Source organism: Buteo buteo, chromosome 17, assembly GCF_964188355.1.
Source record: "Buteo buteo chromosome 17, bButBut1.hap1.1, whole genome shotgun sequence".
In the NCBI taxonomy this organism is placed as follows: Eukaryota; Metazoa; Chordata; class Aves; order Accipitriformes; family Accipitridae; genus Buteo; species Buteo buteo.
The window spans coordinates 22,170,789-22,314,967 of NC_134187.1; the positions used below are offsets into that span (position 1 = coordinate 22,170,789).

The following is a 144,179-nucleotide window of genomic DNA, read 5'->3' on the forward strand; positions in this document are numbered from 1 at the left end:
GTGATGCCAGGCTCCCTCTTAGCTAAGTATTTTACAGATTATCACTATGTTCTTGTTTTCTGTCTTTCTTAAGAGCTGGAGGCTTGACAAAAGTGCTAAAGGCCCCTTTGTCCCATCCCAAGCCAACCAGTTTGGAAGATCTGCCTCAAAGGCATGAGAACTTTATATTTTTTCAGAAAAAAAGGCTGTCAGTACGTTTTACCTTGAGAAGACAACTGTATTTCTCTCTTACTTCATTCTTAGTAAAAAATTCCTTTGTTTTCATTGAAAATCTCCAAACAAAAATCAGGAGGAGGCTGACCCTCAACACTTAGGCTATGACTATATTAGTAAATCAAACACTCCAGCAACAGTTCTCTAGTATTGCGTAGCCAAGTATCAGAGTATGGTTTGCTGACATACCACTAAATTTTCTTACATCTCAAACCAGAATGGCCACAGCCTGACTGTCTCCCTGGCTTGTGCTGACCGAACTATGCCCAGGCATCAGCTGGGAGACTGCTGGTCTGCATGGGAGAAAATTTTGCCAGGACCCAGGCTGACAATTAACAGTATAGGCAAGTCAAGTGCCCTAGCTGTATTTAGCCTTATGGTATATACATAGTCTCCACGTTTCAGCTTGGATGGGTACAAGTATTAACACTACAAACAACTGAGAATAGCATCTGATCATAGAAGTATGATACACTTGTAATAACAAGGCAGTGATGCAAGTTACTTCTTTGGGGGTCTTTTTCAAATGGCATTTTCACACTCTCTTCATGAAGTTGCCATATGAGTTTTATAACTTTTAATGGAAGCACTCTAGGATCAGGTCATTCATTATTTCTATTTCATTCAGGTTCAAAAAAAAAAAAGGAAACATATAGGAATTTATGTAAGTAAAATAGTCCTATGACAATGTCATCTGAAGTGCTACAGATGATTTACATTGATTCTGCATTTATACTTCAATATCAGTATAATTAGAAAGATTTACTCCGTGAAATGACAGTAAAGCTATATTTGTATTAAGTACCAGATTAAATCTCTTTCTGAAACATTTGGTGTTTAGACATGGTAATGACAGGATAGCAGATTTAACATTGTTTAAGCATTGTAATTCCTGTGTTGCTGTTCTTAATACACAAACTGTACCAACCTACCATAATAAAAATACCACACACCTAAACAGCACTTTTCTCTGTGAAGGATGCCTAAACATTTTACAAACTATCCATCATTCTTCACTACAGGTATAAAGGCTTTCTGGAATTGCTTCTGGTATTTGATTAATGGTAACAGCTCAAGTTAGTCTGAATCAGGAAATAATATCATCCTACTCAAAACAGGCAACTGTTTACATATCCAGATAAAGTTATCTGAACTAGACTCCAAGGCAGTCTCTTGAACTAATGTTTCAGCACTTTCAGAAATGGGCATGGGTTATTTCACAAGCAAAATTATTTAGGACCACACTTTTTATCAGCCATCCATCTTCACTGCCACAACAGCCTTCCTCTCATTTTGGGGGTCTCTTTCATTGCTAATTCCTGGGCTGCATTATCACTTCTGGGTTGGCTAGTACTCACACTTAAAACCTAAATAAATGGCTACAGGAGCTGCACTGTTTGATTCATCTGAATGACATCAGGATCAGACTAGCACAATCACCAGCACTATCTACAACACTCCAGTTTCTTCTCAACGTGCTGGATGGATGTAAACAACTTCATTGCTTGGAATTGTTAATAACAGTCTGAAGTGACTTGTAGCAGCTATAAAACAAAGTTACTGAAAAAGATAGCTAATATTACTTTAGAGAAATGTTTTATTTTAAAACTTTGAATCACAATTCCTACAGATTATAACATGCTTGACACATGTCCTTATACTAATATGTTTATGGGCAGATTTCATAATGCATATGGGAAGTGGCATTACTAAGAAAGCACATATGAAAGTTATTCCAGAGAAAAGGCAGCTTTAAAGCAGAATACCTATGCTAGATCAAGCCACGCAATGGTGGCCCCTGGAAGTAACTTAACCAAGGACAATCAGTGAGAAAAAAATATGACATATGTATTGTATATATGACAAATGCAAACAATGATAGCTTCAAAAAGGCTAGTTATGCAGGTGGCTAAATACAAATCATTGATTCAAGAAAAACAGTATTACATATCTTTCTGTTGCAAAAGTAGACCTGGGATGCAGCATTTAATTTTAGTGAAAAATCTGGGACTACATTTATGATTTTAAAAAAATCACAATTAATTAAAAGTTATTTTCTGAGGACATCAAGCTAATGAGCTTTGTATTTGTACATAACGAGCCTGTGCAGATTTTCTTGCTAAGTATCTGTATGACCTCACGTCTGCAAGTCAAGTGAAAACCTACCAACAATGCAGAAAACTCATTTTTGTTTCCAGATGAGAGAACATGGTGGGATGTTTGTCAGAGACATCAGACACCACAACAATAAACAGCGTCATTTCAGAGCTCACTGAATCTGGATGACGTCTTACGAGATCCCTCTTATGTTTAATGCTTACTTGTGAGTGAGGCTGTGTGCAACATGTTATATCGTTTCTCTCTTCTTCAGTGCATTTCACACTCAAGTATGCAAACGTCCTCCATAAACTGTAAAGCTTCAGGCCTGATTCTTCAAGGCCTTGCGCCTTCATAGCAATACTTCACTTCATGGCTCAGAGAAAATAACAGATGACACCTCACTCTTGGAGATTTTTCTGTACTAGAGCAGACACTGAACCCTCTCCAAGCCCATCTGTGCTATCCGATCCTGACTTCTGGGAACTATGGCTTACTTGGGGATTACCATCACGTCCCATACACATTGGAAATCTGCCTTCTAATCTAGAATTGCCAAGAAGCTTATCATGTTCAGAGGGAGACAGAAGACCAAGTTATTCAGTAGAATAAGAAACATTATTTTCTGAAACTCAACTGAAATCATCACCTCAGCCAGGTAAGTGGGTTTGATTGACAAGGAAACCTCCCCCATGATATTTCTGGCCTGCTCCCTCCTCACACATCACTGTGGCACCATTAAGAGGAGTTACTCCTGATTTCTTCCAGGCAGCAACATAAAGTGTGCCTTTTGACTCCAAATTCATCTGGTTTAGAAACTATCAACCAAGGTGATCCAGCTGATCTTAACTGATGAGAAAGTAACTTAAGCAAAAGGAGTTTCACTGGCAGTCCAGCTGAGAATAACTTCATAGTCAACCTTCACAAGCAATTACAGTACTAGTACAGAGTGTAAGTCAAGTCATTCAGTTTCAACTATACATTGTCAGCAGATGCTCTTCAGCACTTTTTATCCTGCAAGAGGCAATAGGAGCACAGTTGAAGAGCAGATATTGTGTTTTGTCCCCACTACACAGACCTGCCCTCTCAACGGCAAACCCTCTATTCTGAACCAGTTGAATCTGTCCATAGAAACAGCCTTTTAAGGAACACCAGCAAAACTTGCACAACACAAATTCTCTTTATCTCCTACCTCCTCTGTTTGGAGTTTAACTTCCAGGATTGGGTCCTTGATGCACTGCAATATATTTGGTTCCATGATATATCTAATTAGACAATTTGACATTAAGACAGTGTATTAATCTTCTTGTGCCTTAACATACTTCAACAGTTCAAGCATGACGTGTTTGGTTTCACTTCTATTTTACTTTCAAATAATCATATTGTAAGTTTTAGTCAGATGTGTAAAAAAATACCTGTGATACTGCCAAAATATTTTCTTCGTTTCACCATAAATATTATAGTCCAAGTCCTTAGGTCCCAACACATAGCCTTGGGAAGCTAGCTATATTCTGTAAGGCTTGGGAACTGGAATATTCTCCGAAGTTGTAGAGTAACAATAAAATGCCTCATACTGCTACGCAACTAAAGGCTTCAAATAAGGCAGGTACATTAGTTAGTATGCTAAAATCCAACTGACTTCTGAGGGATTTTCATGTGTTTTACATCAAGCATGTTTTTTGTTAAATCATTGTCCTTTGAGATGTTCTAGCCTAACAGTTAATGTACCGCCTACACCAACGAAGAGGATAGCTCATGTAGACATGTATTCAACAGGTCTGCTCTTGTTCAACCTGAAAATCTCCTTCTGTACAGACACAGAAAAGTTTCTGGAATGTAGCTCTGCAGTGCCCAGGAGAGTCTTCCTGCTATTCCCAGACATCCCAGATTCTCTTCCTTCCCCTAGTGAAAGGATCATTTGAGCTATACCCTGAGTCTTCTGCTTTTGCTGGCTGTGTGAGGAAAGGCAAGTGTGCAGAATCTGTCTCATATACAGACACATTATTCATCAGACAGGGACAATAAAATTGTTCATATCTGAAAGAGGACAAAAAGTAAGCAGGTATTATCATTCTGAATCAAATGGAGATATGTTCTGAAATAAAAAGGCTCACGTTAGGATTTTTTTTTTTCTTTCTCTGTGCACTGTTGCCACCAAGCTTACAATACCTTATAAATACCTCCTAAGGAGGAAAAAGAAAGGCATTGTCAGGAAGCAGACATGACTGTAAAGTCATTTTTACAGGCTTTGGAAACTACCTTTTGAAAAACAATAATAATAATAGGATTTTTTTAGATAAAAGCAGATCCAAGGACAGTCCTGGGAAGGCAGGGTTGACACAAGATGTGTTTTGCTGGATTTAGATTGTGAATGCTCTGAATATGAATAAATGCTTATAGGAGTTAAGAATGATTATTGCTGCACATTGATAAAGAAGTCCTTTACTTCTCGACAGTCCTAATAGCATCTGCAGTGCTGAAACTCATAAAGCATTACTGTTGGCTTTTAGGATGATTCATAAGCCTATTTTAACAGAGAGAGGTATCTTAGCATAGCATTGGGAGTCAGCAGTTCCTCCCTTCTGATCTGGGCTCTGATACAAAATTTTCTTTATAGCCTTGAGCAGTACACTTAATCTTTCTGCCTCATACTCCACATCTGTGAAATATGAAGTTACCATATTCACCTAACGGTAAAGAAAGGTCATTGTTTCTGTCCTCCAAAACTATTTCCCTTAGGACATACCTCACCTCAAAGTCACATGAGAACTGAAAGTTATCCTGTGAATTTTGAACCTTTGAGACTGAGGCAGAAGTTTGCATGTGCTTGATGCTACAGAACTTCTCTCCACAGAAACACCTATGGGCAAGCTCAGAACCTGATTCCTGGATACGCACACTATCTGACCATAGCACAGACCTGAATATAGATCATGCAGATGCTTAGTGAGCTTCCACTTGAAGGTGGAAAGACAATAAAGATGCAGTTCTTGCAGTTAGGAAGACAGCTTCAGCAGCCTATGTTCCAAATCTCTACTCTGCTGTATGATTTTATACCCAAAAGATCAGGTAATTCTCACTCCCCCCCTTCCCCCCCCCCCTCAAAAAAAAGAAGATCTCTTTATATTCTTTTATTGTGAAGCCATGAGTACTGCTATGGTTTTAGTCCTGCAGAAAACTCTGCAGCATGTTAATTCAGTCAATGCCCACCTTGTTTCACAGGAAACTCATTCATAGCGCAGAAGAATATTCTACAAAAGAACTAGGATTTTTTTTTTTCAAAGTAGTAGCAATATTAAAAGGATAGCTCCACAGCCCAGAAGAATAGTCTACAAAAGAAATGAGATTTTTTTTCTTTCAGAATGGTAGCAATATTAAAAGGATATATTTGTGAATAGTCTAGGAATTTTACTCCACATTTTGTTAACCCTTAAATAGTCCATTCTTCTATTCTTTAAAGATCCAGTGTTCCCATTCACTGTAGAAATCATATTATGGTATCACAGAACTGATGACTCATCAGCACTCATGGGATGTTGACAGTTATGGGATGCTCCATAAAGGACACCATTGGGAACCTGGCAAGTTCAAATGAGAGTGTACTGGGTCTGGCTGGGGTGGAGATATTTATCCTAAACATCACCACAATGAGAAAGATATATTCAGAAAAATTATCCTAAACCAACAAGCAGTGAGGATTACAGAAGTTTCCCTGAGCAGCTGAGAAGTCCTATACAGATATATCCATGCTATCTCCCCAACACTGTATCTCAGGTATATCAGGAAAGAAAAAGGAACTGCCAGCATCAAAAATTCACATCCTTCTGTTCCTCTGCACTGGCTAATGACACCGACCAAACCAAAAAGTTTAGACCATTGTGAAAGGAGAAGTACGGCTGCAATCTCTTCTCCCAAACTAACGCCACAATTTCATCTCTCTGCAGTCTTTCAGTCTTTTTTAAATTAAATGACTCATACAGCATAGTGCCTCTACTACTCTGTTGCAGCGCTGGAAATGGAAATTTGATTCATAAATTCTACAAATATATTTGATCATAAAACAAAACTGGTCTCAAGCTCTATGTATACACCAATTTGTTTAGGAAGTTGAGGAGCAAAGGAGTGGAGTCTTTGACCTTCAGACCCTCTGTAATAATCCAGTCAGTAAAAGCTACATTGAGCCTTTGTTTAGATTGAAGAACCTTTCATAAATATTCTTTCATGGCAGGGCACATTCTAACTCAAAGTAATTATAAGCTTTTCTATTAGATTTTGATCAGTTTCTCTAGGTTCTATATCTTGATAGCAGAAACATATGGTACTCTAACCATGCTTTATTTTTTTTCTAATTTCATGCAAGGTCTATTCTAAAAATAACCTCTGCAATTCTCCTTCATTCAGTTCCTTGTGTAATGTTTATTTTTACTGGTTAAGAATCCACTATTTCTAATGTATACTGTTGCCACCTAGTGTCAAAAAAACAGCGGTGTAGTTAAAGTTCTGTTTTCCATTTTTATGAGGTTAAGCACGTATTTGTATGTCTCCACTAATCTTTAAATTTGTTTGATTCTCTTCTGTATCCATTCTTTTCACCTTACCGACCATTTGTGATAAAGACCACCCAGCTTCTACCACATCTACTGCATAACTTCTCCAAGGTCAGCTAGTGGGAATTAGTGCTTTGGTTTCAATGCTGCCGGGCCACCTAGCCATGGTACAGCAGTTGGGAACTATGGTGGGAACTGAAATTGTTCCCCAAAATCTGGAAAGAATATGGGATGTCCTTCAGGAAAATGAAAGGTGATCACAGAGGGAGTGAATTGCACCTAACTAGACATATTTACAATGTAGACATTTACCTTTTAGGCTCCTTCTTCAGTCATTGGAAAGTCACAGGCACTCTCAGGGAGCAATTAATCTCATCCTGAAGTAGAAGTGTAAACGAGGTCAAACCTAAATTGCCTAGAAATTGCCTATTTCTCCCCACCCCACCCAAGTATATAGCCAGCATCAGGTAGCAAGCTTAGGTGGAGATCTATAAACTAGAGATGGCTAAAGTCAGATGAGATAAATCCTACCTTAACTCACTCTCATGAGGTCTGGAAAGAATTTACTAACTGTCCAAATCTGGACTTAAGCCTGTCATTTAAATAGCCCTGTTCTGAATATTCCTCATGAGTGGTAATGAGATTTTCCAGTTATGTGCTCAGTGAGGGCATCTAGTATCCTCTAAATCTTTTCTAATCATTTCAAGAGAGGTCTACAGAACACTGGAGGAGGAAGGACAATTTGATTACATAATTGATTAAAGTGAAGATAAAGCAAAGCTGCCAAGACAATCCCTTTAGACTTGGAACCCCAAAATACAATACAACCCAATAATTCATCATAATGGCAAGTAACTGAAGAATAGGGATCCAGTTGTGGCACTTCCCTGTAATATTTAGAAAGACAGCAGAAAGGGGTTTGGTTTTGGCTTTTTTTAAGCCAACATTTTTCATAGAATTGAACCTACATTAAAAGAGAAATTTTGGCTCACCCTAGTCCCCTGGAGCCTTGCCACTGATTTCAGTGAGATCAGGACTGCATTCTCTATCAAGTAGCTAAAAGTCACGGCGCACAGTGATACATGAAGGAGCATACGAGGTGAAAGCTTAAGCCAAAAGAAAGGGTGTCTTGGAAAGAGTAAGATTCAAGAAATGTGCAACTTTTTCCTCTCTTTTCTGTCAAGTGTTCCTGTCTGACTATTAAATGTACACTCCCAGGTCTCATAATTCCTGTGACTCTCCCCGCATGTGTTTAAATTTCTGTTAACACAGTTAGCTCTGCTTCCATATGGCACAGCAGTGGCACTTAGTTGCTGTAATTAACTCCAAGCATTCACTGAGAAGGTAAATGAAAAGGCATGCTTTCTGCTGAAGCAATTTGTCAGTGAAGTACTGCAAGCCATATGTTTCTCTATCTTCTTCCAAATATTTGTGCTGATGTTGCTAAAAGGCGATTTCATCCAAGGAAAAGGAGATGCATGATAGATTGTACTGTGATAGATTAGTAAAAGTATATAGCACTTGCCTAATGCATTTTAATCCTCTGAACTCAGTGCTTTACAGCCACGGAGCTGCTGCTGCCACTAGAATTCATCAGACTGTTCCTCCCACCACCAGGACTGCCAGTTTATGGGCCCCATTACGTTCTTGCAGTGTTGGAAGCTGTGAATGTTTTGCTAACATCTATCTCCTGATGGACTTTATGCTCAAAGTATGTACATACTACATAAAATTGTAACAAAAAAAAAAAACAGATCAGGGGCTGGTACTGCATTAAATTAAACGGAGAGCCTCAAGTAAGGGTAAATAACTTCAAACTGGTTTTAATTCAGTAACTTTTCTGACATGAAAAGGAAACAAATTCTCTAGACTGGCACAGACTTATTTTAAAAATCCTGTCTTTATCTCTTTATGTCTATAAATAACCTGCTGCCTCTCTTTCTACCACACTTGTATCAGCTAGGATACAATAAAAGGTGAGGATAAGGATGCACTGGTCTTAGGTAAGGAGGATAAAAACCATACAGAGCACTCTGTCACCTATCTCATTCCTCTTTCTTCACCCACAGGAAGGTTCTGCTAACTTCTGGATTTGTGTTATGAGCAAATGTGCACGCAGTTCAACTCCCTTAGCACTGAAGAAGGCTGCTAGACCAGAATATTCCAAGCACAAGGCTTTGAACCAGGTCTCAGGAAAATCATGCCACATTGCTAGCCATGTTGACTAGTCAGTTAGGGCCTAATTATACATGGAAACTGCTTTCAGCATCCTCATGGAAAAGGCACTGGACTTAAGACAGCATTGTCAGTGCTAATTTACTTTCTGTGATCCCATGAAAAGTACTAAGAGGTTCTAGAAGTGCAGCTGCTGCAAGAGCCATGGGATGTGATTGAGGCTGTGTTGAGAACTAGATGAGAGCCATTTTAAAAGTACATAGCCTAAATCTCATACCCATATCCACAAGAATCGGGTTCCATAACCTCGGAGTTCCACTGATTCCGGGTCCAGATATTTTGGCAAATAAGCTTTTCCAGTGTGACAGAACCATAATGTTAGGGAACAACACAGCTTGTATTCAAGAGATGATGCAGCTCCTACTTAACTTCTTACACAACAGCAGCATCACCCTGCCAAATTCTGACTGAAGTTACTGAGCCCCATTCATCTCTCAGATGTAATCTCTGCAGCACCACTTTATTCCAATCGCTGTCATGGGATTAACACTCCCTAAACCAGGTAGTTTCCATAATAATCATGGAAGTGACTACCAAAGGAATAAGCATCCAAAATGGTAGTTATATCCAGATGAAACTTCATCTGTCACTACAGGAACTCAACCTAGTCCAGCTTTAAGGGCTGAAAAACCACTTTTCCCATGACCCTCTTACCTCTACTATGACAAATATGTTTTGTACAGGTCTCAACTCTGGAGCTGAAAGATCTAGTATCTAAGTTATAAATGACTTCTTCCCTCATATTTTTTATTTAATTAAATGAATAAAATATAACCATGCTATAAAATAGAGACACAAAAATAGTACATGACATGCATTTACATTTTAGACCTGTCAGCAAATTTAATCAGGAAATGATCTCCTTAATATAAATGAACACAGGAAAGCGATTAACTGTTTTTAATTTAGCAACAACAAATTGTAATATCTTTTAGACAGGTAAATCAGAAGGATGTGCTAACTCTAATGATTAATAGGTAACTGCTGCATCCTCCCAAAGCTGAAGAACTAATATAAGGATAGAGGTTAACAGCAACAATTGATTATTAGTACAATCATAAATATGTTCTTTTAAGCATATTGATTTAAATGTGATGAAGATCCCATAGAACAGAATTCTATGGGATGCAATCCTGCTGCCATTATCTAGGCAAAATTCCTTTCAGTTCCAGTAGTTCTCACAACTGGTAACATCACAGAACCAGACCTTTATAACAATCGTAGAATATAAAGGATCTGACTGGGTCATCTTTAAACAAGCTAGCTATATGTTTAAACAAATTGGCTGCATCTTTACTGTACTTTATACAATGTTCCAAATTCCAGTTCATCCCGAAGACCTACTGTTAGTGATTAGGAGTGACTGCTAAACTCCCCCATTATCTGAATTCTTCAGCTTTGGCAAGGTGAAACAATTACATACAGACCATTAGAGACAGCACATCTTTCTGATTTACATACTGCCCTCACATGCAGTCTGCTTTCTGGTTGTTTTCTATGAAGGATCCTTAGGAGTTCTCCTTCAGGTTGTCTTTTTGCAAGAGCAGCTGAAACATCCAAAGCCTGCACAGTGCCAGATCCGCACAGCAGGTGATGCACTCTGCAGGATGTTTTAAGCACTGTACACACCCAAAGTTTCCTTTGGGGGATACTAGTGGCATGCACCAGAGAGATCTGAGATGCCGGTTATGCTACATCAGATGTAAAAGAATGCCATTTTGCCCTAAAATTTATGTTCCAGATGTATAATATGACAGCGTGGATGTAGTCATTTGGTACCATTTTGTTTTCTCAAAGGCCCCACAGGATGATCTAAATGCTAAACACTGTATCTTCAAAGCAGCACAGAATGACCACAGTCTGGGGAGATAATACTGGTCCAGGGCAGCCTTTTTCTCAGGTCAGAACTGGGAATAACAAAAACCTCCACAGAACCCAGAAACCAACTAAAATGAGGTAGACCACCAGCCCACAGTTGTCTGCTCTCTGTGTGTAAGTCCTTTGTTTTTTTACTGAGAAGCAGTATGGGATGTACAATGTCTGAAACCTAGAAAGTCAAGGTAGGAAGAAGGAAGCAGAAGAAAGGGAAGAAAAAAATGAGAATCAAGGAAATGTGGTTCCTGTTCCATTCTCAGAGTTTTAAAGACATTTATTTAACCTTTTGGTACAGATTGGTGATCATTGCTGCAGAAAATGTTATGTTCATTTAACTAGGGTTCTTGCACAAGAAAAATATATAAGAGATTCTTCCCTCTAGATGGTGGGATAACTGTACACCTAGCTATGCAATGTCAGTCTAAATAGCATTCCCAATGCTATTAGCAAGACTATTCACATTGTTTATTGGTATTTGCTAGCATAAATTTCTGACTTGAAAGGCACATTGCTCACTTCCTGCTGTTTCTGTAGTCTAATATGGGTGTTAATGAGTCAGTTTTCTCTTAATAGGTTTTAAAAATGATTTAATTCTTTGTATATTGCTTGTGTTCAAATAATGAATGAATGAAATCTATGTGTCTTCCAGCCCTATGTGCTTCTGAAAATGACTATGTTTAGTTTAATTATAATCCTCCCTTTTCTATCAAAATGCATGAGGAAAAAGAATTTTGCTACGCACAAGGCCTTTAACTGTTTCCTAAATATTCCTGTCCATTTCTAAAAGATTTTATATTTAAGATATCTATAAAATCATAATCAAAGTTGCCAATAAACATGTGAAGAAATGTACACTCAGAATTAATAGTTCTAAATCTTGCTGAAAACTGGATAAACGGACTGCCAAGGAGTTCTGCTCTGTGTAATAGAATAGTCCCAAGAGTTATGCAGAAATCTGTTTGTGACACTGAATGAAATGCTGCTTTTGTTTCTTCCTCCTTACAAGGCAAAAAGAGAAAAAAAATAAAACCACCAAGAAAACAAACCTGAAATTTGCACAGATCTGTCATGACTGTTTTTAGTACTAGACTGGCACTGAATTTAACTATGAAGTCTAGAACTGCAGTTGCATATATGCAGTTGTTTTTCTTCTATATAAACAAGCCTGATTCATTTCCTGTGAAATAAAGGTCAAAATCCTCCTTGACTCCCTTGGGGTTTGGGTGGCACTTAAGGAAGGCTGTCACACAAAGTGGTGTTCATACCAATACAGTAAGCAAAGAACAAATAACCAAATGCAGGAAGTTCAACCCATAAAGCTTTACTGGACAAACTCACAATAACAATAAAAAGCTAGCATTTCAGATTCTTCAGTAGGAAATGTGAATTAAGGGATTGTAATTACATGGTAAGCAAGACTATGAATAAGGATCATAAAAGTATATTGTGCTCCTATTGCACAAAATATATCACTTTTTAAGACTTCCTCTGTTTAGTGCTTCCAAAGGGAACTCTTTACAACCACAGTTCACATAGGATTACTAATCATGAGGACTACTAATGATGAGGTATAGAATTACCGATCATGTACTAATCTCTGATAGACTTTTGAGTAGTTAAATTAGCTGTAAATATACAATATAGAGAGCATATATTATAGAGCAACCTCTGTAATAGTCAACCTTCAGGTTTTGGTTTAACTCATTAGAATCACTTATCTTCGCATCTTTCCAAGAGAGGATAAAATTATTCTGAACCCCATCACTCTAATACCTTATCAACTATAGGCTTTGTCAGCTTGCTTGCTGTTTCATCTCAGATTGACAATCCATTGGTGTGACTCTCCTTCAGCAGCACTGCGAATTACTCTATTAAAAACAAACAGCATTATGTTATTTATAACCACAGTTTATTTCTCAAAAAAAGCCTAATAGGCAGGCTTACATGTGCACAAAGACTAGATAAAAAACACTAATTCCCAACTGATGTGAGGAGGTGGTGCACTTTAAAGATGACAGTGACTCCCTCTGGCCAAAGCCATGAACAGCCTGAGCTCAGGAATGAACAGCGGCTTTGAAGAGAAAGCCATCATAACTCAGAACATCCTGAGAAAGGACAGAGGGAAAATCAGAGGTTTCAAAGTCGTTACAGGACACCTGAAAGGGATGAAAGCATAAACTGTATCTATCCATCTATCTGTCACTATTTATGGCAGCCGTAACACATCTCAAAGAAAGTAGCCATTAAAATCCAATCTGATATACAAATGTCTACGATGACTCAATGCCCCAAAGCTGCTAAAACATCCCTTCTTGTCAAAAAGTCACACAATTTTGTTCTTGTTTTAAATCTTAGAATGAGGTAATAAACATAACCCATGGTACTAACTATGTCTGTAATAAAAAATGAGCATCAGGGCAATGCCTGCATCCTGCAGAAGCAGACACACACACCAGCAGAATTTACAATGCTCCAGTGTTCATCATGTGGTTACCCCAAAACCCTAATTCTGCTACCTACCTCTACAGAAATAATTGTTTTTATTTCAGCATCTCCCCTTCTTCCTTGTGTCCCTGCCTCATCCCAGCCCCTTCCCTCCTTTAGATTGTCAAAATTGCAAGAACATAAGACACGGAAACTGAAAACTACCAAACCCTCAAGAAATTAAGCCATTCAGTTCAACATGCAAAATTTGCCAGAGAAAAAATTCCAGTAAGAGTGGAAGATTTTCCAGTTCTGAAAAATAACATAAGTATAGTATCGAAGTAGTTGAAGTAAGAAATTTGTTAGCTTGTTTCAGAAATTACTCTGGAGTCTGCTATGTCAGTGGAAAGACACACTGACTTTAAGGGTCTTCAACCAGATTTTTTACTGTACAAGACCTTTTCTCTTTCCTCACTGTGCATGTGCAGTTCACTTTAGAAAGCAAACCTGAAACAGGACATTTAGGAAGTCAGAACCACATTTTTTTGACACCACAGAGCTAAAGTGCAGTAACTGAGTGTATGTGTCAGCCAAGAACATATTTCTTTTTACCTTGAATTACTGTAAGTTAGGATTCTGCATCTCATGTAGATGAAACATGTAGATTAAAATCTGTTTGGTGGCTTCCATTAAAATTTTTGATAAATCAGAGAGCCTGATTCTGTTCTTACACTACCACAAGCAAGAAAACATAAGTTGACTAACACAACTATTATTTAAGGGTGCTTCACCTGTATAAGCAAAAGCTAGGTAAAGTTCAGTATTTTCTTTTCTTCAAAATGCTTTCTTTTTTTATTTCCTGTATGGTCAGTTTTATCCAAATAATGTTACTGTTATATCAGATACAGCTTCGGCTGTTGAGATAAAAAGACAGTTACTGATGGCACTAGTAATTTAGTTTGGTTTTATGCAATTTCATTAAACAGTGGTTGTACCGCAGGCATAGCTAGATGGGATAGAAGCACACTATGGACAGATGTTTTAATTATGAGTAGATATACAAAAGAAGGTCTGTAGGGAATTTAATTCTGTTTTTCAGACCACTTCTCCAAGGTCATTTTTAATTCTTAGCATATCTTTCCACATTCTTCGAGATCCTGCCAGTTTCCTACCATCTACCAATTCACCATGCATACACTGTTCGGGATTCCAGCTCACTAAAGAGATCATGTTAGTTTGAGATTTTTCCACCAGCAGTTAAAGTTAAATTGACAAAGTATAATTTCTTGTTTCTATTTTTAGGTTTTTTTAAATAGACACTGTATTTGCCCTTTTGCAGTTCTGCTGTACTTCTCCAATCCTCGATATGTTTTCTACATAACTGCTAGTATCTTTAAGATTGCTTACTGTCTAAGTAACCCAATTTATCAGGTCCAGCCAAACTGATGAACATCTAATTTCTCTAAATACTCTCTAGATCTCTTTCTCTGGAAACCCCTATTTTTCTCTATCTCTGTCTTCCTCTGGAAACCTACCTTTTGCAGCTAGCAGTTCTGTTACTCATCTCCTTTAGTTGAGCACTTCAGTAAACACCAATGCATATTACTTTGTAGAACAGTAGACCAATAGTTTAATACTTTTCTTAGCCTTCCCTCTAGTAGTTTTCATTCAGCTCCCTGCAGTCAGATTCAACTACATCATATAGACCCCTTCATATACTGATTAAGCTTCTCTTTAAAATTAATTAGATTTCTTTGTTCCAGTTCTTCCTATGGGAAAAACTGAGAGAAAGAAGTTGAAAAGGAGAGAGAACCTCTCTCCTATAACAGTTAGATGTCTTCTCATTTATAGATTAATTTTATACCTATTTTAATTATTACAACATTGTCTTCAGTTTCAATCCATTTTCTCCTTGACCTGTATGTCCTTAGCTTTTGCTGCAGCAATCACTTCCCTTATGAACATATTTGAAACGACTGATCCAAAACAATTTATTGGTTATATGGATGCATACAAATATAGTGAAAACAGCTGGTAACTTACCAATATGGGAAGTCTGCTTTGAAAACTGTTTTTTTCTGATTAAAGGTTTCAAGTAGAAGGTTAGAAAATCTCTCTTCATTAGCATAAAAGCAACGAATCTCACTTTTATAAGTAATTTCTTACCAATCTCTATAGTTTGAACTGCCATGAAATTCCACCCCATACAGCAAATTCCTAAACTAGTTCATTTCCTTTCTTAGTTATCTCTCCCTTACATAGGCAAAGCTTGTATTTTTTTAAAAATGAAAATTTCTTTTCCAAAACTTAGTTTTGACCTCACATTTCCCCCACTGCGAATGAGTCAGTTGCAGTACCCAACCTGTCATTGATCAAACAGTGTAATTTCTGTTGGTGTCCCAGTGCTTTCAATTAAAGATTTGTCTCAAGATATGGTACACGCTGTTTTTCAGATTGTTTCTCTGGAGTTTAACTAAAATCATGTTTTTCACTGCAACACTGAAACTTCTTTTATGTCTCCCTTAATGTTATTTCCCAGCAAACTGTTACCATTTTTTTTCCTAGAATAATTAGTTTTCAAAATTCTTTGCCCTACACTATATAGCGTTTCTTCCAACCAAAATAAATCTGTTTTTACATTCAACGGCGTATTATTATATAATAAAACATCTTTCATATTAATATTCTACATCCAGCACTGATTTGTGAATCTGCTGAAAATAATTACATCTTTGAATGTAATTGTTAATAACCTACTGCCTACCTGTCAATTCATTTTTTCACAGAGCTCATATGAGATGTTTCTTTTCATAAAGGCTCTCCGTTCCCCACGGTCTCTGGAGAGCAATTTGGCCGAGTACATCCCATCCCTGCGGACTGGGGAGCCGAGAGGAATCCCAGCCAGCCGGGCCTGCCTCCGTAAGGCAAGCAGACGAGGACGGCAAGTCCCACCAAGAGTCCAGACCATCAGGCAAGCGGCGAGGCAGGTCCAAGGTCCAGGGGGGACGTCAGCCTGCAGGTCTCGGTGGGGACCCAGCTCAGCAGGTGACGTGGCCAGGCCAGGCTGGTTCCCCCAGCGCTGCCTGGATCCTCTCTCCGCTGCTCCCGGGAGGAAGGGGGCTGCCCGGGGCTGTACCACCTCCGAGCCAGTCCTGAGCCCCAGCAGCCAGGCTCCCAGGAAGGGGGATGCTCTATTATGCATCTACAGTTATCCTAATGTCCCTACATAGTCATCTTTTCATAATTTGGGGAGAGCAATAAACGCAAGGAAGGAAGAGCAGCAGCGTTACCTCTTGTTCTGGCAGTACTGATGATAAAGATTTAGAAAAAAACCATGCCAACCACAGAAGAAACTTCTGAAGAACTGTGTAGTAGACTGGAAATCACACGTTAAGTAATATTTAGGACAATGAGGCCTTTGTCCAAGCTTTGCCTTTTTTTTACAGGTTGGAAGCTTTCCTGAAAAATGAAACTATAAGCTGACTCCTTGGAAAAATCACAACTCCTTGGATTATGTGTTCTTTTCCAGTTTTGTTTTACCTATAAAATACTATGACTTCTGTCTTCATTATTGTCATGAGCTCCTTTCTTGCTGTCTGAAGAATTTATTGCTGCTGCATCACTTTCCTGTTTCTTTTCGTTAGTATTAAATGTTGCTAAGTAACTGAATCAGGCTGTGGTACTATTTGGCACAACTATTCTGTTATTTGAAATATGTATAGAGATTACTCAGCAAAATGAATATTCCTTTCCCAAGGGAAAGAAGGCCATTTACATCTACCACAACCCTCATTTTCAGATGATTTCTAAGAAAAAGTGAAAGGGAATCCTATAAACGTGATGCATATTTCCAAGCCAGGTAGTTCAGGAAATATGAATATTGATGAAAAATTGCTTCACCTTCTCTGTGAGGTTACCCTAAGCCACCCTAAGTAACACCATTTATTTTGCCTTTAATCATGAGTCTCAGCTCTTACAAGCAAAGTAGCTGGGCTTTCCATCAGTGCAAGCTCATTTAGAGAATTCACCTCTGCTGTGGCGTATTAAATAGAAATCATCATTTAAGTAATTTAATAGGAAAGAAATGGGAAAGATGGAATTTGCCATTTTATTTAGGTCTCCTAATTTCATGTTAATGTGGCAATGTTCTAGAATGCCTCATCTGTACTACTCACATGGACCTGCTATCAACAATAAGGGTAACCATCCCAATCGCAAAACAGGAGACCATCTGGGTTTAATGCAATCTTCACTTTACATCCCTCTGAAATAATCAAAAGCAGTAACAGTCACACTGCAGACCAGTCTGTTCAATTTCCACTGCGAAGGTTTAAAGTGCTTTAGTATTAATAGAACAAAATAGAGAAAGTCCAGATGAGGAATGTGACACCAGAATAGAAAAATTCACATAGAATTTTATGAAGAATGTCTGAAACAGAACAGTGTCAATCATTATTAAATTACTCAACAATTGTTTGAGCTGCTCAGTGTTGATTAGAAGAGTCTTGAAAGTTTCCACGTTCCATTATGTTATTTTAATATTTCAAATCCCCCCAAAATGAACAACATATTTTCTTTTGTACATTTTTAACATAGACATGCATTACACATAAAAAATACTTTAAAATAGATTTCTCAGTCTTGGAACCTAAATCCCCATCCCCCAGTGAATTTTTTATAGGTAGGAGCTTGGACTCTCAATACAGGAACTATTCTTTCCATGGAAAATATCTCTAAATTTGCTCATTTGAAAATTTATCAGCTTTCATTAAAAAAAATAAAGGCAGATGGACAGATATCATAAATACTAAATAGCAAAAAGATTTCTGTTAAGGAGTAGGGAGAGCTAAAATTACACTTGCAATAAAGAGGATGGCTCAACGCTAATTATGGGCAATAATCACTTTACATCTGCTTGTTGAATTAGCACAAGATTTTTAGACATTTGGAATGAAACCACATATACACAAAGTCCTATAACAAGTGGCTCTGTAAAAATAAAAAAAAAATCCACATTGCTGCAGCTCCATCTAATGTATAATTAATATAAATATGCTGAAGCCAGCAGGTAAAATACTATAATAGCTAGATATGAGTAGCAGTGAATATTCAGGAAAGAGAGTTGTCATGGAAAACCCAATTACTTATGTACTTCAGCCATTAATGACTTTATTAAATTTGCAGCACGAGTCAAAAAGTGTGGCTGCCCAAGCTGGGCAGACACACTTATTCTTGCTCTTCTAGAACCTATACCATAAAAGAGAAAAAAGCTCCCTCTGCTTCCTCCTTCCCTGCCGTACCCTTCCTAAGGTGTGAACCCATGCTACCATCCACCAGATGGGCTTGATAATTAAGGGAGTGTGGTGGGTTGACCTTGCCCGGCTGCCAGACGCCCACCCAGCTGCTCTCTCCCTCCCTCTCCTCAGCAGGACAGGGGGAGGAAATAAGATTGAAAAGCTCTTGGGTCCAGGTAAGGACAGGGAGATTATTCACCAATTACCATTACAGGTAAAACAGACTCAACTTGGGGAAGATTAATGTAATTTACTGTGAATTAAAAATAGGGTATTACTAGAATAGGATAGTGAGAAACAAAAACAAAATTAAGAACATCTTCTCCCCAACCCCCTCTTCTTCCTAGACTCAACTGCACTCTTTCATTCGCGACTCTCCTGCCACCTCCTCCCCTCCACCGGTGCTGCAGGGGGATGGGGAACTGGGGTCGGGGCTGGTTGATAACACTTTGTCTCTGCCGCTCCTTCCTCCTCATGCTGTTCCCCTGCTCCATGTATTGAGTCTGTGTGGCAAGGTTTTGGTAGCGGGGCGGCTATAGGGGTGGCTTCTGTGAGAAGCTGCTGGAAGCTTCCCCCATGTCCAACAGAGCCAATGCCAGCCGGCTCCAAGACGGACCCACCGCTGCTGGCCAAGGCCGAGCCCATCAGTGACGGTGGTAGTGCCTCTGGGAGAACAGGTTTAAGAAGGGGAAAAAAGTTGCTGCACAACAGAAACTGCAGCCGGAGAGAGGAGTGAGAACGTGTAAGAGAAACAGCCCCGCAGACCCCAAGGTCAGTGAAGGAGGAGGGGGAGGAGGTGCTCCAGGTCCCGGAGCAGGCTGGGAAGGACCCACATTGGAGAAGTTCATGAAGGACTGTCTCCTGGGGGGGGACCCCCCCGGTGGAGCAGGGGACGAGTGAGGAGTCCTCCCCCTGAGGAGGAAGGAGCAGCAGAGACAAGGTGTGAGGAACTGACCCCATTCCCCATTCCCTGTCCCCTTGTGCCACTGACGGGGACGAGGTAGAGAATTTGGGAGTGAAGTTAAGCCCGGGTAGAAGGGAGTAGTGGGGAGAAGATGTTTTAAGATTTGGTTTTATCTCTCCTTACCCTACTGTGGTTGACTGGTAACAAATTAAGTTACTTTTCCCCAGGTTGAGTCTGGTTTTGCCCGTGATGGTAACTGGTGAGTGATCTCTCCTGTCCTTATCTCAACTCATGAGCCTTTCGTTATATTTTCTCTCCCCTGTCCAGCTGAGGGGGGCAGTGTCCAGCCAGGGTGAACCCACCACACTCCAGCATGGAGTCCCTCTCAGAGGACACAGTCCTTCACAAGCTGCTCCAATGCGAGTCCTTCCCACAAGGCTGCACTTCTTCAAGAAGTAAGCTTCAGCTTTCTCTCTTCCAGTGTTTTAATACTGCCTAGTCCTCAGATAAACACAAGAGTACTACATCACGTTTTCTGAACTGCATGACTTTTGGATTAGATGTTTCGTTCATGATGCTCTACTAGTCAAATCCCACCTGCTCTAAAAGATCAACCCCACGTGAGCTGTGAGGTAACTGTGTACTCATTGTATGTCCACGTGCCATAGGATACCTCAAGAGGCAGAGAGAAAATATAGAAGGAACCTAGAGACAAAAGGATTTTTGCCACATTATGAATGAATTTTCTAGATCTAGATCCAAAAGAGAAAAAAAGACCCTTTCATGGGCTGGGCAAGGAGCGTTACAAGTTCTTGGCAGAGTAGTGTGTTTGAGACATGCATTTATGACAGAATCATTCAGGCCAGTGAACGTGAGGATAACTGCAGGTAGACTCAACTGTCTTGCTAGTTGTGTTTGGTTGAAGGCTGCCCAGAGCAGCCAGTGATGTCAGCAGGAATCTAGATAAGCTGAGGAAATGAGAGGGGCTAGCAAGGCTAAAACTGTTACGAGAGAGCACAAAAACTGACCCACAAAAACTTCCAGGCCAGCATAAACTGTCGATATTGACTCACATCCCTTTCCAGCGTGAGGCTGGGAAACTCCTGTCAACCATTGTATTCTCCAAGGTGACAATCAGGCTGGCAGATAGTGTGGCCTACAGACTTTTACCATGCAAAGGCAGCACCTCTGCCATGGCTGTATTTGTGTCAAAACTACAAGGTCTTGAAAAAGACTAGGGTATAGTCTTTTTTTTCTCTCTTCATGAAAAGAGATGAATCCTACTTCTAGGACAGTAGCTTAAGTACCAGAAGTGACATACTGAGAACATACTCAATCAACCCCAGGTCAAAAAGAACTACTCATGTAACTTTTTCAAGCCCAAAGACAGAAAAGAAGCCCTTCTAAGACATCTGAGCCTACTCTGAATTCTGTGCTCTTTTAGCACTGAATTTATTTTACGATATCATAACCTCCAGTTTCGTATGGGAAAGAGCTGCAAAAGGATTAGGGAATGCTTCCAAGTAGGGACAAGTTGCAGTAATTGCCATATTGTCAATCCCAAGCATTCAAATAATTAAGGGTCAAGCCCTTGTTCTACAGCATGAAATTTAAGACCAATGAAAGTGTTTTAAAACACCATTTTATTTTTAGCTCCTTGACTTTCTCTTTTTCTATCTTTCTGCACATTCATACAGGGGAAAGTTACCGATTTTTAGGTGAAAGCTGAAGTGTTCATACAACCATGCATCCATGACTTCAAGCTTTAAGAAACAAGGAGCTCCACAAGCTCGGCGTCCTACAGTCTTGCCTCCCGTGTCCCCCAAACTCTCCTTTCGCAGCAGTAAGCCCAGCGTGGCTCCACGCCTCACACACCTCCAAGGCCCCAAACGAAGCGCGCCTGTCCCGGCGGGACGGACACACGGGCTGCGGCGGGCCAAGGCCCTGACCCACCCGCTCCCGGGCACCCGAACTCCTCCCGCTGCCCCCACGGCAGCGCTCGGCCGGCGTCTCCCTCCCGCCACCCGTTTCCACCCAGGCACCGGGATTAAGACCCGAGGCGAAGGGCGCGACCCGCTCTCCCCGAGGGCCCTACCGAGGCCAAAACGCTCCCCGGCCGGCCACGCCACGACACCGGCGCACCGGGCGCGGACCACGGCCACACCCCCCGCTCACCCCCGGGACGGCGGGGGCGGTGCAGGGGACACGCCCCGCCCCGCCCCGCCCCGCCGCTCGGCCCGGCTCCCGCCACACGCCCCGCCCCCCACCGCCGACCAAAACATTGACACGTGCGCCTCCCTCCCTCCCCCCCCCCCCAACACCTCACGTGACGCGCCTGGCTCGCGCCGGCCGGTGACGCCAACCGCCCCCTTCCGCCAATGGAGAAGGGCGCTGCCGGGTAGCAACAAGCGCGGCGGCCAATCAGCGGGGTGGGGGGCGCAGCCCCGCGTTACTTCCGTCAATAGCCCCGCGGCCCGGGCCGAGCGCGCGCTACCCTGAGGTGAGGTGAGGTGAGGGGAGCTGAGGGCAAGGGGAGGGCGGCCGGGGCGGCGGGCGAGGGCCCAGGTGTACAAATGAGGCGGGGAAGGGTGTTGGGATTGTATACGGGAGGCCCGTGGGCCCGGGGGTTTGGAGCTGGGTGTGGACAGAACGGGCAGGCGTGGCTTGAGGGGTTTGGGACTGGGTCTTAGGGGCGTGCGGAGCTGGAGTAGTTCGGGACAAGGTGTTAGGGTGGGCAGGTGGGTCTGGGGAAGGGGCTGCGGCTAGGGATGAGGGGCAGCGTTGGAGGGGGTTGGGGGGAGGGGGGATGCCTGGAGCCTGCCTGGAGGAGTGGGGTGTTGGGATATCAATGGACTGCATGAGGATGGGAGAACTGGGAGAAGCGAGGGCTGGGACAGCAGCAGGCTGTGAGGGAAGAAGCCTAGGATGGGCGGCTCAGTTGGAGATGAGGAGCATTTGTGCCTGCTGGGAACTGAGAACTGCATGGCCTGGATGCACTAAAATTGTTGTATGGGCGAAATAACAATCAGAATAGGGGTGGGCAAAAGAAAAGCTGGGGAGTTAATGAATTGTGGTCTTGCAGAAGTTTGAGACTTGATTTGAGATAGTCTTTTGATATGAGGAAACATGGGCTGGGATGAAGTCTGTAAGCAGACTCTGACCTCTGAGTCACAGAGGTTGGCTGGGCTAGGTCCTAGAAGAAGGTCATCTGCCTGTAGTGGGAGTGTAAAGGAGCAGTTTCTGTTGAAAATTGAGCTGCTGAAGAGATTTTGTTAGCATGCTAAAGGAAGGGATGGGTGTGCTGCTGGATTGTTAGGAAACTGGAGAACTTTGCCTGTTCCCATCGTGTTGGCAACAGACTTGCTACTGAATAACAAGAATGGTTTGGGTCATAATGACATGCTCTTAAGTACAGCAATATATAAACAGATTTCCAGTATGGTGGCAGAGTAATTGGATGACGTGCTGCAATTGTGAATGGCTTTGCAGTGACTTTGCTCACATGTTGAGTTAGCTACCTCATGGAAAGCAGAACTTCCTTATAAGTGCAAGGATGGCTGGAGCAGTTACTGTAATATCCAGTTGTACTAAGCTGGCATACACAGCCCTCCTTTTCTGTGCTTATTTCTGGTGTTTCTCGTTTCCTCAGTCCTTTCTCCCTCTCTCCTGAGGAAAAGGTATATGATGCAAAATTAAGAGCTCTTGTTCTTATTTGTTTTTAGGAAAAAGCTAAATGCAATCAATGTCTTGTCTTAAATCCTTGTTGTTAGCTAATGACCACATTCATTCCCCAGTCTTTTTTTCCTTTAAAGGAAAAACTGCTTTTTCCCCAAAATCCAAGTCTAGGGAGCTTATCTTTCGTTGTGGTGAAGGTTTTAACAAGTAAACAGTTGCTTGCTATTACTGAAGGTATACTGCATAAAGTATGCTGAAACTCTTGAAAGCAAGCTCTTGTCTGGAAGCCACAGGGATGCTTTAGTGCAATGCTGTACAGGGAAGCAAAGTCTGAGGGGAGGCAGAGCAAAACATGGATCTTCTTACCTGTCCACGCAGTCATACTCCATGATCACTTCTCATATGAAAGACATGCATAGGAGAAGTGTTTATGATACATTGCAGCTTCTTAAAATTTGGTCACTCCTGAACAACAATCAAACCTACGCTTCAGTCCTGCAGGAATTGAGAAATGTGGGATTATTTATTTTTTTTTAGTTACATATGCACTGTCACTAAAAGAATACTTTTACATTTCTGATTCCCATGAGCTACAACTTTTGACCATGAGTACAGGTCATTTTGCGGTATTGCTGCTGATGGATGCACTCTTAGCTGGTGCAATAGTGAAACTATGTCTTGGACTAAGAATATCTGTTTCTTTAGGACAAAATATAATTAGGTCAATGTGTACCAACCTCACAGAATTACTGACTTTTTGTAATCTTCCATAAATGTTTAAGTAATTTTAAAGAAGTTAAAGTAATCTGTGATTTTTCTAATAGCTTTTTTTTTCTCTTAGAAAGATAATGTGCTGAATATATCATACATATACAGAAATCATTCATGTCTCTATGAGCTTTTTGTCTTAAGTGTGATTTTCCAGGATTTCTGAAGCAGACATCAGTAGTCTTGGGGGTAGGGGTGAGGGGGTGGGGTGCACTTCCTGATACTGTTATTATTTTGAAAACACTTAATGTAATTTTTTTGAGGAGGGATGACAGAACATCTATTCTGTATTGAAACCTTGCAATGAAAGACCATCACCTTTCAGTTTGTAAAGATCAGGAATGTAGTCTGGTTTAGAGCATGTAACTATTGAAGCATGTCATTTTAAATGCCAGTACAGCTCCCTAGGAGGAAGTTATGCATAGCACTTACACGGGTGGCCTGATACCTTGAAACCACAGGGTTTTTTCCAAAGTTTAAGAATTTATGAAGTATACTAAGCATCCTATTCTGTAAATCATGATTAGCTTTGGACTTAAGCTACTTCCATCTGCTTTAACAAAATACTCCATGTTTTCTTGTATTGTTTTCAGGAAGTTTTTTTTCTTTATCCTCATTTTTTTTTGTAACTTACCCTGTTAACTTCTAACAATACATGTTCCCACTTTGCTGCAAGTATGTGGTCTCGTTTTTTTCACTTCCTTTTCCCAACAATTCTTTATCAATGTAAGTATTCTTGAAATATTTTAAATCTTTATTTCAAGTTATCCCGTTTAGCCTATAATGAAGTCTGTGGTTCTGAATTCTCTCTAAATTTTAATTTTTGAGCAATGACATGCACCTACAATAGTGTTTTATTTTTATATCAGAGCTGCTGACCAGGAATAGCTCATGAGCTCTGTATCTCTAGATATGGTTCAAAACCTCCTGTTTTATGTTTGTCTAAGATGATGTTTTTGACTTGCTGTCTGCTGTTTTCTGAGTCTCTTTCAGTGATTTAACAAATTTTCAGGTAAATTCTGCTAATCATAGCAGGATGAAAAGTACTTTAACCTATGTTACTCTGAAATGCACTCATGAGCACCAAGTATTTAAACAGTTGTATGATAAGGACAAGAGGCCTTAATTTTAGTCAAAACAAGGGGAGTTCTAAACAACTTGGGGAAAAAAGTATGTTATGGTTCATATTACTCCTAGGAAGCAGTAAAAAGATTGGAAAAGCAGATAGGCATGATTAGAGTTTGTGGTGGCTGGAGGAAAGGATGTGGTAAATTTAGGAAAAGATTCCTGTTAGATGCAGAGGAAGGCTGAGTTATGAGTAGGAAGGGGACTTTGGTCAATGTTGAGGGCTAGACAATGCACTTTGTTTTGTGTGGTGTGCATTTTTTAAATTAAAAAAAAAATACTGGCTCACTCAACTTGTATTTATTTAGGCTTTTTATGCATCTGTCCCTTCTCCTGTTCTAACTGGTATATTGGGCAGATGCTGGTCAAGAGTGCAAATGGATAAATAAATTCATAATGGTGTTTGATGTGGCCCAATACTTTTTCAAGTTGAAAAAATATTAGAAAATGCATACTTGTTAGGAACAAAGCTGTTGGTGTCAATATATTAACATATATTTCAAATATGATAATGCTGTTTTCCCTGTATAGCTGGCATGTGAAATCTCTAGTTAAAATAAGGAGCAACATGTATGCATGATGAATGGGAAGAAGAGGGCAAAAGCTAGCAAGGTCAGAGTCTTCAAAGTGTAGAAAACTGCTTTGTTCATATTCTTACTTAATGTGTCAGAAATGATTCTTCCTTTTGATAAGGGGTAGCAGAACACTGTTTGAATGATATACCTGTGATGACTTGCATCTGTTTGTAGGAATTTCAGGAGACATTTCATAGTTGACTTTATGATGCAGTCTCTATTTGTCCTGGTATCCAGTTAATAGCCTAGTGTGGGAGGTGACCATCAACAACAACTGAAAAAATATTTGGGAAAATGAAAATTCCTTTACTGAAACATCACTGTACAGTGTAGCACAAACTCAGTATTTATAAGCCTTAGGGGAAAAAAAAAAAAGGCACAGCATTGATTTTTGTGGCCTGTCAAACTCTTTAGCAACTATTTATTAGTCAGTCAAAATCAGTAATCTGTTTGGTCATGGTGGAGCAGATTACACAGGATATAATTTTGCTTGTTTTGGTATCATCCCTTTCCTGGACTACCATGATTCTTTTCCTTGTTCTCTAAAGAACTAGGAAACCTACCTTGATCTAAATAAATGCTGAAACACAAGAAGAATGAGGTTATGGAATCAATAATATACTTAAGAAACCACTGATTCTGTTTCTTAAAAGGATGCTCCACAGAGAACTTTCTTTCCTCAAGGTAATATTTTTTTTTTTTAAGGTTAAACAGTGTCCTGGTTTTGGCTGGGATAGAGTTAATTTTCTTCCTAGTAGCTGGTACAGTGCTGTGTTTTGGATTTAGTATGAGAATAATGTTGATAACACGCTGATGTTTTAGTTGTTGCTAAGTAGTGCTTATCCTAAGTCAAGGATTTTTCAGTTTCCCATGCTCTGCCAGCGAGGAGGAGCACAAGAAGCTGGGAGGGAGCAGAGCCAGAACAGCTGACCCGAACTAGCCAAAGGGATATTCCATACCATAGGACGTCATACTTAGTATATAAACTAGGGGGAGTCGGCCAGGAGGGGCGGATCGCTGTTTAGGCATCAGTCAGCAGGCGGTGAGCAGTTGCATGTGCATCACTTGGGTTTTTTTCTTGGGTTTTATTTCTCTTTCTTTTTGTTATATTCCTCTTCATTACAGTTGTTATATATCATTATTATTGTTATTTTATTTTAGCTATTAAACTGTTCTTATCTCAATCCACAAGTTTTACTTTTTTTTCCGATTCTTCTCCTCATCCCTCTGGGAGCAAGGAGTGAGTGGCTGCATGGTAATTAGTTGCTGGCTGGGGTTAAACAGCAACAAAGAGAAAACTGAAATAATGACAAGAAGTTTTGCAGCTTTTATTAATAATTAAATAATACACAAACAATCTTCTTGCTGCTTATAGAGAAACCATGCCATTTTTGGGCCAAGATTGGAGATCCCCTGGATGGAGATGGGTTAAAACAGAAGATGGATGGAAACGATGTGAACCCTTCAGTCCTGCACTTGAAGATGGGAATAGTCAGCTGAATGATATCAGTCACGCTGTGTAAGTTAAAGAAAAAAAAGTGATTCTGCATGAGTTAATAGCAGGTGGGAAGGCAAAGATTGACTTAATTTCCATTCAGACTGCAAGTGTTTGTGGTATCATCTGCCTATGCTAGAAGTACACAAATGCAACCACATGTTTTGTTTAGTTAGGCAGACAGGAGACCCCTATGGAGATTGTCTGTCTTTTGTCACTGCTTCGTGAGTTGCTTATTTTAGGCAGACAGATCCCATCTTATGTTACATGTCTTTAAAAATAATAAAAAAAAACTCAAAAAAAGCAACCAAACAAAACCTGTCAAGTACTATTTAAAGATAAAAGTGATACTTACAAATTGCAAGTGCAACAGGCATATTAAGTGTTACCTGGAAGTGAATGAAGACTTTCTTCTGATTTGGTGTTGGATTAGGACTGTTCATGGCAGTCATGTAATGCCTTTGCTCCAAATACACTCATATTGTATTAGAGAATTACCATAAAACTACCATTAATTGTGTATGTGCTTCTGTAGAACAGGTGAGAGAGATATTAGTTAAATAAAGTAATACTTATGGCAGGTGCCCACAGACTGGTGTGATACAAATAGCTTTGTCCAAACAAATTCCTCCTTGGTTTCTCCATGAAGAAATAGTTCTCAGGGATAGCATTCTTGGTCATAAATTCCAGCGTAATGTGCTCATAATGAGAAAAAGGAACATTCAGTGTTTTGTTGTTAGTCCAGTAAATGATACAGTAACTGATCTGATTTAGAGGGAATATACTGGCAAGCTAGGACTTGCTGCAGTCATACACCTGTGTTTTTTCTAAATTTGTGAAATAAACCTCAAGAGAGTTATCAAGCAGTGAAGAATTATTATTAAGCTTATCTTGACCTACTGTTTTCTTCATGCCTTTTTTTCTTTTTGTGTTCATCTGTCACTGGTCTTATTTGGGCTTCTTTTTCCACACAGTCTGGCCACCTGGATACAAAAGACTATGCTTGTCTGGAAGAGTGTTCAGTAAGCCTCCAACATAAAAGCTGCCTTAAATACCTTTGAAAAAAAATCTTTTCTTCCCTCTTTCATATATCTTTAATAATATAGTTGGCAAATGAAAGGAAAGCTAATTTAATTTTCATAGCTATTTGCACAGTTACTAAATAATTATATCTTCTAGGTTGCTTGAATGAATATTGTTTGGCAAGTATGACATAAATGATCATTGTCTTTGTGAATATCATTAAGACTTCTGCTCTTCTGATCCTAATTTTATATATATATCTTTTCTGCAGGAAGCAAGGTGAGGTATTTTTATTGCTTCTTCAAGCAAAAATACTAGATTTCTTTTTTTCCTTAGTCCTGCAAGAACTTAGTATTGAATTCCTCTGGAGCTGTCTTGCTAGAAACAGATTTAAATCAACTGTTTTTGGAAATATATGAGCATTGAAGTTCAGGACTGAAATAAGTATGTTAGTTTGAAGGGACTGGCTGTGAAATGCTCTGAGGGGGGAAAAAGTTTTCATGAAATCTGAGGTGTTTCATGATTTGGGTTTCTTAGGCTAGCTTGATAATTTGTCAGAATCCCAAACTCGGGGACCAACCTAGTCCGCAGCAGATGCCCCCATCTGTAGTGATGCCCCATTTCCCCATCTTCATCTTGCACATTTCCTACTTAGCAAAGTCAAACCACACCATATTCTGTGGCCTTTTTTCTTTCTTTTTTTTTTTTTTTTAGATTCTGCTTGTTATGTCTATTCAGTTAAAAAAGTATATGGTCTAAACTTATACTACAGAATTCAAGTTGGTACTTCTTGGCAAAGTAGCACTACTTGGGAGTAATTTCACTACACCTTGAACTTTAGAGCTCTGACTACAACTTGAGCTTTGCATCTATGAGTTAACCTTTGCTGCTAAACAGCAATTAATGTCTATTTGCAGAACATTATAGAACAATTTAGCGTGGAAAGGACCTCTGGGAGTCATCTGGTCCAAACATATACTCAAAGCAGGGCCAACTGAGGTTGGGTTGTATAGGGCCTTGCCCAGTTGAACTTTGTCCATTTCCAAGAATGGAAATTCCTCTTTGGGTTCCTGTTCTAAGTTCTGTGACCCTCACTGGGATTTTTTGTTTGTTTGTTCCCTCTGCCCCTTAAATCTGATAAGAATTTCTCTTATCACAGATTGTGTCCGTTACCACTTGACTTATTACTGCCCACGTCCTCTAACCTTACAGTCTAGCTCTGTCTTACTTATACCCTCATATTAGATATTGACAGTAATCAGATTTCTCTCCACCACCACTTCTTAACACTGAACAAGCTCAGTTCTCTTAGCTTCATGCATTATGTTCTCCAGTACTTAATAACCTCAGTAACTCCCCACTGGACTTGTTCCAGTATGCCAATGTTTTTATTGTATTGGGGAGCCCCAAACTAAACACAGTACTCCAGATGTAGTTTCTCGTGCCAAGTAAAGGGCAATGATTACTTCTTTCGGTCTGCAGGATACACTTTTGTGAACTTGGACCAGGGTGCAGTTGGCTTTTTACAACACAAGGGCACACTGCTGATCTGCATTCATCTTGGTATCCACAAGACCCCTGGCTCCTTTGCTGCAAAACTGCTTCCTATCCTGTCTGTACCCAGCATATACCCGGGCGTGAGGTTCTATCCCATGTGCAGGGCTTTGTATTGAAGTACAGCAGTGTACTGTGTCTTGCTGGCTGGTTCTCTGTACCTTCTTAAGCTATTTGGAAACAATTATCTGTCTATATTGAATAGACAGCTCAGCTTAGGATGTCTGTTAACGTGTTGTGGCACTGAGTAAGAATGAGGCATGATAAAATGCTTCCTTCCTTGTGGAAGAAGCATATAGTAAACAATGCATAAATACTTTATTTGTCTCTTTTTAAACTGCCCTGTGAATGGGATGAGGGTATATGCCAGTCTGGCTGTCCTAACAGGGTTTTATTTATTTTCCCCCATTAAATGAAGTAATATTTTTCACCAAAATATTCTGTACAAATCTATGCTAAACGTAGTACTTGAGTATTGTATTCCAGGAAGCAGTTATGGCAGTTTTCCTTTAAAAAGAAATAAATTGAAGCTGTGTTGACTGAAACCCTCTTTACTTTTATTTGTATTTTCTTCTGTGAAAGAAACTATGGATGGAGTTACTTGACAAACTTTGTCTCTTATCCATTACAAATACTCTCTCTTCAGAAATTAAAAAGATCTAATCACAAACAGATTCATAAATAAACCTTCAAGACATGTAAATAACTTAAATTGAAGAATATGTTTTTATTAAAATAGAACTTTTTACCTTATTCGATTAGTCATCTAGTGCTGGTGGTGAATCCAGTTGATGAATTAGTCAAAAATGGGGGACCTAATGATAACCATGCTTGAACAAACGTAATCACTTGTGCAGGAACAATTTAAATGATTTGGAATAATTCTTGAATAGTTGCACTTAAAATTAGTTCCATTTATGGAAACTAAGATGGAAAAACCGAGACCCTCAGTTCTGTAGCTCTTACTTATTTGGATAATTAATATTATTATATAAGTGAAAAGTGCCTTGTATTCAAGGTATACAGTAGCTGGAAAGGTGGTTGAGGCAGTGCTTATTCAAGCTCTGTGGGCTGAATGCTGGCCACAGCTACCTGCAATTTGTACCTATAAATTCTAGCACAGATACGTATTTCCACTGCCATGGCACTGTGTCCTTGAAGCTTGGTGGCGGAGAGAGAACAGCACTGCCTTACAGAATTGTATGTAAAGATCTCTCAATAGCCTGCAACTTAGGAGTAAAGCTGTCTTGTGCTTTCTTTTTGAGGTAAAAGAAGGAGAATCAGACTAATCTAGTAAGATTTTTCATGATGGTGGTATTCCTTTTTTTGTGTGTTAGGCTCATGTGAACTACTTGCACTGGCAGGGTAGTCATTAGAGTCTACAGTGCCTCTTGTCTAATTCTGTGAGATACAGTGTTCACAAATGTGTTTTTGGCACTGGATAGAAGTCCTTGGATTTGAATCTAGTCTTAGATAATTTTGGCATTTGACCAATACATTGTAATGTTATTTGGTGCAGGCACTTAACTCAGGATTTTCCAAGCATGGTCAAGCTGTAAACGGCTTTGAGCCTCTTCTAAAACACTTAGTGTGTACTCGAGGGCATTCCTTCCTCCATGAGAAAAGACGCAAGGGGATGAAGAAGAATAGTTGGAGCTTGGATAGCCCTGTCAAGTTTTCCAGCATTTTAAGTGTCATACCCAAGAGGTTATTTAAATACTGCTATGAAATTACTTTTTTGAAAAAGCTGAAATTCTTGCATGCTTTATGTAGGGTATTGTAATTCTAAGGACACCAGGTACTTTGCTTTTAGAAGCTTTTAGAACAATTTTGTATGAAGAAGTGCATCATCAAGACAAGAAGGTTAGAATAGCTGTAAATTGGCAGTATTGTGTATGTATTTAAATCCTTCCAGGTGCACTCAGATGTTGTGTGCAGTATTATGGTAAAAATGCTAAATTAAGGCTTCTGTTACATCATATGCACTTGATTTGATTTCTTGTATCTTAGTTTGGTGGTTGGGGGGGAAGGGAGGCAGGCAGGGGTTGCTTTTGGAAATGGTGGAGCAGCTTTGTTACTCATCAAGCAGCTTTCCGGATTTCTGGAAGGAAGTGCCTGTATTTCTGTCCCATTCTTCTGATGTCTGTAGGCCTGTTGCTTCCATTCTTGGTAAGAGACTTAAAGTTTGTCAAAAAGAATGGTGATGGTTACAAATAAGTAGGGAAAGACTCTCCACATGAAGTGGGACAGAACATGAAGAAATAAAGCCTCATATAAGAAGATCCTCAGAGATAACAGCGTAATTAGTCTTTTCGCTAAAACGACATGGAGAATTCCAGGAATGTCACAGGTGAATTTGAATGTCAGACAAAGGTGTTTGAAATAGCCCTCTTCATCTTTGCAATTCCTTGTGTTAATTGACTCCCCTTAAGCTGCCTTGCTTGTTTATCTGATGCTTGAGGAAGTGTATACTATTGGGGGGGCAGGGGTGGGCTTTAAATCACTTCAGGTATGTTACTGATCTAAATTGCTTTCTAGGGACACTTCCTCTCCAGGAACAAAAGAAGGAATCCTGCCAGATTTACCTTCCTTTTTCTACAGTAGGTCTTCAGGAATGCTGCCTCCCCTCCTCTCCCCATTGCACTGGGTCAATAGGAATGGGTGTGTTTCTGTTCTGCCCGAATTATGTTGCAGACTATCAGGCCCTATCTCTCTAGTCTTCTCTCTATTGTTAGTATGATAAAGCTAGGTCTGGGAGCTTTGGGCTCTATATCTGATTCTGCAGCAACTTTTCAGATTCTGCAGTAACTTCTCACATGATGTGGCGATGCAGTTGGTATGCTATAACATAATTAAATTAATAATGTTAGTAAGCTTAAAAAGATATTTCCTTTATGATAGCTTTGAGGAAAAAAACCTGATGGATTGGAATGTTATCTAATCAAAGTAACTTGTCAGTGTTGATGTTCTGCATTTGTCAGGTCCCAGTTCCTTTTCTCCAAATTCTTCTACTGGTTGACCAGATTAATATTCTATGCAACATTGCAAAATATTGTAAGTTGTTGAGTCTTTATCCTCTGCTTTAAAAATGGTAAGACATGAACTAAGGCCCTCACCTTGGATTGACCTCTATCTGAATGCAGAGCTATGTTAGCTTTTTTCAGGATTTAAACCTAAGATGAAAACAACTTTTGTATTTCTCAGTCTTCTCAACTTGTGTACCTTTAAGCTGAGCTAGCGTTTACTGATTAGAGCAATTAAAATAACAAAGCTTTTTTTACAGTGTTGTTTAGTCATCCTCCTTAATAGATGGTTCAAGCCTCAAAACTTTAACTGTATAAACTAGTAGCAATAGACTAATATAATTTGGGTTTGTCACTTAATGCCCAATATTTTTGAATAAACTAGTGTCCTTTGGTTTTACAATGTTCAGCTGTTGCTGGTGCAGTTTGAAGTTCAAACTGACATTGATAAATAGATTCATCTAGCAAGTTCAGATTACAAAATAGTAATGAATGGGAGGAGTTTTGTATACAGCTTTCTTGTCAAAGAATAATAATGGGGAAATAAAATAGTCCTACAGTTAAACTTAGAAACATCATTAAAAATATGGTTTGGTTTTTTTTTTTCCAGCTGGCAGACTTTAATGCAGAGAATTATAAGCTGTATGCACATTTAAATATTTAATCACTGCTGTTCTAATTAGATGTGTTTATTTCAGCATCATAACTGGTGATGATGAGCATGAAGAAATATTCAGTACTGAAGATTGTGAGTTTGCAGCCAAGAAAAGGAAAAAAGATCATTTTAGGAATAACACAGATTCACAATGTAAGGCTGGGTTTTTTTCATTTATTTTAGAAGACTGTTGTAGGTTCAGCAAAATGTTATAATAGCCATTCATTTAGAAGGCTGATCTATAGATGAATATGAGTTATGTTTACTTCTGTATTGGCAACAAACTCTGGTGTCAGAAGTGATACATCTTAATTGAACTGTGGCATAGATCATCTAATGTGTGTGATTTTGATTATTTTTTTTTTTCCTTCCCCAAAGATCCAAAGGTAATTCACTGGAGAATAGTAATTCCTGAATAATGAATGTCTTCTGATACAAACCACTGTTTTGTTTTGTGGACTAGTTTTAGATTAAATTCTTCTGGATGCTTATGGAAGGTTCTGCTTACCAAAGCAGCTGTTTTATTTTTGCTTAATTCAAATTCTGATTAGTGATACAACTCCAGAATCAGTTCATAAATAAATCTATTTTGTCATAATACCTCTAGCTCTTGGTAAAGACTTTATCAGTCTATCAGTGAATTTCTTGAAGAAAAGTCCCTTTTTTTAAATTAAAAAATGAAAGCCATTTTGACAGTTCTCATTTTTAAAAGGTCACCTGTACTTTGGACTGCAAATGTGTATGTCAGCAAATAAACTTATTGAAGTAGAAAATTTGGTAGAATAGGTAAAAAAGGTAAGTTGATTAGCAACTTTTTGGCATTTCTAGTGCTTTGATATTGAAATGATCTCCATTGTTTGTATATTCCTAAAATTGTAAGAAATGGCCTTGCAGAAAACTGCAAATTTCCTTAGGCTTGTCTGAGCTTGAAGTATTTCAAAAGATTCAAGTGGCTATATGTAAGAGTATGCTTTCATTTGACAACATACTAGACTGCTGAAAGCTGAAGGTCTGCCTAGTTGCCTTTATTAGTCTTGTATAATTGACTTCCCTGCAGTATTCTGCAACTACTTGAACCAAGTTGGATGTGGAGCAGGCATCTTTACAGAAGAAAATAGATTAGAAGGGTAGAGTGGTCAGGAACAAAAAGGTTGCTCATTTCTGTACTTTCCTGTGTTAAGTGCTAAGGAGCCTGTTGGATTAAAAAAGATCAGGGGTTTTGTAGGAGAAATTGACTGTTGGTACACAGTTGACAAAAGTTGTGCTATATCTGCCAATTGTGTGCCAACTCTTGTGTTTGATTTATAAAATTATTTAGCTTTTTTTTCCTCTTTTTGAAGTACATAACTTCTGAAAATTTGTAGTCAACCTTTTCAGCCTTTATAAACTTACTTCATTAAAACTGTTCTACCATCTATCCTATTTTATGAAGCATTTTATTGAGGACAGTCTGTTTTGTTCAGTTTCTTTCTAGAAGGCATTACCTGAAGTGGAAGCCTAAAAATGCTTATATTTTGATTTTATTTTAGGTTTTTATCGTGAAAAGTGGATTTATGTTCATAAAGAAAGCACCAGGGAAGTAAGTCCTGCATGCTGTGGGTCAATTCCTACAATATTTGTGCTTTTTAACTGACAAATAGTATATTAAAAAAAAAATGCATTTGTGCTCTGTGGTCTTAGGGGTTATGTTCAACTCTCTCTTCACTGGCAACAGTACACCTGTACGTGGTGAGGCAAAGGCAGCTAGCAAAGTGACTTTACATGGCTCATTGTGGTAGAGATGTGGGAACTTGCAAGGATGGACATACAGTTTTCCACTACTTTTCCAAGCCCATCTGTCTCTATCAATACTGTGTGCCTTTGAACTAAAATTGAAAGTATTTGCAAAACCAGAGTAATGTCTTCAAAGGAGGTGTCTGCAGGCAGCTACCTGGTATTTTGGAATCTTGGTGTAAATTTGAATATAAGTAAGTAAAACTTCAGTTTCAAACTTTACAAAGAGGACCTTTGTATTCCACAAAGTCCAGATGCTTTCAGTTTGGGATACAAACTGTATCATGCAACTGTGAAGAGAACATGAAAGATCTTGGAATGACCTCTCGGAAAGTCAAGAGTTAAAATACATCCATCGTATGTACAGATAAACTGTCTTGAAGTTTGAGTTTCATTCGTGTGTTGATTCCTGTGGTTTTCTGGGATGGGTGAAACTTGGAGACCTGTAAGGATGTCTGTCATCCACACAGTAACGCCAGCCAGGAGAGAGGGAAGGAGGTGAGTGTGATGACCCTAGCCATGCAAGCAAAAGTTGGCTTTGCATTTTAGAGCTGAGAGACCATAAAGAGCTCTGTACTTGGGAAGAATATGGTGTTGTGGAGAGATCTTACGTAGAGGAGACACTGGAGGACTTCACCTTGCAGGCCAAGGACCTGGAGGCTGCCCTTCTACACCTGAAGGGTATTACAAAGACTTTTACTGGATTCATAGCCCTCTTTCCCAGTTTTATCTTCATCTGTGATAGATGTAGTTACTTACATTGGTCTGCAAAAGTCTCAAGCATGCTCTTTCCCTTTGTGCCATCTCAAATTTAGGGTAAGAAGGAAGGGGGGGTGACAGGCTGTCACCAGTCATTATGGTGTTTTGAATGGTAAGGTTGTTAAGCTGAGTTTTCAAACTACCTTCAGGCCAAAACACAAATTGCCTAAAATTACTCATTGCTATCCTTCGTAACCTGTATGTTGAGATTATTCACACACACACACACCCTGGCTTGTGCAGGAGTTGGTGTACTAGTGATGTACGATTATTTGCTTGGGTTTCTTGTCCATTCAGAGTGGACAAAATATTTTGGTATACAAATTAGCTTATTCTTGTGACTGCTGTTGTCTTCCAATAATGGACCATTCACCATTCCTGTTTAAAAAAAAATAAATAGAAAAAACAAAACAGGGATGGTTAGAATTAATCACTAATCTTTTTCAAATAATTCCATGTATAAATTGAAAAGTTTAGAGTAAAAAGCTAGATGTTAAGTAGCAGAATGAAAAAGTAGCAAGGAATAAGCATACTTGAACAAAAAAATTCAGAGCAACAATTTAAGCTAATCTAAAACATAATTTACAGAGTCTCTAGTTGTCCTTACAGGTTTTAATCTTACTTGATTTCAAAATGGCTGTCTCACAACTAGGAAGCTTTTTTCCAAACTGGATACTGAATTTGGGGGCAAAATGACAAGAGTAGGAATGTCTTGATAAGAAATGTGTGAAACGTGCTGTGGGAGAGCACTGAAAATAAAGAAAACCAAAACAAGTGCAGGTATATAGCTGAAATGAAGTAGGAGATGCTCTTTGAGTAATTTTATCATGATGGTTCATTGGGAAAGATAGAGTTGAAGCTTCATAGAAATCTCCTTCCAGCTGTTCAAGGAAATGTACCTCTCACGTTAATGTATTTAACCATGGCCTTTTGATAACAGCTTAGCCAGAGAAGAGCCACAAATATTTAAATTTCAACAAAAGTTCTGTTGCCTGTAAGTGTTAATTCACTGCTATTAGCCAACCAAATGGTGCATATTGTGAAGTGTGCAGTGTGCTTGGATCTCGGGTACGTTAACTGGATGAGCAAACAGTACAATCCTGAATTCAGTCATTAACCAATAGGCAGTTACTGCTACCACTCTGCAGTGAATAGTTAACTGTTTCATGTCCCAGTGGGGTACATCCAGGGTAAGGTTTCATTGGGTTGCAGAACGGAACGTTAAGTTGTACTGCCATCTTTTCACCATCACGTAATTCACTGAGGAAGTCTGTCTAGGAATGAACTTCAAATAATTATTTATCCCCCTCCATCCCTGGGCTGATAAGCCATACTAGCACACTGCTATGCAAGTATCTCTTTCACCAGTTGTAGGGTTTTTCTGGCCTCATTATATTTGCTCCAAGGCTCCTGTGTGGCTGTGTGGCTCTAAATTTACTCAGCTTACGTGATCCCATGTCATTTTGGGCTGCTACTACCACCTTAAGTAGTTCACAACAGCCTCTGAAACTTCCATTTTTTACCTTAAGACACCTGTGCAGAAGTACCAAAAGAAAATGCAATTGCTTTTGCTCTTGGTACCTAAGAAAAATTGTGCCTAAACTTCTAGCACCCAGAAAATAAATTCTGTATGTTGAGACCATTTGTTCTTCCAGTCCCAGGAGCAAGTAGCTCTGTTCTTACCCTCAAATATGAACATAAACTCAGTCAGTTAATGCTTATGCTTGTAAGCTCAGACTGCTGTACAAACAAGCTCTACCTTGTGCTGAGGCAAATGGGGAGTGTAGTAGCCATGAGTGCCAGCATTGTGGCCATGCAATAGCGGAGTAGAATCCCAGGACACTCAAATACCAGTGATTACAGATTGTATGATTAGTATGAGTTTAAAGGCTTTCCTGTCAAGTATTATTTCCTACGTACTTGTTAGTTCCAAATAGCATATCTGGTTTCATTTGTTAAAAGAAATCAAATAAATCTTCAGTCCAGACACTTTATACTTCCAGGGAGCATGGTATACATAAGGATCTGTTGAATGGCAGAATATTTTCCTCAATTTTATCTTTGTTTCTTTCAATTTAAAGTGTGTTTATTCTTCTTCTCAGAGACATGGCTATTGCACTTTGGGAGAAGCTTTTAACCGCTTAGACTTTTCAAGTGCAATTCAGGACATCAGAAGGTTCAATTACGTAGTCAAAGTAAGCTCTTTATTTTTATATGCATATTTTAAAAATACATTTCCCAATATGCCTGTGTGTACAAAAGAAATCATTTTGTACTGAACAGCTGATGATTTGTGACCGTATAAATATCCTGTTCATATGTAATTTATACTGCATGAAGCAACTTTAAACTGAGTAATTTTTCTTTGGTGAAAACTCGTTACGTTGCTCTATGAAAGCCTATAGCTTGAGGAGCATGGTGATGGCCAGTATGCTATGTATTTACAGGGAAACACTGATGGTAGTTTCAGTTGTTGTTTATCAGTCTGGGTAGTGAACTCTCTTTAAAGGCAAAATAATTCCTATACAAGCAAAAATAGCAAAGTGTAATACATCTTAAATATAGTTTACTACATCTTAAATATGCTTAAAATAGCAATTTCCAGAAGAATATTTGATGTGTAATTATTCTGCAGTTTCTGTTTCTTCTGCAGCTTCTTAGCAGTCCTGTGATTCATTGCACACCTTTTTTTATCTAGGACAAGATATATATGCTTTTACCTTTGTTAACATACCTTAAAACTTGAGACCGCAGCTTCTTCAGTCTTCCTTTTTTTTTTCTTCCAGAAATTAGTTTTATTGCAAGTTGTTGTCTTCTACAAATAACGTAGTGAATGAAGTTTATAGAAACAATTATGATATACTAATCTCATAATTCCTTGGAAAGTCCCTTTCTCACTATGTTAGCTTCCCTGGGTCACGTCTAGTCTTAAGTTGAGAACTGAGTGCATGGAACTTGTAAGTTCTGGACAATGGTGCTATCTGCCTATTTTCCAAAACTATGTAACTTTTACTTTAGGGAGCCACATAATGTTATGCCTTAATTTCTCAATGCCTAACCAGCTGCCTAATTGGAAATACCTGTTCTGGCAGGTATTGATCTTTCTCTAGCCCTAAGTTGTTGGGGGTTTTTTTGTCATCTAACTTGAGATAGTAAAGTGCTTGTCCCAACTCCTAGAGAAGCTCAAAATGTGAGACATATCAGGACTAGAGTTCAGTTCAGTGGTGAGGCTGTTCACAAATAATGTAGTTGGAATGCATCCAGAACTCAAAGTCACAAATCAAATTAAATAAACATACCAGGAGAACACCCTTACCGCTAGGCCGTGGAGTATTTGGAGAGAAAACACATTCTACCCATCCTTGGGAAGCTGAGACAGTGTATTATACTTCCAGAAAAACAAGATATGTGGGACCAAAGGAAACAAAGCAAAAAGGATTTGCTTCAAGGCAAGTGGTTAGGGTACTTGCCTGTTTTATTCCCTTTGTAGATTTTTTTGTATATATATGCATTGTGGTTTAGAACATTGCTTTTTAATGCTGTTTTGAGAGCAGAAACAAGAACCTTGATCTTTCCCAAGACTTTTCAGCCTCAAACAGTAGGAAGAAAAAAAAGCATCTAAAAAAAGGTGATTTGTGTTATAAATGGTGTCAACCTTGAGTGCCTCACTTGAATGGTGAGCAGGCAGAATGAATCCAGAACTAGAATTTTACATGTTTTTTAGATGCTGCAGTGCCTAAGCTGGGTTGCTCAAAACAGTTGATCAAAACAAAGTGCAAAGTCCAAGATAAGCATATTGACCAGTTTCTCTTCTGTTTGCCAAAGAAAATAAAATGGCTGGTTTAGTTAGCCAGGCTTAAGATTGTTGAGAAGGGAGCAATACTTTAAAATTCAGAAATTTGGCTTTGTGATCCAAACTGTTACTATAGTAATGGTAGACCCTAAGAAATTAGGGTGGATTTAGAATAGGAAGCACACTTCCAAAATCCTTTTAACATTTTAGAATTTATTTGAAATTTTTAAAATTTTAGAATTGTTTTACAGTTACAAAAATTATATCTTTGCATCAGCTCCTCTGAGGTGATGGAGGCAAGCTGATTTTTATCAACAGGTACAGAAACTGTACATCTAAGACCTTAAAAGTTACTGAGCTGCTAATAAACATGATGAATATGAATGACAGCTGCTGCTCATTCTGTAGCCATAGAACTTGCTGACTTGAGAAACATTTGTGGTGGTGTATCTAACAAATTAAAACATCTGTGTGGATGTCAGTAATATGTGAAGTTGCAACAAGTTTTTTAAAAGGATGTTTAATCTGCTCTATCAGGTTTTAACCTAGTCTGCAACTGAGACTTTTAAGAAGCAGGTCATCCCATACTTATCTGCTTTATACAAGTTCTCATTTACTTCCCTGAAGTTTCTAATGGTGGAGATGTTTCGTGTACATCTCATTTAATGCAGTGCAGCAGTTCCTATACCTTCTCCTCTAAGAATTATTCTTAGTTATGCATGAATACAATGATGATTACTTTTATGTGTGTTGTTCTGCTTGCATTTAAAGATAGCAAGATATAAATCAAGAAGACTTCTTTTTAAATACCAAGCCCTAGTAGATAGCTCTTCTTTGATCCCAGACCACCAAGATGATCCATTTTGATTCTCTAACTAACTAAAAACCTCTCAATCATTATTAAAATTTAATATAGATGTCTGCCCAGGACCCTTTTAGGGTGGGCAGTTGGGGGAGGTGCTGTTTTCCTGTACTTGTTTGTGCTGTAGTATAATGATCATTTCTTAGCTGTTAAACGTCTGATACATTGAGTTTGATATGGATGGTCTTTTTTTTTTCTTTCAAAATGTTTCTATTTGAATAAACGGTTGATCCATTCAAAGTTATAATCTCTAGTAGACAACATAAGCCATGGCTATGCATGTATTGGTAAGACTGAACTCATGCGTCAGATGCTTGTACTCATGCACCTGCTAAAACTGCCTTAATCCTTGCATATTAACCTTCACTGAAATGGGAGTCTTCATTAAAATCAGCCAGGTGAAATTTTTTTCTTTGATCTCTAGTCTGAGTGACATAACTGATTTTTTTTAAATTAATCAAGAGAAATGTACATACTTGCTTGAATTGGCAAACTGCCAGAGACCTCTAGGTGTGCTCTAAATTATTAATCAAACTAAAAGGCTTTGCAAACGCCAGGAAAGAGGTCCTGATATCTAGTCTCAAAAACTCTATAAATAGATTTCTTGTATTTAAATACATCAGGAGAATTATTTCCTCCTTTCATAGCACATGTTTTTTCAGGGATCATGCAGAGAAGCCAGAAGGAACATTATTAGGGAGAGAACAGGTGTATTTTCTCTTCCTCCAATGGAAAATGAATGTTGAGTGTAGTGTGAAATCAGTTTTAGAAATGAAGATACAAAATAAATTTTGGCAGGCTTAGTCTTTGTTCACCCTTTGTGTCAATAGTTGATGCTGTCCTACAAAGCACAGCTCTGCAGGTTAGTCTTTCGAGCACTCTGTAGGACATGCTGGTTTCTGCTCCCTGCTTTCCCTTTCCCATGTCTTGAGAACACTTGTTCGGAACTCAGCATTATGAATCACAATAGAAGTGTGGCACAAAGCTTTTCAAAACATTGCAATGCTGTCGTAACATCGAAGTCTCTCTTTTAGTATGAAATATAAGACCATTTTTTGTTGAAGACACGGTGGGCCTTATCAGCTACAAAACTGAATCTAAAATGTAAAAGCAAAGGTGTCAGAATGGAGCGAGGGCTGCCTCTAGTAGCTATAGCTTGGCATTCATGTGCAGCAAGAACTTCAGCTATTCTGGTTACTTTCCCCTAGACTATTCCCACTGTTCTCACCACTCTTCTGTTCACAATGGTTCCACAGAGAAACGTGTGGAGAGCTAGGAGATCCTTACTATATAGTTAAGGGAAAGTTACTAATATAGTATGTATACTACTCGTTATTAGATTATGGTGGTTTCTTCTACCAGGGTCCTGAATGTGGGAGTAACACAGAATTTTTTTCCTCAGTTTAAGTAAAATACTGCATTTCCTCTCCATCAGCAGAAAGTAGTGCACTAAGTCCATCACACACCTTGGTTTGACCAGTATGATACTTTCACTTAGAAATTGGAAGTCTGGTAGTTGGTATCAGTTCAGAGTGATGTTCCTGACCACCAAATCTGTCAGGGCATTCAGGACCCAGCCACATCAAAGACCACATTCCTATTTGTGAGCCTCCAAAACAGACTCCCTCCATTGTTTTGTTACAGCTTATGAAGACCATTATGTCATGTGCTCTATCACAGAGATAAACACTTGTATTTGTAGAGTATTTTGAAAATGTACATTGCTTCATGAGTTGTTCATGGGATGCCACCGGGAATGCCTAAAGCTTTCCGTGTTTGTCTTGTTTCATTTTCTGAACTCTGTAGTTACGTTTTCATGAAGTATGGTTGCAGTGCTCTAGGCTGTTGTAGGTGAATGTATGTACTGAAAGTGTGTATTTGAAACCATCCTTTACTTCTGTTGTTCTTCTGAGTTTTAATTCTTTGTCCTAGCTTCTGCAGTTAATTGCAAAATCCCAGTTAACTTCACTGAGCGGTGCAGCACAGAAGAACTACTTTAACATTTTGGACAAAATTGTGCGGAAGGGTAAGACCTAAGGTTTTATATTCTGCTTGTTCAGATTTAATCGCTCTGACCAAGCAGCAGTTGATTGTGGGGGGTTTTTGTTAGCTTTATTACCATTTTTACATTGTAAGGCAAAGCAATAGCATATTTAATTAGTGAAAGGTTTCATACTTCCCATCCCACAGTTGCAATAAGTTGTTTTCTCTTGATTATTGAATCAAGTTTGTTGAAACAGATTGGTGAAGTTAAATGACAAATAGATTCTATTCAGAAACTATTGGTTACTATTAAATTATAGTCTTTATGAAATGTGAAAGCTTTTAGATTAGTAACGTTTGGTTTTCTGTTTGCATGATGTACTGAGATTTAAAGTACATAACTACTGAGATTTAAAGTACATAACTGTTTTTCTTCATTGTTTATTTCAAAAAAAGCTATTAAATAATATTGAAAAAAATTTCTGGTAACCAGACTAAATGGAGATGTAATACTATCAGCTTTGAACAGAATAAATTGGATTTATAACTAGTTGTTCAGCATTAAGTTTATTAAATGCATAGCATGAAATGTTACATCAAATTTGCCTGTGATACTGTTAATTATTGATCTTGCACTTAAGGAGCAGCATTAATAAATGTCATGGTGGGGAATTAGGGCAGTTATTTGTACACAGTTCAGTTGTAATTAGTTCATCTAAAGTGTTGATTAGCTTGAGCTAACTGCATTAGCTTGGTTAACCGAGTTAACCAAAATTCTGTTTGGTTTGTTTTGTTTTCCAGTCATGGAAGACCAATATAATCCACGATTAATCAAAGATCTTCTACAGGATCTGAGTTCTACTCTCTGTATACTGATTAGGGGAGTAGGAAAATCTGTGTTGGTAGGGAACATCAATATTTGGATTTGCCGATTAGAAACTATCCTTCTGTGGCAACAACAACTAAAAAACCTTCAGATGAACAAGGTATATTATTAAATCATGCTAATAAAGTAATTGAGGGAGGGCAATTATATTGAATGTTGGTTTATGATTTGTAAGGGAACAAAGTTTCAAATACATCTTGAACAGTTTTACTTGGTTTGGTTTTTTTTTTTTAGAGAAGTAATATGAAAGTAATGAAATGGAATCAACTTAATTTTCTAATGTTTCAATAGCTTTTTTCTAATGAGGACTGCTACAGTGCCTGTACTGTTGGTTTGTGGTAGAGATGTATAGATGTAATAGTTTTATTCACCCAAATAAATTTCAGAATGTTTGTCTCTATGTTGCCAGATAGAGATGGAAAAAATACCAATTTTTAATTCAAAAGTAAATCTTCTACTACTGAAGAAATAAAAATCTAAAAGGAATCTCGGAGGTGGGTCAAGAAAACAGAAATAAAACATTCAAGTAGCGATTTTACAGCTTTATTCATTAGCACAGTTGCTTTTTGCAAAAAAAGGATAATGATTTCAGCATCTGGATTCTGATCATGTGACTTTGTTCAAAGCATGTGGTATGCACTGTTTCAGGTTTTTATAGTGGAAACGTGTGATGATAAGCAGGCAGTCTTTTTAACCTGTCTGGGTTACTCCTGGAGGAAGAAATGCTGCAAGATATTGCTCACAGTAAAGTCATACAGCTGTTTCATCTGTTTGCTTTCAGCCAAGAAATGTTGAAATTGTCCTTATTGTGTGTGCTGGGTATCTGAAAAAAACAGCTAATTTTGGAATAGAAAGAAGAAATGGGGAACCCAATCTCAGAAGTTTTCATATGCCAAGCAACCACAGCATAGACAGTTTTGAGACACTGCAGTTGCTGTGTTTATTTCCAGTGTCCCACTTCCCATCTGAGCTGTTATACATTAGTTGAAATAACCAATGAGAAATTTTGCATCTGTAATGCTCACATTCCTGAACAGAGTGATAGTCCCAGAGATGTTTATAATAGATGATACTATGGAAAGTCTAGTCTATAAGTGAGATGAATGGTTGCGAAATAAACTGACATAAAAGAGCCTGCTGGAGTACAGCTGCTGTGCTGCCCGTGCCTTATGACTGGGCAGCTCTACTAGTTGGGGCCAGCAGCTGCCCATACTCCTTCCCTCGCCAGCTGGGACACTGCCTCCAGCCCTGTCGTGTCAGGCTTTGTGCCACCTGGCAGCATAGGCTCCAGATTCAGTCATGTACAAGTTGTGCTGTAGGTTACCCTGTTAAAGAGAAAGTTCAGCAGGAGTGTATACTCTCAATGAAAACTTTTTCAGTGCTCTGATCTGTCACCCCCTGCAGAATTCCTCATTTATGTATGACAGGAACTATCTCCAGACTTCAGAAATGAACCTATTCTCTTCTGCCTCTGACTTTCATAATGTTTTCATTCTGTATTTTTGCTCTTCAGTCCTATATTCTGTACTCTAGTTGTCATAAGGCAAATTGACATGTGCTCTGTTTCTTAATAAAAATTGAGAAACTGTAGTTATCTTACAAATTATGAATAAATGGTTCATACATTTATTATAGTTAGGGCTTTAGCACACTTCTCTGAAAGGTGGAACTGAATATATTGTAGTTTTCAAGACTGTATACTCTTGAATTATTTTATGAGAACAGAGGTGTTTTAAAATTATTTGAAATTTAAATAAAGAATTTAGGATATGTTTATTTTAACAGTAGGAAAGCTATAACTTATAAAGCTACAGTCTGTAGCTCCTTCTGTACCTGTAGTCATTTAAGTTTTCAACAACAGCAGTTAGAGAATAACAGTAGCCAAGTAGTCAAAGTATCACAGAATTAACATAGATATTACTCAATGGTTTTGTACAAACTAAACTGAGACCTGAGATACAAATAAGATTCTTACTTTAGAGGTACCTTACACTGTCAAGTTTTTGTGGTTAAAAGTCTTCAACTCTTATTTCCAGCAAGTCAACAATGGTCTTACGCTTAGCGATCTCCCTCTCCATATGCTGAATAACATCTTATATAGGTTCTCTGATGGCTGGGACATTATTACTCTGGGTCAAGTGACCCCAACTTTATACATGCTCAGTGAAGACAGACAGTTGTGGAAAAAACTCTGCCAGTACCATTTTGCGGAAAAGCAGGTAATAAACTCTATCATTTGCATAAATGTGGCCTTCATCTTTGTGAAATGTTATACTAATGATGAAGTGTGAACTCACCCTTTCTGAGATAAAAATATGACAGTGTGCAGTAGTAGTGAAAATGTTGTCTTCTGGGGGGCTTGTTTCATACTAAAAATTGTATTCAGTTTCTAATTTTAATACCTAAAGTAGAACTTGTTTTACTAACCAAGGTAGGCAGACAGATTGCTCAAACTTTTAGGCTACGTGAAGAGTCTAGTGAAGCCAAAATTGGATTTTTGCAAAAGCAATAGAACAAATGCTTGAGATTTTGAAATTAAGAACAAAAAGAGAAATGGTACTCTTCTGTCATTTCCTCACAAAAAGCATCAAAGTAATCTAGGAATGCCTCCAGAACTGTCTCCATTTTCTGACAGTAATATATGGCTGGGACTAGGTGAACATAAAGCTATGCAAATAGAAGTTACGTCATCAGAGCTGGAGGAAGAAATTTAAAAACCTAGTACATTCCAGACTGGAGGAAGTAAAAATATGCATTCTTAAATCTGACAGGTTGAAGTGGTACCATTTGGTCAGTGACTGCCAGATTAAGTATTAATGTAACAGAAAAGGTAGAAGTGAAACTCAATTAACTCATGTGCAGTTGACCCAAATAAGAATTTTGGTGAGATGAAGGGCTTTAGAATTAACTTCACAGAGAATATAGACGGACAAAGGCAGACTGCAGACCCTCCTCCAGAAGCAGCTCAGAAGAATGCAAGGTAAAGTTACGAGGATAAGAAGTTTAATCTTAATGTAGCAGTTGAGTGGATTTTGAGGCTAGGTGAGGTAAGCTCTATTGAACGGTGACAAAACTGGTTGGAGAGGAAGCTGTAATACTAAGGTAATGCTGGGAAAAAGATCGCTTAACCATTTCAGTAGAATCAGCTAGCCCTGTGCCTTATAAAGGACACTTGTACACAGTGTTTCCAATGCATTCCTAAATGATTATTTCAATTTCTTATTAGGTTATTAATGATAGAAATCTAATGATTTTACTTATTTTTCAATATAAAATTCTGCACTTTTTTTTCTGTTTAAAAGTATACTACCTTAATAAGCTACAGAATCATGTTAGGTTGTTTTTCCTGTCCTCTGCAGTATATTTGTTGAACCATTGAAACAACCACAAAAACATACTTGATATCTGAAGAGCACTTTTGGAAAAAACTGAGAACTCTACACAGGGAAGCTATTATGAAACGAAGCAAAGTGTAGCTGAAATCAGAAAGGCAGTGCTATTCTCCCCATCTAGGAGCTGTCTTCTGAATGAAGAATGCCCTTAATGTATTAGCATTAATCCACACTGAGTGGAACAAAAGCCTTTTACAAATACATACTTAATAAACCTTGGCTGTGTTTAAAATTGGAGAGAAATAGCCATCATGCATCAGCTAATCTTCACATGGAGATTATGTCCTCAAGAAGTACATCAATCACTGATTACTTCTATCCTTTAGAAAGATCATATGTAAATGATCATGTATATACTTCTAAAATGAAAGAGAAAGTATTATTTAAATCCATAGTTACTGTATTAACAGAAAACCAATTTGTAACGCACAGTTATTTTTTTAATCTCATTCCTGAGTGTTTTTTTTTTTAAAGTATAAAATTAATTACTTAGGGCTCTAAAGATTGTTTTTGTTATATGGTTCTTGACTATAATTAGAATAATTTCAAGACAGTAGTTAGATCAGCTCTGTATGGCCTACTTTTTCTTGGCAAATATGCACCCTCCTATTTTTAATGTCTTACCTTCCATTTGTTTTGTGGATAGATCTCTCTCACTGCTTTGCAGATATATGATGTCAGATTATTGATTTCAAAGAATTCCAGTTACAAAACTTCAGTTTAACTACCCTTTTTTTTTCCAGTCCTTTACCTGATTTGACTACTTCTTTAGCAATTTTAAAGAAAGCTATTAATTTTATGTCCAGTTTTGTAGGCATTTGATTCTATCAGAGAAAGGTCACATTGACTGGAAGCTGATGTACTTTGCACTTCAGAAATATTACCCAATAAAGGAACAGTATGGGGACACCTTGCACTTCTGTCGACACTGTAGTATTCTGTTTTGGAAGGTAAGAGCTTTGAAGTAGATCATCAGAAATAAGTTCAAACAGCTACTGGTAATCTGAAAGGGAAGAAATATTAAGATCATCTTGTCAGCTTTCTCATGTGAAATGTGATTGGACAACTAATATCTAACTTTCAAATAATACATAAAACTTCATATAAAATCAGTATTAAATTCCAAAGTTGTTCTTTATCTAGCATTCTTATCTCTTGATACCTGATAACCTCAATACTTAGAATTGCAAGGAAAAGTGCAATGTGGAAAGAGTTGTACTCTGTATCTTCTGTCTATTTAATCTTATGCAAAGTTGTTAGGAACTTCTATGAAGTTAGCCATTTTATGACATCCTTTTTCTAATCATGGCATGGCAACCAATACATCTCTGATGAGAACTTGCTACTATAGTATTTTTACCACATTGGTGTAAAACTCTGTATTTTTATAGTCTTGCTTCTGTCCCCTATGAAGCTTGGAGGAATGTTTGAAGCTTCATTCAAAATGCACTTTGTTGATGTTTCCCATGAAGCATATTCTGTCTTACAGGATGATTTTAATTTCTGTAGGGCATTTTCATGTTTAACTTGCGTGTGAACACATAGTCCTGCTTTTACTTTGTGTTGCACTATAACCTGGCCTTCTAGTTAGCAAGATATCCTTAATTTTGCAGCTCAAAGACCAGATATGGGTAGTGCTAAGTGGACAGCAAAGAGCAATAAATGTTTGAGAAATCTTGGAAAATACTCATATTCTAATTCACAGAAATGAGTAGTTCCTCTTGTGTTGTCTTTCTGTGATTTTAAGAGGAGTTGCGTGTCAGTGTGAGGCTTTTTTGTTTTCCATAGAAGAAAACTAGGCTGTTTAACAGGATAGCTAGCTTTCATAGAAGCAGCATGTTACTGAATGATGCTATCTTAAAGTTGAGTATTCTTGATATCACAGGAGCCTTTCCAGGTACTAGTATGTTTTGCTAAATTAATAGTAGGAAAGCAGGTAGTCAGAATTGGCTTCTGCTGTGAAAAGCCTGGGCATTTGCTGAAGAACCTGTGTCAAGAATGACTAAGAACTGTTCATTACAGTGGAATAAGTCTTCATCATGTTGCCCAGTATGTAGGGTAAAGTTGTTTGGTTTTTTTTCTTTGAAAGCGGAAATTTTAAAGGTGAGCACGCAGCATACATGCAGGTGGGCATTTTTGGTATTGGATTTGTTTGGATTGTCTGGCTTTGCTGTGTAAAGGGTTAATGCTTTCTATAGTAAATTTCTCTCATTCTGATCTTGGTATAATTCAAAGCATAGCACATGAATATTAGGAATGACTAAAATGTGTTTGGAATTAAATGTTTAACTCCAGAGATCAGGCGCGGTAAGACGCAGATGTCTTGTTACCTTGACTACTCCAATCTACTACTGGAATAATAGCACTCATTTTGTGGTTTTGTATTTTTACTGAAACACAACACAGTAAGTTCTATAGGTGCTTTGTTTGGATTGACGAGCAGTCTCTACTAGATCACCATTCCAGTGCTGACTGCCTTATCCCTTTTCAGTTGCAGTCATTAGACTGCATCTGGGATACGGCACTGAGCTGCGGGTCCCCAATACAAAAAAGATACTGATAAACTGGATGGAGTTCAGGTGAGGGTCAGATAATCAGGGAGGCTTGAGGACTTGCCCTGTGAGGAGAGGCTAGAGAAGACTGCTTCGGAGGAACTTAAGAGCCTGCCATGAGGACAGCCAAGCAAGGGAATGGTTTGACCATAAAGGTTGTGCAGTTTCCATCGTTGGATGTTTTCAAGACCTGACTGGATAAAGCTCAGAGAAGCCTGGTCTGATCTTAAAGTTTACCCTGCTTTGAGCAGAAGGCTGGATTAGAGACCTCCTTAGGCACCTCTCAACAATTATTCTGTGAGCCTGCATTGCAGTTTTCATTCTCTAGGTCTTGGAATCTAAGCCTTGTCCCTGTCTTAAAATAAATGTTTGATCAGGCTGAAATAGATTGTTCAGTGAATTGATTTCTGCACAACTGGCACCCGTATCAGCAGGGACGCTAAGAGGTTAATCATTGGTCTGAAAAACAGTCCTTCTGTTCACAGGGCAATGTGAGTAAAGTAGTGCTAGTGACTCTGAGTTATATGGGAGGAAAAATAGCTCTACTTTTTCAGGCACTTGTATCTATATCCTTTCCCAAGCTTTCTAAAGAGAGATGAGAAGCAAAGCAGGGGGCTGTGGGACAGGAGGTACTTTATTAGTTCTAGAAAAATTCTGTGCTAGGTGAGAATATTTCTTAATCAGAAGGAACTGTTATCAGGGTTTGACAATTCATTCAAGCTTCAGTATCATACTTAATTAGGTTATTAAATTAAATACATATATGAGTGGTTGACATATAATTGTATCTATAATGTATAGATTTTTGTTCTCAACTGAAGCTTTTACTCTGCGTAATTCCATTGGGCATATAGCAAAAAAAACCAAAACAAAACAAAACAAAAAAAAAAACCAACCACCAAACAAAAAACAAAAAACCACCCACCAAAACCAAACTTTAAAATAGAAATCACAGTTACTTACAGAGAAAAGTAGCAAGTGTTTGAATCTTGAACAAATGGAAGCAGTGGATTCTTCAGATAGTTTATAATATGTAAAAATTTAGTTTCTTCTTTTAATAGTACACTTCAAAAATTGGGCAGCTTTTGCTTTCAAGGGCATTCAGAAGAACTTCAGGAAGTGACCTGAACACTTCTTGGTATTGCACCTTTTTTTTCCTCCCCTCATTCAAGAACAAAGGAAAACATTGGAATAGTTGCAGAGGAAAGAGTACTTAAGTGATCAGGGCATGAAGACTAGCAGAGGTTAATTTAACTTAGCTGTGTTAAAGGTAAAAAGGAATGTGACTACTCTCCAGAAATTCTTCTGAGAGACAGAGAAGGGATGAATAAACATGAGACTACTTAGGGAAATTATATAAGCTAAGGGTTGGAGTAGATTACCTTTAAAGGTCCATTCTAACCCAAACCATTCTATGATTCTATGAATTTTCATCAGTTCATGAAATTGATAATTAATTGTGAGAGGGCTGCACACCGGAAATTCTTTCAGTCCTGCATTTGGTGTGCTTTTAAAGAAGGCCTTGTAAAAGAAAGGACTGATGGCTACTGAATGAATTAGCAAACAGCTGAAGTAAGGAAAGTTTGCACTTTACTGTATGCTATCTTAATGTTACTTTTAACAAGTCTTTAAGGGCTTTTCAGGAAGCAGCATTTGTATTCCTGTATTTGTTTAAAACCTGTGACCATAGTAATATTAAATATAATAAGAAGTAGACTCCTAAATTCATTGTAGGAGGTACAGTGATATAATAGAACGTCTTGTACTCTTCTGTGTTAAAGGAGGGAATGATTATAAGAAACTCTTAAATATTGAATTACTGTCTTTCAGAAGTGACTTGGTAAAGATTTGTCCATGATGAAAGTGAGAAAAATACATAATTTCAGTAGTGTAAAAGTCATGGCAAACTAATTATTGACTGATCCCTCTATGAATGCTTTTTGTGTATACTATTTCTTCTGTTCCACTACGTATCATTGCAATTGTGAGCAGTTCTTTTATTTTCTTAGCTTACTCAGTAGTACATTTCAGTTATCCCAGAGATGGCCACAGAAGTTGAAATACCTTTTCTTCTTTCAGTATCCAGGCCTTATGTAAAATAGTGTAATTGTTTTGCATAAGTGATATGCTTCACACTTGGTTTTAGTCTTCTTGGGGCTTATGCTGGTTTTAGTTCTCCAGCTGCTTGTGATCTGCCACAAGAATAAAAGACTGTTTTTCTAAATGGCACATGAACCTTAGCTTCAATAAACCTTAACTCTGCTTCTTTTACTTTATGGCCCTTCTTCCTGCTTCCTTCTTCACGATTTCAAAGGACTACCACCTTGCTTTGTTACTCAAGGTATTTCCTGTGTGTCTCATCTGTTTTTATTGCTGACTGTTCTGTAATGTCAAAGTGAATAATGTGTTCATTTCTAATTGTTTGATACTCTCTGTTTTGATTTTGTTTCCCCACATCAACTTAGCAGCAGGAATACTTTGTTTCTTGTTTCGCTATTAGATAAGGTAATCATGACTTTCCATCTCAGTTTTTTGTCAGATTTGTTTTTTATATTGCCGTATTCCCTGTTAATGTCATTTAAACTAGGGACCATAATTCAACTTCTAATGAACCTAGGTGCATGGTGTCAGTGAGATCAGCCAGATTTTGCGAAGAAATAGGTTTCTCTGCACTCCTTGATGTATTTAATTTGGTACTTAAATCTGAAGAGAGTAACATGAACCTCGGATAACTTTCTTTAATGCAAAGGTACTAAAACTGATTTTACTCCACTTGGAATGCTGTAGTCATACATACTTTTATGAAAGAGTCTCTCTGAAAAGAAATTCCCAAAACAGGCTGCATGTGACTTGGGAGAGTGGGGAGAAGCAATTATAAAGTTGCTTTCCGAATGAAGAAATGGTGGAAATAATTATACAGAAAAGGATTGTAGCTCCAAAGTTGTTATGGGAGCTTCTTGATGTCCAGCTATGATAAAATTTGAGGAGGAAAACAACTACATTTGCTGGTAAACACTCCTCCTGGTGAATTCTCTTGTTAATTTAAAAGAATTCTGGTTTAGCTTTTAAGTAGATATATTGACAATCAATATGAATTGAACACTATTTATTAAATGTAATTTCAAGGGAAATACATTTTTCTTAGAAGGAAGAATACTTGTAATTACAGGAAAGCTATGATTCTTGTTTTCAGTCCTCATCACTCTTTTCCACTGTAAAATTGCTGTTTCTGTTGGTTTTAATAACTAAAAACCCCAAGAACTGATCTTACTGAGTTTTTTATTGGACCTGACTGAGCAGAGCTTTCAAAAGCGTTTTTATGATGATGTGCAGAGCAAAGCAGATAGCATGTTACAAATTCTGTCTTAAAATATTTAGGAGTATAAATAGGAACTAAAAGGGGCTAAACCCTAGCTTCTTTCCCAGAATTCTAATTCTGATGGTATTTTTTCCTGGAAACTAGGAAAGTAATGACAAGACATTGACATGGCAATGGGTAGAGAAGATGATAGTTCATTAGCAACTACTTTTGAGAGTGTTTTCTGCTGTGGTGTATCTCTTCCTTGCAGATGTCATCTCAAGATGAAGGTGTTAGGTTTAACACTTCTGGTCTTAGTTTTCTGTTCTTTCTCATCTGCAACTTCCCCAAATAGGCAGTTTTACCTGGGATCTAATCTATTTGTCTGTTCTCTCTTTTTGTTTTTCCCCTGTGTCATGAATGTAACAACTGGTTCTCAGGTGATGTTAAAGCAATCATTAAAAAAATGGGAGGATGAGGTGATGATGCCACGATATTTTAATGTAGTCATCTATAGACTTAATGGAAAAATACAGATAATATATCTATAGAGTAACTATTTTCATTGGAAAAGCTGAGTAGTATTTAGAATGTGTTTCACCTAGTGCAATTTGGTGTTGCAAAGACTTTGGATGGGAATGTGGCATCTTTAACACCACTTTCCTTATGTAAGCTTCCAAGTGAGAAAAAAATTTCACTTACGGATTCTTTCCTTCTATTAACTGAATTACATGTAACTTCATCTCCTATGGAAATGAAAGAAATGAAGACTGCAGTGGTCTGTGATCTCTTTACCATGTATTTACTCTAGTTTTCTTGCCCCACATGTTGAATTAATCAACACTGGTGGAAAAGGGAAACGAACCCCTTAAAACCTGGGGAGGACGGTTTCTGAGCCTTACAACATTATTGATCAAGGTGTTTAACCTCACCATTGAACTGTCTGGGACCTTCTTCTCATTACACCTCTAGGATTTCCTTCCTTTGTAAGATTCTAATAAGGTGCAAAACTGAACTTCTAATTTGAATCTTAAATAATCAGACAGTTGTGCTGAGTCCAGGTTTCTGTAATATTAAAGAAAGCACTGCAGGCTTAGTGAATTTGTAATGACAAAGCCTTTCCATCCTGTCCATCTTCTATATTCCTAACTTGCCTGGGTGCTAACTTTTGTTTTAAGGCAATGCTTTCAGGAGGGGAGAAGGAAGGAGTGAAAGAGGAGAAAAACATGTTGGGGGAAAAAGAAAAACAAGCAAGGTAGAAAAACTTTTATGACTGGGACTTCAAACATGCTGTTCAGGTTTTTTGGGAGGTGTCTCCTCCCCTTCACTTTGAAAGCAGGGAGCTCGTTTTCCCCCTTGAAGTAGTAGTTGATTTCAGATTTTCATTAAACAGATAATTTATGTTCAACAAAGCTGTTGCCTTTTTTTTTTAAACTACACTTATGAAAAAAATAATGGATAAGAGATATGAAACTTTTTTCAAGTGCTCTGACTTGGGTCTCTTTCTGGTAGGAGGAGAAAGGGGTTTTTTTTCTGAAATTGAAACTACCCTACACTACCACAGTCAAACTGGCAAGGCCTATTTTCTTCACAACTTAGTCTGAAACAGTTAAAGAAAAATATGGTGAATTTTTAGAGCAAGTTCTTATCAGTTTGTTTACAGTGCAAGTAGTTGCATGTGCCTATATATGATTTTTTGCACTTTTTTAATTGGGAGTGGAACTAGATTGTGGGTATGAAAAGACAACTTTTTTTTTCTCCTTCATTTTGCAGGATACAGGACATCCCTGCACAGCCAGTGATCCCAACACCTGTCTCATGCCAGTATCTCCTCAGCATTTCATTGATCTCTTCAAATTTTGAGATGTTCAGTAGCTGTTCTCCTGTGTTTGTGGCCATTTTTGTGAAGAGTCAGGCAGGATACGTTATGCTTTTTGTGCAATATATTTAATGTTTTGTTGTAGTTTAAACAAAAGAGATATGGGAGAAATTATCAGACAGGTCTATTTAGTGTATTGTTCTTGTGCAGAAAAGAGCTGAGGAGAAGGAGACACATTAAGAACATTTCTTTGTCAGGAAATCTGCAGTGGACTTCTTTTCAAGTCCAAGAAAGACCATTTTAATCTCAACTTTAAATCCATTCTTTTGACGCCTTAATAGTTGGTTAAAATTATGTGGGGGAGTTTTGAAAATTTTATGGAAACTCTTACAGGGACCAAAGGAGGGTTTTTTGTTAATCCTTCTTTCTTTAAGACACTGTTTTCAAAACACCTCCATGTAATTTGCACTATTATAAAGAATAGGCCAATATTCTATTGGACTCTTAATACATCAGTTACCAAGGTGGCATTAATCATTGTGAGCTAGTGAATTAAATATAGCTGTGGTTTTATCTGTTGTTGAAGCTATGAATGAAGGAAATCAATCTTTGTACAACACATTATGCAAAAATATTTATTTTTCTTAAGGACTTTATTAAACATATAACCTATCTCAGCACATCCTGCATAACTCAAGAGACAGATCTGGGGCTACTGGAAAGTAATCTTTTCTTTTTTTAATGGTAGCTACAGCCTTCACTTATACGGTTTGGTATGTCTACAAGTGCAACCGGATTAATTCATCTTCTAAGAAGACGACATTATTGAAACTTAATGAGAATGGAGTTGCTTTTTTCTAGACTGGTACTGTGGCAGGATGTTGTACTACCAACTGAGGTTCTAACTTGACAAGTCTTTACAAGTTATGGGAAACACTGAAAGTCTGAGCTGAAGCACTTTCTGCCAAGTTAATCAGATGATAAATTCTCCAGGAAGCCGTTTTCTTCTATCCTGTAGACCAAAATTCATTGCTTGGCTTAGGCAGGTAAAGGAAAAATTAGGGAAGTTCTGGGTTTGTCAATGAAGTTTAACAAATAATATGTAAAGTACAGAAAAAAATAAATCATGTACTATATTCTGCACTTGCTTGTTCTGAATCTAGTTTTGTACAGTGTAATAAATCATGGTTTTTATGTATTATTCCTAGAAGTCTCTTGTACACAGAGATGAATCAATTTGAATTTTATAAGATCTTTCTATAACCTGTTCTCTGTAGTAATTGGTAGTAGAATGAGAAGTGTACAAGCAGTCCAAGTGACATTACTTTTCAATAATTGGTTGTATTAGCACTTTTTTTTAATAGGATAGCTGGACTGTTAATAGGCTCCACAAGAAGAGGAGAAGAATGTTTATTTCCTCAGGAGATACTTTTATTTGCTTTAACTTCAGTTTCAGTGATATACCAACATCATCCATTGAATTTACTGATAGGTGTTTTTTTCAATGCAGGGTTTTGTGGGTTTTTTTCTGCCTTTCAATTAAGGTGTCTGCTATGGCTATGGTAGTGATCAGGTGTGGAGCTAATGACATCCATTCTTATTCCTGTTCATTCAGAACACTGCTGTAAGCCTCACTTTCCCAGCCCAAGCACTGCTGTAGCCACTGGATTTGTTGAGGAACCAGCAGCTCTTCTTCAGCAATGATTTGCACCCCATTTATTTAACTAATGTAATGGTTGCAGGCTTGCTTTCCTAGGGTCACATAGCTATGTGATCTAGGTAACCTTGACAGTAGTTGGTGATGGCTGGCATCCATTAATTACTCCTTTAACATGGTTACAGTTTTGCTCTCCTTCATGAAACTTCATGTAAATACCTACAAGGATGCTACCTGCTTGAGAGCTTTAAAAAAAGGTTCTAAAGTCAGCATTTGGTTTAATACTGTGCTGAGCTCTTCATCCATCATGCTGACTGAAGGTCTTGTGATCAGGGACTGCAAGGAACCATCCCTCCTGCAGATAGAATGCAAGCTCTTAAGGGACACACCATTACCTAGGAAGCTGCCCCTTACTGAAGATGCAAATAATGTGAGAATCAGGGAAAGGTATTAAGAGAGCTGAGAGTGACCTCCCCTGGCCTCTAAACTGAGGGAGAGAGGTGACTTAAAATAGCTTGTAAGAAGTTTAAAAAAAGGTTTGGAAAGATCAGTACCTGTAATAACTAATTTTTAGTTCTCTTAAAAATGTCAGGTGACAGGAGTCAGGCTTAATCTTTCTTTCCCTTTGCCCACTTGTTGTTTTGCTCTTTCTTCTGTAGCAAAAAGCCTTTGACAGGCTGAAGGATCATTTCTGAGGCATTTTCCTGTGTAGGGCAGTAAGGGTAATGAGGCTCACCTCAGTCCAGTGGGAGGCAGTAGTTAAGATGAGAAGAAGCAGGGTTCTAGCTTGTAGTCTTGTACTCCAGGGGCTTCATTCTGTAATCCCAAGAATGGTTGAGGGTGGAAGGGACCTCTGCAGGGACCTCCCTGCTCAAGCAGGGCCACCCAGAGCTAGTTGCCCAGGACCATGTCCAGATGGCTTTTGAATATCTCCAAGGATGGAGACTCCACAACCTCTCTGAGCAACCTATTCCAGTGCTGGGTCACCCTCTCAGTAACAAAAAGTGTTTCCTGACGTTCAGACGGCAGCTCCTGCATTTCAGTTTGTGCCCATTGCCTCTGGTCCTGCCACCGGGCACAACTGAAAAGAGCCAGGCTCTGTCTTCTTTCCACCCTCCCTTCAGGTGCTTATAGACATATTTATATACCTTCACATATTTGTGAGATTCCCCCTGAGCCTTCTCTTCTCCAGGCTGAGCAGTCCCAACTCTCTCAGCATTTCCTCACAGGAGAGATGCTCCCATCCCTTCATCACCTTTGTGGCCTTTCACCAGACTCCCTCCAGCATGTCCGTGTCTCTCTTGTACTGGGGAGCCCAGAACTGGACCCAGCACTCCAGGTGAGGCCTCACCAGTGCTGAGGGGCAGCATCACCTCCCTCCACCTGCTGACAACATTCCTCCTGATGCAGCCCAGAATACCATTAACCTTATTTGTAACAAGGGCACATTGCTTGGCTCATGTTCAACTTGGTGTCCGCCAGGACCCCCAGGTCCAAAAGCCAGCAAGGTGGTTTTCTAAACCTTTCTACCAGGTTAAAAAAACAAAAGGTGGAGAGACATGCACACATGCCCTGAGAAGCATTTTAGTGCAGAGCTATTATGATTTTTTTTTTATACCTTAAAGAAGTTGAGTGCAGAATCACACTGTCATGAGCAGCATTATAAGCTTTTAACAGTTGGCAAAACTGAGCTTTGGGAGTAGTTCCACAAGCTAGTTAAGTATTTAGTGAATATATTTCTTAAACGAGGCAAATAATAGCAGAGCATGATTAAAAGTGACTACATGGTATGAAGCTACTAGATGTGTAAGAAGATAGATTTTAATTGTGTCACCTAAGCAAAAAGCTAAGGCAGTGATTTTGATCAATAGGGTTTGTGGTGTGGTGTTTTTTTAAAATCTCTTCATGAGAGGGAAAGGGGAGAAGATTTCACCTTCAGGATAACAATCATCTCATTAATACCTCACCTGTACTAAAGAGCATTTTGACAACCTGAATTAATCTCATTGCCCCTTACACCAGCACTTACTTACTCATGTAACCTGAAGTGTTGTAACCCATGGGAAGCGTTGTGCCTTAAAGTAAAACCTCCACTTGGCCTCCTGCATGCTGGCTGTCCTATGCAAAGGCAGGCAGGTGGTCTCTCGTAAAGCAGAAAGCGTGCCTTGAAACGTGTACCAAATCTCTACAGGTTTCTTTTGCTCCACAGCTTTTGTCCCAAGACCTGGATCTGTTTATATACAGATTTTGCAGTTGCAGTGGTAGGAAACCATGTCCTAATGTGGTCCCTACGTGATCACTTTACAATCTCAGGTGATTTGGGTTTTACTGAATTCTAGCTGTGAAAAGCAACACTGATTCAAAGGCAATCAAGATAACTCTCTGCCACAGTCCACAAGGAGCTTGAAATTACAATTATTTTGAAAAATAGGATCTTCCTTCCACCTCTGCAACACCTACCCCACCCCCAGTCATTATCTCCAAAACTTGTGTCAGAGGCTCCAGAACTGTTGCTTTACATTCTCTCCCAACAGTTTTGTTCTCCTGTTTCTGGGAGAAGACACTCCAACTGTAAAGACAGTAGACATGGACCTGTTCACAGAGCAGTGAGCGAGCCTTTCTATTTGGATGTCAGACAGGACTGAGGTTCTTATCTGGAAAAAGCTGAGGAGCAGAACCCTGCTCTTTTCCTTTCCCCTGCTCCCCATCCCTGGGAAGTCCTCACTTTTGGAGAAGGAAGAAGCTGAAATGTGAGAAAAAAACCTAGCTAAATGGAGATATCCACTAGGAACAGGATTAAAAGACTAGTGGCATTTAGTAACCTAGAAGGCAGAAGCAATGCAGGCTAGCAGAAAGGAGAGGGTAGAATGGAGAATAGCAGCACAATGGTTTGGATTTGCCTGGTGCATAAATTAGCATATTTACAGCTCCATCATTAGCCAAGAAAGAATTGTATTAACTAAATAGTCTTGTATGTGAGTATATTTTTGAGCCAATAATAAGCATGAAAGTAATTCAGACACTTGTAGCAAAAGGGGACAATAAATAAGAGGAAGAATTTATTAATTTTGCATTTATGTTATTGCTCTCAATCTGTAAGTCTTGTCATATATATGTATATGTACATAAAGAGAGCAAGACACAGCATACATATTTCTTAAGCCTTATCACTTGAAGTCAATTGCACCAGAAGCTGATTTCATCTAAAACCTTCAAACTTCACAAAATTGGTCATAAGTACTTAAGCGTCTGATACCTAGAAGTCCTGTAACCCAAATTTAACAAACCACGTACTTCACAGCTTCTTACAGAAGACACAGGGAAAGCGCCTAAGAAGTCACTCTGCAATGGCTAGAGAGAAACAGGACACGAAGTCAAGCAGCACACTGAAAATGGCCTCAGGTGCTTAACTTTTGACCAGAGGGAGAGCGAGATTTACCTCCAGCAAGGTCAAGGATATGAATCTTTTTCTGGGAGCTTGTCACCTGCACTCTTAGTTTGAAAAGCTAAGGAGAGCTCACCTCTTTCACTTTGAAGTCCATCAGAGGTCCCATTTCACCCCAAATCTTCACAGTTAAAACATGAATTTTGGGGACTCCCTGTCCCAAAAGCTACATTTGAGATTGTGTTGTATCCCATGTCACATTCACTCTCCTCTCCCCTGTGCCATGGCAGGCATTGATGCAGAGTCAGCCAGTCAGTTCAAGCTGCTGATCGACCAAAATGATAAATTATTATTTCTAGGGATAATTTTCATGGAACCATTCTTCCTCAGTCTTTTCAGCTGAACCTGCTCCACCCCTATATAATAATAAATTTTCTCTAGCCCTCAGTCAGTATTTAGTCATGGGGCTAGATGTTCAGGTACGCACCTAAGAAAGGGTCAAAGCATCACAGCCAAACACGGGCAGCAGCCGCCTAGCTGTGTGGCATCCTATGACCAAGTGTATGTACCCCGGGACGTGTCGCTAGGAGAGGGGACTACAGCCCGGCCTCCTGTTTTCCCAGTAAGTGGTCCTGATGAAGAGAAATTCTTCCCTTCCGTCTGTTAGGCATCGGAGTAAGGCTAGATGCTCAATATCCACTTAAGGTTGCCAATTCAACACAAGGGTACCAACATTAAAGCAAGCAAGCGATATCAAATGTTTGGAAACAGTTGTTAAATTACAGCTCGCAATATTGAAGTATTAGCTAATTATGCTATTTCTTTGCACTGTTTCTATGCTTTCAGCTGCAAGGCTCAGGTCCAACCCCTTAAAAGACACTGGAACATAACTCCCAACTCCTGCAAAGTTCAGTAGGATGAAGGTTACCTTCAAAGCTTATGATGTCTGTACCCAAGGACATGACAGATAAGTGGATTCAGAACACGGCAGAGGTGAGAGTGCCACTAAAGCTGGGTTTCTTTTCTTTCGATTCCCATGGGCTGTTCTCTCTGCAACTCACAGACCTGTCCCACTGCCTTTCAGACACACTGGTAATGCTTATCTCCTGCAGGTTCACGTGTACGTTCTTCTACAAATAGGAATAACACACGTTCAGCTTTACATTTGTTGCACTTTATGGGTACCTCGTCATTGCGCCTTCAGCTGAAAGCCTTTCTAACAATTTTCAAGGCATGCACAAACAGCCACCACTTAATTCTAAATTAACTTATTTAATTTTTATATGCCCTTTCCACTTGCATGCTGTTTTTCTACAGTATTTTTAACAAAATAATAACGGAAGAATAATTCATTTGCTAAAGTCAGTTGTCATTCCCACACAATGCTTAGATTATGGAACAAAGTTCTGCATGCTTGGAGCACCTCTCCCCCATGTTTCTCCCCCGTTATTCTCTCAGACACAGCAGTTATTTTTAGACTTTTTCCTACTGGGGACTTTTAGAGCTGTAAACCTGTAGTCCTCCTCTTAACTCGAGAGTATCCCTTTAGAACTTGGCTAATTTATAAAAGCAATACTTCGGCAGTATTTTCCTAAGTCCCTAAAACTAGACATGCTTGACTAGGATGCCGGAGCTCCTGCAGTAGCACGTCCCAGCCCATAACTCTGCCATTTTCCCTTACTCAGCTGCACAGTGCGTGGCCTGATCCTGCGCCTTCATCTGCAACCCTTCCCCTCCTCTTACACTGAAGCATGACCGTGTTCAAACGGTCACTCGGCAAGAGCGAGACCACCACGAACCGGGAAGGTCTTGCTCCACTGCCGAGTCGGCCACCGGACATCAAACGCGACAACTTTAACGCAAGTGAGGCGGAGAGCCACGCCAACCCAAAATGCCAGCGGCCGGTGCGCTCCCGACAGGCCTGTGAACCGGCCTCTGCCCCGGTGAAGGCCGTGGGGCGCCTCGACCCACGGCAGGTACGTGCATCGCACCGCGGGAAGCGACACCAGGCCACCCGCCTCACGCGCTTCTGCTGAGGAGGCTCTCGCACACGGACGTTGAGGATCTGGCCCCACCGGTAAGTCTGCGAGGACCCTTTGCGCAGCTCCGGTTTGCTCCAAACAGCGTTCCTGGGGCCGGAGGCGGACGCCAGGCACAGAGCCCTCGAACCACGGTCTCACCCATTCCAAAACGGGTGAGTTCCAAGGGATGCTTCATAAATTTCCAGATTCACAGGATCAGAGGCAATAAAACAATGACAAAAAAAAAATCAACCTCTAGCATGTAATTCGTCCACTAAGAGGGGGAAAAAAATATATCCTGACACTAATGCGAAATCATCCAGGATGTCAGGGAAGAGAGGGAAGGCCAGAGAATGCTCTCGGAGATCTCAGGAATCTGGTAAGAGAGCAGGGAAGGCGAGGAGGCTGGAAGTACAGTATTTGAAGAAGCAGGATACTGGATGGAGCTGTTTAGTTCAGCTAAAACTTCAATAGTTTAATCCCACTACCACTGAAGTTCTTGCTGCAAGACTGTACCTTGAGATACAGTCTTCTACCACCTGCACTCACCTACCTTTTTGATCCATTAAGTCTAACTTATAGGCCTAGTAGTATGGAATAGATCTGGAGAAGTGTTGCTGTGAGTTACAGAGCACCAATTACAGGCATCCAAAACCTTCATTTTGTACCTGTGCACAGGGGACATTCTTTCCAATTGCTCACCACAGCCAAAAATCCTGTTCTTGAATAGGATAGCCAAGAAAAAACACTAGGAAAGAGGACTAGCTGTGTGTTAGTTTTGATTCTCTACCACTAAACCCCCGGCCTAATAGTAAATATTAATACAACCCCCCCTAGGAACATTCTCAGATGTTCTGGACTTCTTACTTCTCTTTATACTGTGCTTCATTCCTCGATGCCAGAACATCTGCCTCTTCACTTGTCCTGAAAACCTCCCCCCTGTCCCCAGTGCAGCCAGTTCTCACCGCACAGGTCAGGAGCTCAGATCTCCCACCGCAGCTTAAGCTGCCAACAGCCCGTCCACCTCGGCCACAACAGCTTGGTTCCACACGCACGTGCTCTCTTGCAGGCAGCACCGTGACAGCCACGCTAAGCAGAGGTTAACACGTTTCAGGAGACGCATGAGTTTACAGAATGAAAAAGAGAGCAAGTATGTATTTCATTAAGTCCCTAATTTTCAAAATAACCCTATGTGCAGCATTACTGTATCTGTAGTATGACTTCTGGGAATCTTGTGCTCCATCCTATCAAACAATAGTTTACTTCCTAATGGGAAATGATGCTTGACTTGTTTTCCTTTGTTTGTCCTGCGAAACGTTGGTTGCCAAGTTTCTGTCCAAATGTTCAAAAGATGAACTCTTTACAGGCGTTAAACTGAAGGCAAGTCTGCCTAGAAGTGGGTGTCCGTCACAAGAGAAACAGCAAAGATTAGCTCTGTATGTCATCAGAGGGGATGTCTTTGCATATGTGACCCAAAAAAAAGCTAATGGGGGACAAGTGCAAAAATAAAACAAAGCAAAGAATTATTAATTATACTGCACATAAGAAAGCTTTAGCAGCAAAAAAATAGTAATATACCAAGTAGAGTACTTGGACTCTGGATACATGAGTCTCCCGTCCTTTTTCCAGCATAAACACACACACCACATTATTTTCTCTGTCTCTCCAGAAGCATTTAGCAGTGTAATCTTGTGGAGAATCGCGAGACTCCTGGACAAACAAGATGTTCAAGACAACAGCATTTGGGGGTTTCAAGGAAAGAGGTACAAGAAAAGAAAGGCCAGAAGACATTGCTAACTTAAAGGAACGGTTCTGTACCAACTCTAAGCTGTTTCACTATACAACCTCAAATAATTAAACCAGCCAATTCTCTGAAAAATTATTTAAACTCGACTGTTCAGTTAGTCTTCTCAGTACAAGGGGTTAGAGCAACTAGAAAGCAAAATATCACATGATTATATTGGACAAACGAGTCTTACAAAATACAGCTGTGCGTTCTTCTCTGCAGAGTAATGCTTTTTCTTTTCCAATAGCAAACTCACAGTTCAAAATGTGTTATGAAGCTTTCACTAGAGTTATGTGGGTCTCAAGAGCATAAAAATTTAAGTGCCAGCCAAGCTTTTAACATATTATTATGGACTTGAAAAGAATACAGTCGCTTTCTTGCATCTTTTAGTAAATAATAGACACAGGATAGGAAAATTTTCTTCTCAAATACAGAGCAGGTATTTCTTTATTCAGTACCAGTGATAAAAGTTGGTAAGTATCATATGAAAAAAACATCTTCTCCTTACACTTTGTTTACCATATTTCATATAGCCTTCTGTTATTTATAGCCCTATTTTCTAATTGTTTTCATACTCTTTATTACTTTGTAACTGTAGAAGCAGCATTTTTTTCCACTATTATGCTGGCTGCACTTAAAATAAATGCAACTCTCTCCTTTCAGTTTCTAAACTGGATTCTTTGCCTATCTGTCTGATTCGCTGTCTTGTATGGTACAAAGCAGTCATGCTACAAGAAATTTTTGAGAGAGACACAGACATCTGATGATACACACCTTTGCAAACTATCACCAGTGACTAAGCCTTTTAGGAAATTGTTTTTCGTCTTCATAGTGCTGGTTTCATTTTCCAGATATATCAGAAACCAACTAGCAGGCACTCGGGGGAAGAAAAATAATAAGAACAGTTTAGATATGCAAGAAACAGCTAAATAACATGCACATTCATGTTCTTTTCAGACTGTACAGAGATAGGGCCTACAGTTTTGTCATCTGACATTCATACATATTAACAAGCATTTCAAAAAGTTTTGGAAATTCAGACAGATGCCAGGCCAAATTCACCTGTGCTGTGGGAACAGCTATGCTCAAAGTTTGGCAGGGTCCTTGTGTACCCATGGTCTGGAAATATGGGTCCCTCCACTCCCTTTCATCTGTCCAGATGTGTGCCTGACCTACCTGGGTATAGTCAGAGGCATCTCAATAGAGGGGTTTTTTTCCCTTAAGAATGTAACTTGTATGAATAAAATCTTTTGTTTCAGCTATTTCGCACACTCTGATAAGAAACATTTTGCCTAAACGTTCCCTGCTAAGTCTATTTAGACAACAACAAAGCCAGCAGACTAGTGCGGGAGAATGAGAAGCTGACAATATCCTTCTTTCTATAACCGATCTACGGGTAACAGCGGCTGCATCTCACTTTTGTCACAGTCCAGGACGTGCACGTCTCACCTCGTTATGGGGCCAGTGTATGCAAAAGCATTCCAGGTCCTCCAGTTTACATGTAGCTGGTGAAATCTTTAAGGAAAGAATGCTGCTCTGCCCAAGCTTTTGTAACAGCCAATAAATTAAAAAAAAAAAAAAAAAAAAAAAGAAGGTTTAAACCAATAAATACCAGTAAAACAAAATATTTGCCATTTGTCAAAACCAATGAATTCTTCCCACTGCAAAAGCAATGGGTGATACTTTAAATCTAGGATGCTGCAGCTTCTGAGACAGCATGACTCACTGAGTTTGGACAAACATAGCTATTACTTCCTTGGCCGTATTCTACAATGATGCAAGTAACATCCATGAAGATGGAAACAAATTCACATGACAAATAAAATGGGAGAAAAAAAAATAAAGAATAAGGCATTTCAGTTCAAACTAAATCTTTATTCATATGGAAAATACTACTTTTCTTTTTGCAAATGATGCTAATAAATAAAAATACTCAGAAAGAACTTTGCTTAGAGTTAAGTGACTAGTTACAGCCACACGAAGCTTTTAATTCCCGTTAAAACCACGCCAACAATCATGCAGATTGGCTACGAGAAAGCAATATAAACTATATTTTATTTTGTGCAATCTTATCATACAATCTTAATGCTACCTTCTTCTAAACCATTTCACATAGATTGAAATGCAATTTCAAAACAAATATTAAGGGACATATTCTACACTTATTCCACATATGGAGCTGTGTATAGCTTAAGCCCATAAATGTATAATGTAGTTAAGCACCTAAAGAAGGTAAAAGAAAAGAGGACCCCATTCTGAAAATTCCGACAAGTTTATAAACATAAGACAAGAAAAGCTCACACCAGTGAGTTCTCAAAAGACAAATACATTATTAAAGCATAACAATAAATTATATTAAATTTAATAATGTTCATCCTTAGAATGGTTATTTCTGAGGAAATATCACGTAAAAAGCACACCAAAACTTTCATCACTAGGAGTTAAACTGTAAGTTTACATATTTCAATTTCCCACTTGGATGCAATTTTGTTTTATAATAGGCTTCAGCTTTGTGAGCATATTCTTTATCATACACTTAAAACAAATTGAAAAATGTTGCAGTTAAGCTGTGCATCAAACACATCATCGAGGTGAGAAACAGGCACTTGACAGTATAATGTGCAAGGCAAAACCTTTACTGGTCACAGTATAAATAGTTTCTTCAGGAGGGAAATTAAAAGTTCTCAGCCCATCTTTGAGAGCAAAATATTGAGGGCTGCTAGCAGATCTTTTTCTGTTCTTTAGGTCAGCACCAACAACCAAACTAAATACTAGCTCATGCCTTAGAGGGTATTCCATAAACTATAAAATGCAGCATACTTTACCCAAGAATACTAATTCTTTCCTATAATTAACCCCAGCATACGTACTTGCCAAAGGCAAATACAGAGTTTACTCACAGACTAAATGATGCGATATAAATGCTAACCCTTTCTCCTCTATTAGTTTTTTTAAAATATATAATGCCAATTTTACAAATACATTTGCCAATTACAAGATCCTGGTTTGTAGCACAAAACACTGATGTTCTTTTATATAAACTTAAGAACAACGTCTTTTAACATCCTATTAAAACCAGGAAAAAAACCAAAAACACTTTGCTACAGTTTCCCTCCAGGCACATCTCAACAGGAATCTCCAAAAACTAGCTATGCAGGAACTGAAAGCCAGAAAACTACACATGAATTGGAAGAGAGAGGAGAAAGAGAGAGCTAAGAAAGCAGTAATGTGGCAGTAACAGAAACAAGGTACAAGCTTAGAAGAAAACTGCATGCATCCCTTTTCATTAGCATAAGCTTCTTGCAAAAATATGTTTACAAGACATCCATTATATAAAGGTATATGCTTTCTTGTAAAAACGCTGATTTTGTCTGAAATGCTAACTTAATCTTCCAACTGTACCGGCCCTACTGCTAGGCAGTCAACAGGTTTTCAGTTCTGCTATACCAGTTTAACAATCAGGAGAGCAAAGGCCTACTGTTCATTTCTTATGAAACTTTTGGTTTGATTTTTTTCCATGAATGTTAAAGCAGTATTTATATAGGTTGTACAAACAAAATGGAAACCAACTTTGGATCTGACATCAGCTGCACTGCTAATGAGAGACAATATGCTAGAAAGAGGCACTTTTAGTATTCTTATATACATTTCAAATCTCAAATTTAACACTTCACCTTCTTTTACCAAAAAATTAAAGTATCAGTAGCTAATAAGATGGAGCTTTATAACAAAAACGCTTCATAAGTTGTGTGCATGCACATACTTGCAATGGCTCAGTTACTCAGTTACCCTGAAAATGCCAGAGTATAATTCAAATCACTGCTTATGGGACAGGGGAAGGAACAACAACACAGTACAAAACAAAAAAAACGTCTGTAGAACAAGGATCAGCTATTGTAAAAATGAAAACATATGCCCTTCCATAAGAAGCAACTTATCCCTAGATTCAGGACCACAGATACTGAATATTGAGATCGTCTTATACTCTACTCACCGCTGCTTTCCAAATTTTCAATCATTTTTATTTTTGACATAACATGCATCTTAAAAACCGATAAGCTTAGCTTTGTCAAACAATGTTCAATATAAAAAAAAAAACCACCTCTGGAAGACCCATTTGACCTGACTATTGGTGAAAATCCTGTGATGGAAGGAATTATGTTAGAATATTTTCCCATTTTATACACAGTATAGCACATTGTGACAGTTGAGCATCTTGTGTGCACAAGCTGAAGCATATGCTGAGGCTGAAGATTTGGAAAACAGTCTACTAAGTATAAGCATTCTCCCCGCAAGCAACAGATCAGTATTCTTAGTTAAAAAGGGACAGCATCAAAACTAAAATTTTGAGTGGCCCTCAAATACCAGGAAAAAAACATGACCTCAAGCTAGTGGAAGTTCCTACATAAGGCAGTCAAATTTACAACCAGTGTATACATTCACTAAGGAATTACATTTTTTTGGTAAAACCAACAATCCAACATACTGCAGAGTCTGAATGTGAAATATAGGCACAAAATAGATTCTCTACTTTTTTTCAGTGTGGAAAACATAGCTATTTAACAATGTAATAAGAAAATTTTCTATCAGGTGAGCAAAAATTTGTAATCATCTGAATAAAACAAAGTACTGTATAAAGGTGCAATATTGAGCAGATTTGATTTTGGTTTAAATATACGAGTAAATCATGGAACCTTTCTCTTCTTATCTATAAAGTATTTCACAATACCAGTATCATTCTAGTTCTTCCCAATTGTCAGTAAGGTTACCTTTGCTTTGACGTCTAATACTAACCAGCTTTCCAGCTGATTTGATACTCCACCTGGAACTGTTTCCTGAGCTGGCCAGGTTTGTGTATTTTGTGGAGCCTTTGGTTTCATCTTCCCAGCCTGACCAGGCTGTATAGTCACTTAAAGTAGTTGCTGCATCACTTGTAGAGTCAGCAGCAGTGATCTGCGGGGGTTCCCATCCCTCAATCTCATCTGGTTTCCTAGATGGGACATTCTGCTTTATCACCAAACTGTCCCAAAAACCCGGCTTCTTTTCAGACTTCATCTCTTCCTTTAACTTTAGGTTTGATCTAGAAAATAACAATGATGAGGTGATTAATTTCTTCATTTAACAATGCATGTAATAGTTATTAATAAACATTAAATTAATTTATTATGTTTTATAGTAAGGAATGCTAATCAGTCATCAGCCTCTGACAGCACATCCATTACTGTCAACTTTAGGAAAAACACCCTCGCATACACGTAAGCCTAAACACAGTAGAATCTTGCAGTCATAAATCAGAAGTGGGCTGAGTACAGCCATTTCCTATTATGAAAGAACTTACACCCCCCAGCCCAGCAAATTACACAGAACTGCCTTTGGAAATGCATGAAGTATTTTAGCATGCATTAGAACAATTGAACAATTTAGGACTAACAAAAAAAAAAAAAAACAACAAAAAAAACCAAAAACACCCCCCAGAAAAAACACAAACCCAGAGGTAGGATAGTAGAAAGAATATAAAAATGTTTTGTCTACCACCAGCTTTTAACAACCACTCACTACGTTCCTCAGCTTCCTATACATGTTGTTACCTTGCCAGTTAAACCTTATACCCCAAAACATTTGATGTACACAGTATTAGGACTTTAAAGATACCAGCATTTTTTTTTCATAAAGATCTGCAAAATATTTTGAAAACGGCTGTTTTGTATTTCTGGTAAGAACTCCCCAAATCCCCCTCCCAAAACCAAGAAAAAACATTTGTTGTAATTCCTCTCTCAAAGAGACATTTGAAAAGCTATTCATATTATTGCATTTCTTATCCCATTAAGAACCTTCAATCTGAATTATTTCATATTTGCAGCATGGAGTATTTAAAAAATGGAATGTCAAATGTTTATGCATAAGTTTATATGCAGAGTTATGTATGTAATCAAATAATGGACCACAAAGAAAGGCTGATATCAGTGGTGAAACACACAACCTTCAGGGTTCAATGAGCTAAATAGCAAATTGAAAACATTATCTGCTAGTAGCATACAAATTCCTTAGCCCCAAATAAAACCACCATTGAAATTATTTTAGTATTTCTGTTAAAAGAGCTTTTTTCCATTAATGAAATCTTGACCCTATCATATTTAAACAGAAGCAACTGAACCAATACCTTTAAAATGACTTCTCCTTTACTGAATTTTGAATTTATTATTAGATTTTTCAGAATTTTCATCTTGCTAAAGCCAGTCACAGACTGTGAACACTCTTCTCATATTTCGTGAGTAGCACACTTGAAAAGTTGCACTTTTCTTTAAACACAAAGTAAAAATCATGGTATGCAGTTACAGGAAAATACCCCCAAACTTAAAATAAAGGCAGTTTTCATAGTAATGATAAAATAGCTTTCCACATTTGTGGCAACTCAGTTTTCATACTTCCACTCTCTTCACCGGGTTACTTGATTCTTATATTCAGCATCAATTGCAAAGGATCGTTGAAGCAACCTAGCATCTAATAAACACCCATAAAATTGTATAGGGACAGTAGCTGGGAACCTTTGGCAAGTTTTATTGAACAGACTCAAAACGAAATGGAAATGTATGTACTTATATTCTAAATTGTTTAAATACAGATATACACCCCCCCCCCCCTTACATGCACATGTATACACTTGCATACTGTAATACAAATATTTCAAAGTAAACTGGAAACAAAACATACTACAGCAAGTCTTATCAAAGCTAGTATTGGCTGGAACAGCTATCCTGATAGGTGGCACATTTTTTCCTGTTTGTAACCAAGGCAGTTAGGTAGCAAGTACATGTAGGTAACACCTACATACACTTGTAACAGCAAACTAGTCTGTCCTGGGAAGAGGTCTGTTCTGTTCAAAGAACAGCTCTAACTATACCGGCAGCAGAACTGTTCCTATAGACACCTCAGCGCCGACAGGGAAGATTTGCAGATCCTGGTATAGCTACTCCACTTTACCTTTTTAGGTGTAGGTAAGACTTTAAAAGAGAAAGTAAAGGATGTAAAAAAAGGAATTTGTAAACTCAACCATAATTAATCCGTAAGAGGAAAGGGGGAAGGTGGGAATGACCCATTTATTCAGAAACTTTTACTCCTTTTCTACAGTAAAAAATTATTATGCAGCTGAATTCCCTTTTCTTCCTAACAGACCTGAAAAGGTTATCAACAATATCTGTCCTTTCTTAATACAGCATGCTTTAGTCATTGTAAGCTTAACACACACGTAATTCCAAAATGCACATAAGCTGTTCTCTGTGCTTTAACTTCGAGGAGTTGAGCACTACTGCTTCTCAGTGTCTACCTTCACTGCTTTGAACAGCTATTTTCTGTTCCAGTTTGTGTATTTTAGTATCAGATAGACCAATTGGTTTTACTCACCCTTTGGATTTTGGAGACTTGCATCCCGCTAGCAATTGCTGTTCATCGTCTTTATTAAACATAGACGTCACTTCCTTCCAACCCCGGAAACTTGCACCTTGAACCTATACAGAGAAGTACATGTCCTCATAAATGGGAATTAGACTTACAAGCACAGAGTATGGCTGCCAGCACCAACTCTGGGTGGCTCACAGGCAGCAACAGCCCTACCTCTTGGGTGCTGTGCAGGGAGCGGAGCGGCTTGTGCAGCCTGCAGAGGATGGCACGTTTTGGAAGAGAGTGGGTCGGGTTGCTGCAGCAAGAGCTCTCTCCTGCTGAGCAGAGTACAAAACCTTGCCAGTCTGCAGAGGCTGGCAAGCGATGCCAGTGAGTACGGCTGGGCTCCTGGATGCTCTTCTGCAGGCTGGAGCTGCTGGCTCCATTTTAGTGTATCACAGTAAGGAGGGAATCTGGGCAGCTTAGGAAAACAGTCTAAGGGGCTTCAGTAGACAGAAATGAAACAAAGAGTCATTGCTAGAAGGGGCCATGACAGACAGGACAGTCAGCTGAATTATGAAACTCTGAAGATTTAACCCGCTTTGCCCTCATTGTTCCTATTTTTAACTCACCAAAACTACTACTTCTGGGCCTGCAAACAAAAAGGGTAAGAGCATTGGCTCACCAGTGAAATGTAACCTGTGGCAGGGGTGCGCTACAGTGTGCTCTCTAAATTTACTGCGACCATTAAACATGTAACATAAATCATTTTTTCAACACTGTTAAAGGTTTGATTCCCTCTCCCACAAAGCAAAAAAATTAGGTATTAATAATTTTTATTTTGATAGCATGCTTAGGGACTCTAACAGAAATGCACACATGCACGCCAAGCACAGAACACGAAAGTTGCTGTTCTTTCTCGCAGGGTCTAGAAGAATGGTAGAGTGACAGTGTATCAGTGTAACTTGATTACATTAAAAAAATAGAACAATACATTATGAAGTATAATAATCAAAACAAAACTGTAGTTGTCAACATGAGCGAAGGCTAATTCATCACCTATTATTATACTTCATCCTTTTTGCAGAACTCATTGGTGCAAATTAGTATCAATTTGCCATTTAGGTTTTAACTGATTACAGTTTGTAACTGGTACATCCATGTAGGCCTTAAACATGTGAAACATCACCTACAAATGGAGCACAAACACCAGACAGGAAAATACTGGTACTGCCACCTCTTCACCTTTCAGAAACCCGCAACCTCTACCATTTACAGGAGTAAAACAGTGCCCTTGCTCTCTCTTGCACGTGAGTCACCGAGTAAGTCCACCTCTTGTTCTCCTGTGTCACGATGTCCTACGCCTTCACATCTCACCCACCTTCCCTACTCACATCTGAACTGCCTCAGCTACTCCGACGCAGGTGACATAGCGGGTCCATTTTAGGATCAGGAGGAAGGTCTAACCTAGGCTCAGTTGCACTTTGGTTAGATACAAAGATGGATCCAGCTTTGGGCAAAGCTCTGGAGAACTCTGAAGAGGGAAGGCTGAGCAAGCCCAGAGCAGCTTCCAGCTCTCGTTCATGGGGTATGGACAGACCACGTACACGAGAGCCAGGTTCATCACAACCCAGGCCTCTGCAACCGCTCTGCTCACCTCTTCCTAAACCCATACCTAATCTTACCATAAACAACAGCATTCCTCACGGCTTCACAAGGAAAGTAACAGCTTCTATATGTATTTTCTTCCACTATGAGAATAAAGTGAGTACAGATTATAATAAGCAAACTTAAACATACGCTTTCTATTTTTAATTATGTAAAACATGTAGACAGCTAACTTAAACTTTGCATCCCTGTGGCAGACTCACCATACCCACCTCACAGAAGACTGGTACTGTCAATAGTGTAAAACAAAACCAGACAAGCTGCAGATGATACCTTCAAACAGATACCTTGCTATACAAAATCCTTGTGTTTATCAGCCTCTCCAAGCAGTCCTCAACATTTAATACTTCGGTGGTGTAAATAATGGTCTAAAACCTCAATTTTAGTCTATAAAGGCCTAATCCTGTTATCTGTTTCTGTTGTTCAGTTAAATTCTGTAATGAGTTTAACATGAGGATTTGTTACTCTGATTTGGCTTCCTCTCACTGCAAAGTACTTTATCCACAACAAACTTTAAGGAAAATAAGGAAGAATCTCCAAGAAGTTATGTGCTGAAGGAAGTAGTCTGTTTAAAGAAAGAAAGAAGAAAAAAAAATAGAGAGAACCTCTAGAAACCAGTTAGCTTTTCATATGTTAAAAAAATCCTTCATCTTTTGTTATCTTACTCAAACTCTACTATTGCAGGCCTTTTTGGGAATGAACCTTTGCTACCAGAGGCAAACCAAGTTAAAAGCAGCACATAACAACTCTGACTGCCTTAATCCGTTAGGTCTTTCAACTGGAAAAAGACCCAAATATACTTCAGTGATCTAATTTATATGTAAGCTTGTCTTTCTTCACTAATGATGTTTCATCAAGGCATTGCCACATAATAAATCTGCAGATTAAAAAAACCAAAACACGTTGTTACTGGTTTTCAGATACCAATTTAATACAAAGAGAGAACTAGCTTAACTTAAATTATACGTGCCTTTAAAGTTCACCATTGATGAAAGTCTATTTAGAATCATAGAATGGTTTGGGTTGGAAGGCACCTTAAGGATCATCTAGTTTCAACCCCCTGCCATGGGCAGGGACACCTTCCACTAGACCAGGTTGCTCAAAATTTCGAGATAAGCATTTATACACACACTTATGCTCAATGTAAGAAAAGGATATACCTACTCATACACTTTCTTTTAATCTAGAATGTCATACATACTTCACCGATACAACTACAACCTTTGCTGCATTGTTTTGGATACCCAAGCAATCCTCTAGCAAAAAAACCAAAACAAAACAAACCCCAAACCCCCAAAGAACCAAAACCATTTCATAATAAAATCCTGTTTCTAGCCACAAGCTTTACATATTTTAAACTGTAGATATTTTTAAATTTAATTTCATTAAGCTCAATTCTGATTTGCAGATATCTATTAAGAACAATTAGTAGAAAAGTCCTATTCAATGTCAAGCAGATAGGTCTCTGATGTGTAGGTCTCCAGATAAAAATTTACAAACTCTGCACCCTTTCTACCTGTATGCAAATCAGTACCTACATACACATTGTACCATTCCTTCAATATTTTCATAAACAAGTACTCCCACAACAGATCCACGGCATTTGGCAAGTACATACAAGGGGAATAACGGTGTAGCAGATTCTAACTGTGATTTATTCTTCTCTCAACTAGTCTGTAGGGGAAACATACACTAAACCTTTAAAACACCAATACTTCCACTGCTTATTTATTTGGGGTTTCCAAAGGAAACACTGCCAGGATAATCTACATAGGAGCATCAGTTCAAGTAGACCATATTTTGCTAATATGTGATAAAACTCATTCTACAAAGCCTACTGCATATTAAATGGACTAGGCTGAAAGAAACCCCGTACGTGCCATTTTTACCCCATAAGTAAAACCAGTGCCTACCACACTTAAGCCTCCTCTTCTACACCTGCCTGCACCAGCACTGATCTTCCGAAGTACCTTTTCACTCAACTGAAAAGGAGCGAACAGCTCACTCTTGGTAGTCTTCTCAGTGGTACCATACCTAAGAACATAAACCTTGGCAAAGGAGGAGGTCAAATACTTATTTCACACTTCCAGAAGACTTTTTCTAGCTGAACTGTTTAAGACACCAATATTTCTTTTTGACTACGGCTGTCATGTAACTCTGTCACGTACTAAAAAAATCCCTCAAAACAGCCTGCTGCATTTCTGTATTTCTTTTCAGTGTTCTTTAAAGACTTTTAACCTACTGACAAGAACCTCCACCAATGCAGCTGAAACAGTTACAACTGCATCTGTTGGTAGGAACAGCTCAGGGAGGAGATCTTAAAGTTACCATTCTCTGAAACCACTAGTTTGACATCCAGCACCTGCAAAGCCAAAAACCGCTGGGAACCATCACAAAAAGGATTACACAAATTCAGACAGCAGATCCATAAATTGATACCCTCTATTTAGAGGGATGCACCCTGTAATATCTCAAAACAAAGATTCTTGATGTTAGGGGAAGAGATGCTTTACAAACTAGCCAAGCTATGCTCTCCCTGAAGAGCATCTCCCATTGCCACAAAGACAGACTGTCAGACTAGATGGGCCAGTCTCTGCATCAGCTGGGAATTTCTTACATTCTTACAGATCACGTGGAGAAAGACCCAGATCCCAGAACAATTAGCTTCCTTGCAACGGCTGTCAAGGGAAGGTCAGTAAGTAAAGAGAAGATGACACTTCAGTAAGGTGACTCCTCACCATACTGGAGACTTACTTAATGTAAAAAGATTGAAGTTATGCAAATTATTAAAATACAGTACTGATGTGATCTTAAAGCATCAAGCCACTTGCAGAAGTTCTGTATTTCATTTTTATGATGTAACTGTCTACGCAAAATTCAAAAGTACTACCCCTAAAATTTTCATAAAACTTCATATATATATATATATATATATAAAACTGACTAGCTTGTATTCTCAAACCTTTAAAGTATTTTTCCATGTGTCAGTGGAAAAAAGAAATAATTCAAATTCCAAAGTTCACAGAATCACACAGCCGTTACAGCTGGAAGGGACCTCTGGAGACCATCTAGTCCAACTACACTGCTCAAAGCAGGGTCAGCTTGAGCAGATTGCCAAGGATCACGTACAGCTGGGTTTTGAATATCTCCGCAGCTGGAGAACTCACAACCTCTCTGGGCAACCTGTTCCAGGGCTTGACCATGCTCATGGTGAAACCATTTTTTCTTATGTTTAAATGATATTTCTTCTGTTTCAATTTGTGTCCGATGCCTCTTGCCCATTCACTGAGCACCACCATGAAGAGTCAGACTCCATCTTCTTTACACCCTCCCTGCTGCTGGTGTACATGCAGAAACCTTTCTTGTTGCTCTTCGTTTTCCTCACCAGATTTAACTCTAGGTGGGCTTTATCTTTCCTAACCCCATCCCTGTGTGCTCAAAGAGTGTCTCTATATTCTCCCCACGTCACTTGACCTGCTTCCACCTCCTGTATGCTTCCTTTTTATGTTGGAGGCTTTTCAGGAACATCTTGTTCATGCAGACAGGCCTCCTGCCACCTTTGCTTCTTTCTCTGCTTGATGGTTTGGGCTATTCTTGAGCTTGGAGGAGGTGATCTTTGAAAAATCAAACCTGATTGATACCACTAGAATAGAACCAGGTGTACAGTCAAAACTCCAGGTTAAAAAAAAAAAAAAAAATCAAGTGAAATGCCCATAAGGGACTGCTAAGAAAAGAGAGCACTATTAAGAAGGACTAGAATTGTAACATCAAACGTCAGAAAGTCAAAACATTTAGAGGACCAGGTTGGATGCTGCAGTCTACTATTTTTTAAAAATGCCAATGAGAAACAAAGCAGAAACTTCTCAAGATGCCATTTCAGTATTCTGTGAAGGAGGATTACAGACTGGTCTCATACCAGTTTCACTACAAGAGCACAGAGTATGCCTATCAGAACAGCCATTAATAAAGTTTCTCCCCTATCTTCCACTTTAGACTGTGAAAATCTGTGCAGCACAATGCCCTGTGCAATCACCTAAAAGGATCAGTAGAAGTGAAATTACACATACATATTAATCCATCAACTGGCAGACTACTGAAAAAAACATCACCATTGTCTGTCCCAACAGGCATCTAAAAAGCTGAAGCCCAGAGGACAGATTCTTCCCTTTCAGTAGAGGGAATTCCAGCTTATGAAGTACTCTTTCTCCACCACGAGAAAGCTGCCATTTAATTAGCATATCTTCTGAAACTGCGAGTACAAGTAGTCACTTCTAGAACATCATGTAAAGGATGCAGTCTGTAACCCTAGTCAAACTGTCTGCTGTTTCTCCCTCTCGCTCCCCTCCTCTCTGCTTTGCCGATACGTCAGTATCGGTGCCCATCTGTCAGCCAGATTCCCAGAGACAAGTTGCACGAGGTGGAAGATCTGGTTTATCAGACACTGCTGCTGAAAAGGGTCAGCTCAGTCCACTGCCGGCTCACATTAATACTGCCTTCCTTATGCTATGGTTTTGTACCCGTGTGATGCTGTGGAAAACCAGTTCAACTCACTAAACCAGCAGAAATCCAACTCATTCATTTTTTGCCTTCTTTTGGGTTAGTTATAAGAATCAGCTCATTAAAAGATGTCAGATAGTCACTAAAGAATGTGGGAGTTAGGGGCAATAGCATCTTCTTTGTAGCAGCAACTACTATATCAGCTCAACCACCCTCTGAAAGTGGCAGTCATCTATCCACTTTCTTCCATACATACAGCTTTGTACATACAGTATGGCTTCCCAAAACTCACCTCCTAAGCTTCACTCTGTAAACTTAACCTTTATAGTAAGAGTTTCCTGCTTTGTTACCTGTATTGATTCAAGTGAATCAACCGTATGTAGATCATGTATGTTGACTACAATTTTTCTTTCTTTAGATAAAACAGGGAACAAATGTCTACTGACAGTTAACTTTATGAAGTGCCCCAGAAAGGGACATCTCCTCTTAAACTGGAAGTTTCCTACAAAATTGAGAGGTACTATTACCAAAAATGACTTTAGGTATACCATTTTTCACCACATCAACAAATTCTGATGATTTACATGACTCTCAGCTTCCCATACTAGGTAAACAGGCAATGAGTAATAAATGAACAAAAGAGTCTACTGGGAAACAGTAAAGCATCACTAACAAGACATTTCAGTTAATTTTACTGTCAAAGGTACATAGTTTATCATTACAGCTCTACTAGAGGGCAAGAAGGTTCATGAAAAATTAGGCTAAAAGGCAACAAACCAGGAGTATTAACAGTTGGGTACAAACTTAAGTAGATGCAGTCCTAAAAGCAAATTTAAAAAGTACATTGCACAAAAAAAAAAAGTAAGTAGATATAGATGAACATATACTAAGACTATGTGTAAATTTAACTGAAAACAGTTCGATCCACCCATCAGATGGATGGGGGTAATATACATGGACACCTTATTATGGGAGGGGGAAAAAAAAGCACAGAATTCAATCAAGTCAAAGAAAAATAGCAAGGATTTGAGACACTATGTTAGAGGTACAAGACAAACTGTACGTTCCAAAGCAAGAGATTCAAGTATATTCAAATATTACTCTGACTCTAAAATGGTACTGCTTTATGAGTGGGTACCAGTACTTTCAATATATTCCTGTTAGACTTTTCTACTTCCCGACTGCTTGGCCAGCAGGGCTCTGGAGCACAGAAGTCACTCTCTGCGGGCTAGAACAAGCCACATGACAGCCTTAGCAACCAAAAAGAGCAATTACAGGGGATTCTTGCTGTATACCTGCAGTGAGAATCAGCATGTTCAATACCATTGTGTAGTTAAGCGGCTAATCCCTAAAAAGCCACTGCTCAGCATGTACGAAATGAGATTTCCAGAAATTTATATTTTGGCCAAGTTTTAGCAGACTGTCACAAGTATTTTCACAGAGGATTGACAACTGGTGAATCAAAACCCTCCAGCAAAGTAGAGGCACTCCGCAAAACACTTGCAGAAAATTTTTATAAATGTAAACAAAAAGAACGGATTTTCCCCTCAACCTTGACTGCGAAAAAAACAATTGTTTGTTCTACAGCTTCCCTCCCTCCTCCCCCTGGAAAAAATGAACCTAAAATAAAAAGCTAGAGATGGAATTTTCCATTTAAGTACCTTACAGTTCAATAAAATTACAACTAAGTGTTTTATAATACAAAAATGCCAATCAGCTTTAATTAAAGCGTTGTTCCCACATTATAGGAAACCCATTCATAACATGCAAGAACGCAAACAACAGAAAGTGAAAAAAACCACACACCCCTCCAAATTTGTCTTCCAGCTATCAAAGCATTTTGCCGGGGGGGGGGGAATTTCTCAACTCAGCCAACCGCTGGTGTGCAGACCAACAGTCACTCAATTCTGTGGCACACATGAGCTGCAACTCCAGGATTTGGCCCTACCAGAATGGCCCAACGTCTCTAGCTTTGGTATTAAAATTAATATTTAGTTTCTCAAAACTCTTTGTCCCTTTTCAAAAGCTGGCCTAGTAAGAACTGCAGATGAAGTCTCCACTGTACTTTAACTCAGAAGGTCAGCACACAGGCAAGACCCCCCCCCCCCCCCAAGATAGCTTTGCAGAGGCCAAAGGGTCAGGTGCAGCATGTACATGGGTTCCAGATTTCTGCATTTTGCAGAGCACCACTACAGGGTTTACAGTTCCACGCTTTGAGATCTCACAAGGCTTTTTAACCAGCCTTTTGGGAGAGCTGTGAAGAGGGAACTAGAAAAATTCAGCCCTGCAGTTAGCCTGTCCTCACTGCTAAATGGGCAGCTTCCTGCATGAGCAGAAACTAAGACCATTTTCCAGCCTCCATCTCCAGCTATTAGGACTAGCTCCCACTTTTGCACCTCCAAACTTAGGTCAAAGGCTTTCCTCTGCAAACGGGCATCAGGACTGTCTTAAAACTCAGGCTTCAAGAGACCGGGAAGACCGTCTCCCTAAAGGGCTGACATACCCTTCATCCACTGCCCTTTTCTTCGAGAACTTCGCTGTTCTTCAGCATACTGCTTCAACATGGAGACTTTTTTATTCATGACATGTGCATACTGAAAAGGCCACACATATAATTCATCAGCCTTTTATTAACATATTAAAGATTTTGAAACTTCTGGAATATCACTTTACTGATGGCTTCTATGACGAGAGAACAACCAAATAAAATACAGAAGTGCTTTCAGAAACAATAAAGAAAAAGAAGATGAGAAGGTTAAGGTGCTTTTTTGTGAATACATTTTTAAGACAAGAGGGTTTTACTTTAAAACACAAAAATACTGCAGCTCAGTGGTTTGCCTGGTGACTTTTTTTTTCTTTAAGTAAAAACACACACTTAGCAACCCTTCCTGAATGACCAAGTAAGGGGCAAAAAAGCTTCAGTATAAAATAGATTAATTTTAAGATTCTTTTCCTAAACATTCATCATCTGGCATAAAATAAACAGTAATTTATGTTTTCATTAAAAGAATACATTTCGTCTAAAAAGTAGAAAAAGGTATAGTACAATCTCACTTCTATTTTCAGTGAAAGTCATGCTGCACCTGAAGTAAAACAAAAAGAAGTAACAGAGACAGATGTTCAGTTTATACATATTAATGTAAAGTATCCTATTACACTAATGAGCCTATTTTTAAATGCTTTTCTCTATACCTATGGATTTTCAAAACAAGCTCTAGCATATCATAACAACTTCCTGTTCTTTCATCTTCTACTAGTGTATTTTAAGAACATTAAAAAAGATTCTTGGACACTTATCAAGGTAAAAAAAAAACAATTAACTTGTATGCCTATTTTTCTTTTCTGAAACAGATACAAGAGAAAGTCCTTAACCTCTTGTGGCCAGAAAGGCAGCTGAGCTACATATAATGGAATAAATGACCCAAATCCCTTCTACTTTTCATGTTTTCATCATCTGTTACAGCTAGAATTTAGTGTTTCCTTAGACTTCAGTTATTCCTGTGGCTTATGTTTATTTTGTGTTTTAATATCCACTATGTGTAAGAAAAAAAATTAAGATATCTTCCCCTCCCCATTAATGAAAGGAAATAAGGCAGCTTTCTAACTAATACTGCACTTCTAATATTACTTCAATGAGAACCCCACGATCAACGATCATAAGTAATTATAAAATCATCAATGAAGGACACAAATATCCTCCTTAATCAGGCTGTACGTGAAAAACAGGTAGCTTCCTAACACATATTGACAGAAATATAGAGGATATAAAACGTTACACTTCCAAAGAACAGGTATTTACCTTTGTTGCAAGTTGTGACACTGAAGATGAAACTTCATCATGAAGAAACTGGTCTTTATTCTCAAAAAAAGGATAAAGATAAAAAAGGCCGATAGTCAGTTTTGGTTTGACAATTAGCAGTGACACATTTTAGAGTATTCATAAATGCTTTTGTTCTATTCAGCCCATCATAAAAGAAAATTGACAAAATAAAATCACAATGCAAAACTAAGCGAACACCACTATTAAAGTAAGAAATGTGAACAAAACTGCATTTGGAATGATGAAAAATGCTGCACCAGATGTTTAAAAAAAAAAACAAAACAAAAACCCTACAAAACCAAAAACCCCACAGCCCAAAGAAAGATCAAGAAAACATTTGCGTCATAACAATTTTAGTACAATTAAAATTAAAAATTTTATTTGAATCTTAACAATTGTGTCTGTATTTTTTGGATCTACACTGATTTTCTGAATACCATACTAGATAATTGTCTATGCAGTATCTGTAGGCTGGGGGGAGAGGAATATCCCAAGATTATTTCCTCCTTCACATTAAAAAGCATTACATTTCCCTAACTCAAGGACAGACTTTTGCCCACATTCCTTTTCCCTCCATTTGTAACTAGATTTCTGAAGAAAGCCAGAGTACTGAAGATGCTAGTGGAGGTAATTCAGTAGGGCAGCATTTCTGTCCATCTCTTGAAGTAAGTTGGTATCTTAGTAGGCTCAGACCATCCTGTTACTATCAACGTTCTCTTCCAAGACAGGACAAGTAAGATCAGCGCCAGGAGTACTTTAGGGGCCAAAGATAGACATAGAAAGTGGGGCATAGCGTACAGGCACTATGTAATTTTTTCTCCAATCTGTGTTTTAATGAAAAAAAGTCACTTTTTTTTTTTTTGCTCTACATATAACTCCAAATACAAACACTCCCCAAGTAAAAAACAAGAATAGCTACCTATAACTGAAATTATTTAACTTCAGTTCCAAGAAAAAACAAAATTACAACAGAATGGTTTATAGAAAGCATCTTTGAAGTGGCAGTTTCACAGAATACCTTGTATTCACTTTGGTCCATTTTTTGCTTATGTCAGCACTTACTGTTTCAAAACCAAATTTATCAACTTCCTTTTCAACTACAGTAAATGCTAAGGAGTTGATATGCTCTTTGTTCTGTAAGCTTAATTTTTGTTTTAGGGTAGCTCCACATGCACATATCCCAAGACACCCAAAACACACAGTATCCCAGCTCCTACGCTTTACCAAAGACCTCCTTCACTTTGCTAACAGCCATCAGAAAGAGGTGAGAAAGCCAGCATGAGAAGTGTTAGGTATTTCTAGTCATGTGGGGGCCCACATGTATCAGCTTCATTTTGAGAGACCCGCTTCAAATCCCATGCATCTTTTTCTGTTATGGTTGTTTTTTATAATTTTTTTAATATTTATATTTATTTATTTGCCAACTAGTGTTTCCATTTATAGGCAATACTTTGTATTATAAAAGGGACAAGGATGGAGATAGGAGCACTTCTAGAACTAGTATGAAAACCATCGCACTATAGTTCAATAATAACTGTATGTTGAAATAGAGCAACTTGTAGATAGACAGCTTTACTTGTTGGGGCAGAACACAAAGTCAGGAACTCCTGTTATCATTCAAAATGAGAATATTACTTCCTGTGGATCTTAACAGGTTATTTAACTTCCGGACTTCAATTAGCTGTCTTTAACACAGGAGGATATTATTGTAGATGGGATACCAAATATGACAAAGTTAAGATTTGCGTAGTACTCTAAAATGGAATTCAATTACTTTGTGCCCCCCCCCCCCTTTTTTTTTTTTGCTTTCTTTCCTTTTAAGAGAATCATGGGCAATGTTTTAAAAGGAAATGCCCCCCACACACCATTTCAGAAGTTTCCTTGTTTCTCCTCAACACTGGCAGCTCTCAAACTTTCGGATGAGGTTGCAAAGCCTTAGACTTAACATGATGGCATCTCTGCTTGGACACAGGGTAAGACCTAGAGAATACCTCATCTATTTGTCCAAATTTTTACCAAAAAGCAAAAAAAAAAAAAACAAGAACTAGAAAAGCCTAAAGAAGTAGTATCGTAAGAGGAGAAATTATCTCAGACATCCACAGTTGGCAGAGCTACCAGTTTCAACAACCAACAATACTGTCTCCAGAACAAACAAGACGCTGTTAGTATCTTCCAAAGAAATAACACCTCTCATTTTAATTCTTCCAGCTCTCCAAATAGCTTAAGAAGGATAATAAAAATATGAAAGTGCATAAAGAGACTTCATGCTCTACTAGAGAGAAAAGATGGATGTGTGAAGGCATACAGCCTCTAGCAACCTAGAGCACAGGGAAGCAAGAGCACGAAGCAACTTTCACAGTGCAAGCTTTTAGGGGAAAACCAAGAGATGCAATGAACACCTCATGGGGCTAGGGAGTCAGCATAATAAAATGTGAATACCACTGTTGATAAAAAATGTAATTCACAATAAATAGGAGACAAAAAGGGGTATTTCTTTGCTGCTTTAAAAGTGTGACAACTAGGGCTGTGTTTCGGTGTTAATTCGGTGTTATTACTCACAGACGTACAAGGTGCTACCTCATAAGGAATGAGACAGTAGTTTGCAGTAACTACGCCCAGGCAGCGGAGGCTGACGGTAAGAAGACAACACAAAGTTAAAAGATACAAAGAACAAAGACTAAAAGATATGAAACCCTCAAGAAAGCTACTGGTGAGAATCCAATACCTAAAATACATTTTTGGGGGTGGAAGACCTATCAAGTATCCATAGTATCCTTTTAAGATACACCGCCTATGAAAAGGAGACTTGGACAACTGTGGTGTGCTTGTGCTATCCATCCATACACACCATGTGCTTACAGTAACTCTTGATTGAAACTGGCCAGTAGGTTTGAATTCAGCAGTCTCAAAGAGACTAGATCTCCAAACGTTTTGTGGAAAATCCATCGCTAGGGAAAGCAGAGAGCAGCAGCCTAATGCCCCATGGCAGGAGCATGTGTGGGGGTTCAGAGCCAGCCATGGCCCACATTGCAGGGAGGAACCTGCGCACTGCACGGTAGGGATGGCATGCGTATTAAAAAAAAAAAAAAAAAAAAAAAAAAGACAGAGGGCAAGAGGAGAGGGAGGGAGACCAGTGCCTCCACTGGAAAGAGCCGAGGAAAAAACACAAGAAGTCACACACAACCCATCTTCGCTTGTTACCCACAGAATAATTTGCATTTTTCAGTGATACACATTAATACACCCTCTTCTGATACATATTCTCTACTTCTCTTACCATTCACACATCAGGGAGCCTACGATTTGGTTTTTCGAATTTTCTTTAGGGGACAATCTACCGTACAGCTACATTTAAAGAGTAAAGATGAGCTTCCTTTATAATGCTGCATAACACGTGCTGACACTGAACACTTCTGAATTATTTCAGTATTTTAATCTGGTCAGTTTATAGTTACAACAACTCATTTTTTACTTCATTTTAAAAGAAAAACACGGACCACATTATAGTATTTAGTAACTAATAGGTGACTAAATGCTAATGCTAGTGGAAATGCTGATCAGCAACTTGAATAGCCTTCCAGTTCTGGCAGGGGAAGGTTGGTATGCAGAGTGTGTTTTCATAAGGAAACAAGTGCCCTTTTGTTGGACATACTGCAAACCATAAGGTACTCAAGGGATTAATTCAACTAGCACACAAACCTTTTTGTACAGAGATCAAAATTGTAATCTACTTCCCTCAGCTTCCTTTGTGGTAAAGTAATTAATTAGTCTCTTCAGATCATTCACTTTCATAATTCAGGCCAAGATGAGGAACACTGGACATCAAAGAGTTAAGTCAAATAATAGCATCACCTCACCCTGCATGCCCTTCTTTTGCTCTAGTACATAAAATGGTTTATTATCGATTTTCCCTACCCAGCTGTGGAACCCTCCGATTGTACACACACTAGCTGTCAAAGCCAAGCACACTTAAGAGTAAACAAGCTATTATTAAAAGAGTAGGTCCTTTTGGTGCAAATTCTTGCCCTTCTGCTGACCTATTACATCCCCTCTACCTATCATCACGTCTCACCAAGGACTGAGTGCGATTTAAAGTCTAGGTTATCATGCCTGTAAGCGCAAATTAGATTATGAACCACAAATACATAATTTAAGTAGAAAAAAAACCCCAAGCAAACACCACCTCAAGAGATACACTCCAGGGTAGAATTTAACACAATTCCCAGTATTCCACAAACCCCACTAAATAATTTAGTGATAGGAGAGGGGAAGATTAAACAAAAAAAAAAAAAAAAAAAAAAAATTAAAAAGCACTCAGGAAATCACAAACCTGAAAGTTAACCTCTGAAGTTGGAAAGATTCCCAAAACACTGATTACAAACCAAACAGTTGAACAACTATATATACACAGCCTGACCAGAAACAGCACAGATTCAGAAGAGGAGATCAAACTGCCAGATCACCATCTTAAAATACAGCTAACAAAAGAAACAGTTTGCTTGGGTTTGAGTAGGGTCTCGCTATAGCGTCAAATGAAAGAAACAAGACTAAAGCAGATTATTAATGCAAAAGCCACTCTGCTTATCTAATTCTAGAACTGAATCAAAAACAATGCAAAATGCACTCAAACATGAGTAAGAAGAAAGCTCCCACCAGAAGATCAGTGGCATTGGGCCTTATTTTCTTTGCTGCACCTATAATACACACTTGGAAAAAATTCAATGTGTGGATATATGCTTTCCGAGTCAGGAAACTGAGGCAACAGCGATCAAATGTAAGTGGGCACTGCAACAACTATACTATTTTCAACATATTCTTTTAGCACAGCTGAAGAATAAAGCTGAACTGTACCTGAACACTCATACAAAACTGAACAGGGCCTTTACGGAAAAACAAGGTTTGCAATTTTAACAAGTAAAGGATGCATTACTCAGTCATACATAGCTTTCTTCCGGGACATGAGGCTACGTGTTCAGCAGATATAACTCCTGTGCTGAACCATGAATTGCCTCTGTTCCTTTCTTGCGGAGGTAGCCTAGATGGAGATCATTTCATTAGTCTTGTCCATATTTCATCTACTGCTAGATCTCAATCTTCCATTTGTAGGTCCCTAAAGCGAGTAAACCAAACTAGCCATCTGGGCAGGTGGTGTAAATTGAAAATTTCCTATTACTATCACTGATGAAAAATATTAACCTAGGCATTTCTAAAGTCTGTTCATGCTCAAGAGTAATTCAGTACTTTAAACTCATTTTTCTCTTCTATGAAAAAAAATACTTTTCCACTCCAGATTGCTCACTACACTTAGAAAAACAGCTACATTATCACAATAAACCATTTTAAATGCCACTGTGACTAAACAGTGACAGTGACTCCTATCCTGCAACTTTCCTCTGCCAGTCTTTGGCAAAACTGAAAATACGTTGTCCATAAAGAAAAGGAAAATGTAAAAATCTAAGTCTGTTAAAAAATTAACTTTCATCTTGGGATATATTTAGTAGACAACAGTAATCTTGAAACATGCTTCTAAAATATAATTCATCAGACCATTTCTAGAAGAACTTATTTCACTCTGCTGACTTTACAAAGTCCAGGTGTCTATTTCAGATACAGCAGACAACTCATCCAACGTATTTAAAAACACTTCCATCTTCTAGGCCCTAGTCTTTCGTAACTACCTATTATTCACCAGACCAACTGGAAGATTAAAAACAGTTTTCCTATGTTTTCACCTTTCAAATTATTATTAATATTGAATAAATTAAAACTAAGATGATGCTCTTTCCTTCAGCATCCATAGCTGTCAAGAACTTGTTTAGCATTTTCACAAACTCTGTTTCATTCAACCACTTCAGTTATTACTTCACATTCCATTACATTTTAAAATAGAATATCTAAATTATTTCCATATTTTTACTGTCAATTGATATAAATGGCCAAACGTACTGGAGAAGATAAATTTCAGAATGTAAGTATTTACATAAGAATACTTCTGTAGTTCTGCATTTTATTGGCATTACAAAGAGAAACATCAGAACACCAGACTCCTATGCTCTGTGTTTTTACATCAATACACAAGGTTATTCTATTCATCGTTCACATTATTGTGCATCTCCGTAGTAAGTGGTTATAATACATCTTACTCAGACTTTGCTTCTCTGAAATATTTTTGGAAGAATGTTATTAAAGATTAAACACCTTAGAAATATTTTTAAAAGCTCAGATCATTATGAATTTAGTTTTGCCCAATTTACAATATTTCAAATATGCTTCAAGAAATGGAAACAGCTGTATTAAGATCAAAATACCATCACTAAGACGAAACAAAGAAGGTCAAATAATCAATCTACCTTCAATTGCTGCGACAATTCAAATATTCCAGTGACATTTTCAATTTTGATGAAATTTGACTAAAAATCTGTCAATTACTTAACAATTTATCCATACTAGAAGTTCATATTTGCTTTTTTTTTGACCCAGAAAACAAACCAACAGACACTAATTCAAAAGACAGTAGCTGACATACAATTTTTATTCAGTCATGGCATTTGCAATTAAATTACCTATCTTTAAAAAAGCTCTTGCAGGAGTAATGGCAATATTTTCATAGTATAGTTTCTGCAAAACAGGTTGAATGCATTATTTTTGGTTATAGTGTTCACCAGCATATGCACTGCTCCCTTTTGACCGGCGGCTTTTATCAGCATTTGTGGTGTTCACACAGACCCATCCTGGAGCTCCTCACAAAGGACCAGCAGTGAAACTTGTTGGAAATATATCTCTGATGATGGCAGAACTGAAAGATAGTCTACCCAGTAAAGCGTTCAGTAACTTCTAATAAGTCTACTTATGTTACGGATGTCCTCATGCAATCTGGCAAATAGTTTCTATAAAAGCAAGGAAAAAAATTATAAGCCTATTTTACCAGTAAAGAATTAAATGGATTAAAATGATTATTTCTTTCTCAAAAGCCAATATATTTTTGTTTGTATATTAATGGTAGCAAGTCCAGCACTGCTAGGAGAGTATGGCTCCAGAAACCTTGAAGATACAACAACCCCCTGAAGATACAACAAACAGTTTAGGGAAAGTAGATCTCAAGCAATGATGTGGAGGAGAAGATAGTGGTTTTGTGGATCAGTGAAAGGGACTAATTCTGTATTAGGCTGTAGGGGAGGAAAAGAGACAAGGCTGCTGGCAAACCGAGGTGATCAGAGCCAGTAAAGCATAACAGGCTCGAGGAAAGATACAACAAGTGATAAAAATGACAAATGGGGGAGAGGAAAGGGATGTACTAAGAAAAACCTTGAAAGCAAGGACAGAGATTTAAATGTAAATGTCCTGAAACAAAGGGAGGCCAGCTGAAGAAACGGAAACCGAAGGATGAGGAGGACTTAAACTTTATGCCATAAGCAACAACATTAATATCAGCAATGGGATTTGCAGGGACTAGGGGATGGGGAAATGCATTGTAGGTATTAGAAGCTGCAGAGGAAGTAATCACCGTCAGGATGGGAAGTGAGGGTCTGCACAAGAATGTCAGCTGTCTAGACAGAAAGAAAAATAATAATAATTTAAAAAAAAACAAAAACAAAAAGCAGACCTGGACTTTATAGAGGAAACAGCGGTAAAGTATTGGACACATTCTCTTTTGCACAATAGATAAAAACCACTGACAACCTTCAGCTTACAGGCTTGACTGAAAGAAAAAGATAGATACTGATGTTGTCCATAGCAGGAGAGCAACCAGACAATACACGCTTTGTAGGACTTCCAAGAGTCAGAATAAACCAACAGAGAGGGTAAAGAGGTGAGAAGCAGATCTGATCTGGGTCAACTGTGTCAAGATGACAGTATAAATCAGGAAGTGAAGCACCTCAGAAATGAAAGGGATTGAAAGAAGAAAGCCTAAAGCCCCACAGACACCGTCAGCTCTGTAGAGCTCCAGGAAGACTGGGAAAGAAGCAGGACCCACTCGAGAAGCTGCTGAAAGATAAATATGACAAGAAGGAGGAAAAGCAAGAAAGGCAGGCCAAGGAAGAGCTCAGGAAAGTCTTCGCTGTCAGTCCCACGATCTAATGTTCAAGAATGATGACAGAATACAGGTGATGGATTTTAGCCAGGAAAATGTCACTGAAATGTCACAAGAACAACTCTGATGAAAGGAAAAAACAGGCTAGCAGAGGAGAAGGTATGAAGGAATTATAAGAGTATTGCAGGCAAAGCCTGAGACACACTGAAATGGTTAGCAAGTGAAGGAAAGGCATTAGCTGGATTAACATTGACTGCTTTATTTTTTAATTAAAAAATACCCTTATTCAACGTATTACTACAACATAAGAAATGCTGCTCAGCTCCCACCCATTCCTGCAGGGCCTGTCTGAGTTCAGCTCATTCCAAGATGAAAGCCAGTATTAAAATTGTACCAGAGACCTAAACATCTTCATTAAAATAGATAACTAAAATTCTGTATAGCCAACTTTAAAACATCCAGTGAGCAAGTCTAAACAAAATTCAGCATAAAACATGTTTTTGCACATATTCTCTTTGAACATAAAAAAAAAATACAATCAGGGAGAACAGATCAAGGCTAAGGATCTGAAATATTTTTACATGAAAGATAGAGTTGCAAAAGATAATATAGGTCAGCCTGACACCCATCCACTACCCTAATACATAAATGTATTTTAAAGTTGAGCGCCATTTTCGTCAGAGTTACATGTGATATTGACACAGCATTGACATCTCTGAGGACTGATTAGATGATAGCAGGATTGAGTCAAGGAGAAGTTAGCCTGCCTGCAAAAACATTGCCTTCCAGAAGTCAAAACCCAACATTTTTCCCTTTCCAAAAATGTAACTACAGTTTGAAGCATAATGACTATATTACAAACTGAATGCAAGTTTGGCATGCATCACTGTACATTTCTAGCATATTTTGGGAGAGCACTTTAATTTCATTTTATACATGTGTACTATTTATGTGTGTTAAGTTGCCTTCATGTATTAATTGTAACTTTAGCCAATAAAGCACCTGTGTTGCATCAATTAAAAATATTTATGCTTCAAAGCATAAATTAAAACAAACTTCTAAGATACAGTCTAAAACTGTCTGGTCTAAAAAAAATATACAATAATCCACACATTTATTTACACAAGTACTGTTTCAAAATTTACTTGTCTTTCTTATCTCAGGAAACACCTTACTATTTTAAATAAGTCCTAACAATTCAAAGGACTTGAATGTATGCAGAAACTTTTGCTAAAAAGTGGCCAGAGGCTGACAATTCCCTCCCATTGCAATTTTCATGTTCTAAAATTTGTTTTTGTTCTCCCCTGGAACAAAATCAAACCATTCTGTATTCCACAAAACCAGAACTGCCAAAACTTCTCTTTTTAGATCAAACTAAACTTTTCTATTTAAGAACTTCTACAAATCCGAATGTCTGCTTGAGTAAGCCCAGATGAGGCTTCTATATCTAGGATGATTAAAACTTCTGTAGAGTAACAAAGGGGGGGGGTTTGTTGTTGGTGGTGTTTTTTAAACTTATAGTAGCCTAATTCTTTGTTGCTATCTGCTACTGCAATGTCCTAATTATTAGGTTGCACAGTGAGAACTCCTTCACTCTTTCTCAGCTTTGAAGAAACAGCATATAGCACTAACATTTCATTACACTGGAACACTTTCAGCCTAGTCTGTTTTAATTGTGACTACCAACTTCTTTTCTTTGAAGCAAAAAGTTTCAGCATTATTTATAGCATGAATGGTAGAAGCTTAAGGATTTTCTTCCTGCTTGCCCATTAAAAATGAAGACAAGGACAAAAGATAGTTGTTGGGGAAAACAACATACCATAATTCAAAGTCAAATTGTGATGACTACGGTTCATCTTCTCTTTTGCCAAATGACATATCAGAAAAGAACCTAGAGGAAATGAAATCTAACAGTAAACTTCTGCATGAAATCTAACTCTGGGCTTTCTTAATTTACTAAAAAGCACTCAAACAAATTATCTGGATTTTGGCCCTCAAGACAGAAAATTAGGGAAGTCCTGGATTCTCTTCTTCTTGATGAAGTAGTCCTTCACTCACAGCTTAAGCAGGCTGTACCGTGACAAAATAAACAGAGCAGAGGCTGAGGAAGACCGAGACTTTCTCTTGCACAGCTAAGGTACCAAGAGAACTGCCCCCATAACTCCTCCAAGCTCTGGTGGTGCTACTGTCTTCCAAAGTCAGGGGATTGGGTGATGCAGGTCAGGACGCAGCAGTAGCAAAGTGCAGATCGTTACCAAATCCCCCTACACATTACTAGATTTCACTCCCTTGCAATCATATTACTGGGAGCAAAACCAGGTTCTGATGAAACATCAAAAACACCAAAGACTAAAAGCAAGGCCCTTGAACCAAATCAGCTGCAACAAGCTGAACAAGCACATTCAGTTACCTCATGCTTTCTCCTTGACACCTCTCTAAACCATGTTTTAGACATACTGTACCTGTGGCTGACCTAGAAGCTGCCTTCGATAGATCATGTGAATTACAATGTTATTCAGGTGGTCAGAGTTTTCCATATAGTCTATCTTCCCTTAAAGTGTACATAAACTCTAAAATAACTACATTTAAATGGTTTTTGGGAGGTGGGGATGGTTGGGTTTTTTTTTCCCAGTTGTCAAATCTTCTTGATTCTAACAGGCAAAACAACTAATAGCTTATGGTCTTCACTCCAGTTTCAAGCTACACTATAGCCTTGATAACTTTTCCAAATCCTTTATCTTCAAGAATATTTCATTTAGCGCCTTAGAATATTTTTTTTCCCGTGCCACCTCCAATACCAAAAAAGAAACTTTTATTCCAGTGCCATTGGTAACAGACACTGTGGGAGTTGGAAAGGAATTTTCTTAAAATTGTTGAAAATGGCAAACCATTTGCACCAGAAATGACCGTCATCACCATTATAACTTAAGACTGCCACTAATGGAACAGAAGCCCAGGACAGTAAAGACAATCAGACAAGACAAAAAAAACCAACAAATAAATGAAAAAACCCCAACCTCTGTTGCTAAAGTAGAGGATTGGGAGAACTGTCAGGGCAGAAGTCTGAAGAATCTTCTGACTGGGAGGCTATGGTCAGGAGCCTCAGAGGGGGTTTGGAGCATTTGTGGTAGAAAAGAGAAGCAGTGACTAGTCAGTGGGATTTACTGGAAGCTTTTGGTGACCTTTGGTGTTCAAGGAGAGTTTCAGGAGGTAAGCAAGTCTAGGAAGGCTGTGGATAGCACAAGCCAGCAGTTTAGGAAAAACAGTGGAAGTTTCCAGGCACCTGAGGATAGGAACTGTAGGAAGGTTAGATCTTGTATAAGAAGTTGTGGGAGATACTTCAGGTTGCCTTCAACCCCACAATCGCCCTTCCACCCCCTGAAGGGGGTCTCCAAAATGTGTATCTGTTCTTCCTCTCCCACAGGAGAAGATCCTATTCACCCACATGAATCTTCACAGCTGCTGCCAAACAAGTAGCAAGGGCTAGGGCTCTTCTGTTCACCATGCAGGGGAAAGGACAAGGCAAGGCTGAACTGGGGAGCAGACTGGTGATTTTAGCTACTGGAAGACGGAGGGAATAACTGCTGCGATTGGGAGCAGCTGCTCTTCGGCAGTAGCCACGCATGTTGACAAACCGTAGCAGTCGTCAACCGTTAACTCAAGTAGAAAGCAGATTATCCAGATACACTCCACCTCTTCCAGCAAGGTAGGCGAGACAGTCATAGGGTGGGAAGTTGGGTGGGTTTTTGTACCTTCTTTTAAATACAAACCTCATCAGTTTGCAGCCCTGGGCAACTGCTTGCTTTAGATATGCAGGTCTCCTCAACCTCTCATACAACATCTAAAGATACTCTGTGGCAACAGATCAGTTCAGCAACAAAGCAGTATCAGCCAGCTTAACAGGCTTCAGAACTGGACTGCTGCCTAATTGTTATCAAGTTTTTGAAAACAAGTCAACAAACATTCTTTTAGTTGTCTTGCCTGATACTCAACCGATACCCTTCCTTTCAGGTTGCATTTGTTAAGTGACCAGTACTCTGAGAAGGTCACTGCTGGTATTTAACTTACCATTTAACAATGAAAGCTTTCAAGTAAGATTGCGGCTATTTAAAGACAGCCAGCCAACTACTATTACCGAAACTATAGAAAAAGCAGTCCTGCCAAAACGTCAGCGCTCTACGCAGACCCGCACACATCTGCAAATGAAGATGATGTTCTTACGAATCACGGCTCAATGTACGCTGCTTAACAGATGAGTTGCAGTGCCCCTGCCTAGGGCTGGGAGAGAAAGTTCCCTGCGGTACGAAGCCACTGGCACGAAGGGCGGCGGGTGCCAGCAACGCCGGAGGCCGGCCGCTGGAAGAAAACAGGGGAGGACAGACCCGTCCGCACCCCAAAAAGCGGGTGACAGTCGCACGCCCCGCGCAAACAGCCCCTTCTCCGACCGCGGCGCATCCAGGGGCGGCAAAAGTGATTACTCATGCCGCCGGAGAGGAGGGCTGCGGGAGCGGGGCGCGGGGCCGAGCCTCACGACCCCTCCCCGGGCCCCGCGGGGGCTCCCCGGCCGCCGCCCGCCGCCGGGCTCCGCGCTCCTACCTGGGGGGCCGCGAAGGCGGCGGCGGCGGCCGGCGGCGGGCCGCGGGGACGCGTCTCCTCCTCCTCGGGCGAGTCGTCCAGCAGAACTTTGCTGCTCTTGTTGAGCTTCCACATGGCGGGCGCGGGGGTGGCGGCTCCCGCCTCCCTTCGTCCTGGCAGCGGCGAGAGGGCCGAGGCGGGAGCGGGCGCTGCCTCCGCGGCCCCGGCCGGGGCGAGCTCGGCTCGGCGCGGCTCGGCTCGCCTGTCACCCCGCCGGGGGCTCCCGGGCCGGGAGGGAGGAGCGCTGCCTGGCGGGGCCGGGAGCCCGCCCCCCCGCGACCCGCCTCGCCGGCCGGCCGGCCTGCTGCCGGCCCCGGCCCGCCCAGCCGCGGCCCCGGCCCCGCCGCCGCCGCCCCGCCTGGCGGCTGAGGGGAGCCGGGCGTGAGGAGGGTCCCGCCCGCGGCAGCGGCAAGGCGGGCGGGGGCGACGCCTGCCTCGCTGCGCCGCTCCTCACCTGCCGCCGCTCCCCGCCGGGGCCGCCGCCCGCAGCAGCCGCGCCGCCGCTGCCATGTTTGCGGGGGCGGGGGCACGCGGGGGGGTGCGGGGGGGGCGGGGGTGCTTTCCCGTCACCACGGCAACCGGCGCGGCGCCGGCCGCGCTCTGACAGCGCCGGGCCCGCCCGGCCGGGTCCGCGGGGCCGGGGTCGGCCCTCCCGCCGGGCGCCTGGCAGCAGCCCCGGCCTCGCCCCGCGGGGGGAGCGGAGGGGGGAAGAGCCCCCCGCGGCCTTCCGCTGGCACGGGAGGGAGCCCCCGGGGACAAGGCCGCGCCGAGCGCCCCCGCGGGTCCCTCAGAAGAGGGGGCCGGCGGGCGCTGCGGAGGGTGGGGATGGCGCTGCCCAGGCAGCGGCCACAGCAAAATGTCCGCCTGAGGGGCGCGGGGGACTCGAGGTGGAGCCGGACCTGGCGGTGGCGCGCCCACCCGTGTGCCCGCCGGGGTACCCACCGGCCGCCGGCTCAGCCGGGCCGCACCTGGGGAAGGGCAGGCTCCCCGGCCATGGCCACGGCGGGCACCGCCCGCCTTCCCCTTCCCCTTCCCGCCCTCCTCCTCCCGCCGAGCCCCGCGGGCAGGGCGGGAAAGCCTGGCGCGTCCCGGCTGGAGTCCAGTCAGTCCCAGTAACTCCCAGTTCGATGGCTGAATGAGCCAGACTCAACGCCCTACGTGCCAGCTGGTATTTCTGAAGGTTCTTGTGTTCAAACGGGCGCGCTGGCATGCTTTTCCCTAAAAATCCCCACTGAGGCACTCGCCTAGCCGTGATTTTGAACTGCGAGTTAGGGCCAGGTGTCCAAAGAACCGCAAAAGTGTTCTAAAAAAGCCGTTTGGGGTTGTTCTGCTTGCTTAGCGTCACTGTGATTTCCCTAGTGAAAGGCGGTAACCCCCCGGGATCCCTCAAGGAAAACTTGCAAGTCTTGCTTTGACTGCCTGATCTCTTCAGGGCCTAAGCAGCAGCAATGAGGCAGCAGCAGTGCTTCGCCGGGGGTGTTTTTGGCTGCAATGCGCTCCTACCTGCTCAGCTGGAAAAGGGCTCACCCCGGGGCTGGAACGCCAGCTCCCGCCGGCCGGTTGCTCCGTGTGCTGCCCGTGCCTCAGGTGAGTTGCTTTAACTCCCCATCAGTGGCATATGAACACCCACAGAGTCAAGGATTACAAATCAATGAAAAAACACTACTTTTTCTGTCATAAAACATCCTTATCCATAACAGCCAGCTTCGGAGGCATCACAGTTTTAACTATAATCTCACTTTCGTACCGGTTAAGGATTTCTGTAATGGTTTAGGAATGCCCTGTAGCTAACTGTAATTTATTACCTAACTGCACAAAAGACACATTCACTTCACTTGAACCTGAAATCACGGAATTTACACCAGTGCAGTTTTAGCCTTCTGTCTTTAGAATGAACTTCACAAAATGACATTGATGTGCATAACACAAGCGCACAAGTGTTTGAAGGACTGGAAAAGACTTTAGTTTTATGATAAGTTTCCACACAAAATCTTCTTTATCTCATTTTCAATCCCTTCTCTTGCAAGACTAAAAACTACTAAAAAGTGAAGCACAGAATTCCCTTTCACCTCTTGCGTTAATATTAACCAAATCTCAAGAGGGAAGGAGGCAAAACACATTCTCAGTTATTAAAGACAGATCAGGTTTAGCAGGGGTTTCCTCTAGAAGGCCAGGTCAATTTATAACCAGTTCTTTAACCTCTCACTCCTTCTTTAAATTTATAAACAGAAATATTCAGTAGGCAGAGCTGAATGTTTCTAATTTACATTGATGCATGTTCGGGTAACTTTATGTAGTAAACAAGCATTTCATTTGATTTGACTTCTGTATTTAGACCCTTGAAAAGATCAAATAAGTTATTAGTCACCACATGACCCTACTATTTTAATCCAGTGACTTCCTTATGCTATTTTTCTTACGACTATCTGAAACACCAGCTCTACCATTAGGCTTAAATCCTACAAATACTCATGATTCTGCTCAGTTTTGGTCTCATGAAGAAATCCACACAGCATTCCCAATACACACAAATAAAATCAACTACATGCCTTTGGTCTTTTTTAATTTTATTAAGTTTTTACATTTTTTTCCTTAGGTTTTCTCTTAAGATTTTGGACTTTGGTGTGAAATCCTGGCTTTACTTTGGTCACTGAAAATCAGTCCAGCTGACTTCAGAGAGGTCAGAATTTCAGTCCAGATTTTCTATTTGTTGTCAAGACCCCAAGGCATGGTTGAGCACTATCTCTTGTTCTTCTAAAAATAATGTTATTTTCTGCTGATATGTTCTACAGACTTTGTGCTTACAAATTCATTATTTCCCTTTAAAATTAATTATACGCATCTAATCAAAAGTTTTTTCCAGAATAAGAGGCTGACATCCACAGGCTGGAACTGCCTAGGACGAAAAAGAATGCAAAACACTTAAATACAAAGTTTCTTCCTCTAAGCAACTACATTGTCATGTTTCCCTAAGTTGTATGCAGGGGAAGGCTGTGAAATCCAGTTTGAGAAATGTCTTGCATGGTATTTAAAATGTTATGAACATCTTTATAAATATCATTATGAGGAAAAAATGATGATTTTGCTTCTGAATGCTGATCCCATCTCCCTTAAGGGACACGCACAAACAGAGCGGGGCGGGGGGGAGGGAAGAGAGAAGTAACAGAAAATGCAGTCTTTGTCTCTGACTCCCATGGAAGGCTGAGCTGTTTTGAAAGCAAAGCCAGACAACATGGTTTTAGCGGCCACTTCATGACCTGGCAAAACACTGTGCTACTGAAAAACTTGTTTCTCCTTTGCTTTTTTACTCCAGGCTCTCACCCAGGGGTGAAAAGGGTGGAGTTCTTTTGGCGGACTAAAGCAGGCTCTCAGGAGACAGAAAGCAAAAATGGGAAAGGTAGGAAAGAGCAGTAAAGAGATAATCCCATGTGTCATGCCAAGTAACTGCATGACACTTAGTGGCTTTAGCATACTTCAGTGACTCCAGGCTGCAGGCCCTTTGGATATTGCCATGCTCTCAGGTACACGCACAATGGTTTCAGGTACCATATCTATCCCAATATCTCTCAGGGTTTGCCTTTCAAATCCCTGTTACTATTCATGGCATCTCTCACTCATTTGTGCCACAATCAGTATCTTACACAAGGGGTCTATCACCCTTCACCTTGCCATGGTTGCCTGTTCTGAAAAGCTTGTAAGCCATGCAGAAGTGAACACAGTTGCAGTGCTGCTGCTCTAAGCAAGAAGCAAAAAGAAGCCCAGGGCCAGGGAGCCATGTTGCGTTGGAGACCACACATCCACCACTGCTGCCACCAGCGGCAATCTTCTCAGCTGCACTTGGCACTCAGAGTGTTTAACCAAGCTGTTGGAGACTATTGCCAGCAAGATGAGATTCACCACTTCCCAGCAGCGTTAGGCACACACCACAAGCGTTAGAGAGACATCCTTCTCCTCCTGCGGTGGCCCATTTTTAGCCATTTTATGGTGAAAACTGTCTTTATGGCACTGTGCCAGAACATAGCAGAGGTGCTGGAGTATCTGTATATCCTTTCCTGGATTCCTACCCCTGTTTAGAAGCAAGTGTTTTTCACTTTCTGGAAGCTGATAGTGCCAGAATCCTAGGCTGGAATTCATCTCATGAAATTTTAAATGCCTACATGTCTAATCTCAGTTATTTTCTCTTTCTAATTGGTGGAGAGAAATACTGTGTGTTTTTGTGTTTTTCATCTTAGATTTCTTAGGTGTTTACTGTAGGCATCTAGCTATAACCATACCAAAGTTCACAAAAATAAGCAATGCCAGGGCTACTTCTTCTGAACTGCAGAAGGGAGGGAAGGAAGGTTCAGCAACTAGCAATAACAGAGTCCAGGGACAGCCAGACTTTCTTCTTCGTGTTTTCCCCCATACTTTCTAACACTTCCCTAGCAATACTTGAGCTAAAACATACATAATATATATGAGACAATACATATTGTGTGAAACAATACACAATTTTTATGAATATGAATTCTGGATGACTACAGTGTGTGAGTTCTGCAAATCATCACAATGTCCAAGCTCATTCAAATAAAATACTTATACTTCACCCTTCTATACACATGCATAAGGCACATTTATTACAGAAAAGCTGTTCTAGAGAAATTTGAAGAAGGTTGCATTTTACATTTTTGGAACTTAAGTATAATTCCCAGTTAAAGCAAATTGTAAAATATAGCAGTTTTAGGAGCCAGAAAACAGCCCCAAACAGTCTAACCTTACTTGCTAAACTGTTCTATGACTATTTTAAGCCTTACCAATAGAAAAGTGAGGTCCAACCCTGTAAGGGAAAGGAAATCTCCTATCTCTAGCCAAACTCCATTCTTACTGATAACAAAACCAATTTGATTTAAAATACTGACATGTATAGGAAAGCTGTTTGTGGCTTGGCATATAACTTATTCAGTGTGGCCCTTTGTCCAAAGAAAATGTGTGAGAGAAAAGCAAAATACTTCTGGAAAATACACTTTTTAAAAAAAATTGACAGCTGGTTGAATCAACTGGAAGTCAGTTCAAGAAATACCAAGAGTCTTAGAGGAAGCAGATTTAGTGCGTGCAAATGCATGCTAAATTAATTTATACTCTGTCATTACGATTTATTATAGAGATTTTATGTCCCCAGGGATGACATAGCAAAAATAGAAGAAAGCCAGAACTGATGACAAAGGCTGTTAGACATGGAAAAATACTCTTACAAAGCTAGATTAATACTATGCTTTAAACCAGAAATAAATAAGAGGAAATGGAATAAACGTATGCAGAAAAAGACTGGATAGGTAGATAGACCTAATAGAACTGCCTCTCCTCATCAGATATAGACAAGGAGGCATCCATAGTTGAAAGGTAATGCATTTATAACTGAAAAAAGGAAATAGATCTTTTTCAACTGTGTAATTGCACACTGTGTGAACTCATTTCCAAAGAATGTCACTGAAGTAGGATTCAAGAAACAGGAAGTTTATGAGGATAACAAGAATATCAGGTAGCACAAGTAAAACCAAAAAAGCTAATATGATGTATAAGGCTCAGATTTCAGGGAATATGCTAACTTTCACAAGCTAGATGTTAATAACAAAGCTTTATGAGAATACATTCCATTATTTTCTACTGCAGGATTTCTTGCTCTAATGTGCGTCAAATAATAGAAATACTGGAAACAGAATAGTAGATACTGGAAATAGAACAGTAGATAAAGCATACCACTACCTAACCTCTCTGGTCTTACATTCCTTTTCCACAAGTCTTTTAAAAAAAATTTTCCTAGGCACAAAAGAGTTAAAATAAAATGACCTGAAACAGCGCTGTTCTCTGCAATATGTACATTGGATAGCAGCACACTTAGAAGATTGCAAGTACTAAAATTTCATTGTCTGCAGGAAACAAATGTCATAATCTGAAGTGGGTGCAGTTCTCCAATTTTTGAGGTATGCTGTATTTTGTATTATATTGGTCAAAACCAGATTTTCCAGAAATGTAGTGCATTTGCAATTTTGAATTACCAAAAGCTAATGAAAATGAAAAATTCCGAGACTTACTTTTGAATATTGAAACCACGGGGTACTGTGCTTATGAGAGAGATTGCCCAGAGTCACACAAGAATAGTAAACGTAATCAAACATACATCATCCTCTAGACTACTCAGTGATCTGCTTTGCAGGAGAAGTAGTAAAGTGTTAAACCTATAGAAACCTCCCAAGCATTTTATTTAAGTTAACAGTAAAACTTTGGTTGTGGATTCAGGCTGCCTCTGCCTGCTGAACTGGTGATGTCAGCCTGAAATATTTTCATGTACATACCAGCACTCCAAACAGGCAAAGCACTTTTACTGCAGATGGGGCCTTTTGGTTTGTAGTTCCACCATTATCTGAGCAAAACAAAGTGTATTGGGGGAAAAAAAGGAGACTGATTCACCTACACACAGCTATCTACCAATGCAGCTGCTCTGGCTGTGAATGACATCTCTGCACTACGGGGGGATGCCAGGCTATAGCAGAGATGGCCTCAGTTTTCTTTGGAGACCCAATTCTTACCTACAGTTTTGGTCCAAATTTACACCACGAGGACCCTGAAGAGTGCAAAGCTCACCCCCACAAGTCTCTGCTTGCTCAGAGCATTGTGAGATCAGTTCTCACAAAAAATCTCTGAAAAGACAGACAGACGAAAGTGATTGGTAAAGAAAAATACTCCAGAAACATTCCAGTTCAACGCTTCTTCTGCTGGTTGACATCAGTAGTGGAAAGGTAACAAAGGAAACTTCTCAATGTGGAGGGAGAATCTCAAGGCACCAGCATATGACTCTCCTGGGGCCAATTATTCTGCAAGTATTTCTCATTGATACAGTGAGCACATAAGCTCTCACTAGACCATGCAGGAAGGAGCTAAAAAGTTTTAATTAAGTCCTGTTTAAACCACGTTAGCTGTCATTCTCCTTTTTAGAGCCAGGTGTTAGCCCAACTGTAAGCAAACCTTCAGGCCCTCTGAGCAGAGAAAGGGCTGGAGGAAAAAAGAAATACAAGGAGAACAAGAAGTGAATCGAGGGGACAAGAAAGGTCAAAGGATGTGTGAGTGTCACGGACTCAAAAATAGATTGAGGGGCACTGGAGGGTGGTAGCCCCCAACACCATCAGTCGCTCCTGGAGTGCACCCAGGGAAGCAGTGGATGCTGCCCACTGGTGCTCTCTTCATTGACATGAGAAGATGAGGGACTGGAAGCAGATGATGCAGTTGGCTGGGTCCCCCCGCATTGAGTTTGCTTCTCCTGGTGGCATGAAAGGCCACTTTGGCCATGACCAGGAGGAGACTGATGAATAGGTCCTGTGTTTACTGCCCATTGTGTTATGAACATCTCAAGCGATCATTCATGAAAATGTGTTGGAAGAATAAATATTCTTTACTCTAGGCAAGACTGGAATACTGCTCTGCAGTGAGAAAAACATGCTTTTTTTGTATGTCATGTGTGATTTAAGACAGAATTTTGTTTATTTGTAACTTCTATTTTTTCCTGACATTTAAAGTGTTCCTTATTTGCTGTATTAGTAATGGGCTTTGGATGTGAGAAAACAAATTACATACTTCCTTTATAGTGCAGCTTCAGTGCAATGATCTGAAAGTACTCACTTATATATTAGTGAATTAATCCTGACAACGTATTTCTCAAATAACATCTTCATAGCTGGAAACTGCATCTTATATTTTTTGCCTCTTTTTAAAAGTTTCCTATTACTGGAATCAAACAACAAATCATGATTAATTATAAAGTGCTATATATGCTGGAAGCCAAAATACACAGATTTTTCTAGCAAGCTTTGTCAAATCCATTATTAAGCAAGCAGCAATTTCCTGACTTCACATTCTTGCTGTTTATTCACTAGCCCACTTTCTTTCCCAGTACCACATCTACACTAGCAAGTATTGTTGCAGAACTGTCAACAAGTAGTCACAGATTGTATATCTACATATACATTTTTTTAAGAGATCAAAACCTCAAATTGTTCTCGTCTGAGCGACACAACTTCCCCAAAGCCACAGAAGCTTTTATCCAGCCTACAGCAGAACAGGAGCATAGATGTTGCCTCATTTATGTTTTTCCTAACAATCTTCCAGTTCCACAATGCCCTGTTCCGTCAAAGCAATTGTCCCGTTGCAGTTTTGATTTCTATTGCTATAGGATCAATGTGATATGAAACCTTCATGTTTGAGAAATACTTTTTATTTTCTCCACTGCTAGCCCAGATTGCAGGCAGGCAGACATTGCCTCACATAAATTGAGAAGACACTTAAATACCATGCTTCTGTCTGGAGAGAAAGAAATAGTATGAATCTCCTCACCCCAGAGAGAAGGGAATGTATAAGGCTATTTATGGTGCAACTGTAGGAATAGCCAAGTTTATGAGGAAAACAGAAGAGATCCAAACCCAAGGAATGAGAAGCAATATTGCTAAAAGACAAACATCCTTCTGGAACAGTGAAGGGATATTCGCTTTAGTATGGCTGAATCAGGCCAAAAGTCCGTTTGCCCCAGCATCCTGTCTCTGACAATGGTGTTTAGGAAAAGAAACAAGGCACAGAGCAAGTTCAGGGTGATACTTCCCCTGGCATATCCTGCCAGCATCAGCTTCCTATTATAGAGGCCATATCAGCGTCTTTAGTTTTAATAAAACCTGATGGACTTTTCTTCCATGGGTTTTCACTACACATTCAACTTCTTGCAGTGAAACATAGAAAGTATTTCCTTTTTTTTTTTTTTTTAATTTAGTGGAAAAAAAACCCACACGGAGAACTTTGCTTTTAAGCAATAGAGCCAAAGTTAGGAATGGTAATAGCAAAATGGGAAAGATAATGTGGGACAAGGTTACTGTCCCCATCCAATGTCGGGCACAGTTACCCAAAAACATCTAGTCATAGTCCTATTGGTGGAACAATGCCATCTGCTGCAGAAAGTCCCCCTGTATATTGCCTCAGAACAGCCCCGTGCCCATCTGAACAGCCCTCTAGTTCCCACCCACCTCTGCACACAGGCAGGGTGCCCAGCACCCAGGTATACGTTTGCTCTAGCAAAGACTTTCAGAGGGTGATGGAACTTATTACACTAATTTAACTGACTATTGCTGGCAAAGGACAAAGGTCTAGCCCAAACTACTAAGCATCTCAAGTCTTCTTGTCATTATAGGATACAGACACATAATCTCTTGCCCTTTTAAGCATTCAGCAATCTATAATCTGTGAATATGAGAAGGCCAGTGCAATACAGAGTCCGGAATCTGAGAAATGTGCTTGGTTTCTAATTTACGGAAGTATAGAGTTGTACATAGTATAGAAGCATAGTATGGAGGCATAGAATTTTAGTTAAATAAAAGAATGCAATCAAATGCACTGACAAATTAAAAGTTTGAAGGGAATTGGAAAAAGTAACAATATACTAGCCAAGCAACGAAACTGAGCCCATTGTGTGACAGATGGAGTTGGAGTTATGGCTCATGAAATTATACCCATATATTTTCCATAGAATTCTGTAGCACAAGGCTTGTTATTCATAGAAGTTGGAAAGTCAAAATAATTTTAAAGCAAGTTATTGTCACCTCAGTAAAACTGCATGTGAATCTCTTACCCAGAATGAAGCATTTTGCAATTAAGAATTTTGCTTACTATACTTTGGAAGTCTTTAAACAGTAGATTAAATTATATTTACTCCTCATATATATAGTCTTACTATTGAATTGACCTTGATTTCACTTTGTTTACTTTGCTTCTGAAGTAAAGTATGCAAAATTAAATTAAAAGTGCTTTAATTCTGAACCAGTGTCCACACAGGATTAAAGGGAGTTTTATTAATACACTTCAAAGTCACACTTATAGTTAATTCAGATCATTTTCCTGAATGCTCCTACATAATCAAGGCTAGTGTGACATACAAATATGGGAAACTCTGCTGTAGCCTTGGATAATGACAGAGTAAGGAAGAGACCTATAAATATTTCTACAGCCATTACTCAGTTTTGATTATTAATTAGTTTTCTAATAAAGCATTCAGGAGTCAGTGGCATTTGCCTAAATTTGCCTAGAGTATTTGCCATTCCTATTAATTCTCTTCAGCATGAAAAAATATGTTCCCATGCACAGGCTAATGATGCAAGACGGAGTTGCTTTTTATTTCTATGCTTAGACAAACTTGCTGAAATCATGGCCTCATTGACATGGTTGATAAAAGTTTTCACTGACTTTAGCAGAGTTGTATTTTAATTCAAAACAACTTGATACAGAAGGGAGAGAGAAAAACCTGTATGTACAGTATAGGAGTATCAATGCAATCTAAACAGGTATTTTAGCAGATTAGCTCTTGGTAAGACTTTTCTCTATGGATAGATCAAGATGTTTGTAATTAATTTGAGGTTTCCTAATCTGTTAACAAAACCACTAATAATCCACCCAAGTAGTTTTATTCTTTTTTATGCCTTTGAGATCAATATTTAAAATGAGATTTTGTTACCCAGTTAAATTCCACAAAGGAAAGATTCACTTCATTTGGTTCAAAACCTAGTTAAAGGAGTGATGGTTTTTCCTCTCTGTTCCCTCTTTATCATAGCAGTAACACCAGACAGATAACATGAAAGAAGACCTTGCATTTGCCCTGTTTCTTCTGGCAGAGACTTACCTAAAATGTTTCTGAATGAATGCTTGAAATGAGGGGCATAGATTTTAGTGGATATTGGACCAGGATCTTAAATACTATTTTGTAAAATTCAGATTATTTAAATTTATTTGAAATTTTTTGACCTGAACAGTTCAAACGACTGTCCAACTGCAAAAAAAAAAAAAAAAAAAAGCTTGTCCAAGCACTGAGGCACCTCTCACTTGATGGCAAGCTGAGCTCCAGAACGGGAGCTCCAGTCCTCTTAAAATGCTGGTCCAGTCTTCTGGGGAGGTTAGGGTTTTCTGTATAGTGCTGTAGAAATAAAAAGTAGTCAGGATTAGAGTTCGAAGCAGAAGCATCACCTAATCATTACATTTTTGTTAAAGTTAGTCCTTGGAGACCAGCTCCATACTTTATCCAATTGTGTAGATAATCTAAATTTAGGAAACCTAGAGAGCAGTTTATGTGGCTGAGTCTTAGCAGATTTGTTTGTCTCTAACCTCACTTTTGTTGACAATAGTTTTCTCAGCATTTAATTATTCTGAAACCAGAACTCAAATACAAAGTGCTTCCAAATTCATCAGGTTTTCAACAATCAGTTTCTACTTGTCGCTGCTCTCAATACACTAGCATGTAAATCCAGTGTGGATCACCAAGGAAACTGGCAGCTTGCTACCTTACAATTTTCTTAGCATATCTCCAGTGGGACATAAATCTACAATAATTTTTCCACTTTTTTACAGCACTTAAAATTTTAGCTCCAAATAAATTTTTCCCTAGGTGTTCACTAGTAATACACTCAGTCATACTTGACAGAAAGGTCTACTGTAAAGCAGATACAGGTGAGATAGTTACTTTCTAAAAGCTTATAGTGCCTTGTGTGTGTTATGCTTAATGTAGGTCAGGTAAGAGAGACTACGTCCCTTATGTTTGGGAGTAAGGGAATATAAAGCTTGCTTCAGCCACAAGGGGTTTATTCCAATCTAGGAATTCAGTTTAGGCTAAAGCTGGAGAGATTTATACTGGCTGAGAATTTGCTTATGCTTTAAGAAGCTTACTTTGATTTAGGGAGTTCAGAGATTTTAGCAAAGGCTTCAATTAGAAGAGTTTATCTTCTCTGGGTAAATTTGCATACCAGTAGTTATTTCTCATAAGAATTTTGTAACTTAAATTTGCATAGGTTTTATTTAGATTTAAAACAATGCAATTTAATTTTTTTCATAGCTTTCCCTTCATTTATTTCATCCACAGTTGATGAGTTTATGTGTTCACATATTACAGTTATACTGTAAAATCACTAGCTTCTTTGAAATTCCATTGCATCCTCCTCCTGGCTTTAGTAGTCTCAATATGTACTTTGCATAAATCCTTTTGCTTTTAATATCATGACAATTTACTATCTAGTGTAGTTTTACATTTGGTCAGGATCTTAGATCTATTGCTAGCAACAAAAAGCAAAAAAAATCTATCAGTTATTTGGGACCGAGTTGTTAATATGCTTCAGGAAAAGTGAAGATCGATATCAAAACTAGTAAGCCTACATTTCCTATGAGGGCAAATGTTTAGATTTACAAATGCCACTGCAAATAATTCCCTGTTTTCTGTTGTGTTGTCGTATAGTGCTGTAATCTCATAATCCTGCTTCTGCAAAAATGTTTTTAAATATTCATGTTAGATTTGGCAATTGGCCTGTTGATCTTGAAGGTAAGCAACCATTATGTGTGCATGTGAAGTCAGTCATCCTGCATTTTGCTCTTAAGAAATACCTAGTAAGTAAAGTTTCCTTTGAATTTCAAAGCAAATAACATCTGGTTTAGTCATCCTGTGCAAGGTTTTTGCATGAGTTCAGCAGCATAAGAGCCTGCAGTTGATCAGTTTGCCACTGCCTTTAAAGGCAAATATTGAACTGTTTCAGCTGGTGTAGGATAACTCAGCTATGAGGCCACCAAATTAATCAATTTATACATGATAGATTTTAATGCTTCTTTTTTGTTTTCTTTGCAAAGAAAGGCTTGGCGTCTTAATACTGTAGTATTACACCACATCTTGTGCAAGCTGATGAAAACCCAGCAGTGAGGTAATTTCAGTGGGAAGGCAGCACATCCCATTAACCTGAATTGGGAGCTGGGTACCTGTTGTCCAGCTAAATCCTAGTTTCCAATCCAGAAAGACTGCTTTCCAGCACTGTTTAAACTAGAGCAGCAAACTCCCTAAGCACAGGGCCTGCAAGTTTCCTGTGCTGCAACCTCCCTGGGTTTAGCAGCACATGGCTGAGGGGAAATGGGAGGCTGGTGCCTGCCTTACCTCCTCTGCACCCTGGTGTTGAGGAGGAAACCATCTTATTTCTGCTAAACTCCCTCAAATAGGTTTTGGTTGTTTGGCCCACAGTAAGTCTTTTCAGTGTGCACAGATGCAGCAAGGGTGATGCCATCTTATGGGTGACTCAACATGGAGACCCAATGGTGGTACATCAATTCCCAGTGACCAGTGTGCCTATCTTAACCCACTGCCAGTATTCCTCGTGCTACTGAAGAGACCCCCTAAAAAGCTAGGACCTGAGCCCACAAAAATGAGGAATTCCTCCCATGACTTTTCAGTAAACATCTGGCTGCTGCCTAGCAGAGGTCATGCTGCCTCTGTCTTCACCACCACTGCAAGAAAGATTGAGAATTTTTTAGGGAGCATGTACTTGAATATATAAAATGTTACACATTTTTCTTTAATTACTTGAGCCTTGTGTTCTGCAGAGATCTGGAAGCATAATTTTATTGTGTAATTTTTGAAAACTTGGCCATTACATTGTCTCTGACAGTAAGTATAATGATAACTAGGCAAACAAAATAACACTTCTTAACTTAATTACATAAAACTCCAAAGAAACTCTGCTAGGCATAGGTATATACAGAGATTTTCTCCATTAAACAAGCCCGCAGGGAAATGCCTTAGTAAACAAGTGAATTACACTAGCATATGAATCAATAGATCTAGTCAATAAAAATACCCATCCTAGTGCTGACCCCCCTGTATGAAAAAAGTTGCTGGTGTTTCTCCTGAGGGTCTGTGGAAAAATTAATAGAACATTAATAAAGCCTAGCTTTTGCCTTTCAGTACAATCCCAAGCAGAGGTTATAATGCATGACACGAGGCAGGGAATGGCTTACAGAGACCTCATTCCTGAAAGATATTTGGGCTTTTTGTTTATTTGGGGTTTTTTTCTTGCTTTCTGAAGGCAGCAGAAATTAATAATGTTGCACAGTGTTAGATGAGAAGCACCATGTCTAAATTGTACAAACACAGCTGGAGAGTGACTTTGATGATAATACTCCTTACCCACCCATATTGGCGGGGCAGCTGCATTTCTAATGGGTTATTCCTAGATATACTTACTAGAGATGCAACTTATGATGAATTACACTCTAGAAATGCAATATAGTCTAAATGAATATTGGTTCCTTGTGGTCCCACAGCCCACGTGATGGCTGTATGGGGGAGTTCCTTGTTATTCCAGTAGAATTATATCTCTCCAGGTACACTGGCCTTTCTCTGCAGGCAGACATTCCTCCTGAAGCCACATTAGTTAGACCAGCAGTAGAAAATATCGTGATTGCAGGGTAAATGTCCATTTTTACCAGTTTAACTAGTAAAAAACAGTGGCTTTGCCAGTAAATTTCCTTACATTGATGAAGTGACACATGGCAGCTTAGTCAAGGGCATTGGCCAATAGGACAGAGTACAATCGGTAGCACCAATGTGCAGTACCAGGGTAACACACTTCAGTTTCGCTTCCTACTCCAATTCTGCAACTGCAGGGTAATAAAGGAGAGCCGTTGTTGCAGTGATCTGTAATTTCAGCCTCAGAATGAACAAAACTACTGTCCATAGTAAAAGAAAAGAAGTCACATTTTCTATTTAATGGAACATTTATTCGTTTTTTATGCTTCTGTCAAAATGATTGTTAGTGTGGTATTGTGCAATAAATCTGTATGCTGTTCAGTTTAAAATAATCTGTAAGAAATCTGTCATGCTCATTACTATCTATCACCCTTTTTGTTATCTGCTATCTTATCATTCCCATCTGTGAATGGTTAAGATACCTATGAGTAAGTAATGTTATAAAATGCATAAATATTCCAAGAAAATAGTTTTATACTGTGTCTTACTGTAGCATTCATCTCCTAGAAAATGGAAGTGAGTGCTTTAAGTTTGGCATGGAAGAATGATTTACAGTGCCTTAAAAATGCAATTTCTAACACAATGAATATGTTCTTCATCACAGAGAGACACTGGTATTCAAAACTTTCTTGCTGATATTCTTGATTTTTATGTGATCAGTAATGCTTTTTTGTTAGTTATAATGTAAGAAAAGAACACTTTAAGATAACACTGCACTTACCTCTCAGCCAAAAGCTTATTATGCTGTGCCACCAGAAATGGCAAAAAGTCCCTCATGATTATTTAGTTCAAGCAGAAAACAAACTCATTTGTGGCATTTGCACTTCAGCTAATGAATATTTTGTGTGGTTGGAGGTGTTCCATGAAACATGACCCTACAGTAAAGTTATTTCTCTTGCCCATTACAATGGACAGTAGCTGTTTCATAGAATCACAGAATCATAGAATCATTTATGTTGGAGAAGATCTTTAAGATCATGGAGTCCAACCATTAACCTAACACTGTCAAGTCCGCCACTAAACCATGTCCCAAAGTGCCACATCTACATGTCTTTTAAATACCTCCAGGGATGGTGACTCAACTACTTCCCTGGGCAGCCTGTTCCAATGCTTGACAACCCTGTTGGTGAACAATTTTTTTGTAATATCCAATCTAAACCTCCCCTGGTGCAACTTGAGGCTGTTTCCTCTCGTCCTATCGCTTGTTACTTGGAAGAAGAGACCAGCACCCACCTCACTACAACCTCCTTTCAGGTAGTTGTAGAGAGCGATAAGGTCTCCCCTCAGCCTCCTTTTCTCCAGACTAAACCCCAGTTCCTTCAGCCGCTCTTCATAAGACTTGTGCTTTAAACATTTCATTTTAAACTACTGTGTAGAACTCTAAAGCTTATGACTTAGCACTGCCAGTGGCTATGCTGTTACCAGGCTGCTGCAACATAACATTTGAGTCCTTTAGGGAGGTTTGCAAGTTGTGGCTTGAAGCTATTACATTGTAGATGAAAACTGCATTGAAGCTTAGTGAGTTTTTGTTGAACTGGCATAGCTGAAAAGATTTTGGCTGATAATAATTTAACCTATGGTATAGTAACACAGAAAAAATATGCGCAAGTGTTACTAAGGTTATGACATCAGCTGTAGAAAGCAAAAAAAAGTGGAAAGGTAAGTTTTATATTCAGTCCAAAATTGCTGTGTATGGTGTACAACGTGACATACAAAGTGGCCAGCATTACTCACTGAGCAAAAAATTTTGTTATATTCAAATACAGTGTAACAGAGCAAGGTAGAAATGTCAAGTCTATAGATCCTAGAAATTTGTGTAGCCCCATTTTTACTTAAATGTTGACCTGGGTATGGAATGGCATGGCGTTACAGAGAAAATAAATCATTAAAAAGACCCACACAGATGATCCATTTTTCTATATATTTTTTTCTATGGAATTGCTCAATTAGTAAAAATATGTTTTTCTTGTGATAAAAGCTACTTCATTAGTCTGGGGTTTTTTTCCTCCTTGCAAATACTAGAATCTGGCTTTTCTAGAGATCTGCTGGGCTAGGTCTGCAAAGCAGAGCTCCTGACCTCCAAAATTTTGTAGTGGCCCTGAGCTGCTCATCCCATGGAGTGTGCACCAGGCTCGCCTTCCCTGTGCTTCATTTTCCACAGAAAGCATCCCCAAACCTGCGGGCTGTAAGGCAGTCAGAACACGGCCCAGACAAGTTGCTTACAATGTGACCCTGAGTATAAGTACACGTAGCAGCACATCAAGACACAGCCTTCCAGAGACAAAGCAGGAGACGAGTGGGAAGGGGAAAAAGAGGCTGAAAAAAAAAGGGCAATTGAAATCATTGCTAGAGAAAAGCAGTGCAATCAGATCATCAGATCCTCAGTATTACAAAGCACCTCATTCTGCTCCCTTACAAAGCTGGAGCAAGAGAAAGATCTAAATCTAACCAAATCTAAATTTAATCTAATCAAGAATACCTGTCTTAGTCCTGGGAAGAGGGGAGAAAGCAGATCACATAAACAAACATCAGAGAATGAAAAGTTCAGATGACAAAAACAGAATACAAAGTGTTTATTTATTTGTTACTACCACAGTCATTTATCTCCAGTTTAAATTTTGTTTTTGTTCTGTGACTCTTACCAAATCTCAGTTCGTTCACTTGCAGAACTGGTATACTACTTACCTAGCCCTCCAAATATAAGAAGGTGGGTTACATTCATTACTAGGCTCAATGTTTCAGAAGTGCTTTTTGAGATTCCTGAGTAACAGGAGTAACAGGCACAGGAGAACTATAAAATATTGTTGTTATTATTACTGTGAGCTTTGGTGAGGTCATGTAATAGGAACCTGACATAATGGAAATAATGACAGTGACCCACTTCAATCAAATTCTGTATTTCTCATGTGGGAAGAGTTTTGACTGAGAATTTGCAAGGTTTGTCCATAAATGTGAGCACAAGGGAGGACTGTGTTAGCATATTCAAGGAGGGAAAGAAGCATGATGAATATCTTGAGATCTAGATACTAATTTTTTTTTTTTAAATCCATGCTTAGACACCTAAAGGGAATGCAATTTAAAGCTGCTGAACAATTCCAGATGTCACCATCTTAAAGGATGCTGGTAATACTGCAGCCCCTCAACACCAGGAAAGAACTGGCCTGATACTTAACTATGGATTCAAGTAACCTCAGACATTCAGTTTTGAAGATGCTGCCTGAAACCTCTGGATATCTGAAACACCAAAAAAACTTCCTAAATCCCCTGTTAGTAGTAGTTAGCCTTTTCTAAACCTTGAAAGATGCATGGCACATCTTTCAGTAAACAGTAGTAAAACCATGAGGAAAACAGGTTTCTTTTTTCCTATGTAGTGAAACAACTCCCCAAATCTCATTCTTCTGGATCAACAGTTGGCAACTGTCTGGCAGAAATACTAACTGCCAATGTAAAAATGTTGGGCTGGAGTCAGCAGACCCAGCACACTGTAAATATTGAAGCTCGTAGAAAGAAATGCAGCGTGGGAGTAACCTTTTACTCCCTTCTGCATATTTCTAGGCACTTTCTGCCCTTTTGCAGAGTTGTAAGCAGTTGAACCTAAAGCAAAGCACTGTCAGAGGCTGTGGAGCAATGCTGGAAGTGCAACAGAGCAGGGGACTCCATTTGCTCTGCTGCCAAATAATTTTAAAGGTACCTTTAGCCACAGTGCGTGGGGCAGGCATTAAATGAGATCTGTGTTTGTGCTGTCAGAGTATGGCTGAACGAGGATGCTCATTGACTAAGAATGCATGGTAGAGTGTTTTCTGCCCTAAAGAGACCCTATACCACCCCTTTAACCACCGCAGAGACAGCCTGAGCTTAGGGACGCATCCATGCTGGGTCAGGCAGAGGCGCTTGAATTAGCTTTCAGCAAATCTTATGTACAGGAGACATCTGGCTAGTGCAAAGATGAGAATAAATGCTCCCTGAGATTTATATACCAATAAACAGAAAATACCCTTCGGCCTCACAGGTATGTCTGAGATTTGGTCCTTCCCTTCAAGGCTTAATAGTCTATGGAGAACAAAAGAGCCAGTGAAAAGCTTACTGCTTTCTCTTTAGTGCCTGCTAGCTGGTGATAGAAGTAGACGACACTACCTAAGTGAGTGCTATGTACCTCTGTACACAGACGGCTGAATTAACAGCAGTAATAATACATCACACACATTCATTTCCTGCCGACTTAATGAGGAAATGATATGCATTTGTTGTAGATTAAAATACCACAGCAAGCCAAGCTAAATGGATCACCGAATTAACCTGAACACCAGTACAATGTTTCCTCCTTGTGCCTTCAGATCCCCTTGGTTTTAGCCTTTCCCTGTTTTTGTGGAGTTTGTTGGTAGAGCTTAATATCATTTCTCAAAGTGCAAAAAGGTGGAAAAAAGAAAGTATCATGGTTTTTCTCAGTATAATTTGTTTATACAATTGTTTAAATCTTAAAAACAACACTCCTAGTCAATATTACCATAGCACAGCATTTTCTAGGCTCAGGTTTAGTCTTTTGTAGGCAACTGGGAAACAACAGCAGCTTTGGTCATGTTGGCATTTCTGCTGCTCCACCTCAGGTGTTCCTATGGGAATAGGACATCCTTCCTCTCACAGTGCCAGCCAAGAGAACAGTTCTGGTGTCTTTGAACATAAGCAAAAAAGGGATTAAATCCTCCAAAGTGAGTGTGTTTGGTGACACAAACTAACCAGGCATATTCATTGCTTCATAATGTGAACCTAGTAAAAAATTCAGTGGAGGTATGTAAGTACTTTGTATTCAAATTGCATTAAAGCCTGAAAGAGCACCCTACTTCAGTACAAAAGGTTCGGTTACATCCAGGAACAAAAGAAAATACAAGGGGTGTTTTTACAAGGTAAAATGTTTTTCTTGGGGTTTTTTTGGTAAAGGTCTACAGGATATCCTCCAGGGAAAACCAAAACCAGAGCTATAGGAATGCGCAAAGCTGTGACTGTGGTTTTACAGCAGGAAGAGGAAAAGAAAAAGATACGTTCAGAGCATGCTGATAATCAGTGCTAGATAGGAAACAGCAGAACTAGAGCTGTTCTTTTTTTTTAAAAGAAACAAAATCCAGTCTGTATTTGCTCTGTTCTACCAGAGCTCATGAAGTCTTCCTCTACCATCAAAAACTGTCTCTGAAGGACCAAAGAGGCCTTTTCCAGTGGAGAGGGGCAATCATACCCACATGAGCTGCGGGGCTGTGGGGTGTCAGCTCTGAGGAGACGAGACCAAGAGAGCAATTTCTCCCCCATCCAAGATGGTGGCCTGACCACCAGCCTGGCTGGGAAGGGCTGGCTCTCTGCTCGCGGGGCAGCTCCATGCAGTTTGAATAGTCAAGGTCACAGAGCTGGACTCCAAACCCCAGTGATTAGAGCCCTCAACCTGATCTGAAAGGAAGCAGTAATCATCCCTTCCACTTTAAAGGACTCTTTCCTTTCCCAGTCCCCCACCATATATTAAAAAAAAGTGCTTTTGCGACTGGACAGACAGATACCTTTTATTCTTCTGAAAACAGTGATCAAAAAAGCAATCATCTGCACAACCTCTCCTATCCCACATCTCCCAGATAGATTGGATGAAACTCAATGGCTGGTTCTCTTCACAATTTCAGGCAATAATTGGGCCATATTTCAACACATACACACACACTTAGACACACTTTATCAAGGTTTGTATTGTTTCTGTACAGTTTTATCTCTGCACTATCGCTGTATGGCTTTGGTAAGTGCACTGAGGGCAAGAGAACCGCCCCCCTCCCCCGCCCCGATGTTATCATCTTGTGTTTTTCAAAATTAGTTGCTCCTCATGTGAAATATGGTGTGAAATCTGTCTGAAAAGACAGATATGTGCAAAAGCAATGGACCATGGAGGAGAAAGCAGTGAGGGGAGGAGTGCCAGGGTTCGGCAATGTAAGAGATGCTGAGGGTTTAAGTCTTTTTGTTAGCTGGTGTATGATCCCCCCCCACACTATTTCTAATATCTGCCATCCTCAGGACCAGGTAGATGGACTCAGAGAAATAAGATATATAAGCAAAAACTTTGAAGAAGACCTCTTACAGGTTTTTTTATTAAACTTGAAATGAATGGGTTGTACCACAGGCCCTGAGATTTCCTTTTTACAGATGATAATTTGTGCAATAACAACAGTAGGACAATTGGTCCCCTAGAATCACCTGGGGCCACTTTGGGTAAACTTACTAAAGAAAAAATGTGGGGTTTTTTCCCCACCATCTTTAATATGGTTAAGATTTCTGTGAATGTGTCAAACAAAAATTATTTATTTAAAAATTATTCTGAAGCATCTATTTCCCTTTTAGTGATCCTACATTACAGAATATGACAACATCTAAAGAAACTTTTCTGCAGGAAAGGTTCATGCAGCCACCAATGAAAAGCAGTTTTTCATCACAAAGATAACGGCAGCTGCAGTGAGTCAGACCCAAGGCCTATCCTTCTGCTGGCTGACAACAGCTGGTAGCTGTTCCTCAGGGGAAAAGTATTACAATATAGAGTGGTGTTTCTCCAAGTACACTTTCCCCTTAGCTTCCAGCAATCTCCTGTTTAGTGAAAATATTAACCCATGACAAAACACAGCCCTTCATATCCTGCAGGAATGTGTGTTTACATTTCAGTTTTCCAGTGCACAAAAAAAGTGTTTTCTTTTTTATTTCAGAACTTTGCCTGATGATTTCAGTGGATGCTCCCTAATTCTTGTATCCATGCTATTCATGGTTTTAAAGGCTTCCCTCAAATCTGGCATCACTCTTGCCTCTTTCAAGGTAACAAGCCATAGTTGCTTCATATGCTTTGCCTTCCATTCTTGCTTTCTATAGCATCATCATGACCATGGTCAGATGTTGTCATCAGAGACACACATCATCTCCTGTACCAGGTTCCGTTTCACTATATAAGGTGGGAAAAGAAAAGAGCATGTGGTATTCAAGATGCAGCTACACCATGAATTTCTGTAACGGCATAATGTTTTCTGATTTGGTCTCTGGTTGTTTCCTAGCAAACCCTAACGCGTTTCTGCCTGATATTTCGTTACTGTTATCCACAATGATAACCCCAATCCTGGGGCTCCATTACCTCCTTTTACTGCTTAACCTTTTGCATGTCTGTGCTAACAAGTGGATCAAGGAACTTACTCACTTACCTAAAGAACAACAGCAGAACAACGTGTATTAATATCCTGTTTTCTTAAATAGTGCCCTAGTCTGGCTTATGGCAGGTACCCACAGACAGCCCCGTATGACACTGGTGGTGCCCTCAGCGCTATTGCATCGGGGACCCGCAGCCTCAGCCCGTTCTCCTGCCACGCTTTGCAGCTGCTTTTCACTGATATCAGCCTTACCTGCCATCAGCAAACAATCCTAGCTTCTTTGCTTCAAGCTCCAACTGTTTAGCTAGGTTTTGGTTAGATTTGCTCAGGAGCTCCTGAGATGTTTTTGTTTGACTGGGAACTGGTCAGGCCTTGCTGGGAGCACATGCCACAAGGCTGCTCGGCGAACAGAGCCGGACTGAAGCTGCCCACCCACTCACGTGGGGCCGGTGTCAGCTCACCTGCCCGAACGACACTCCAGCATCGTCATATGCCATCAGCCATTTACTTGGGTCAATTCTGCCCACCTGCATTCAAGGATGCAAGGGGGCTACTGAACACCTACTGAGGCAAGAGGTACAATTTCTAGAAGAAAATGTGTAGAAATATGAAATTTCCCAGAAATATCTTCCAGAAAAATGGAAATATGGGAAAATTAGAAATATCTGAAGTAGCTACATGCTTACCAAAACCACACTTAATTAAGTTCTTTGGAAATGACATATATCTTGTAGATATGAAATGAAATGGTAGATATTGTGTAGATCAAAAAAACTTTAAGAAATAAGTATATTTTTATTTTGGGTTATGACAAATACACTTTGTATTGCATTCATAGCTATGAGGAATGTAAAATTACTTACATATATACTGTACTTGTTAACATATGTCTGCAATAATAGAAAAATAATAGAAAGACTGAAAACAAGGCATGGCTGTTGACTCACTAGCAAAAAGGAAAGCTATAATTGTATATGTAAATAGGTTGCAATGAAACAGAGGGGAAATATTGTATTTCTGTAGAAGAAAGTAGGAAAATGAATATGCAAATGTTGTATACTTTCATTTATACATTCATTATACTGTAAATAAAACTCAAATAATTATCTCACTGTTCAGTCCGAGGAAAAATGTTTCACATGAAAGTTTTATTTCAATTTTTCTTCAGATCTGTGTGGCAGGTGAGGAAAAAGAATAGGAATGGGAAAAGAAAAGCAATTTTTCTCTGAGAACTTACCCTTTTTCCCAGACTCACAGATCTGTTTGGGACAGTCCTGTCCTTAGTGTTCTTTTTTTTTAAAAAAATAAAAAAGAAAACCTGAAACATTAAGATAAACAGTTCTTGAGTGAATAGTGAGGAGAAGATCCCATACTGAATTTTGGCCTTATAAAAAGGGATGCAGAAGAGTTCTTTATATGGAAGGCATTACAGAGCAAATTAGAAGGAGAAATTAAAGTGTATATTTTCAGAATATTCAGTATGTATTCAGGCTACCTCTATAAAAATAACTGCAGGTCTGCCAAAACACAAGAGAGAGGAGGTCAAGCTAACATATCCTGGCAGGACCAATGGACATAGGCCCATTCAGCATCATGTGTACTCAGATCTGTGAGCTGTGTGTCCAAGGACAGGATCTGCTTCTCTGCAAGAAACCCCACACACTGAACCCCTCCAGGAGCTCCACGAAGGGCTGGTAGTGGCAGCTTTCCCCGCTCCACCCTAGATTTGACAGTACTTTGCACTTCGGCGATGCAAAACTTGGCCACCCTGATGCTGCTGGAAGACCTCAGATTGCCTGCCCTCAGGGCTCCTCAGTGCTTGGAAAGTCTCTGAAATAGCTATTCCAGAACACCATTTGGGCGTACATCCTCTCTGGATGCTCCTATTTCAGAATAGGAGTGCTTTTTTGGACTGACTGTAATCCATATTCAGAGCTAATTCAGAAACAGTGTGGCTGCATGGAGACTTAAACCAAAATAGCTATTCAAAAATAATTATTCTGGAATAATAATTACAGCTCTCATTTCTGTATCAGATACAGTTATTCAGGAATACCTCTGCCAGTGTATTTCCACATGGACGTGAGCCCTGAGTGTTTACCAACTGCATTTTCCTCAATCAGGTGAAGAAAAAGCCTTTTGCTGAAGTTCTGGGAAAAAAAAATGAAAACCCTTTAAAATAAAATGCTGCTCTAAACTGCGGTTATTTTGACAATAGATCAATCGAAGGTATCACATTTATTTCTAGTGCCTGAAGAGAGGAATTCTGAGCTGTAGCGTCTGTTGCGTCACTGAGTTACTCATTGCCTTAAACTTAACTAAAGATGATTCACGGGCAATTAAAAAATGGCAAGGAAGAGACGTGCCATTTAGGATGCTGAAATAATACAGGAGTTTCTTTCTTTGACATTGTTATTCGGATTGGGTTTTACAGGTACAGACAACAGGTGCTGGACCCTGGTACTCAAGGGGTAATCTCAAGCTGTGTACTTGGGTCTCAAGATCTCATTTAAACCAAAATTACTTGATTGTTCAAACACCCTGGTGCGAGCTGGCAGGCTTGTCAGGTGGGGAAACTCAGGCAGCAGGTAGGCATTGGCTCACACCCAGGCTCACCAGCAAGGCAGCATGGATGCAACCAGTTTAAACCACACTGCACAGCTCTTGTCCCCATGCTTGGGAACAATTTGCTGAATTTTACAGCTGAGGTGCTCTGAAGTGCTCTCTAGAAGAGACTTTCTCTGCATTGCCTATAAAGGATGATCACCTAGCTCTCAAATGGGTGCTCTTACAGCATGTGGTGTTAACAGCTCTCCAACCGTTTAGGTCTGTAATAAAATTATAGCATACAGCAACAACGGGAAGGCTGAACTTGCCCTAAATCTACGCTCAAGACCAAAAGGGTAAGATGCTACACCTGTCAAAAGACAGATGTCGTGCTGCTGGGACTCTCATAGTTACTGCTAGAAGGCCAACAGGTAATAAATAACCATAAAGTCAGTCTATTAATTTCTTTATTAGCGCTGGCCAAAAATAGGTCTCTGCTATTTGTAGCAGCGAGATAAATACTGGATGAGTACAGAGGAATAAATTGCTGTTGTGAATTATGAGTTAATGAGTGTTGAAAATGTATAAATTATAGATATGAAATAATTATGCAAATTATATTCCTTCATCCAATCATTTATTTAGTGGAAACACTTATACAGTATCTTTACAGAGTGACGGCGGTGGCGGAAACGGTCCTGTTGATGTATAACCTGTAAGTGCTAGAAGTAAACAAACTTCTGTTATAAATGGCATTGTCTTCCTTTCAGGAACCTCAGAGCTTTTCCTGATGTTAAATAACATCTTAAGGTGGTCCTCAGAAATATAGGGATGGGCAGTCTGAGGCACAGAACTGGCAAGGGAAGTAAGATCCAGGGTTTTCCTCCTCTTAAGTTTCATGTACAGGTTTCACTGCTGGTGGCTTAATGTGTTCCCATGCTCATCACGCCGGCCTAAGCTATCTGTTGCCCCTAACCTTGCTGTGCTTCTCAGATATGTCTGGACAATTGCTCATAGGACCACCTCCACACAGAGATTAACCCAATATTTTTTTTAAAAAAGTGTATTAAAGAACATTTTTAAAAAATAGTTTACTTTTGCAGAGCGTTTCCTTTTTATTTTTTTTTAATTGCAGAGTTCCCTTGGTGGGAATGCATGGTGGCAGGAGCAAGCGGCGGCAGCAGCAGCAAAGGGGCTGGGAAGCAGCACAACCCCCCAGCTGCTGTAGGCTGCAGAGGTGGTGCAGGGCAGCTGTGCTCCGCGCGTCTTCCCCTTCGCACATGAAGATGGCAGCCCTTCTCTGAATGCACTGCTGAAGCATTGTTTTGCAGGAGGTTGGGTGAAATCCAGGAAATATATCTTTGTTTTTCAAGCTGGTCACATACAATTCTCCCTGGGTTTTATGGTTAAGCTGGCTGCTCTCTCTTCAGACTAAAGAAGCAAACAATTAAATATCCCACAATTAAATATCCCACTGCTCAGTCAGACTAAAACAATGGTAGTAGCTGCCAAGGACTAGACTGAACATAAACACTAACACTGGGAATTAATTAGTTCAGGGCTTATATATGTATGTGTGCTTTATAGAACAGGCAGAATTTCAGCAGAAAGCTGTGCAGACAGGAAAAGTCACATTTGTAAGTCAGAAAGAAAACCAGAAGACCACGTTCTGGACAGAATGCTAGTCGAAGGCCAGGTTTAAAAACATGAAAAGGGAAATTGGCTCCATGTCATCTTTGTGCTTATGAGAACGTTATTTGCCAATAAACATAATTGTATCCAAGAAATAGCTGACTGTCACCATTTTTTCTATTGAGAAGGGTGCACAAGTCGCTGCACACAAGGCATATGCTTGTGATGAAGAGAATGAAAGCATGATATCTGTTGCATTTGAGGACTCTACTTGGGTATTTAAAAGATGCCCACTAACTTGACGTCGGAAAACTTTGATATCCCAGCTATGAGCTCTGCTGAAACTGTCCATAGCCCTGCTGAAGCCTGGCGGCACTGACACAGCCCTCGCTGCAGCCCAGGCCAAGGCACAGACTTCATACTCACTCAGCTGTGTCCAGCAGAAAATCTTGGATGCTGCTTTTGCTGAGAAGAGTGGGATGAAGAATCTTTTGCTGCAACGTGGGATTTTTATGTGTATTTCTTGCTTGTTGAAATGAAACTGTAGTTTAGACAAAAAACTTTCATATGAAACTGGGATGAGGTAACTTGAAAATAGGACAACTTCACTGTCTTACCAGATATCCTGCCAACACCTGTAACGCATTAGCCGTGTGCATATTGAAGCTCATGGGAATTAAAGTGTAGGTAGCACGGGACTTCTCTGGCTATAAGAGGCAGCCCCCCCCCCCGGGAAGGACAAGTGAAGAACCATCTGTCAAGATCCCGTCTCCTCACCAAGAGGAATGACACCCAGCCCGTGGCTTGTTTGATCCAAGAGTAGATGTGTTAATCATCAGTGTGAGATACCAAACCGCTGACAGGTTACTATATTTTGCTACGCTTGTATGCAAAGGATTCTCGTTAGCAAAGACTTCAAGTGTCCTTGTCTCTCTCATCCACAGCCGTCTTGATCTCACAAAATGACAACTCTCCTTGCAATGATTTCTTTCCCACAGGACTAGCCTGAGATTAATTACTAGTTTTAAGTGTACTGAGTAATAAACATGTTTCAGTGGGTTAAATAGCTACTGGTAGCTACCATTCCTCAGCTTCAGAATGGTACAGGTGCCCGAGTGTTTGCTGGAGCAAGTGACCACCAGTTATTAATAATGTGTGACATTAACATTAAGTAGTAATGATGGCTGAATTGTTTTTGCTGAAATGTAATGAACACAGAGGATGCATTTTAATGAGGAATAAAGAAGCAGTAAATCCTAAAGTAATTCCTGGAATGAGTATTACCACGCAGAGGCTTTCCTTTTCTCTTTCATATTCCCAAATCTAATTATATTTTTCTAATTTTCCTCCCTTCTTTTTCCCAATTCCTACTCTGTTTCCTCTCTCTCACTCTCATTCCTGCTTAAAACTTTCTGCTTCTTTGCACATTTCTTTTCAACAAAGGGGAAGGAAATCCTGTGGTCCTTCATTTTACTGCTCCTTCGTAGCAAAATCAGGAGAAAATACAGCAGAGAAGGAAATAGAAGCACACTTAAATTTCTGCTAACTACTGTTGCCACTGACATTTATATTTGTTTGACTTACACACATTCTAATTAATACAAATAGCAAAGGGGAGAACTCAGCAGTGAAGCTACAAAAGTTTACAAGTTGTTTTCACATGTTTATTGCTTTGCTAAAACCCAGACCCTCTAATCAGCTTCACAGATTATTCCTTGCATTCATGATGCCCTGCTGACAACAAAATGTAAACAAACTGCCGCAATGGAAGAGGTAAAATCTATAGAGAAGATCCCAGTGTTAACATATGTCTGTGTTCCTGGTGTCAGGAAACAAACAAAAAAAATGCAGTAATATAAGCCTCACATGATTAGTTGAGTAGTTTTTCTGCAAGTCAAAACAATCTTACTGATCAAAAATTGTATGAGGCTATACCTGAGGAACGTGCCCACAGTTACTAATTGTTGAATACAGTACCCAGCAGTATCAATCACTCAAGTGAAAGGAAACAATTTCTCAAAAAAAAAAAAAAAAAAAGAGAGAGAGAATGTGTGAAGTTAGTCACAAAAAAAAAAAGAGGCGCATTGTCATTTGAGGAAAAAAATGTCAAAGCATCGAACAGTGTAAAAAATATTAGTGTATGAAATAGGAGTCAAGACAAGCTCTCCTACTGCCCCCAGTATGGCCTGGGAGCTCTAGGGGAGATACACCCACAATATAAGGAAGAGGAAACTTCACTACCTGACATTTCCCTTCTCTAATTAAAAATAAGGGATTCTGTTTCCTTCTACCCCAGGAAAGATGGGATTCAGAAAACCTGGGTATTTTTTGCAGCTTTTGATCTAAATGACTTTTTTTTCCCCATTTGCTGCTCATGGCAAGCCACAGTATTTTTGTGTCTCTACACAGCATACTGGATCTTCAGAGAGTGCCAAGCACCACAGGGAAGACAATCTTACTTTCACCTAGATAGCTTGCAGGTTAAAGGTAGATCTTGCCCTGAATTATACCCTACACTGCTTCTGTGAGCTGGCCCCACTATGAGCTGATTGTGGGTAGAATTCACCCACAGAAACTTGATTTTCTAACCCAGACCTCTCTTCAGTTAGCATCTATAGACATCAAACCAAGCCCATCAGATAGAATGCAGGGCTTCCAGGCGAGCGAGCACACGAGCTGGCCAGGCTGCACCTACATGTGCCGTGCTGTGTTGTCAATTAAATATGCAAAAAGAACATGTGCATTTTATCAGATCCATGCAAGTCATTAGGCTTTTCTCTGCCCTTACCAGTTCATACCACGATCAGAAATTTTGGAATAAGTAAACACTCCTCAATCACTTCCAGCTGTAAGAAATGGATCTCGGAAGGATACAATCATCTATTCTGAGTTCTTGAGCCCTGAGCACAAGTTTAATTTGTCACATGTCACATTAGATTGCCAGGCAGTCCAGGCTGCTATACAGAATTCCACAATAGGTGGAATTTATATGTATTCAAATAAAAGCATCTTCAGTCTACCGTGCAGTCAAGGAAGGCAATGCCTATTTATCATAGTCTCCTGATACTGGTTCAAAAGGCCATTGCGTTATGGACAGAAATATAGATATAGTCTGCTTTCCCATCACCACAAGTCAACAGCAATGACAGGCCCACTGACAGAGAATTTGAGTGTTCTCCTGAGCCCTCCATCCTCAGACCAATATTTCACTGGTTCAGCTTACCTATTGCATTGATAGAAGGAAATAGCCAGAGTTTATTCAAGGGCACTTCACATTGTCGAGCCTTTTGTTCAAAAAGTAGTCCCGGCACAGGCCGTCTTAAAGTAGCTTTCCCATCACATCAGACCAGAAGCTGAAGCCTACACCTTTTCGCTGACCTTCTTTCTCCCCAAAGGCATATGTGCAATCAGGGGGATGTAGCCAATCTGACCTTAACAGCTCCTTGTTAGAGGAGGTGACACTGGTTGACACAGCTTTTCCAGGTGTCTAATCTCACCTGTGCATCACTCCTGGACTCTCAAGGAATTGTGCTGCAGGAGGAGGGCAGGGTCTTCATCCAGATCTGATGGTCTTCCAGCAGACAGCCCAGTGTTGGCTCAGGGGAGAGCACCTACAGAAATCTTGCCCAGAAAGAGACCTATTGCAAGGTGGGAACTACGAGTTATTTCTCTGACTGGAGGAGAATTTCAGCCTTGGCCATTCAACCCCAATTTGACTTGGGGAGGTTTCATATGTCAAATATCCTGTGCTATGTTCTGATCTTAGAATTTTCTTGGGGTTTATGCAGGTCTATAGTTGCAGGTATTGTAGCATATTACCCTCCAGTTGATACTTCTTTATGGAGTACAACTAAAATAGCAGAGTTCAGGCCAAAACACCGGGTCACATAGGAAGGCTTAAGCAGGAATTAATTTAGGTAGAACAGTATTTGGATCTAATCCCAAAGGCAGGAGTTTGGGTATTTAATTGTAGCGCAGCTGTTCACGTCAATGTGCCAGAAGCAAAAGGCATCAAGGAGTCCAGGAGAGCATGGACAGTATGGCCTCAGGGGATAGCACAGGAAGAGAGGAGAGGTATTTTGAAATCATTTATTTAGTCCTACTGTAATCAGAAAAATAAGAATTTGTAATGGTCACAGCACCTAATTTAGCTACTAAATTACACTCCTGCACTAAGTCACTTTTTCCTTCTTGACTTCAAAAGTCAAGGGAAAGACCCCTCATGTAGATAGTGCACATCCGTCCTCTTGTGCCTGCTTGCTGGAAACGAGAAGGACAGCACCAAAAATGTTCCCAATTCACATCATGGCAACAGCAAGCCCTGGCTGAATACTTCAGCCCAAGGCAATCACAACAATATTCTTCAAGGCAGCAAGGTACAAGTGCTTCCCTTCAGATCAGACTGCACTACTGAAAGATGGATTTCACCTGTTGTCCTCACGAAACTAGGCCTGATTCACAATGATCTAACTGAGGACATCAACACATGTGGGATTAACAAGCTGCTTTTGTGCAACTGCTTAACAGTAATTGTCCAAATACATTTCTCTTACCAATGGAAAATACAGGGTAGCTCTAGATAGGTTGCTTGCTTTCTGCAGAGAGTTAGACAATCTCGTAGTTGCTGTGGAGTAAAATTGCTCAGATAAGCAGTTGCTGTGCCGTAGCTAACACATAGTAAATTCAGAGGATACGACGCCTACAGGCCCATAATCCTGAGAGCAGCATTAAGCTCAAAGGCCTGAGGAAACAATAGGAATAGGTTATTCAATAATAAAATTTAATTAGGACTCCAGAGTGGAACAAAGGAAATAAACAACTAATAATCTTATGCTAAGTTATCCGGATAATTAAGTTTGTGTTTGTTTGTATATTTAGAAAACGTCTGCAGCTGTGTCAGGTGAGGATGTTGTGCTCTTTTCCTTGAACTAGTTAATTTAAGAAAAGCCATACCCTGAAAGGCTTTTTTACTAGATAGGTGGAGAAATTGCTGATGGACTCAGGTGGCTCTTTGATGCAACTGTTTTCCTGATGAGGGCAAGAATTACAGAGCAGATGGCAGGGTCTGTGCTGGGGGTTCCCAGCTTCCTTCCCTGCCAGGGTGTGCCTGAAAAGCTGCTTTTGGTTCCTCATCTCAAGTCATAGTCTAGTTCCCGTTTTGACTTTGGTTTCTCTAGGCTCTGTGTGCTGGTGTTTTTTCCCATTTCTTTTCAGAAAGCAGCAGCTCACAGACTCCCTCCACCTGCGCCTGCCCTGCCTGTACCTTGGTGCTGTGGGCTCATGCCGAGGGTGCTCTGGTTTCTGCCACGCCAGCCCGTAAAATGCCTTTGCTGTGTCTCACGACTACTTTAAACAGGAAAGAGCTGCAGCTTTAGCACAACAGGATGTCGGGGGGGGGGGGGGGGGGGGTGTCACTGCATTTTGGGAGGGGTTTGGTTTTCTGTTTTTATTGGTAGTTCCAAACCACTGTCCCATGGCAGTTTGCTTGCATTTCTGATGACAGTGTTAGCAAGAAAATGGGCTTCCATTTTGAATTGTTATATATAGATATGAAAAAAAATAGTGTATGTTCAAATAGGGATGTGTGTGCGTGTGTATACATCTTCCAGGAGCTGTTGTTGATGTCCTGAGGTTCTGGACAAATAGCGCATGGACGGTGCGCAGGAAGGGGATCCAAAATCCCATGACCTTGGAGCGCTTGGGCTGGCTGTCATTTAACTTTTCTGGCTCAGCTTGGTGGCTCCTTCCTTGGAGTGCCCTGAGAAAGGACGTGATATTCATGAAGTCCTGAGTAAAATTAAGTTGCAAGTTGCTATGTGCTCTTCAGCTGCTTTTTACAGAAGCGCTATCAGGTGAAGAAGCAGCACTATAAGGTGAAGGAATGGGTGCTATAAGAGGCTATAAGCGCTGTAATTATATATTACATTTATAAGAAGCTATACAGAAGCACAATGAGGTGAAGTAACGGATGAGGAAGTTACAATTGAAAGGATTTTTATTTAACGTTGGTCAGAAGAAAAAAATCCTGACTGGTTTCACTACATTGACTTACACCAACTGCGTTGCTATTTTGTGTAGTAGGTATTAGATGTCCGAAAGCAAAGGTTAACCTGAGGTGAATAGCATGAGACATAATGAGTATCACTCGTGAAGGGCTATTTCCGAAGCTTTAAAGGTAGGCGATCCTGACTCCTCCAGCACGAGGATGGGAGCTCGAAGGCCACGACGTTGAAGCGGAACGCTTCGGCAAGACCTGTTGCAAATCACTGACAAGGTATTTTTTTTTTATTACACAAACATACATAAAAAGAGGGCAGCGTGCCTTTCGCCTCAAAATTTGCCTCTGGCTCTGTCCACCACAGAGCAAAGACTGTGGCGACAGGCCTCTAGCCAGGCCCTGGGCCCAGCCGGCTGAGGAGGCCGCCCTCGTCCCCGGCGCGCTGGCGCGGTGCAGGCCGGCGGAGAGGCAGCTCCCGCCGCCATGTCGTGACAGACTGCTGGGGCCCAGGTCTCCGTCCCGGCTGGGCCACCGTCTCCCGGCGCAGCAGCCCAGGCGCGGGGGCTCAGAGCAGGGGCTGCTCCGCCGAAGGGGTGAGCCGAGGAGGGCTGAGGCAGCGAGGCGGCAGCAGGTCTCCCTGCGCTCCCCGGGGCGGGACGGGGCAAGAGGAAAGGCCGCGGGCGCGCCTCAGCGGGACTGCGCAGGTACGCGGTGGTGGTGGTAGTAGTCATACAGAAGGCACTTAAATGATTATGCATTTATAAATTATAGAAATACACTGAGTAATAACATGAGACGTATTCAGTCATTCAGAACGAATGCACGTATAAAATGTTACATGCTTATTATATAAAGCATATGACAATGGATACCTATATCTATCCGTTGTGTTATGTAAATAATACACTCATAGAATAATAGATACATAATGATACATACAGATATGCTGTATTATATAACATTCACTATTTATGTAAGATATGTAACATATAGATAATAATGTTTATATAATATGTATGTAATATAGTAGGTTTATATTACTATATTTTATATTTATACATTATAATATACCTAATAATGCACACATATAATACACAGTATATGTATTATATGTACATACTATAGAATGTATATATAATACACAGTATATGTATTACATGTACACACTATAATATGTATTATGATGCATAATGATATATGTATACATAAAAACCTTAGCTGAAATACGTGAGTGGGTCTGTCAGTTTTGGCTTGTGCCTTTGCAGTGATGGATAGTTTTGTTACCGACTGGAAAGAGTGCAGAGTGGCTCCTGAAGAAGAGGCACGATGAGAACAGAGGTGCCTTCTTATCAAATTTCTAAGCGAGAAATAACACTGTGGTGTCCAGCTCTTGCTTCTTTTCATTTTAATCCTGTTTTTCCACTGATAGCATTTTCAGGCTAAATATTTTAGTGGCTATGTAGCAGCTCTTTTAATGTTACCCCACCACTACAGGACATCCCTGCCCTGACACATTTGCCTGGGTGCTTATTATTTTCTTTCTATGGATTGTGTTTAATTCCCAGGAAATAGCTCAGACAAAAATTAAATATTGAGTAAAGATTTCTGAAGATGGCTCCTTCCCTGAGAGCAGTGGCTGGTAGGAGATTTCCCTGGGAGTGGTGAGATTTATGTCCTGGGATAAATACAACACACGGCACTCTTCAGAGCCATGAAGCTGCCTCGGTATAAAGAACTGAAGAGCTGATTATCTGAAGTACTTGGAAAGTATTTCTTGGGCAGAATGTGCTGTTTCATATTTTCAAGATAATATCTACCATTTTATTCACTTCTTACAGGAACAAAATATTTAGAATTCTCTAGGAAAAAAGAGAGTAATAGTTATTATGTGAAGGACAGTGTAGTGGTGGCCGAGACTTCAGACGGGAATTTTGAGAAATAGCTTTGGGCAACTGGGCATGAGAAGACATGTGTAGAGATGGCCAAGAGCAGTGATTGATTTCCCAGTCTCCAACCACACCAACACTCATCTGATCACACCAGTCATCTTTTTTTCAAAATTTTGTGCATGTGTGTTTTCTTCTGTGCTTTTCCACAGACCTGCTTTCAGCTGAATTTTATGACAGAACTTCCAATTTCTTCATTTAAATTGGCAGGAGTCTTTTTTTTTATTTTTGAGAAAATATTTTGCAAGTTCATACTCTTACAAGGGTAAAGCAATAATAGTGCGTAAAATATGAATTGCTAAATAATATATCTAATTTTTTCTTTCTTGATATTCAGAAACAACTCTACAACATAAGAATAAATCAGTCTGGAGAATGCAAGAGTTAAACACAAAATTATGGGGTTTGTGATGTTCATTTGATGTCAGATTTGTGTGAATTTAGATCCTAACCCAAACCCAGTGAAGTCAACACCAGGACTATCATGGTCAGCAGACCTTCTCTGCTGTCCATGGGGTGTTGTCACGGTGGGTCAATGCATTATGACCGGTGAGCACTTGCAGTCTCTTAGCATATTTACATACATCCACAGGACCTACTAGTCAGAAGGCATATTACCAACAAATTGAGTCAGAGAGTACCAGAAACTTGCAAAGTCAAGACTGAGCAGGCAGCATGGGCTATAAATGAGGTGCAAGTGAGGAAAAAAATTAAAACAGTTTTGTAGCTGAAGGACTGCCTTGTCAAATCGTTCCCTCTGGTAACACTGCAGGGTGCTATCAAATTCAGTGGGACTGAATGAACTTGAGAAAAATTTGTATTTTTCCAAAGTGATGGAGCAATGCTGGAGCTATTTAGGATTGGGGTGTTTTGAGATGCCTTGTAGCATTTGTCCCACAAGCTGAACTGCCTCCCACTTTGTATTCTGTGATGTCAGTCAGCTATTCTTTCAAAGGGATTTTATTTTTTAACAGTCCCCTTAATATTATGATGTCTCATGGAGTCACACTTCACTGTAGTGTTTCTCCCTGACGAAATGTTACAAAAGAGCAGGTTTTCATCTGCTCATAGATTAATTACAGAGTATTCCCCTGCCCTGCCACCCGGGGTATACCACTAATTGTAAAAAAGCCCTTAATGTGTGGTTTTTATATATATATATATATATATATATATATATATATATAGTCATAGACTTAGTATGCCACTAAGTCTATAGAAAAACTTGTTAATGGGCTTAAGTTTTGTTATCTTGAATCCTTCCTATAATAACCACCCATCTGTATTTTGCAAGTAGGTTTGACCTCATAACGATATGTTTATTATATAGAGGGCAACTTGGCTCTGGGACCATCTTAGTGAAGGGGTGTTGTCGTTACAGCTGTGCGGTGCTGGTGGGTGTGATGCCGGCTCTTCTCCCTGAACATACACCGAAACCTCCCAACGATTTTGTAGGATGTCTATGAAATGAAAACACGTTTCTGGCAGCAGGAGTGACACAGGTGGGTGTGCGGCCGACCCCGTGGTGGGGCTGTGGCACCCAGGGAGGGTACGCGTGGCATTTGCAGGCAGTCCCAGCCATAACATGGCAAATAACATTTCTCACCTGGTGTTTTGACAACATGAGTTTGGCACACAGAGGTGCCAGTGAGTCTTACCGGGGACCATCACTCCTATGGATGGTGTATAGGGTATTTCTGACAACAGGAGCAATTGTTTTTAATGCTTCCTCTTGGGAAAAACTTGAAGGGAGAGATGGTGCCCCACTGCAGGACCTGAGACTTTGTATGTTATCCCAAGTCATCTTTTCCTAGTTTGTGGGTTGTTTCAACACAGAGGAATTTCATGAGCCTTGTGCTTCCACAAGGGAATGACTGGGATGAGGGCCCAGAGTGAAGGAAAAGCCAACAACCCCCCACTCTTTGTACACAGAAGTACTTCAAGTGCAAATCCACACCAGAAATCCCCTCTCATGCCCATTGTATGGAGTAGGATTTGCTCTATGGCACTTGCATACGGATGGGATTTAGAAAGCTGCTCACCAAACCTCTATCCTTGATGTAATTTCTGTTTCTATATATTGCAAAAGGAGCAAACAGGACCACTACAAAAAGCCCAGCCCTTGCATTTGTCCCCCAGCATTTCCTATGGCGGTAATAACTCCGTGTATTTCACCACATGCTCTCCGCAAGCACATTAGCAGGCAGAAGGAAGTATTACACGTGAAATCAGAGTGGGAGACCACAGCACACCAGAAAGAGCCTCGCCCAGGAGCTCTTGCATCAAGTTTATAAGCTCTGCCTTCTTCAAAGATATTTAGAGTTGTTTCAAAGTGACAGAGATTACCTTATTCCCCATAAGGTGTTCCACGGCTGAGGCAGTTTTTTGGCAGGGATGAAGAAGATGATTCATTTGTCTAAATGGCTCAACCTCGTTGTATGCTCAGCTGGTAAATGGCAGTCGCACCCAGACAGATTCCCAAAGAAGAAAATACCTCATCGCTCGTAGAAAGGAGGAAAAGTTACATTTGCTATCATTACAATTTTCCTGGCACTTAATATAATAAGCAGCTGGGGCTAGGAGTTTATTTATTTTCATTTTCAAGCCTCTCTTCTCTTCCAATTCTTTCTTTATCTTTTAAGCAAAGATGCAAGTGGTTGACTGAATCCTTACTTGTTGCTGCCTTATGAAAGTTTCCTGATTTGGCAAAAATAATTATACATGAAAAAAGAATTGTAAATGCAGAAATTTGCACACGTGGATTTGTGAACATGTGCACGTTACAGGGATGGCTTAAGGATCTTGTCTGGAAATCTGCCCTCAAATACCTTTCAGTGATGGATATTCAGATTTGGTTATTTCAAAGAGCAAGGCTACAAGGCACTAGAGATTACTTAAAATGAAAAATGCACATCATTTTTATAGAAGAGCCTCGGTAGGCAACATGGAAAAATGATGTACAGTGAATCAAAACAGATCCTGAGGGCACACTGAGCTCCAGACCTGCTTTCTTTCCCTGTGTGCCGCTGGCTGCAGGACGGCCACGCTTGCTGAGAGAGCTCATTTATACTGACTTGACATTTTGGTGAGGGCTTGCACGGAGGTAATCACCTTCACCAGGGCAAGGGCGTTGACTGGCTTTTGCAACTACGATAAAATGATGCCAGTTTTGACAGCAAATGTTTAAATTTAAACCCCTCTGCCTGTCTGACTGCAAAAGGCGGCCAGTATTTTCAGAACACTGTCAAAAATAGTTTTGGTGGTGTTTGCTCAAGTGTTTTGAGTTGTCCTAGAGCTGGTCAAAAGAGCTAGATTTCAACAGGAGATTAACAGAAAGATGGAAGTTTTCACTAAATATTTTATCCTCTTTTTTTTTGACCAGTTCTACTTGCATCTAAATTTCTGAAATAAATATTATTTCTCTGCTCTTTTGATCTTCATACTTCTCCCACGCTAGTGCTATAGGAACAGTTCAGAGGAAATCTGCAATAACATTTTGTGTCGCAATGATCAATAGCATATGAAATAAAAGCTCCGTTCCTAAAAATAAACTAGAGATTTCTGCTATCACATTAACTTTACTTTACTGTAGGCATATAAACTATTATTTGGGTTACATGATATCGAATAGTTGCTAAAAAAAACCAATCAGGCTAGTAAATTGGACCATGTACGACAATGGGAATAACAAAAGAAATCACATGTATTTAAAATCAAATGCTAGAGCTGGGCATAAGATGGACATGTGGAAAGAGTGAAAACTCCAGGATGGGAAGAAAAGCAGTACTGAAAAGAGCAGATTATGTGCATAAAATTATTATGCTGTTACCTAAAAAAGGACATCTGGGTGCACAGTTTATAACATTTCATAGCACAACGGTTACGTTACAAATCACAGATAGCTTTTCTGCTCCCCGTCAGTGTGTTGAATATGTCCGTAAAGTATTTTTGCCTATATCCTACACACCTGAAACTGGGGTCCTGCACCGAAGCTGGACACCAACCTCACCTTCTGGTCAACAGGGCAAAGGCAGGGCTCATACAGAGGAGATCTACCTGAAGTGCCTCGGGAGAGGGTTTGCCCTGTGGATGTCCAGCTGTGACTGGTGACACCAGATGTCCAACGCTGAAGGCTTGCAGTGGGTCCAATGACCCACATCATTGGGGAAGGGGGAGGCAAGTGTAGACATGAGACAGTTGCCTCTATCCACCTATGTGTGCAATGGCAGACTTGCCAAACTGAGCAGTCTTGCTGTGTGTGACCCATTTGGGTATTCAAGTGGGTATTGCACTGGAGATAATTATGGTTGTTTACCACTTGCAAACAATCTTCTGCAGAGCTCAGGCAAGATCACGCTTCTGTCTCAGCGTTTATAATGGAAAGGAGAATTAATGAAATTTAATAGATTACTTATGCTGAAGTTCAGCCAGTCTGTTCTCAGTGTTTAATTACATTTGTTTGGGGAGCTATGGGAAGAGCAGGGCAGGCACTAGGAGATCTGTGGTTTCAAGTTTTTGGCCTCTTTTCCCACTCTACCTGTTGGCCTACAGCCATGCTCCTGCTCCTGCTCCCTCGGTGTCCCCATGCTCAGCTGTCCCGCAGCGGGGACCTGCCTCCTCCCCAGGCGTGCTGCTGGGGGCACCTCGTGGGGCTGGGAGGTGGCCAGGGCCAGGGACGCAGCGATCCTGGCGATGAGCCTGGTGCCACCTCCAGCCTTTGGCATCCTGAAATGGGTGCTTTGACTGCTGGGCTCTTGGGGAGGAGCAAGTGGCACCATCTGCTCCCCTCCAGCTGCATGTCCAGCGGCACCAGCTGCCCATGGATATGTGCGCTGGTAAGAGGTTTCCACTGGCTGGTGGGTCCTGAGTGACTAGGAGTGTCCGAGCACTGATGGAGGCTCAGATATTTTGGAGTAGCTGCCCCAGCAGGGGCTAGCATCCTCCAGACTGCTCTGCAGTCTCTCGTCTTTCCTCTTGCCCCCCATGGGGAGCCCTGGCACCCTCCTGGTATGGTACAGCTCATTTTGGTAAGGTCGAGCTTTGTGGTACCTAAAGAAAGGCACCTGAAGTAGGAAGTCATGATTTTGAATTCAGTGCCTTTACAAATCTAAGCCAAGCTTTTTTTTTTTTCTTCCCCCTCCCAATATTATGGACCCTTTCTGGCAGAATGGCCAGAACAGCAAGAGATCGACTTTGCTGGAACTTCTTTTACTGAATAAAACTGAAAACGAACCACCATTTCCAGCACTACCCTTGTACTGGACAACCCTTGGTAGCACTTGGCAATGCAGCCATGCACATTGATGACCCTGGATACCAACCTGCCAGATGGAAAATGTCTGGGATGGCTCATCCCTGCTTGCATGTTAGGTGGCAACTTCCCTCTGGTGATTCTGCAGTATCAAGTGTTGGTCGGCTTTTTGGCTGGTTCCAGGATAACCAACCACCCCTGAGCCTCATGTCCAAACCAGCTTTACCCAGCATTAACTTTGCGGCACAGTGGTGTGTATTATGTATCCACTAAAGCACCGCCAAGCAGGGCGGCCTTAGCTTTGCAAGAGTTCTGTAACACAGAGCGTATGGTAGGCCAGTGAAAAAAAAATGTTTGCTTTCTGGGAGTCAGCAGGGATGCAGGCTGAGGGCACGGTGTCCACAGTCAGGGCTGGTGGGGAGATGGTCAGGTCTGTGTCATTTATCAGCCTTCCCCTCTCCAGGCTACCAGTTTGTTCAGTCTTTCTGTGCAGGTCGCGTTTTCTGCACTTCTTATTTTTGTCGCTTTCCTCTGAGCTCTTTTTAACTGGTCCACTTCTTCCTTGAAGGGTGGTGCCCAAAATGAGACGCAGCGGTCTTACTGGGCCTTCACCAGCACCAGGCAAAGCAGGAGGACCCCTCCACATGCCTTCCAGCCTGCACCCCCGCTCTTGACATCCCCCCGAGATTGGTTCCCACCCCCGCAAGAATTTGACGCTGCTGCCTGGTGCTGTGATTCACTCCATCGATCTTGTGTGGCTCCTCACCCTGTGTTCACACAGCTGATGCTTTTGCCAAAGCATCAAGCTTTTTGTGCTTGTCCTTCTTGAATCCCACTGCTGAGCTGTGAGTGCTTTGCAGATTTTAGATCATTGTGAATTCTGCTCCTGTCTTATGGTGCCTGCAGACCTTCTGAGGTTGATGTTTTATGCATACCCACTCTCATAACATGAGTCATTAGTAAAAATATCAGGCAGCCCCTGTTCACAGCAGCGTGCAGCAGCCCATTCTGTACCTTTTTTTCCAGACACTCAAAGAATACTGTTCATTCTTTGTAGGTTTTCGGACAAGACCTGTAATCTCATTACAGTAGTTCATTTAAGAGTGCTTTCCCCCAGCTTGCGTATGAGAATGTCGTTTGCGATCATCTTACTGAAGTCATGCGTTACGATGCTTGCTCACTTGCTTGTAATGTTGTCTAAGAAGGAAATTGGGTTGGTTGCACATGATTTATTCCTGGTAAACACGTTAGCTGCTTTTTATCCTCTTTATTTTTCTGTGGCTTTGCAGATAGCTCTGATTATTTGTCGAGTACTGTTGAGTGTTCGTTGAGCACTGTTGAGTGGCAAGCTGATCCTAGGCTTTTCCATCTGAAAGATATTTACCCTTTTTTCAGTCTTCTGAGACCTCTCCCATCCTTCATGAACCTCAGCTGTAACCACTAATGGCTCTGAGACTCCTTCAGCCAGATCCCAAAGTACTCCAAAGTGGATTTCCTCAGGTCCACCTGATAATAGCATAGTTATTAGGTGGATGCCTGCTCTCTGGCTGCAGCACCTCTCAGGTAATGGAAGCAAATGGATTCTGATGCTAAAATATTACTTAAAATAACCATATACTGATTCTATTAATTAGATATCACAACTATTAGATATCACTGTTTCAGACTTGGTACGTACAAAGCACCTGAGGCATTAGCATAACTCCCTTTCGACATTATCTAATACAGCACAGACATTTTCAGTGAGGTTGATGGTCTGAGTGATTCAGTTGTTTCCTTGTTCTCACCATGCAAGTATATTGATGTTTTTCCTACTCCTTCTATTAGGAGTCACTGGTAAAAAAGGCAGGAAAAGAATTCCATTGCTGACCTTTGACTTTACAGAAACACTAACAGGTCACTAGAGTGACCTGTCAAACTTTACATCTTGCTCATTTGCATGCAAAGCAAATTGGGGCAGGAAATTGTTTAGTGTTGGTACGTGTGTAGCGCAGCAGGGACACCCTGGGGGCCTCTTAGAGCATCTGCAATAGGAGTAGTAGATGTTCGTTCATCAAGGACTGATACCATCCCTGGCTTTAGGACACTTAACACGCTACTTGGGCAGCTGGAGGAAGGGAAGACCGCTGAGTCAGTTGCAGATAGATATGGAGCCAGATGACTTCAGATCTTGGCAGGTTTTGATTTTTTTCTCAGGAGGAGAGGAACTTAAGCACCCAGGAGGCCATCATTTCTATTCAAGAGATTTTTTCTTTAAGCCACAGTTTTTTCACTGTTGTGTCCTTACCTATGGCGGCAGCTCATATTCTTCCACGCAATGACCAAGGCTCTTCAGCGCAAGCGCCTGATGGTACCAGGCGACAGAGGGGGCTGCGGTCAACCAGGGTAACCCATGCAGCCCAAAGTGGTGCCCAAGTGCAGAGCAGGTCTCTGCCTGGGGGGACTGGCACCCGCAGCACACGCTGCCTGCACGGGGAGGGCGGCCACTGGCTCCCCTCCTGCTGCCACTGGCAGAGCAGAAGTGTGAGAAAAAGGAAATATTATCACCTGCCTGATGCAGGGGAGGAACGGAAAAAACTACTGGGGTCACTAATCAGACCGAAATGTAAAACTTGAGCTGTGTTCTCCATATATCCTCTCTTTTTCTCGCTCTCTCTTGGTAGATGATTTCAAGCTCTTGGCACCACCTCAGCTCACATAGCACAAAGCACACACAGCACTTTATTTACAGCGCAGCACGGACCTACAGATAATTCACCCTCAGTGATATTATGCAATTACTTATAGATGCCTGTGTTGAAAATAAATGAAAATTATTATTTATTGAAAACTTCTCAGCAGTCCCTGGGATTAAAAAATATAATAACCAGTAACATTTTATGCCAAACATTGTGTTAACAGAAAGAATACTATAGTATAGATATTGACAAAAGAGTATTTCATTTAAAGGGCTGGGAGACTACAATGAGTACATGAAGTCCAGTTTTAAAGGAACCATGAAAATTGAGGTAGAACACAACTCACTTTTTAATCAAATCTCGAGGATGACAGTGAAGCTTATGAGCAACACGAGATGGCCCAGGGCTGGCAGGAGTTTAGTGCTGATGCATGAAAGATCATTTGCTGTGCTGCTTCATACCCCTTTTCAACACGCATTGTTCTGTGATGCTGTTCATGACTGTGGCTTTGGTGCTTGGGAAAACCAAGTGTCAAGAGCTGTGGTTTTTATTTGCTGTAACAGCAAGTTCAGCTTGGCCTTTGGTGATAGGAGATTTGACACTTAAGTGGATTCATTTTGGCTTGGATTCATCCTAGCTAACTATGGGAACCTAAATGAGATGCCTAAGTTAGAAGCACAGACACAGTGGGCTCCCTCCATAATCAGTGAAAAGAAATAGGTGCCTCTGCAGGGTGGACTGGCTCACCCAAGAACTGAGAGGAATTTATTTCTCTCCAGTGACAGTGGGAAGAACCTGAAGTAATTGCATTCCTAGTTTAAATACCTCAGATATATTATGTTATGTCAGTCGAATCTGGGTCTTTATATACAAGTTGCTCAGATGGCAAAATAATGATGAACTAAATAATACTCAAGGCAGTATTTGAAGCATATTTTAACACAAAGCTGCAGAGTTTTGAGCTGCACTTTCTTCTTCTTTTAGTTTTTTGTTTGCAGGTTATATTTCTCACCCAGAAATGATTACGTTTCTGCTGTTCCCTCATAGCTTATTAAATTGTTAAATTGTATTTGTATGATAATTGAAATGAATCAATTAAGTGGCCTCCGTGGGGCTGCTGCAGCATATGGGCACCTCCTGCTTTGGTCGTGCCTCATGCCCTGGGGCCAGCAGAAGGCTCTGGTGGCCACTGGACTTCACCCTGCCCCTCAGTCCACCTCCAGCCTCCAGCCTGCAGGCAATGGCCATGCCTCTGCTTCAGGGAAGGCAGGAGGCGAGCTGGCTCTCATGACCTTGTTGCTGATGAGGGTCGTTTCCCTGGAAGGCCCACCAAGAGAGATGGTACGGGAAGGGAGGAGAGTGACCGGACTGGGGGTCACTGTTCCCACGGTGGGCAGATGGAGGGCAGGAGCTGGTGGGGTTGTGAATGTGCTTCGTGGCAGATCCTTCAGTGCTGTTGAGATTTTCTGGATGCCTGAAAGCAGTTCCTTCTGCAGAGGGCATCCTGCCGCATCCAGGGAGGATGGTCAGTAGACGCAGGCCAACCACCCATCTAGCGGCTCCCATTGTAGCGCAATGACGGAGGACACATGGTCGCAAGGGCTTCAGCTCCTGAAAAAATAGGAAATGTCCTTTGTGGGCTTTTGCTTCCCCTGTGGATGCCCGGACCTGTGCATCTTCATTGCAGCCTTTCTTAATGCTCATTAGCCCTGCTACCGATACACACCGCTGCATTCACCTCTCCGGTGCAAGCAAGCTTGTACTCAGTGCTGCTTCAGCTCTCTGAGGTCTCCAAGTGCCTCCATACAGGATGTGAGCCGCAGCAGGGCTGCCTGTGCGGCTCGGTGCCCAGACTTTACTTTCTTGGAGCCAGGGACAGCATCCTGGAGCTCAGTGGCTCCCTCTGAAAGCTGCCCAGAGCCTGGCAATTGTGCCTCTGAATTCGCTAACTGATTATCTCAATGTCTGTCTGCAACGGGAAATTGCTATTATTGGAATAGGGTGTTTTTGTAGAGATAGGACTGATTTGTCTCTGCTACCTTGAGCTTTCTAGAAGTGAGGCACACTTTCAGAGGGGGATTTGGCCCGCTTCATCTAGACACCTCCTGAAGGGGATGAATTGCTTTCTGGAGGTGCTCTTTTTTTGCACCGACTACAGAGAGAACCTATGGAAATAGCTCAGACTGAATATTTAAGGTGCAGTGGCTAAGGTTTAGTGAGATAAAAGTGTCACATCATACTCCAGTGTTGATATCCTTGAGCAAATGCTGGGCTTTTTAATGTGCTGCTCAGCAAGGAACTAATTTTGCTTTACTGTGGGAGAGCAATTATGAAGTGGAATTCAGACTGTGTGATTTAAAAAAAGAAAACAAAAACCCTGTTAGTGACCCAGTATAAACTGGTTGATTTACATTCATCCTCCTGTCGCTTTGGCACAAACTTGTATTGAGACAGTTGCATAGCTAAACAACAGCTACAACTACCCCGAGCTTGAGTGAGTCCCCAGCTTTGCTAAATGGTTGCAGGAGCATTAGCTCATTAAAGCCACCTGTGATGGTTTTGGCTGGAATAGAGTTAATTTTCTTCCTAGTAGCTGGTGTAGTCCTGTGTTTTGGATTTAGGGTGAGAAGAATGTTGATAACACACTGATGTTTTAGTTGTTGCTAAGTGGTGTTAATACTAAGTCCAGGACCAGGCGCACCTCAAAGCGATTGTGGCTGTGGATGAGTCTCTGCCGCAGCAGGTATGCCCCTGGGGAGACTGTGGCTCATCAATAAGGCTCCACTCGGAGCAGGTACAACCCTAAGGGACTGCAGCCTGTGGGTAAGTAAGTCCAAGCCTGAGCAGGGGCAAGGGGAGGAGTTCATTGCAATGTTAAACCCTATAACCTGGCCCAAAGGGACCAGGGGTGGAGACTGTAATGGAAATACCTTTAAGCTGTTGTAACCTGTGATTTGAGTTGCATGTTATAGGAATTACTATAGCAGGAACCACCCGAACCAGTGGAGGACAAGCCTTACAAGGAGCAGTGCAAGTGCAGCAGCGACCCAGCCTGAGCTGGCTTTGGTGCCCAGTAACTCCATGCAACACACCACCTCTGCTGCCCTGAGGGACCACAATAAGAGATGGAGCCCAAAGTCATGGGCTAAATGAACTCAACTGACATTTGCGGACATTTGATGGGTGTTTTATGGACATTTTACAGGGGGGGTCCATAGACTAAGGCAATGATATCTGTGTATTATATCAAGGATGGGGGTGGGGGGGATGGTGGTGGTTAGTGTGGTTGTACTGGATAGTGTGGGAGCTGAGCATGACATAAATGGTATGAAATAAGGGGTGGAGAAGAGAATGTGCTGGTTTTGGCTAGGATAGAGTTAATTTTCTTCATAGTAGCTGGTATAGGGCTATGTTCTGGATTTGTGCTGGAAACAGTGTTGATAACACAGGGATGTTTCTGTTATTGCTGAGCAGTGCTCACACAGAGCCAAGGCCTTTTCTGCTTCTCACCCCACCCCACCAGCGAGGAGGCTGGGGGGGCACAAGGAGTTGGGAGGGGACACAGCCTGGACAGCTGACCCCGACTGGCCCAAGGGATATCCCAGACCATATGACACCATGCTCAGCATATAAATCTGGGGGAAGAAGGAGGAAGGGGGGACATTCAGAGTGATGGCGTTTTTCTTCCCAAGTCACCGTTAGGTGTGATGGAGCCCTGCTTTCCTGGAGATGGCTGAACACCTGCCTGCCCATGGGAAGTGGTGAATCAATTCCTGGTTTTGTTTTGGCTTTTGCTTTACCTATTTAACTGTCTTCATCTCAACCCACGAGTTTTCTCACTTTTACTCTTCTGATTCTCTCCCCCACCCCGCTGGGGAGGGGAGGAGTGAACGAGCTGCTGCGTGGGGCTTCGTTGCCGGCTGGGGTTAAACCCCAACACCACCCTGGGCTCAGCGTGATCCCAGGCTCACTGCGTGGCTGGGAGTTGAGATTTACAGCTCCTCTCACCCTGTCGGAGGGATGCTTGTTCTGCTTCTCTTGTTCTTTGCTGAGTGATGCCTCTCCTCCCATCGCATGCTGTTCTGCAAGATGGGGTCAGCTGAGGCCTTTTGGCCTTTCTGCTTGGCAAGGGAAAGGCAGGGAGATACAGGGACACACATACAAGAGCAGAGTTGTTGAAAAATTGACAATAAGGAGAAAAGTGGCAAAAAACATTGCAGGTATCTTTTCATGGCAAACACTCCCAGTGTTTCCTTAGTTTCTCCTCTTGATACTATGCTATCGAATTAACAGTCAAATTCAGTTGGGGATGAAACATTACAAATAATCCCTCAGGTGAGCTCCAGGACTAATGAACAGGCTGTAACTGGCAAGTGAGCAAAAAGGGAACTTCAAGTTACCTGATGAAAGAGCTCTTGCCAGAGCTGTGCTGCAGATGAAAGCTAAGACCCAGCAGGAGATTGCAAGTTACTCAGGGAAGAGCCAGAGATTTGCACAAATCATTGATGCTGCTATGGCATCCCTCCTCACACCTCTTTGGGATTCACCACCTCCTGCAGCCTGAGGGCCAGAGGCTGCTCTCGGCCTCTCTCCCTTACGTGCGCAGACAGACAGACACACACAGAGGGTCGGTCACAGCCCTGCATGCTTCAGAGGAGGCAGAGAGCAGCTCTGGGAGCAGGAGTCAGCAGTTGGGGCAGAGATGTGAAGCCTCACCCAAGGCTCAGCGATACTCTGGGTGCATTGGCCCACAGCAGCAGCAGAGGGGCTCTTGCGCCATCAGAGCAAAGGTGAAGCAAAGGTTTCGGTGCCATTCCCCCACCCTTCCTCTCCTTGCCTACAGCGAGGATCTACCACGGTGCAGGTGAAGAGCACCTGGGGGACCAGAGCACAGTCCTATGCACTTTCTTTTCCCTTAGGGCAAGGCTTGCTTTTTAGAAGGAAATATGGCTCAGCTATGGCAGGGAAGGCACGCGGTGTTTGAGTTATTCCCGGGCAGTGATGATTCTGTTCAAGCTTTCATGCATTTTGGCTTTACATGCCACCAGCCCTGTTGGGCTGAGAGTTTCAAGCTCCTGTAATTCATTACTGAAGAACACAGAGTGAAGGACAAACCGATGTGTTATTTGCCTTTTTTTTTTTTTCCCCCCAACATTAAAAACCTTTATCAGCAGCAGTGTCACTCTGCCTTGGTATTCCTTACTCTGGTTTAAATAACAGCAACAAGATACAGCCTCTTCCCCCAGTGAGGAAAATTACAGAAAAATAAGAGAAACGCCAAACATGAAGTGCTTTCACATGTAAGTAAACCATCCACATTCCTTCAGCTCATCTTAAGGCACCTTCAGGACCCGTCTCTGCTGTCTGCAGAGGGAGCTAAGGGCACTGGCCAACCTTTCCATTGCTCGTGTCAGCCGAGCTGAATCTCACCCGTTGTTTCTGAATGGAAATGGACAGAAGCACCCACTGAGAGTTAATTCAAGGCCTCACTCCGCTTGGCATCAGACACCTGCTTTGATCACCCTGCCTCCAATGTCTCCTTTGCAGGATGGACTTTGTCGGTGGGGTGCTGTGGGTTACATGAAGTTCCTGAAAGCTATTGAAAAGGTGTGGATTATTGGTTTTAAAGCACTTCGCACTCTTAAAAAAGGTCATGTGCAAAAATGTTGCTAAGGAGGTGAAGAAACATCTCTTTCTGGGCCCTTTTGGGCTGCTTTTATGCTTACAAACACACTCACTACAGAGATAGGGGCACTCTGATTAAAAGTCAGCGACACACCGTAGCTCATGATTACACGCTTAGTTAAAAACTGAAGTGAACATAGCCCCAGGAACCGTATTAATCTACTGTTTGATTAAACTACCTTTCAGCTACCTTATTAAATTGTGATAGTTGTAGAAGAGTAACAAGAAAGTCATATGAAAGACAAGACTGATTTAGGGGGTTATTTTTTGTTGTCACTGACTATCCTAACTAAGAGGGGAAAAGGCATTTTATTCAAGGTAGGAAAAGACATGACAAGCATTTTTTTTTTGTTGTTGTTTTATCACTAATATATTCATAGGGAAGTGCCATTGCACTGCACAGGTAAAACCATTCCTCACTTAAATCCCTGTGGCCACGTTCGACTGAAGCCAGGGAGGTGAATTGCCACTAACGCACAGCTCTGCCACTGATAAACCCGGTATACAACTTGCAATTGAAAAGGCAATGCAGACACAGAATGTTTTAAGAAGGAAGCTCCCACACAGTGTCAGTTTTATTGGTGGTATTACCACTACAGCGGCACCCAAAACCTCAGCTGAGGCCAGACCTCCATGCATCTGGCACTAGTGAAAATGCATGGTCTAAAATGAGGGGCTTCTCAGTGAGGCACCGGTGGCGTGAGGGTTACGCTGCCAGAACAAGCCCCCAGCCGTGCGGTACTTCCATCGAGGGCTGTGACGGATACTTTATAAACTAGATAATAGCTCTGCATGACATGAAACCTCAGGGTACCTGAAGGACAGAAGAGAGCCCACTCAAGCGATCCGACTCTTCAGCCTGCAGCACATCTGCTGTATAAAAAGGCATGCACATAATTTATTTTGTTGTTTGTGTTCTGTTCTTAGTTTGATATACAAATCAAAGGCTCAGCATCATGATGACATTACCACTGCCTAGTAAGTGATGGAGCATCCACTGGTTGGTAACTACTCAAGTTCGCCTTCTTGGTCTATGGCATATTTGGAAATGCACAATCTGCAACTCTATAACCTCCATCTTTAGAGATAAATAATGGTCTAGAGCAGTATTTTGATGCAGAAACATAATTTCCAGAAGATGCATGAAAAGATGTCAGAGATGTTGCCTTCGTTTTATACTTCCCTTACTAGTAAATGAGTGTTACCTTGAGTCATTGTCCTAGGCTGTCTGTCCTCATGGAAGAAGACAGAAATTCTGCTTTAGACAACTGAGTGTATATATATGTGAAAGAGTTTTTCATAAAACATTCAAGTGAATTTAATCAACTTTATTTAACACAAGAGATCAAGCTTGAATGCTCGCTGATATTCACTAGCAATACCATTTATCTCAAACAACTCTCCAGTCTACGCTATATCTATTTGAAGAGAATACCAACCGTGTTTGATTTTCTGATTATTTAATACTTTTATTTCACTTGCCTTTAGGAGGTGGACTCAGGCATACAAACCAAACAGCTACAGAATGTCTTGGGATTCCTTCTCAAAGAATAAAATAATTAACTTGATGCATCAAGACATAATTCAAACTAGAGAAGTTACTGCTGTTAGGAGCGGATTAGTTTATTTAAAATTGTTTGGCGTCAGGAGATATTAACCAATATTTGCCTGATATTAGGGGTAAAACCAATCCGATAAATTTTATGAAATGGCTTTTAAACTGTGTTTGTAAAGAAGGTCGAGTATTTACTAGCTTAAACAGTACTGCTATTTAAATGTTTTTACAAGCTAGGGAAGGTAAAAAGTAATTCCTGGAGCGTAATTCCTCAAACATAACAATTTATGTGCCAAATGAAATCCATTGCTGGTGTTTCTTAAAAGCTTTGCAAAACTAAGTAACGCAGCATTAACCTCCCCAAGCTCACCAGGCTCCTGACTTTCATCAGCATTCAATTGTTGATGAATTGCCAACATTTTTGAAGTAAAAGCCATATAAACAAAAGTACAAATATGTTTAAAATGTAAATGCTTTTTGGGGGAGATCAAGGAAGAGATTAAATACCTCAGTCTGGCAAAGGATATAAGGATGTTCCTTAGCCCCCCCCCCCCCCCCCCCCCCCGACTTCAATAGGACATAAACATATGCTTGAAGTTTGGCATGCTCAGAGCTTTGAAGACTAAATTCACAAGCAGGTTTGGGAATTGCAGCACGGAGCGGTATCCTGCCCAGATTTTAGGAGCCCAGCCATGTACTGAGGCTGGAGTTAGATATCCATAAACATGACAAACTCAGGTAGGGTCCAAGCACGTGGCACACGGAGCGTGGGGGAAACTCAGCTAATAGGCAATTAGGAAGAAGAAGTCTTTAGCTCAGCCCAGTTGTGAGTTGGGGCCCTCGCTGTAGCGGACGCAGAGCTGGGACGGGTTCACACGGCCGGCCTCCTTTAGGAGTCAGGGCCCCACAGGACCGTGCCGGTCCCTCAGAAGAACGTGCCGAGGGAAGCGGAGCCCTGCGGACGCGCTCCTTGGTGAGAGTGGCGGTGCAGGTGCCTTTCCTTCCTCTGCCAAGGAGCGCGTGCTCTAACAAACGGCAGGACGAAAGCGGCTGGGGATATGAGCTTCCAGTCACCTTCTGGGCAGCCCCCGGGCCACCTCTGGGCTTCCAGCCACGCAGGGGATGAGAAGACGGGCATGTTGCTGCGCACCCCCGCAAGGGTTCGATGTCTTGGCGCTCAGCACGTCCCAGCCTCACCCGGCCGAGGGGACACCTGAAAGCGGATCTTCCAGTGAAAGGGACGGGCACGCCGCCATCTGTCGTGCCCGGCATGAGGTGGCAGCTGTACTTCAGAAAACTGGAAGTTTGGATTTAGCTTGTTATGGGAGCAGACAGGTCAGCTGCAGATGCCTACATCTTCTGGTGGATGCAGTCCCGACTTTGACCTATTGGTGATTTTCAGCCCAGGCCCAAATCCTCAGCAGCAAGTTTAAAGGTATCCGATTTGTATCTAATTGCTATTACACCTTCCTGGTGCTTCACCGTATGTTCCTGAGGCTTCTAAGGCCCGTACCTTTACTGAGTCTCTCCACACTCAGTTTGCCTATTGCCTGTGTTGTCTTCCTGTCATTTTCAGTGGTACCAGATAAAACCTTCTAAAACTATTCAAAGGAATTCTTAGGGAAAAAAGTACATATTCCTCATGAGCATAATTTCCATGATACAGTAAAAGGGGAACATCTCAATGGTCAAGTTATAATTTAATTTACTCTAGTATATCTTCTTAAAATTATGTTTGTATTACACTTAGCTTCTATCTAACAGTAGAGTTCATATTAACATAGTAATGGCACTGGAAACAGCTAATGATCTTACATTCATGTTGCATGGGGGCAGGAAATCAGTTAACGAAAAGCTGCCCCAAATCATATGCATTGACTAAAAAGCCATAAAAATGGCATATTGAAGGTGGTGGTGGGGGTCA

General features: G+C 40.3%; 3 protein-coding genes and 1 long non-coding RNA gene across 15 annotated transcripts in view; 2 read left to right on the plus strand and 2 right to left on the minus strand.

The window, feature by feature from the left end:
• Window positions 1-21,964: 21,964 nt before the first annotated feature.
• FBXO25 (F-box protein 25) lies at window positions 21,965-57,545 on the plus strand. 10 transcript variants are annotated; one of them, XM_075049228.1, is made up of 12 exons: window positions 21,965-22,089; window positions 27,108-27,251; window positions 28,202-28,249; window positions 33,526-33,635; window positions 35,012-35,061; window positions 38,117-38,209; window positions 42,602-42,695; window positions 43,454-43,638; window positions 45,575-45,757; window positions 47,737-47,880; window positions 51,797-51,823; window positions 54,554-57,545. In XM_075049228.1, the coding sequence occupies exons 2-12, from the start codon at window positions 27,115-27,117 to the stop codon at window positions 54,641-54,643; spliced, it is 1,161 nt and encodes a 386-aa protein (XP_074905329.1). In that variant the 5' UTR covers window positions 21,965-22,089; window positions 27,108-27,114; the 3' UTR covers window positions 54,644-57,545. The 10 variants fall into 10 exon arrangements, with proteins under 10 accessions (XP_074905329.1, XP_074905333.1, XP_074905339.1 ...); XM_075049229.1 differs by having other exon boundaries at window positions 21,988-22,094; XM_075049231.1 differs by having other exon boundaries at window positions 22,081-22,099.
• Window positions 57,546-57,578: 33 nt separating this feature from the next.
• Window positions 57,579-63,564, plus strand: LOC142040886 (uncharacterized). Its single transcript, XR_012653315.1, has 3 exons — window positions 57,579-60,634; window positions 61,327-62,812; window positions 63,332-63,564. It is a non-coding gene; the product is annotated as an uncharacterized LOC142040886 (long non-coding RNA).
• A 1,837-nt stretch (window positions 63,565-65,401) lies between these two features.
• Window positions 65,402-93,987, minus strand: TDRP (testis development related protein). Of its 2 annotated transcripts, XM_075049239.1 has the most exons (4): window positions 93,439-93,987; window positions 80,790-80,849; window positions 70,850-70,953; window positions 65,402-68,528 (listed from the first exon to the last, which is right to left on the minus strand). In XM_075049239.1, the coding sequence occupies exons 1-4, from the start codon at window positions 93,550-93,552 to the stop codon at window positions 68,183-68,185; spliced, it is 624 nt and encodes a 207-aa protein (XP_074905340.1). In that variant the 5' UTR covers window positions 93,553-93,987; the 3' UTR covers window positions 65,402-68,182. The 2 variants fall into 2 exon arrangements, with proteins under 2 accessions (XP_074905340.1, XP_074905341.1); XM_075049240.1 differs by lacking the exon at window positions 80,790-80,849.
• Window positions 93,988-142,877: 48,890 nt separating this feature from the next.
• Window positions 142,878-144,179, minus strand: part of ERICH1 (glutamate rich 1) — a 103,472-nt gene continuing 102,170 nt past the window's right edge. The window contains exon 7 of one of the 2 annotated variants that reach the window (XM_075049243.1): window positions 142,878-144,179. This exon is cut by the window's right edge and continues 1,645 nt beyond it. The gene's annotated coding sequence lies outside the window, so the exon portion shown is untranslated. The other variant, XR_012653316.1, reaches the window with a different exon arrangement.

Excerpts from the sequence above, each read along its gene's own strand:
- FBXO25 (XM_075049228.1), top strand. The coding sequence starts at position 27,115 with ATGCCATTTTTGGGCCAAGATTGGAGATCCCCTGGATGGAGATGGGTT. Across the intron at positions 27,252-28,201 it reads AATGATATCAGTCACGCTGT|TCTGGCCACCTGGATACAAA; the intron begins GTAAGTTAAAGA and ends TTTTCCACACAG. Across the intron at positions 45,758-47,736 it reads ACCATTTTGCGGAAAAGCAG|TTTTGTAGGCATTTGATTCT; the intron begins GTAATAAACTCT and ends TTTTATGTCCAG.
- TDRP (XM_075049239.1), bottom strand. The coding sequence starts at position 93,552 with ATGTGGAAGCTCAACAAGAGCAGCAAAGTTCTGCTGGACGACTCGCCC. Across the intron at positions 80,850-93,438 it reads CCGCCTTCGCGGCCCCCCAG|AATAAAGACCAGTTTCTTCA; the intron begins GTAGGAGCGCGG and ends CCTTTTTTTGAG. Across the intron at positions 70,954-80,789 it reads TGTCACAACTTGCAACAAAG|GTTCAAGGTGCAAGTTTCCG; the intron begins GTAAATACCTGT and ends TTCTCTGTATAG.